Below are 119,797 nucleotides of genomic sequence, written 5' to 3' on the forward strand. Positions count from 1 at the left end.
GACCAGGCCAGGCCCAGCCATGTCCTCTCTCCACTGGGATTCTGAGTCTCTGAGCTTTTGGGCCGGAACTAACTGAGGTGCTGGGACTCAGGCAGGACACATTATGCGTCAAATCCCAGCTCTGCAGCTTTGTGACTTTGGGCAAGTCACTTCCCCACCTCAGGATCTCAGTCTCATTCTTTTTTCAAAACTATGTTTTATTTTACTTTTTCAGTTTCCTTATTCCTTAAACAAGAGGAGATGGCCTACCATGTAAGGACTAAGAGCTGTCATGCCCGGGAAGTACACAGCAGGCTCGCAATAAACACCCTCCCTTTGTGTGCAGGCGCAGAAGGAAGTGATGGGAAGCCAGGCTCTGCCCTCAAGAGGTTGCCCGGGAGGCAGCACAAATCAATTCCCCGAGACACTTATACCACTAATGGAGCTAAATAACCCACAGGACTTTGCCCTGCCCTTGGAGATAGCAGTTTGCACCCCAGACGCCGTGACTCCTCAAGGTCATTGCTAACAATGCCCTGGTAGCACGGGACCCTGGACAGTTCCTTGAACACGCCAGGTGCCATGCGGGGCCTTGGCACAGATGGTTCTCTTTACCTGCCACACTCTCCCTCTTGCCGCCTACCCCACCCCCTAACCTACTGAGATGGAATCAGCAGCCAGGAGGGTGGTCACATCGCCACCCTCGGAGTTTGAAAAAGAGAGGCCCAACCCAGTTTTTGCAACACCTGGGGAGACTCTAATTATTCCAAGAGGTATCAAGAAAGTCTCTAGGCAAGATTCAGTTTAATTCATTTAATTAAAAAAGAGACGACAGCCACCTGGCACTTTGGTGGGTGGGAAGAGAAGGGAGACGGTGCCTCAAAGTCAGGAGCCTACTGTCTCAGCTCCAAGGGACACCTCATTTCCTGGGAGGGCTCCCCTGTCCCTCCTGGTGTGCCCACAGAACTGGAACTCTAGTGGAACCTGTCACAGTACTTTGTGATGACTGGGTTGCATGCCTTTCTGCCCCGTTGGAGCCAGTGCTGTCTCCATGGCAGCACATCATCCCAGCCAGTCTTGCCCAGAAGGTTGGTGGTTTGTAGCACACAGATGCCAAGCCAGACATAAAGGTTGGTCAGAGCATCTTCTTTGTTCCACAGTTCTTTACTCCACAACTACTTTTTTGTCCCCCATTGTTTTTTTTACAGCTTTGCTGAAGTTTAATTCACATTCCATAAAAATAAATAAATGAATAAATAAATATACCACATAATTACCAATTTCAGTGCTCTTTATTTCTAACATGTGGATCTGGATTACTAGCAGGCATCATTTCTCTTTAGTTTACAGATTTTATTCAGTTTTCCTTTAGTTCTTATTGTAATGCCAACCGGCCAACAACACATTTGCATTGTTTTTTATTTACCTGTGAACATCTTTATTTCATTCTTATTTTGAAGGATGGTTTTGTGGGACAGAGAATTCTTCATCGACAATCTTTTTCTTTCAGCACTTTGACTGTCGTTCTAATGTCTTCTGGCTTCCATTATTTCTGGTGAGAACTCGGCTGCTTATCGTATCACGGTTCCTCTGTGGTGATGCGTCACCTCTCTTTCTGCTTTCAATATTTTTTTCTGTCTTAGTCTTTCAGCAGTTTGACTGTGATGTATCTAGGTGTGATTCTCTTTGCATTTCAGCCTTCTTGTTGAGTTTCTTGTACCTCTTAGTCAATCTTTCCCCCCAATTTGGGGATATTTTGGCCATTCTACTTCAGACATTTTTCTGCTCACTTCTCTCTTTTTTTCTCCTTCTAGGGCTACAGTTAAACACATATTGGAATGCTTCATCTTGTCCTGCAGATTTCTGAGTCTATTGATTTTTTCCCCTCTATGTGGTCGTCCCCCCCCCCCCCATGGTATTTAATCTGGATAATTTCTACTGATTTATCTGCAACTTCACTGTATTTTTTTCTCTTTCTGTTAGCTCACATTTACTATTGAGGTCACCTGGTGAATATTTAATATTTTTTTTTCAGTTATTATGAATAGCTCTAGAATTTTTCTTTGATTTAACAATAGTTTTAATTTCTCTGCTGAGAGTTTCTATTTATTTACTACCTCCTAGTATATTTTCTTAATTCTTTGAACATATTTATAATAACTATTTTTTTTTTTACTTAAAAAATCTATATTCAACATCTACTCAGAGTCAATTTCTAATGCCTGCTTTCTCCCCACACCCCCACCCAACTATGGGTCACACTTCCCTGTTTCCCTGCATGTGTTGTAATTTTTGGTTAAAAACTGGTCATTGTAGATAATACATTGTGGTAACTCTAAACTGTTTTGTTTTTCTGAAGTTGTTAGTGCTTTGGTTTTGGTAGGCAAGTAACTTGCCTAGACTCAAATTGCAAACTCTCTCCCTCCCACAGTGTGAAGCTGCTGATGTTTCTGTTCATTTTTATTTTTTTCTGCTGCAGCTTGGCTCCCTGGGGCTCTCCCCTATGTCTATATAGTTCAGGGCCCACCAGTGATTGGGCATACATGATACTCAGACACCTCAAGCCAATAAGGATTCAACCCTTTGCCACCTGAGCTCTGGGTGGGCTGAGAGGCTCATTCAAAGGTTCTAGTTTCAGGCATGCCAAGTCTGAAGACCTGAGAACCAGGGGAGCTGATGATATAAGTCTGAGTCCAAAGGCCAAAGAACCAGGAGTGCCAATGTCTAAAGGCAGGAGAAAATGGATGTCCCAGCTTAAACAAAGAGGAAATTCACCCTTCCTCTGCCTTCTTGTGCTAGTCGGGCCCTGAAAGGACTGGATGATGGCCACCAGCATTGGAGAGGGTGACTGTCTTTACTTGGTCCACTGATTCAAATGCTAATCTCTTCCTGAAACACCTGCACAGACACACCCAGAAATGATTTCTTAGTAGCTATCTGGGCTTGCCTTAGCCTCGTTGACACATAAATTGGCCATCACATATGACTCTCTCACTTTCAATAGCTCTCTGCTAAATGGTCCACCGTTGCACCATGTTTACTACCTTTGGCCACTTAGGTTGTGGGCCTTGCGTTCCTTGCTGGGTGAGATACAGCACCTCCAGGCATAAAGGCCATGCATTCGCTGTTCCTCCCTCAGCAGCAGTTTTTCCCCTGAGTGAAGACTTATCACACTGCTACCTGCCTTTGGTCATGTTCCAGCTCTCTGTTAGCAAAATAACTTAGTCCAGTTTTATATTTCTTTTCTGTAGAAGAGAATTACCTCATGTCCTCATGTTGACATTACCGGAAATCTTGCCCATTGTACTCTTTCAGGATTTTGTTTTACAACGAAAACAAGTTCATCCCTAACACTTAGAAAATGAGGTCATTTTCTCAAATTGCTCATGATCTACTGCTTGGAGATGATTACTGTTAACATTGTAGATCCACTCTTTTCTCTCTTTTTAAACAGATACGTTAAAAAATTTAAAAATGGGATAAGTTGATATATAATTTACTATTGTGGTAAAATATATATAACATAAAAGTTGCCATTTAAGCCATATTTTAGTGTCCAGTTCTGTGACATTAAGGACATTCGCACTGTTGTACAACCATCACCAACACCTTTCCAGAACTTTTCCACCTTCCTCAAGTGAAACTATGTACCCATTCAACAGTATGCCTACCTCCCGCGGCCTCTGGTGGCCACCATTCTCCTTTCTCAGTATGAACTGGGCTCTCCAGGTACCTCGCGTAAGTGGAATCAGACAATATTCGCCCTTTTGTGTTGGCTTATTTCACGTAGCATAATTTCCTCAGGGTTCACCCATGTTGTAGCGTCAGAATTTCCGTCTTGTTTAGGCTTCATAACATCCCATGGTGTGTATGTACCACATTTTGTTTTTCCATTCGTTTGGATCATTTTATTTGGGGTGGCCTCCACCTCTTGGCTAGTATGAACAATGCTGCCATGATCATGGGTGCACATGTATCTGTTCCAAGTCTTTTGGGCACATACCCCAAAGTGAAAGTGCTGGATCACATGGTAATGCTGTTTAATCTTTTGAGGAATGGCCGTACCGGTCGCCACATACAGTTTTCCATACTGGTGTTTACACCCGCAGTACACAGAGCTTCCAATTTCTCATCCTCACCAACACTTGTTTTTTGTTTTTTGTTTTTTACTTTCACCCCAGAATATTTTTTCCATTGCTTTCCAGAGAGAGTGGAAGGGGGAGAGAGAGAGAGAGAGAGATGTGAGAGACACATTGATTGGTTGCCTCCCTCTTGCGCCCTGACCTGACCAGGGCCGGGGATCGAGCCTGCAACCGAGGCACGTGCCCTTGGCCGGAATTGAATCCAGGACCCTTCAGTCCGAGGGCCGATGCTCCAGCCACTGAACCAAACCGGCTAGGGGTAGATCTTTTTTTTTAAACATTTTTATTGTGATAAAACATAAAATTTGCCGTTATAACAATTCCTGAGTGTGCAATTCAGCAGCATGAATATAGTCGCGATGTTGTGCAACCGTCACCACCATCCATTTCCAAGTGTTTTCTTCACCCCTGTAACCATTAAGCAATGAATTCCCATCCCCACCCCCGCCCCTGGTAGCTTCTAACCCACATCCTGTCTCGATGGGGTTGCCTAGTCTAGATATTTCATATAAACAGACTCGCACAATGTTCGCCCCTGTGTTTGGCTCATTTCACTTAGCATGCTGTTTCCAAGCTTCATCCACGCTGTGGAATGTCGTAGAACTTTATTCCTTTTTATGGCCGACATACCACTTCATATCTACGAGGATAGCTGCATAGTCTTATTTATTTTTCTAACTTTAAAATAATTAAATGTGTTGGGATAACATTGGTTAATAACATTGTACACATTTCAGGTGCACGCTAGCTTGTCCTTCGCTTGGTCCTTCTGGCGTGGGTTCTTCCTCATCGCAGCGGGTGGATAAACCTGACCTCGTCAGACCACAGGCTTGTCCTCGGTCTTAGCTTGACTTAAGTCTCAATGTCAAGGCTGCCTGGGCTGCGTGTCACCCCTAGGCCAGAGCTTCTCGGACCGGAGCGAGCGTCAGCATCACATGGAGGGCTCGGCCAAGCACGCCCCACCCACCTCTAGGGTTTCTGATAAGGTAGGTCTGGGTGGGAACCCTAGCAGAACATTTCTTAAAAATTCCCGGGTGATGCTGGTGCTGTTAATTCCAAGGGACCGCACTTTGGGAACGCTGTCCTGTGTGTCATCTTCACTTCATAGAGTTGTAAGGATCAAGTGATATATAGTAAGTGTTTAATAAGTGTAAGCTATTACTGTTATTTATAAATGAACTATTCAGATTCTCAAATAATCCATGCACCCATTCATTCTTTTTTCCAATACAGTGACAAGTTCACCCTTGGGTCCTCTGAGAGCTTCCAGTCTAAGGGGCAGATAGAAAAACAATTAATTACAGCACCAGGCCGAATGACATGAGCTCCTTACACAGATGAAAACACAACTTCAGAGTCATATTTTAAATATGCAATTTTGTATATTCCCCCCGCCCATAGTATTTTTATGATGAACATTTTACCATGTCACTATTAGAAAACCTCCCCAACCAGAAACATGAGAGGATGCCTGTGCCAAATTCTGTTTAACGGTCCTATTGTTGGGCATTTCATTTCTTCCCGTTGTTACTAATAGAAATAACTCCCCTGTGAAGAGCTGGTAGCCAAGCTACTTGTCAGAAGCACAGATGACCTCTCTAGGAAAGAGGGGAAACGATTGGGGCAAAGGGCACCAGCTTTGAAAGGTCTCCCAAAAACCGTTGTCAAATTTCCTCCTGTTTTGGAGGAGAAAGGTTGCTGGCAGAAGCTTCCCGATGGTAACATCTGTGCGCCTTTCCGCCGCTTTCCGTGGTTCTGAGCAGCAGGCCGGGGTGGCGGGGGCCCAGCAGCAGGTGCAGCGTAAGGTCAATGTCCGGCTCTTTCACGTGACCGACCGTGTGGCCTGGATTTCCCAGGCGTCTGCCTGCCCTTTGCTTCTTGGTTAGAGGGCAGTCGTGGGCCCTCCACCCATCCCTAATGGCGCGTAAATTGTTTTATGGGTTTTCAGTGAAGTGTGCAGCGGGGGAGGGAAATCGTTTCCTGGTGACCTTAATTTAACCCAACGCGTGGCTGAAGTTTGCATAAACTGAGGCAGACGGTCACAGAGCATGAAGTGGCTAAGTCTGCGGTCAGCCCCCACTTAAAACAAATTGCTCTTCAAAGGGAGTAGCCACCTGGCACCAGTTGGCCTTACCTGTGTATAGGGCATCCTCTGTGGCACTCGGTATCACCTGTTCAGCCCACCTTTGCTTCGAAGGACTCGTGTCAACCCCACAGGAGAAGCCTCCCTGACGCCCCCAGCCCATGTTTGTCTCCCCACCCCTGAGGGCTGCACCGGGGGCTGAGTTCCTTGCACGCCTCATCTCACCTGTTGGTGGCCCATAGCACAGCCAAGAAAACGGAGGCTCAGAGAGGAATGGGAACTTGGCCCAGTGAGAAATCAGGACAACCAGGGTTGGAAGTCAGGTCACATACGTCCAGAGGCTGGACTGGCTGCCCTGTGTCAGTCCCAGAGGGTCATCTGTGGACCACATGCCCTGGTCAGTCTTTTCCCACCGCTGGTTGCTGGCCTTACGTTTGGAGCCCTTGTCCACACGTCTGTCTTGTTTTATTAGTCTCATCTCATACCTCGATGCCCGGCCTGCTGTTCTCCGGGTGGCCCAGGCTTTGCTGAGGGCTGGGCACAGAGCGGGTGCTCAGAGGTGCTTGAGGGCATCCTTTCTGCCCTTCCTCCTGTTGCCAGATGGAATGATTTTGCATGACTATGCTTATTTCGAGGAAATATATTGAGGAGGGGGAAATGTCCTCATGTCCCTCCTTGTAGTACAATTTTTTATTTTATTTTTAAAATTTTTATTTATTGATTTTAGAGATATTTATGCATTCACTGGTTGTTTCTTATATGTGCCCTGACCGGGGATCAAACCTGCAACCTTGGCGTATCAGGGCGACGCTCTAACCATCTGAGCTACCCTGCCAGGGCCTGTAGTTCAACTTTTTCAAGAGAGAGACCAGAGTTATCTAAAATCACCTTTCCCCCAAACCCATGATGATTTTAAAGAAAGCAGTGAAAATCCTGATGGTTCAATATTTAATATTCATAAAAGGTGATCGAGTAATTTCAGCTCCGGCGGGACACACCGGGAGTTCCCTGTAACATGCCCGGTCCCCTCCTCGCCTGCCTTTGTCCTTCCTGACACTCCTACTGCTAAACACAGGCTGAGGGCAAAGGGGCAGGAGATGGCTCGGCGCTCCTGGCAATGCCCGATCCCAACCCCCGTGGTCAGGGAGACGCGCTCACGCTCACGAACTGCCCAATAGGAGGCCACTGTCAGCATCTTCCCTTTTTTCTCAGCTTTACAAAGTTATACCTGCACAGAACACTGTAAGGTGTTAAAGCGCACTGTGAAGGGATGCCTCCCATCCGGTTAATGCGCATGTCCATTACCCCCGCCACACGCGCACATTTTGCTGAGAACATTCAAGTTCTGCTCTCTAGCAAATTTCAGCTACATAATACAGTGTTATCAACGATAGTCACCATGTCCTATAGTAGATCTTCAGCCTTTATTCGTTCAGAAGCTGAAAATTTATACCCTTTCACCAATCTCTCTATTTCCGTTAACCACCCTGCCCCCAGCTCCTGGCAACGACTTTCCTACTCTCTGTTTCTATGAATTTGACATTTTTAAAATAAGATTTCTCTCGTCTGCCTTATTTCTCTTACCATATGCCCTAAGGTCCGTCCGCTGTCGCGAACGGCAGGATTTCCTTCTTGCGGCCGAGAACGTCCCGTTGTCTGTGGATCGCGTGGTCTTCGTGCACTTGTCCCTTGACGGCCACTCGGCGGTCTCCGTGTTCGGCTGCTGCGAACGACGCCGCAGTGCCCCGGGTGCGCCGGTCTCCCTTCCGCGAGCACATACCCAGAAGGGGGGTCGCTGGAACTCGTGGCAGCTCTACTGTAAGTTTTCGAGGAGCCTCCGCACTGTTTTCCACAGTGGCTGCACCAATCTGTCGTCCCGCCGACAGTGCACAAGGTCCCCCCTCCTCCACCTTCTCGCCGGTACTTACCTCTGGCCCTTTCGATGGCGGCCGTTCTCGCAGGTGTGAGCGGCACCCCGCTGTGGCTTTGGGGTGCGGCTCCCTGATGACCGGTGACGCTGAGCATCTTTCCACGAATGTCTAAAATGTCCGTTCGGCTCCTCTGCCCACTTTTTAATCAAATTGTTCGTTTGCGTGTTTGCTGTTCCGTTGTGTGAGTAATTAACGCAGCTTAGATATTACCCTCTTATGGGAAAGCATGTGATTTGCAAGTATTTCCCCCCCTTCCGTCGTTTCCCCTCCACTGCGTTGCCGGTTTCCTTTGCTTTGGAGTTTGACGGAGCCCCACTTGTTTATTTTTGCTCTTGCTGCGTTTGCTTTTGCCGTGAAATCCAAACCAGCCGTCTCAGTGACCTATGTCAAGGAGCTGACCGCTTACGGTTTCTTCGAGGCAGCGTCTTCTTCGGGAGGTGCCCCTGGTCCTGCCCTGCCCGCCCCTCCTCTCTGGAGCTGGGCCAACCCCGGCGACAGGCTCTTACAGCACCAGGGAGCTCAGCACTAACCGCGGCTGCGCTTTAATATTCACTCGTGGGATCATCCGGCCCATGTCTGTCTTCATGGGAGCCTTCTAAGGGCAGGGAGTGGGAGCCGTGTGTGTGTGTGTGTGTGTGCATGAGTGTGCATGTGTACACATACGTGTTCCTCTACCATCTTTTCTGTCGTTTACAGCATAATCTCACACCTATCACGCACTCGATAAATATTTGTTGATCGAATGAGTGCCTAGTGCTGTGTCCCTCTCTAGAATCCTTTCCGTAGTAGTGACTTCATTCTACAAACAGAGAAACAAAGGGCCAGAGATGTGACTTGCAGCTGGACAGGGGCAGAGCTGGGATTCAAACCCTGGCCTCGGACTCAGCCCAGTGCCCTTTGTACTTCTCGAGGCTGCCGGCTTCCCTGGACGTCTGGCGGGTTAAACAGAAGCAAAAAGTTCCCAGGAAATTTACCGCAAGTCAGATTTACCAGCCATGACCTCACCCCCGAGGCCGTGACAGGCTCTGCAGGAAAGAGCTGAAAAGAAAGCACCTTCGCAGTGAATGAGCTGCACCGCCAGGGCTTGGCTGACTCACAGATAAGTTTCACTTTACAAGGACTTTATTGGGGCCCCTGGGCATGCCTTTTGCCCTGTGTGCGGGCCTGGGAGAGGGTAAGTGGGGCGAGCGCAGGTGGCAGGGCTCCTGGCCCCAGCTGTGTCCAGGGACCCTCCCCTCCCCTCCCCTCAGTGAGCATGCTCCCTCCCGCTCCTCCAGCCTCGTGTGTAATGGGCTCGCGTTACCAGCTCCACCCAGTCTCAGGGGCTCTGGTGCCCGCTGCTGCTCTGGGCAGCTGGCCCCGCAAAGCCTCCCCCAGGGGAGCCTGGGAGTCTGAGTGTAACCCCTGGGTCCCAAGGCTCGCAAAACCCCGCTACCTTCACCACCAGCTCTTGCAAGTTCATTTCTTTTTTTTCCACCCCTCCCTCCATCTGTGTCTTTTGTCTTTGAAGTCCCTGCAGTGGCCCGGCCACCCTGAGACTCATGCCCAGAGCTGTTCGCCAGAGCCCCCTGCCCGCCTGGCGGCCCACGGTGCTGTGTTCCCGGCAGCGGAGGAGGGAGGTCACTCTCACCACTTGGCTCAGGCCTTGGCCCCTGCAGACCACAGCGCCAGCCGCGTGCTCGGGCACCTCCTCAGAGGCCGCTCACATCGGTGCCACTGCCCTGACCCCATTGTCCCTCCTTCTCTTGCAAATGGTGAGCCATCCATATCATTGTTGCCCGGCCACTGCCCACTCTCGCCGGGCAGCCCATCCGACAGCCCTGAGCTGTGTTTTGATTCCGAGCAGTGAGAACTGTGGAGACACCCCAGCCATTTCCATCGCCCCTAACGCTTCTCACAGTCACACCCACCCATTCCAGAGATGGAGAAGCTGAGGCTCAGAGAGGTTAGTCACCTGCTAGATCTCACAGGCAGGAGGAAAGGAAGGCCCAGGAATGGGCCTCCCTGGTGAGACTCTTCTTTTCATCAACAGGGCGCAATGCGTGCCCTCGGATCCCGCCTGCTACGGGGCTCACACCTGGGGTCAGGCGGGGAGGGACCTGCCAGGACCTGAGGAATGCAGGAAGATGGCCATCTCAAGAATTCCTGGCACCTGCTAACCGACGGAAATAGTTGGGGGGTGACATCACACATCGCTAGCTGACTGTGATCGATCGGCATGTACGTGGGTGCTTGGGTCAGAGTTGGATAATGATTATCCCAAAAGCCCGGGGTTGGGAAGGGATGGAAGTGTAGATTATGACCCAAGGTCATGAGCTCTCTCAAGGGGGGGAGAGGACATGCGGGAGCTGGAGCAGTGGCCCAGCGCACCCAACGGCCAGTGTCCGCCGCCACGGCCAGGATTGGGGTTGGCCTTGGTGTCAGGCACACAGCTGGTCCCATCCCATTTCTGCTGCTCCCTCGCTGTGCACCTTGGGCACGTCCCTCCCCCGCTGGAGCCTTGTCTTCTCATCTGTAAAATGAGAATGTCAACCCTGCTCCGTAAGGGGGCCAGGAAGGCTACAGGCACTAAGGCAGGGACAGGGCTCAACAGATGCTCAGCCCTTGTAGGTCCCCCGCCTCCTCCCGCCACGGGGAATGCCAGCCAGTTTCACCAGCTTTGGAGGGAGCTGGACTCGAGCTCTGTCCCACCTCTGCCATTTCCTGGGTGTTCAAGCTGGAGAGAGTTGTTTCCCCTCCCAGAACCCCAGCTTCGCCACAGCAATGGGGATGGTCACAGCTGCGTGGTGACGTTTGTGGCAAGGTTCAATACGGTAAGTTTTCAATCTAACGTTTAGCAAGTCCTCGCTCAGGGCTTCGGAGCCGGGCCTGAGCTTCTGAATTCCCAGCAAGCCCTCGGCGATGCTGCTGCTGATGACCCAGGGACCCCACTTTGGGTAGTAAGGTGACAGGTGAAGGTCAATGGGCCTTAGATGGTGAAGGTGAGTAGGTGGGGCAGAGGCACGTGCTGGGAGATTTTAAACCTTTATCCGATGAAAGGGAACTTTAGTTCCCGGCAAGGAGTGGGTCCGGCTGGCCGAATTTAAATGCTGACGGAATTGAAATGCCGTCTTTTAAAGGTTAAATACTCAGAAACCTAAGCATATACGTTCTTTTTTACAGGCAAAAGGAAAGAAACCATTATTTGTACAGTAGATCCTGGAAAATATATGGAGTTTGTATGATGCTGTCTTTTAAATGCCGTCTTTTAAAGGTTAAGTGGGTTCCTGCCTTCAGGAGTCCCCCTGATTCAGACAGACCTACAGATGCCCTGGCAGCGAACTGAACATATCAGTGCTGGGGGCGGGGGCTCAGCTCCTGCTCCCAGAGCCCTGGTGCAGGGGGGAGACCGCCAAGGTCTCCCGGACCGTGAGAACTGTGGTTGCTGACGCACAGGCCCCGAGGGTCCAGGCTCGCCCAGCCCGGCGGCCAGGCGGGAGGCTGCGGGCGTCGGGGTGAGGGCCCCGCGCAGGCAGGCGGGCTGTGGGAACGCAGCCGCCCGGACGCTCGCGGGGACGGCGTCCGCCCATGTTACGGTTTTACAGCCTGCGGAGGCCGGGAGAGCCGGGTCACAGCTCTGCGGCCAGACACCGTGTCACCCACATGCTGTGTGACCTCATCACGGGAAGCACTCTCTTCTGCGAGGTGGAGGTGATGCCTCCCATCGCGAGTGTTTTGGGGAGGGGGGGGCAGAAAGAGGTGCATCGGCGGGGTCTGGCTCCCAGCGCTGTGCAGTCCCTCCCTGGAAACGGAAACCCAGTGTCCGAGGGGGGGCTGGTCTCCCAGGGCGTCCACGGGCAGGGCAGGGCAGGGACGGCCCTCTCTCCTCTCCCCTTCTCCCCCCGCCAGGCCTTCAGCCGAGGATGGGAGGGAGTGAGCCGGGGTCCCGGGGAGACTGGTTTGGTCAGAGGCTCCGAGCTTAAGCCCCTGCACTGTCCGGCAAGAAAGCAGAGATGGGCTGAGATACCAGGGCCGTTATCCCGGTAAACAGACTCCTCCTGGGATGAGGGAGGGGAACAGACCAGCCTCTGTTTGTCCTTTGCTGGCGTGACACCCAGCAGCGCCCCACCTCCCAGACTTCACTGGGCTGCAGGGATGCGGGGCTGCCCGGCCTCCAGAGCTGCCCCTCCTTGCCCGCCCCCCACAGTCCACCCCCCACCGAGAGAGGCGGCCCAGTGCGGCGGAAAAGGGCAGGGGAGTGGGCCAGGACCTTGGGGCCCAATCCTCTGGGTAGGCAGCTTGCCTCCAGGGCGACCACCTGCCCTGGGTGGCCTGGGACTGCAGGGTCGCTGAGACTCAGGACTTTTGGGTTTAAAACAGGGACCGTTCTAGGGCAATTCGATGAGTTGATCACCCACTTTACCTCTCGGGCCTCAATCTGCTCATCTGTAAAATGGGGATAATCATCTGTTGAGAGGATTAAGTGGCGTAATGCAAGGGAGCCTCTGGCACATGGTGAGTCATCAGCGATGCTATCAGTTACCTCTCGGCCTGAAGGAGTTGCGGGGTTTCCACTTTGAATTTCTCACCTCCCTTATTTCCAAGAGCTTTTGAAATCAACACTGAAGCAGCTTTGGGGTGGTGTCTGCATTTGAGAAATCATTCAGCCTGTCTGCGTGCTTTTGCCCAAAATGCCTTTTGATCGACAAGGCTAGTGGGTTAGTAACGAGAGACAGACTGGAAGGCAGGAGGTTAGGCTCCCTCTCAACTCTGCCGCCCGCCCGCTGTGTGACCTTGGGCAAGTCCCTTTGCCTCTCTGGGCTTCGGTTTTCCCATCTGCAACACGGAAGGTTGGTCTGCACGATCTCCGAGTGTGTCTCGGTTTACCTTCCGGCTCACGCTGAGCCAGCCTGTGGTGCCGATGCTCACCGCCTTGCCCGCCGTTAGAGACAGCACCGAGGACGGGCGGTTTGGTGGATGCCAGGAAGGCGAGGAGGAAGGAGCCAAGCTTTTGGCGCCGTCTTAAGCACCAACTAAGAACATTTTAAATGGCCTTAGGTGGGAAACGACAAAGGCATCTTGCAGAGAGAGCAGTTGGTAGACATGTGCAGCGGGCTGTGCAGGCTCCCCCGATGCCGGGCCACTCACACTTACTGATTCATCCTTCTGTTTAACCATTTATTCGTCTGTCCCTTCCTGTTCCCTTCCTGTGTTCATTCATTCACCCTTTCACGAGGGATTCCCACAGGGATTGACCGCGTGGGTTCTGGAGCTGATTTGCTTGGGGTCAAGTCCTGGCTCAGGCAATTGTTTAGTTATGTGACCTCAGCAGAACTTGACTTCTCTGTGCCTCTGTTTCCTCATCTGTAAAATGGGGACCAGAGAAGTACCTGCCTTTGTGGCCGGTTTTTGTGTTAAATGCGCTAATTTATGTAAAGGCCTTCAACCAGTGCCTGGCACCTACAAGGCGTGGTATATACATTAGCTACTGTTTGTTTATTCTTTCACCATTTGCTAAGAGACAGCTATGCGGCAGGCACTGGTCTGGGCTTCAACCCCGAAGGTCAATGCCAACCGTGAGGAGGTCACAGCGGGATAACCAGGCACTGACAGAGCCACGTGGTCGGTGTTGTGCAGGTAAGCACAGGGCAGCGCTATGGGAACCGGAGGAGGGGCGCCCAGCCTGGGCGGGCTGGGCTCGGGAGGGGGCGTGTGCCCTGGAAGGCTTCCTGGCAGAGATGCCACTTGATCTGGGTCTCCGGGCACAGGTACATATTAGCCAGGAGGTGAAGGGGGTGGAGTGCCTGGAACCTCTCGAGTGGAAACAGCTTGTGAAAAGGCTTGGAAGGGAGAATATGGGTGTTCGGGGATCAGACGTGGTTCGGTGTGGCTTGCTGGGGGGTGGGAGAGGCGGCAGATGAGGCTGGAGGGGAAGCAAAGCCTTAACCAAGCTGGACTTCCCGGGACTGCTAAAGGGTTAACATTTCATCAGTCAGGCCAAGCAAATATCTTCAACTTTTAGGATCAAATACAAACCTCTCCATTGAGAGATTTATTTATAAATGAATTATATACGTGCGCTACCTTACAAATATATCATGCACATTATAAGACACACAAAAATAGAAAATTTTAATCAGATCATTTGCTTTTTTTTTTACTATTGTATGAATTCTTTAGACATTTTGAATAGTAACCCATCAGGTATATACTTTATAAATATTTTCTCCCACTTGGTGGGCTGCTTTTACATTTTGCTGATTGTTTTCTTTGCTGTGCAGAAGCATTGTAGTTTGATGGAGTCCCCTTGTTTACTTTTGCTGTTGTTGACTTTGCTTTTCATGTCAAATCCAAACAAGCATCGCCAAGACCGATGTCAAGGCGCTTACTCCCTGTGTGTTTCCTCTGGGAGTGTTATGGTTTCAAGTCTTATGTTCAAGTCTTTAATCCACCCTGAGTTAACTTTTGTGTGTGGTGTAAGTGGTCCAGTTTTATTCCTTTTCGTGTGGCTGTCCAGTTTTCTCAACAGAAAAATTTTAAAACGTGACACATGGAGCACATGTAAATTGTGGTAATTTTCCCCCTTTGCGTCAATATTCCTTCTCACACAGCTCCTGGGATGCGACTCCCTCCCTCTTTGGAGCTCACTGCTCTACACTATGGTGTACATCAAAGGATGGGAGTGGGTTTTTACTTTTAAAAGATCGTTTTGACATGTATACATGCTGGTATCCCTGTAGCCTTTAAAGTAAAGATATAGTTTTATATTATTAACATCAAAATGTGCTAATATATTAAGAAAAAAAAATTGCAAGGTTCCAAGCATCCCAATTTGCCCAGGATCGAGTGCTTTCCTGGGATGTGGGACTTCAGTGCTACAACCGAGACTGACCTGGGTCACCCTAGCGGTATGTCTAGAACAATTCCATCTTGCAAAAAATATTTAAAAAAGAGCTGGAAGGCTGTTCAACTAAAATATTGACAGTGATTATCACTGGGTGGTTGGGGGCCGGTGAGAAGTTACAATTGCTTTTACTTTTATTTATTAAGAAATATATTCTGGTCCCTGGCCTGGCAGCTCAGTTGGTTAGCATGTCATCCTGATACTCCAAGGTTGTGGGCTCAATCCCAATCAGGGCACATACAAGAAGCAACCAACGAATGCATGAATGAGTGGAACAGCACATCGATGTTTCTCTCTCTCTCTCTTTCTTTTTCTATTTAATAAATAAAAATTTTTAAAAAAGAAATATATTTTGTTTTTGCTTACCTGTATTAGATATTTTCTGATGAGCAATATGTTATCATTGTGTGATTTAAAAAAATATATATATCTTTATTGATTTCAGAGAGAGGAAAGGAGAGGGAGAGAGAGCGATAGAAACATCAATGGAGAGAGTCATTGATCGGCTGCAGTCCACAACTTGGGCTTGTGCCCTGACCGGGAATCGAACCCCGATCGCCTGGATCCTAGGTCAACTCTCAACCGCTGAGCCACACCCGGCCGGGCACATTGTGTGATTTTTAAAACATGAAAACAAGAAAGTTGGGACTCCATTAGCAAGCAGGGCATAGCACAGAAGGAGGCACAGTAAGGCAGAAGGCCTGGGGCACGTTAGGGGCAGTCAGAGAACAAGGTGAGAAACGAGAAGAGGGCTCCCACTTGGCAGTGACAGTGGGAGGGGGAAATAAGATGGGTTCCAAAGATCAATGAGAGAAGGACTCAACAGGGCTCGGTGGCTGATTGACGTGAGAACTGAAGGAGAGGCGGGAATTGAGTTTCTGAGTGGTGCTGTCGACCAAGATGGGTAATTCAGAAGAAATAGCAGTTTTGAGAAGGAGGGATAAAGATGCACACTCGGGGGGGGGGGGGGGGGGGGGCTGGGAGTATGCTGTTGGCTTGTTGGCTTGGATTTAGACACATGGATGTGCCTGTGGGACACCCAGGAGGAGGTGTAGGAACTCAGGAACTAGCTATATATAGGCCTGTTTCCTGACTTAAGCCACTATTACCAGCACCCTCCCTTTGCAAATTCACCCAGACCTTCAACAATGTGCTGCACTGGCCTGGAAGTCTCTTCTGATTCATGCCCTGGTTTGAAAGGAGTTAGGTTTTAAGACATATCTGTCTAGGGTTTAAGACACACTGCTATCACTTGTAAGCAGCAAAAGATGACTCACTTGCATTATATAGAAAGTTTCTCTTCTCTATCTTATAGCTAAAAAAAACAACAACCCTCGTGCATCCCTTTTTTATCTCTTCTCTCCAAAATCAGTGTCGTGATTTCAGTCCTTTTAAATGTATTGAGGCATGTTTTATGGGCCAGCATTTGTTGTACTTTGGTGTGCTCTTGAAAATAGTGTGTACTCTGTTGCTAGGTGGAGTGTTCTATAAATGTCAATTAGGTCGAGTTAGTTGACAGTGTTGTTCAAGTTTTTTACATCCTTGATGGCTTTCTGTCCACTCGTTTTATCAATTATGGGAGTGTTGTGGATTTGTCTATGTTTCCTTTCAGGTGTGTCAGTTTTTGCTTCACGTATTTTGAAGCTCTGTTACTAGGTGCATACATGTTTAGGAGTGTTACATCCTCTTAACGAATTGATCCCTTACTCACCAATAGATATCCCTCTTAATCTCTGATACTATTCCTGTTCTGAAGTCTACTTTGTCTGATGTTAATATAGCCACTTGAACTTTCTCATGATTTGTGTTTTTCTACTATATATTTTCCCATCTTTTTACTTTTATCTGTTTCTATATATATTTAAAATGAGTTTCTTCTAGGCAGCATGTAATTGCTTCTTGCTTTTTAAATCCAATCTGACAATCTCTGCCTTTAAATTGGAGTTTTTAGAAAAATTAGCATTCAGTGCAATTATTGATATGGTTGGATATAAATCTACTGCCTTGCCACTTGCTATTTGTCTCATCTCTTTTTCGTTCCTTAAATTCCCTTTGTCTGGCTTCTTTAGGATTATTTTTTATGATTTCATTTTATTTTTATTCTTTGTTTTGTTTTTAGTGGTTAGTTTAGGGTTAATTACATGCATCTTTAACTTATCACTTAGCACTTACATAATATTATGCCACTGTACATATTTATTAGTCACGGTTCGATCAAAGAAGCAGAACCCCTGGGAGTGATATAGAAAATGGACTTATTATGAGAATTTAACTTGATACAGTTCTATGGAGCTGGCTAAACAATTGATCAAACGCTCTTCTATGACAGTGAAAGGAAAGAACTCGGGAAGAAGAGATGGATTTAAAGTGTGGGGAGAGCAGGAACAAACCAGTGTCATCCCTCACCTCTTCCAAGGTGGTAGCTTCAATGATGTGGATGACCTATAGCAAAAATGAAGCCTGGGCCAAGGGTTGGAGAAACTGAAGAATCAAACAGCAGGAGCTGTGGGCCCAGCTGCCGCCTTCGTGATGACAAAATGACACAGCAGTTAAGCGACAGTGTGTGTGAGCTGCACCTGGGGTCCCTGGGGTCCCTTTCCAAGTAATCAAAAAACAAGAAACAACAAACAAAAAAGCAAGTAGTTACTGTATTACTCCACCTTCCAGATGTTGCACAAAATGTCTCTATGACCCATGCTAACTTAGACTATACTGGGAAAGGAATTCTGGCAAACGTAGTTCCAGCTTAGCTGAGTTGACACAATACAAATACCTTAAAACAGATAATATAAGAAACTTATAATAATAAGAACAACAGTACATTTCCATCCCCATTCTGTCCCTTTTTTTTTAACCTTCACCTGAGGATATTTTTTCCATTGCTTTTCAGAGAGAGTAGAGGGGGAAGAGAGAGAGACATCGATTGGTTGCTTCCCACTCAGTGACGACTGGGGCCAGGGATCCAGCCTGCAACCGAGGTACATGCCCTTGGCCGGAATTGAACCTGGGACCCTTCAGTCTACGGGCCAACTCGGTAACCACTGAGCCAAACTGCTAGGGCCCGGCTAGGGCCCCCTTTCTGTCCTTGACGTGCTATTGTCTTCATTTTGCTTTTACATACGTTGTAAACCCCAGCAGACACCGTTATTTTTACTTGTCTTCTTTTTGTTTATAAGAAATCTCTTTTTTTAAAAAAATATATCTTTATTGATTTCAGAGAGAGGAAAGGAGACAAAGAGAGAGAGATAGAAACATCAATGATGAGAGAGTCATTGATCAGCTGCCTCCTGCATGCCCCCGACTGGGGATCGGGCCCGCAACCTGGGCATGTGCCCTCACCGAGAATCAAACCCTGATCGCCTGGATCCTAGGTCCATGCTCAACCCCTGAGCCACACCCGGCCGGGCTTGCTTGTCTTTTAAAGAAGTTGACAAACAAGGGAAAATGCCTTTTTCTTCATTCATGTTGAATCCCTTGTGTAGATTCAAGTTTCCACGCAGTATAATCTTTTTCTCACCTGAAAAACTTCCTTTATTACTTCTTGTAGTGCAGTTTTTGTTCTAATGAAAACGTTTTTATTTCTCCTTCATTGTTGAAAGGGTATTGTTGCTGGAAACCTAGAATTTTAGATTTCTCCTGGCTTGCATAATTTCTGATGAGAAGTCTTTTTATTCTCATCATTGCTCCTATGTATGTAGCATGTCTTTTTTATCCATTTGCTTTTAAGATTTTCTTGTTATCATTATGATTTACCTTGGTGTGGGTTTTTTATGTTTATCCTGCTTGGGGTTTATTGAGATTCTGGATCTGTGGGTTTATACTTTTTTGAATCAAATTTAGAAAACTTGCAGCCATTTATTTCTTCAAAGATATTTCCTATTATTTTTTTCTCTCTCTCTCCTCTTCTTCAATTATACATATGTTGGACCGTTTGGTGTCTTATCACACTAAGCTCCATTCATTTGTTTTTCCAGTCTTTTTTTCTTCCCGTGCTTCATTTTAGATAGATTATATTGCTCCACCTTCAGGGTCAGTTACTTTTCTTCTGCAGTGTCTAACCTGCTGTTAATCTCATCCAATAAATTTTTTCGTTTTAGATATTATATTTTTCACCTCTAAAAATTCCACTTGATATTTTTTTATATCTTCCATTTTCCTCCTCACTATGCTTATATAGCTATTTAAATACCTCAACACAGAACACTTTTGAATGCTAGTTCCATCATCTCTGTCATTTCAGGGTTCATTTCTTGATTGCTTTTCTTTTGACTGTGAGTCACATTTTCCTGCCTGTTGGCACAGATAGTATTTTATGACTCGATGCTGGACATTATGGATATTACGTAGTTGAGTGTCTCAATTTTGTTGTCTTCTTATAAAGAAGTTGGGCTTTGTTGAAACAGGCAACTAGGTTACTTGCAAATCAGCTTCATCCCTTTGAAGCTTGATTGAAAGCTTTGCTGTGGCTGGTCTGGACTAGCCCTCACTCTAGGGACAGCTCAGCTCACAGCTAAGGCCTGCCGTCTACAAAGTGTCCCCTGAAGGTTCTAGGTTTCCAATGACTTCCCTCCACTCTGGCTAGTCATAATTCAAATATTTCCAGCCCAATGTGAGCTTTGGGAATTGATCAGCTTGCCCCTTTTCAGTTGGCCTTTGCCCAGTCTCATGGGATTTCACAATAGCAACAACTTCAGAAGGCCACATGCAAATTTCTTTTACCACACAGCTTTCTTCTTTCTGGAACTTTGACACACAACTTCTAGCTACAATTTCCAAAATTTTAATTCAGCAAGATTAATATATACTTGGGATTCCTCTCCCTAAACCATGATCCATAACTGACTCCAGGCAGAAAACCAGGACAGTCAGGAGCTCCCCTCACTTGTTTCTCTTCTCTTAGGGATCATATACCACCATGCCTGGTTTTCATTGTTTGAAAACCATTGTTTGCTATATTTTGTTCAGTTTTCTGGGTGTTTAAGGTGAGAATGTAGGTCTAATTCTTGTTACTGTAACACAGCCAGAAGTCAGGAGTTGATGTCAAGACGAGCTCTCTAATGGCTCAGTCTAAATGCTACCCCTCTTTCATGAAGCCTTTCTGAATTCCTATCTCTTCTGTATTTGTTGCCATCACACTCTGCATTGACTTATAATCACATACACTTGTGACTCTCTCAGTGGACTATAGGGGCCTTGCAGGTGGGCCCAGCACCCTTCTTTGTAGCTTCTCTGAGCCTAGCATGTGATAGGCTCTTGGGAAGTGAGGATGGGTTTCTTCATGTGGCAGTGAACTGAAGTGACTCTGATGAGACAATGGGCATCGCAGGCTGACACCCAGGAGGACTGGCTGTCTCCCTTGTGTGTTTACCAGTGGGCATTCTCCCAGGTGAAAATCATGAGGGTGCACTAGTCTTCCTTATTAGGCAGGGGACTGAGAGATTGGCTAAAAGAATCCAAGCCTGTCTAGACCTGCCAACTACATCATCCTGACATTAGTGCTCACAAAGCCTCAGATGTTGACACAATGAAAGGGCTTGACCACAGGTGCCCTGGCAGTGTCAGGTGAACCCTCAGAGTGGGGCCAGACCAATCCCCAAGGGACAGGTTTCTGGGCCAAGCATCCAGGAGCTCAGGCAGCCGCAGCTCCTGCCTACTTTCCCTGGAAGTGGAGCAAGGATGCAGAGGGGCGAGGTCTGGGTCCTAGTCCTAGCTCTGTGACCTTGATGAGCTGACTCAGTTTCCCTACCTGCAAAATGAAGCCTTAGACAGGATGGTCTCTAAGGCCTTCCCCCCGTCAGAGTTGAGTTCTGACAACTGATGGGTGGATGGTCCTACGAGTCTGTGATTCCCTGAGCTGTGACTCTAGGCTTAGAATTCATTGTTCCAGGAGACTTACTTTCCGTGGCTCTGTGATTGGAACAACTCATAACCTTCAGACACCCGTGATGCTATGAACCTAACCTTCCATGGTTCTGATGGTCACAGTTAGTGACAATTCTGTGATGCTTTGTTGTGTGGCTCTGTCGCCTTGGAGCACCCACTCCCAGATCTTCAGCAGGGGCACTGGTGTGCCTGGGATCCAGCTTTCTGTTTGCTCAAGAACTCAAACTTGCTCGCGCTCATTGTTCCCAGGGTCATTAATTCCGAGTGATTCACTTACAGGAGCCAGGGAGAAACAGAGGGGCAGGGGATGCCAGCCCGGCTGCCCTCGGCCTGAAAGGGCTGAATTGTCTGCCTGCCTGAGAGAGCCATTGTGTTTGGCTGTCTGATGAGGGCCTGGCTGGGCTGGGTAATGCTGCTTTGTGCCCACAGAGAGAGAGGTTCTGCCCTCCTAGCCCATTATCTGGCATCTGGTGTCCCCAAGGATGATCCTGCGCCCCACCGGGAGGGTGAGCAGGAGGGCAGGCGGGGGCCCATTGCTGGTTCCACCCCTAGGTTCCTGGGGCTGCCTTGGCTGGACTTGTGCCTGTTTTGCCAATCCTGAGGGACACCCCTGATTCTGCCTGGTTTCTGGCCTGAGCCCACCTGGGGGCCCACCATGCAGTGCTCCGAATCTCCTGGCCTGGTCATGCTGTCTGACTGGGACTGGAATGTCTCTGTCTCATTTCATTTCCTTCTAAACAAGGCCCCGGATGCTGCTCCCTGACCTGTTGGCCTGTGGATTTGAGACAAACCCCTGGCAATCCTGTAATTCTGTCTCTGACCTTATACACAGGGACAGGCCAGAGGAGAAGGGGTGAGCGATCTCAAGTGACCCCACTCTGTCACTTGCTCCTGTATGACAACTCACGTGCTCTCTCTGCACTGCAGGCTCTTCACGTAAAATGGGAGAGGAGTACATCTCTCGCGGTGGCTGGGGAGAAATCATGAGCACATGTGTACAAATGTGCTCTGTGGACAAGGCTAATCCTCCAGGAACACATGTAAGCCCATCTCTGTTCCTCACCACAGAGGGTCTTCCAGCCGTGGGGAGAATGTTTGGTGGGTGCCTGGGTCAGACTCTCTTCTGAGACACTAGTCGGGAGAAATTCATTCATCCATTCATTCATGTATTCATACATTTATTCATCGAGCTCAGACTTTTTACCATTGTTTCAGATGCTGGTTTGTGTCTTGGAAATTCAGCCTAGAGAATCACTTCATTACACTCTGGACTTGGCGTGGGGACGGGTGGGGAGGTGGGAGCGGCCGCACCGGCCCAGCCCAGTTAGGGAAAACAGTTCCAGGCAGGGGTTAAGCGCCAACAGGTCGGAGTCAGGTAGGTGTGGGTCTCTGCCATTACTTGCCTTGCTCTGTGACCTTGGGCAGATTACGTAGCCTCTCTGAGTCTTTGTTTGCTCATCTTTAAAATGGAGAAAGTAATGGTGGTTCCCCTGCCAAGGTGGTGGTGAGACCTGAATGTAATCAGGGGTAGCCCCGTGTGACCAAATTTGGGCTCCATTCGTGGCAGCTCTAGAGTGGAGTTAAGGTCACAGGAATCAGGTGACCTGTTTGCATCCCAGCTCTGCCACTTGTTGGCCAAAGGGGCTTGTGAAACTACTTGGCCTTTCCTGCCTCAGTTTCCTCTTCTGGAAAATGAGGCTCATAGCTATATTGTGAAGATTAAATTTGTAAAACTGTAGATTATGTGCACGGTAGACCTCAGTCAATGGCAGCCAACAGTATTATTACATATTCCTCATGACCCCTGAGGGCTCAGCCTGCTTGGACTTCATTCATGAACTTCTCCAGGAAGTACATGCCCCTGGGGGTGTGCCAGGTGGCCTTGGAGAAAGACTCTGGCCACATGGCAAATGAGGATGGATCCTGGAGCTTGGGGTTTCTTTTTTCTATGGAACGAGGCCGAGTGTCCCACACCCCTTGCTCAGTTGGCCCCACCGGAATTTCTGGATTCCTAAGTCACCAGTGAAGGAGGCACCCCTCCTGGTCCCTTGACTTTCCCAGAAAGGGTTTGGTCTCTGTTTTGGTGCCTTGTTGTGGGGTTTCCATGGGGCTGCCTGAGCCCGGCGATTGCATTGATCTGAGCCGATGCACCTCTGGTACCAAGGCTGGCTCCCCTCCCGGGGTGAGGCGGAAGGCGAGCAGGGCGCAGCCAGTGCCAAGGATGAAAAACCTGTAACGGATCAGCATCTCTGGGCTCAGGGTGAGCAAGAGGAGGGCCCTGTCTGGGCTCTTAGCCTTCCTGCCTCTGAGGCCAGCTTTCTGTTCCCTGTCTGTTCCAGCCTGTTCTAGTTCTGATGTCTCAGGCTCCCAAGGGGTCTGAGAGCGAAAAGCATGCACTTGTCACTTAGTCATTCATTCGAGGTGTCACTCAGATGCCCTGATTATACCAGGCACTGAGCTGGCATTTTGGAAAACAGTGGCAGACTTGCCCTTGAGCAGCCTACAGTGTGGAGGCCCTGGTCCCATTATAACCCAACTGAAACAGCAGTGCTATGAACATTTTGTGTGTGTGCTTGTGGCAAAGACCCCTTTAGGTATATGATGCAAACTCCCCAGAAAATGTAGTAAGTGCATGAAATTTTGCCTACATTTTTAGGATGTTTATGGATTCCTTTGACATCCATTCGAGAACGCCAGACCAAGAGTTCTTGAATCATAGTGGGGAAATTGCTGAGAGAGCCAGTGCAGAGTTAAGGAATGTCTCTGAGTCTGGAAATTCAGGAAAGGCTTCCTGGAGGAAGTCACATCCACTCATTCTACAGGCATCTGAGCTCTTAGGAAATGCCATCTATTGGTGGTACAGGAAAGGTGACGTTTCTTCTCTCCTCGAGCGTGGAGTCTAGTGGGGAGAGACAAAGAAATAAGCAGGCAAGTAAATCAACAAAGAATATCTGGAGGTGATGGGGAGCCTGCTTTAGGGGGAGTGCCAGGCAGAGGGAACGCTTCCCAGAGAGGCCCTAAGGTGGGCGTGAAAATCAGTGTTTGAGGAAGACTGGGGTGGCTGGAGCCTCCTGTGTGGTGAGATGGAGCCAGAGGGCTGGCAAGAGCCAAGCACGCAGGTCCCGTGGTGCAGGGTGGGAGTTGGCATTTTACTCTGAGGGCCATGGGAAGCACTTTCGCCCTCTCAGTGGAGAATTAAACCTGCATACCTGGAAGCAATGTGCACCTGGCTGGCTGTGGCGCCTTTTTTCACTTGACCCTGCTTGGTAGATGTTGAATTCCCTCGGTTAGTTTCTTTTCGCCTGCTGTGCAGAGTTACACGCATATAGACGTCATGTTTATTCACCCACTCTCCTTGTGATAGACCTTTAGGTCGTATCCTGTTTTTTCACTGTTACAAGTGACTCTGAAGTCGGGGCTGAGTGGGTTGGAGGGTGTGCTCATTTTCAACACATTAAGAAGTTGCCAGATGGCTCTCCAAAGTTGGCACACTAGTTTATGTTACCACTAGCCGCGTCTGAAAGTTCCCATTTCTTTGTATCCTTGCCAACGGTTGGTATTGTCAGCCTTTGAAAATTTTGACAATGTTTTGGGTGTAAAACACTAACTCGTTTTAATTTGCATTTCCATGATTACTAGTGAGGTTAAACGTGTAATTTTGCATTTACTGGCTCTTGGAGTTTCTTGTCCTGTGAACTGTCTGTTCGTGCTCCTGGTCCATTTTTCTAGAAGGCTGTCTTTTTCGAATCGATTGGTGGGAGTTGTTTATATTTTCGAGTTACTAATCCATTGTCTTTTATGCATGTTGCAAATATCTTCTCCCACGCCGCTTACCGGAGGGTTTTAGGGAGAGGGATGACGTGATCTCATTCACATTTTGAAAAGTTCACTCCAGCTACGGTGTGAAGCCAGCGGGGGTGATGGGCAGGCATGGGAGCCGGGAAACCAGTGAAGGGTCATTCTAGTGGCCCAGGGATGGGTGATGGTGGCCTGGACTAGGTGACAGGAGGACACACAGAACAGTGGACAGTTCCAGAGTACATTTTGGAGGCAGAGCTGACAGGACTAGCTCATAGATTGGTTGTGGGGCGAGAAGAAAAGATAGGAATCAGAATGACATGACACCTAAGGCTTTGGCCTGGGCAACTGGGTAGATGGCAGTGCCATTCACTGAGAGGGAGAACGGCAGGTGGAGGAACAGGTTTAGGCTGAGAGTGGGGGAATAAATATTTCTGTTTTCGACATGTTAAGCTGGAGACAGCCTGTAGATATCCAAGTGGTTAAACCAAGGTGGCAGTTGGCCATATGAGTCTGGAGTCCAGGAGAAACAGCCGGGTCTGGGGATGGGCATTTGGGGGTCGTCAATGCATGGGTGGAATTTAAAGCCATGAGATGTATCAGATGGAAAAGACAAGGGGTCGCCGAGATGCGCCTCAGCACATGCCAGCCGTCAGAGGTGGAGCGTCAGTGAAGACTTGGCCTGGATTGTAAACTCCAGGGGCAGGGCTCGGTTCTGTTGGCTGCCTGTCGCCGGGCATAGCGCTCAGCAAGCAGTGGGCTCTTAGGAAATAGTTGTTGAAGGAACTCATGAAAAAATGAATGAATGAATGAATGAAGAATGAATGAGTGAAGCGACTGAGAAGGAGTGGTCAATGAGGTGGGAGGCAGAGAAGTTATGGAAACCAGGAGAAGCCTTTCAAGAAGCTGAGATTAGTCGATTGGGTGGAAGGCTGTCAGGATGTTACGTAGGAGCTGGGCAGAGATGTGAGCATCGGATTCGGGGACACGGAGGTTATTGGTGACCTTGGAAAGAGTAGTTGAGGCTTGAAAGATGGGGAGCTCGCCAGGCCTTACGCTGTGGGAGGGGGGAGCGGGGGTGGAGAGGGAGGGATGGCATGTGGAAGTGCAGGGAGGCCCAGGGGGCTGGCCCTGCCCCTGAGAGCTGTCCGGCTGAAGGGAGGGCGAGCCAGTGCCACTGGGGGCGGGCTGGGGGCAAGGTAGGCAGGCTGGCTTTCAAGGTGGGGGGGGTGGGGGCAGGGGAGGGAAGGGCCAGTTCCACAGAGCTGATGAGGGGGTCGAGGGCAGCCCAGCGGTGTTAGAACATGATCCTGGAGCTGGGATCAAGGGGGTAAGCACGTGTCCACGTATCAGTCAAGATCCAGGGGTCAGAATTCCCATTTGAGCTGTCTTAAACTAAAAGGATTTTTTTTTTCCTCGTGTGAAAGCCCAGGGATAATTCCTGGCTTCAGACACAAGGCCTGGGCTCTCTTCACTGTGGGTTCTCTTCTTGCCTGTGCTGGCTTCCCCGTCGGGCAGGCTGTTCTCTCTCGGGGCCAGGCTGGCGCCTGCGGGTCGGGGCTTCCACCCCACTCCCTTCGCGCCCCCCGGGGAAGTCCGCTCGCTCCCAGTCTTTCGGTCCAGTGGAGCCTCATGGGCTCTGCCTGGGGACCATGTGTTGGCCTGAACCAATCACTGTGGTCACGGGAGGGTGCTCTTCTGTGACGGGCCAGGCCTTGGTCATATGTCCAGCTGTTAGCTGGGGGTGAAGATGAATGTCTCTGAAGCAATTTTCCTTTGGAAAATCCAGGTGCCGACACAAGAATGGGACGCGGAGGGTACAGTGCCAGACAGGGAGACCCAGAGCATTAAACAGCGACCCAGCATCAGAAGGACATCGATTTGTAGAATGTCAGAATATTAAAAGAAGGACATACCTTAAGAGTTCCATAATCCAGTGCATACAACAGAAGCACAATGTGAGCCACAAATGTAACTAAATTTTTGAGGACCCACGTTAAAAATGAAGGAGAGAGACAGCTGAAATTAGTTTTAATGATATATTTTATTATTAAATCTAAAATATTTCCACTTTAATATATAATCAACATAAGAAGTATTCATGAGATATTTTACATTCTTTTTTCATATTAAGTCTTTAAAATCTATATTTTATACTTAGAATATCTTAGTCCAAAATCTAAACTTTCCTTAGAAATACTTGAGCAGTGTTTAGATTTTATCAGATTTACAAGGGAAGAAAACAGGTTCCCATACCCAAGTTGTTTCATATGTGCTTAAAAATTCTCCAGTGACTAACTTGTGCATCAGTTTTTTAAATTAATGAAAAAGAAATAAAATGTCAAATTCAGTGCCTCAAGTCCTGGCCCTGTTTCACTGAGTGGAATATTGGCCGCACCACATTGGATGCACAGCCCTAACCCAGGTGTCCGCCTGACCAAGAGGGAAGTGAGGCCCAAGGAGGGGGCGGCCCACCCAAGGTCTTCCCATTGTCAGGGCCCCTCCACTGCACTTCATGCCCTATTTTGAGTGGGTCTTTGAGCACCTCCTGGAAGCAGCAATTTCAGAAGTTCTGCCTGCTCCTCAGCGGTGAGAGTCCCAGCCTGCAGAAGGCATGGCCTAGGTAGGAAGGGTCCCAGTCTTACTGAGGCTCAAATTCTTCTTCAGGCTGTAAACTTCTTGAGTTCCTTTATTTTATGTTAATCTTGTCTGAGACCATCTCCACCTCTAGATAATAAATGTGTGTGGAACGAGCGTGTGACTTTAGCAAGCATTTATTGAGCTCCTACTGCGTTCTAAGCCCTGTGCCCAACCTTAGGGACACGGCAAGGGGCTCACCGTCTGGCCCAGGGAGAACAGGGCGGCAAGGACATCATTCAGGGTGCACCCAGGGTGGTGTGGGGCAGCGCTTTGGGGAGTGATCAGATCGGGTGCCTAATGTATGGAAATGAGCGGTAAACAGCCTCTGGGGCTGGTTGAGTCCTTGGGAAAATCTGCGAGGAGCCCATACCTGGCACTGCTGGGGGTTGGGCCTTGGCCTGTGGGCGCGGGGGTGTTTGGGTAATAGCCCAAAGGCTAGGAGGGGTTGTTTTGATTGTTGTTTTTGGAGCTGAGAGGGGCTATTGTGAAGTGAAGTCTCAGCTTGTTAGGGTGTGGGATTGGCTCAGGGCAGTGGGCTGGGGTGTCTTTGCCATCAGCTAATGTTGCCTCATTGATGAGAACATATATTCATTGAGTACCAGCATCTTCCTCTCTCTTCCTCTCTCTCTTCCTCTCTCTCTCTCTCTCTCTCTCTTTCTCTCTCTCTCACACACACACACACACACACACACACACACACACACACACACACACACACCGGCTGCATAATTTAACTTGCGGAGCCCAGTGAATAATGAAAATGCAGGGCCCCTTGTTCAAAAATTAAGAATTTCAAAACGGTGACATTAAATCAGAGCTTTTTACCAAGCTCAGGGCCCTTCTGAGCGTGGGACCCTGTGTGACTGACCCTGTGGGACAGGAAGCTGACTCCCACACATGCAGACACACAAGTCCCTGCTGTTGGCACTGGACTCTCGCCTCCCCTGCCCTCCACGTGCTCTGAACAAGGCAAACTGTGTGGCAACTAGTGCTGAGAGCTTTAGAGATTTGCTATCTCCTGTAATCTGCAGACACCAGACGTAAACAATGACTGTCACTCCCACTTTGCATAGGAGGAAATGGAGAAGCAGGGGAGGACCAGGAACCAATTCCAGACTGAGCCGAGTCCCAAGGTCAGGCACCCGCCTTCCCACCGGAAAGGAGGAAGCCGTCTCTTGTGTCCTTTCTGATTTTTTTTTCTAACATTCTTTTCCTCTGAAATTTTAGATGGTGAATCAGATAGAAAAATGGAATCACCAAATTCCTCTAGCCCTGTGGGATGACTCTTCCCTCCAGTGAGTCCCCACCTGGCCCAAATCACCAAGGATTCTCAGGCGCAGCCCCATGTCCCTTTACTCCTTCTCAAGGTGTCACTCACCTGTGCAGCACAGGCTGTGACTGAGATTTGAGGTCACGGAGAGAATCGCATCACAGAACTGCAAACAGTCCTAAGGTGACAATAGATGCTCATCTTCTTAGCATCTCCTGGTACCCCCTGGCCCCCAGGGCTCTTGCCTGATCAAAGCTTCCCCGGAGCAGGCTGCCTCTCTTCCCTCTTTCCTGGTATGTCTCATTCATTCATTCATTCATTCATTCATTCATTCATTCATTCATTCCTCACTGAGCATCTGCTGTGTGCCAGGCACTGTGTTCGGTGCTGGAGATACAGAGCAGAAAAGGTGGGCAAGTCTCTGCCCTCGCAGGTTCCATCTGGTGGGAAGATGGACCTGAAAGACCTGAAACAACCACACAGATTAGCTTCTCAGTTTCGGCTGTGACAGGTGCTCTGAAGGCAAAGGGTGGAAAATTAGAATGAGATGGGGAAGGGACAACCCAATTCAGGTTGTGTGGCATTTAGGCCAAGAACCGAAAGATGACCAGGGGCCAGCCTGGGAAGAAGGAAGTCTCAGCACGGGGCACAACCTGAGCAAGGACCCTGGGCCATGGAGGGGGGATCCACGTGGGGTAGACGGGAGCCAGGGCACCGGGACTGTAGCGAGTGAGGGGAGTGGGCGAGATGAGGTCAGAGAGCAGGTGGGGTCAGGTGGCGCAGGGCTCTGTGGACAGGGACAGGGGCTGGGGTGTAATTCCCAGTCCAGCAGGAAGCTACAGGGGGCTTTTGAGCATGGGAGCCATGCCATCTGAATTATGTTTCAAGAACACATTTCTTTGGCTGTTGGGTAGAGAACCACCTGGAAGGCTGAAAGGACAAGAGTGGAAGTGGGGGACAATGGCAGACATCCTCGGGGTTCCTTGTGATGGGTGAGAACAGCTGGATCTGGAAGGGGGGTGATGAAGACAAACGAGGCGGACTGATTTGACATTTCTTTTGGAGACAGAGCCAACAGTGGATGAGTAGTGCTTGGTGAGGGAAGATGATTCCTACATCCCTGGGACCGCCCCTCTCCTCCAGCTGCTCCGTGGCAATGACAAAGACACCCGTTATTAAGATCGCACTACATAGGTTTCCAAATCTTTTCCTCACCCCGCCCAGTGGCCAGGGCACTGGGCACAAAACTGCTCCTGGGTATTTGAGGTGGGCAGGAAGGGCCGCCGGACCCCTTGGAGGACGTTCAGGTGGTGGAAGGGTTAAATGGGATGACCTAGGATAATTCTATTTTCTTCCTTATTATTGAAGTAATACACAAACAGATAAAAAGCTGGATGATGCCCTGTGCTGGCCGCGACTTGGAGAAACAGGAGTCTTAAATACCGTTAGTGGGAAAATCAACAGGCAGATCCCACTTTGGGAGGGTATTTTGGGGTTATCTCTTTAAACTGGAAACATCCTGCCTTTAGACTTGACCTGGACTCTCCCCTGGAGAAGTGAGCTGCACCCGCACGCACACGAGAACAGTGTTTCACTGCGTCGGTGTTTGCACCGGGCAGAAACTGGGAACAACATTGCCCATCAGCTGTGGGTCGGTGGACAGTGTGGCCCGTCCATGCTACAGACACCGTGCAGCAGGTAAAATGACTCAGGTAGATCTCTTTATACCAGCATGAGACGATCTCCTAGGTCTATGGGGACGTGAGAAAGCAAGTGACATCTGTTCAGTACCTGCATTATGATTCCAATCACATAAAAAAACAAGCTAAACTAAACTTAAGAGTGCTACCTATTTATAAATACGCACATATCCATGCAAAATGCATGGGGAAAGGACTCAAAGGAATGACATTCAGCTCTAATAATGGTCACAAATGGGAGGGGACAGGCACTGGGGGAGGTCTGGTTAAAAGTGCTGCTGGCCTTAGGTGTTTTGCTTGAATATTTCACCATGAGTCTGTTGTCATGCATTCCTGGTGTAATTAAAAAGTTAAAACTAAAACAATTATATGTTCATTGTAAACCCCCTGAAAGTGCAGCTATCACGATGAAGGGGTAAATACCCATAACATTATACCCCAAAGATACCCGTTATTAAGATCTTACTACATAGGTTTTCATATTTTTTCTATATTTTCCCATGCTTAAAAATATGACTAAATTAAACATACTATTTTATGACCTGCTTTTTTACGCTTTATACTACATTGTATTTTTCCATGTCATTCGATAGTCTCCCAAGCCAATTTTTTTTAATGGATGCATAATATTATGCTGCATGGATTTACCAATAACATTAAACTCCCATGGTTGACACAGAGCTCATTTATAATTTTTCTTTATTATATGCAATCTTGTAAGTGCCTCTTCATAGAACTGTCCAATTGTTTATTTAGGATAATTTATTAGGAAACTATGTGAGCTGAGGCTATTTTAAACCCTTTGGTGCACACTGGGCGGGTGCCTTCCATAAAGGGGACACTCACAGCGGACTGAACAGGCCAGTGTGTTCCCAACAGGCCCTCTTGGCCTCAAGGCTTTTAAAGATGAATTTCTTGTCCAAAGGGAGGAAGGTCCCCAAGAGAATCAGTGGCATCTCCCTCGTAGAAGACCTTCAGAGAGGTTGGTTCAGAGGCAGAGCTGCCAGGTGACCTTCTGAAGTCCTTCCCAGAAATGACTTGAGTTTCCAATGACAAGAAGACAAACCATAGAACCAGCGTCAAGGTTGAAGTTGACACCTGGTCGTGAGGGCCAAGGCCGCAGTGGCTCTTCAAAGACCCTGCCCTCAGACAGGCCAGATCAGGAGTCAACTTCTCTCGAGACCCGCAAAGAGAGAGCCCCAGGATGAGTTTGCGGTGCCCTCCAAGGGTAACCACCTCCAAAGGTTTTGTACACCTGCCCAAACAAGATGCTGGGCATTTTTAAGAGGCAAGGAGAAAGTCATGGGACAGACTGTTCTGTGGTGAGTCAAAGGGTGACCAGTAAACTGTCTGGAGTTGCCTGGGGGCTGGAAAAGCCTTGCTAGTGAGCCACAGAGTCTGCACATGGCAGCCAGGGCAGGCTAGGGACAGTTCCTTCGGCAAATACTTGACTCTCCGTTCCTTATACACACTGTCCGTCTACCTTTCTTCAGTCTGGTGCACCCAACATATTGATAAAAATCGCCATCCACGTGACCCAAACATGCATGAAAAACAACCGTCGCCCAGCAACTGCCAACTGCTTCCCCTCTACTGGTGGCTGCTGGGTTCTTTGCAAATACTGTGTATTAATGAATAGAATGGAGTCATTACTATCATGATCGACTCTCACTGCCACGTTCAATCACTCTGAGCTACAAGCATCTCTCACATCTGTTCCTTCCCCTCTACCCACCACCATCGCCTCCTGCCAGACCCTAATCATCCCAATAAGAACACACACTTATATGGACCTATCACGGGCTACGCATTGTTCTTAGCCCTTGAACATTTGTAATTTCATTTCATTTAATACTCATGAGACCCCAGAGAGGGAGCAGCCCCATGGCAGGTCTCCTCTCTCCAGTCTCTCCCTTTTGAGTGCAGTGTCCACACCATTGTCACGGTTGCCAAAGTATGGGAGGGTCACTGCATTTTCTTTTTGAAATTAAGAACATTTCATCCATGCAAAACATGTCTTATATGTGAGATAGTACTAATAACAACAATAAATTCATGTATCCACATTAAACTTAGAAGAGCTGACATGACAAATTCCTGAAGCTTCCCCTGTGTTCCCGCCTCCAGCTCTTCCTCTCCCTCCCATCTGGAGGTAATAACTACCCTGAATTTTGTATTTATCATTCCTTTGCCCTTTTCTGTATAGTTTTCTCACGGATGGGCGCAGTCCTGAACAATACAGTTTTGCATGCCTTTGAACTTCGGAGGAACAGAATTGGACTGTGCATTTCCCTGCAGCACATGTGCTTTTGTTTGTGCGATCCACCCGTGTTGCTGAGTATCGCTGTAACGCATTCATGGTCACCGCCATAATGCGCTCTGTTGTGTGAATAAGCCACAGGTCATCAGTCCATTCTCCTATTGATGGACACAGAATTGCCGCCATCAGTATTTATTACATCTCCTGATGCACATATGTAAGGGTTGCTAGGTGAGGCACACGGGGATAGGAATGCTGGGTCGGAAGGTATGTGCATTTGAATTTGACTAGACAATGCCAAGTTTACTTCCAAGTTGGTTGTATGAATTAACACTCCCACAAGCAGTGTATAGAGATTGCATTGTTGCCAACCCGGTGGGTGTAAATTGGCATATGATGGAGGTTTGAGGCTTGCATTTCCCTGATTCCTAATGAGGTTGGGCATCTTTTCATGCTTGTTGACAATACTTGATTCCTTGTCTGTGCAACGCGTGGCTGTGTTTTTAAGTCTTTTTTCTATTGTGTTCTTTTTCTTATTGATTCTTTAGGAGCTCTTTATATATTTTCCTCCTAGTCTTTTGTAAATTATATGCATTTCAAGTGTCATCTCCTAATCTGTGGCTTGTCCTTTCACGTTCTAAGTGGTGTGTTTTTGTGAACAAAAGTTCTTATCCCTTACACAGTATAATTTTTGATGTTTTCCTTTATGGTGTGTGCTTTTGTGTCTTTTTAAAGAAATCCCTCCCTCCTCTGAGGTCATACAGATAGTCTCCTATATTTTCTCCTTAAAGTCTTGCCTTGCACATTTAGGTCTTTGGTCCACCTAGAATTGATTTTGTATAAATAAGGATTAAATTTCACTTTTTTTCCCCCCAAATGGATAAGCAACTGACCTAGCTCTATTTATTAAATAGTTCATCTTCTGTATTGTTTTGCAAAACCACTTCTTGGAAATGGATCACATTTCCATTTATGCTTGGGTTTGTCTCTAGACTCTCTAGTCTAATCCACTAGTCTGTGTCTCTATCCCTGAGCCAAACCACAGCATTCTAATTACCAACACTTTGAAACAAGTTTTAATGATCACTTCATGTTGCGTGCATTGGTACCTGGTAGGCCAAGCCCTATTCTTTGTAATTCTTCAGGAATGTCCTGGCCCTTTTCTCTTTCATATAAATAATAGAAAGAGGTTGTCATGTGCCATGAACACCTTGTTGAGATTTTATTTGGAACTGCAATGAATGATAAATTAATTTCTGCAGATATTATATTTTATGTGGTTAATATTTATATTTACTTGCACCATCGTCTCTGTTTCTCTCATTGTTCTATCTTGTATTTTAGACCTACATCTGGGATCATTTTCCTTTTTCCTGTGCTACATTTTTTTAGAGTACCTTGGGTGAAGGTTTATTTGTGGCCAACACATTCAATATTGGTTTGTTTGAAAATTTTGTCTTTGTTCTTGAAAGATGTTTTTGCTGAGTACACAATTCTAGTGACAATTATTTTCACTAAGGGGCAATTATTTGCCCCTTTGAAAATATAGTTCCACTGTCTCCTGGCCACGGTTGTTACTGTTGAAAAGTCAGCTGTCCACAAATCCTTGTTTTTTTTTGTTGGTAAATCTGTTGTTTCTCTCTCCAACTGTATTTTTTCTTCGACCATGGTCTTCTGCAGATTCGTTGTATTATATATAGATGTAGATTTAAACCTTGCTTGAGATTTACTGTGCTTCTTGAATATGATTCATGTCATTCATCAATTCTAAAAAACAGCCATTATCTTTTGGATGAATGCATTTCTCTCATTGTATTAGTTTCCTGTGGCTGCTGTAACAAATTACCACAGACTTGGTGGCTTAAAACAACAGAAATTTATTCTGTCACTGTTCTGGGGGCCAAAACTCCTAAATCAGTATGATTGGGCTGAAATCGAGGTGTCAGCAGAGCCATGCTTCCTCTGGAGATGCTAGGGGAAAATCCGTTCCTTGTTTTTTCCAGCTTCTGGTGGCTGCCAGCACTTCTTAGCTTGCATCAGCATGACTCCAATCTTCAAGGGCAGCATCTTCAAATTTCTCTCTGCTCTGACTTCATATCGACATCTCTGTGTGTGGTCTCTCTCTGCCTCCCTTTTATAAGGATACATGATTGCATTTAAGGACCTTGGATAATCAAGGCTAATCTCCCCATCTGATGCCTTCTAACTTAATCACATCTGCAAAGAACCTTTCCCCTTCCCCATATATGCTAACATCAACAGAGTCCAGGCATTGGGACATGGGTGTCTTTTGAGGGCCATTTTCAGCCTAGGACATTGGACTCCACCATCCCACTCTGTCCCTCCTGTTTTTAGTCTCTTTTTCATAGTTTATATTTTTGTCTCTCTGTGCCACATTCTAGATAGTTTCTTCAAATATATCTTCCATTTTCCCAATTATTTTTTTTTTCAGTCTTATGTAATCTGCTGTTTAATCCAGGCATTGATTTTTAAATGTTTCTTAATATATTTCTTATTCCTCGATGGCTTATTTCTTTTTCAGATCTCCATGGTCATTTTTATAGTCTCTTGTTTCAGGCTCAGTTCAATTCTCTTTTTTAACTGATTCAATTTTTTAAATTGAACGTAGCTGGAGAAAAAAAGCACAGCTCTTTTGTGAAATTTTCTTGTGAAAATGATCAGAGACATGGGCCAGTAGCTGGAGGGGGCTGTAAAGTCACACACACACAAAATGAAAGTTGAGAAGTTACCTTAAGGGAAGGTGAAGATTTTTATGGGGGCGAGATGACCCAGCAACCAGGGGCCAGGCGATGGGGCAATGTCCATGTGTAGGGGAGAGCAGTGGAGTCCAGTGCATGGGGGAGGAACGGGGCTCAGGGCAGAGCTGGAGAGCTCACTCACAGAGGCAGTGAGAACGCAGAGCAGGAGGTTGGAATGAAGCGATAGAGGAGTGTGGGCCATCCCTCCTGGTTGTTTCTGCTTTCTTATTAGATAGTAAGGAAGGTCATTAGCTGAGAAAGAGGGTGGAGAGGGGCTGTCTGAGCTGTGAAAGAGAGAAGGTGTGAAATGCACATCTAGGAGAGTGGGAGAGTGAGCACACTGAGATGTGGATTGGAATGGATGTCTGGCAGCACAAATACCCAGGGGAGGCTAATGGGCTGAAGCTAACGAGAGACTGATGGGCATCGTTGCATTTCTCTGAAGCACAGATTTGATGGTGTCCCTCCCCTGCTTCAAACTCTCATTCACTGCCCCTGCTCCAAATTCCTTTGTATGCCATTCAATGTCCTCCATGCCTGCAGCGCTACTAGATCCCAATTACCCCCCAAACCCAGAGCTACTTGCGGTTCCCCAAACAGGTTTCATACCTTTCTGCTATGGCCCTTGCTCTTCCCACTGCCTGGAACACCGTTCCCTGCTCTACCCTCCAATGGTGGGCCTGCCCATGAAGTTTGCTTCACTTCCACCACCTGCCCATCACCCCACAGACCCCTGTTCCAACTTTTCCTGTCTATTACAGCTCCCATAAAACATCACTGGCTCTCAGTCGTTCATGGCTCTGCCTGGTCCACCTCATCGAGGGCACAGACTGTGTCCTGTCCTTTCTGTGTCCCTGGAGTCCTGCACTGAGCAGGTGCTAGACAGTGTCCACTGAGAGGATTGAACAATGGCTTCTAGAGGAGAGCTGGGTCAGGCCAGCAGGGGTGTGACCCAAAGGGCCATTAGTGGAATCACTGGACTGTGGAGAAGAGACTAGAGCAGTAGCCAGGAATCTCAGCCAAGGCCTGAGGTCAAGAGAAAGCAGGTCATGCTCCCAAGTGGAGGGCTGCGAGAGAGGCGCAGACAGGGAGGCTGAGGGAGCGAGGGGGAGCAGGCAGGGTGGAGCCATGTGGTCCACAACATGCATTTTCAAGCTCTTGAGCACCTGGCAGGGTGGTGCTGTGCTGTCACTTGGTCCTGGTGCTGGGAAGGGGCACAGGCTTATCAGGGTGAAGGAAGAAAGCTGCTCTGAAGTGCTTTTCTCTTTGGGAATCATAGACTGTTAAAAGTAGGAGAGATGTGAGGAGTCCCCCAGCCCCTCCTTTCCGAAGAACCAAATGTTCCACTCCCAACAACCTCCAAACATGCCCTTGGAGAATAAGGTCAAGTGGGGATCTGGGCACAGCCTAGAGTAGTGCCAAGGGTGGTGCATAGGGGTCAGGCTGCCTGGCACCAGCGAGCCGTGGTGCCGTGGACACACTGCTCTGCCTCCCTGAGCCTCAGTCCTCTCATCTGGAAGGGGGATGACAAAGAACACTCAACACAATTAAGAAATGGGCAAAGGATTTGCATAGATACATGTTAATACTCATGGCCCATAAGCATACGAAAAGCTGCTCAACATCCTTAGTCATTAAGGAAATGCAAAGCAACCAGCTCACACCCACTAGACAGTAACAAGTGTTGACAAGAGTGCCCAGGCTCGAAACCTTCGTGCATTGTGGATAAGAATGTCAAATGGAACAGTTGCTTTGTAAAAGCATTTTCTCAAAATGGAAAACAGAGAGTTACCACATGACCCAGCAATTCCACCCCTAGGCATGCCCTCAAAAATGAAAACCTATGTCCGCACAGAAACTTGTACGCAAATGTTCACAGCAGCATTATTTCTAACAACCAAAAAATGGATTCAGTGTCCATCAGCCGGAGAATGGATAAGCTAAACACTGTATATCCATTCAACAGAGGACTATTTGACAAGAAAAGATTGAAATACTGGAAACCTACACATGGATGAACCTCAAAAACATGCTGCTAAATGAAAGAACCCAGACCCGTATGACCACATACCGCATGATTTCATTTCTATGAAATGTCCAGAATACACAAATCTATAGACAGAAAATAGATTTGTGAGTGTCAAACGCTGGTGGGTGGTGTTTGTTGGTGGTGGTGGTGGTGATGTGTGTGGGGGTAATGGGGAATGACTGTAAATGGACAATGTTCTAACATTAAGTTGTGGTGATGGTGGGCCAACTTTATAATAAAATACGTTAAGTTGTATACTTAAAATGGGCAAATTTTGTGGTATGTAAACTAGACCTTGATAAAGCTGTTTATAAGGGGAAGGGAGATAATGTGTCCATCTTGCAAGGTTGTCGGGGGACTAAGTGAGAAATTGTGTGTATGGTACCCAAGTGCCTAGAACATAGTAGGTGCTCATAGCAGATGCGGTGGGGGTCCCTATAGACCTCACTGCTATCACACCTCCGCGCTCTACCAGCCCCACCCGGGCTCGTGGCTCCTGTGGCTCTTCCCCGGGAGCTTTTGCGTGCAGGCACCCACGGTAGGTGTGGTGCTGGGAGTTCACAGCCCGGCCCCGCCCCAGGACACGGAGCACAGTGGTAGCTGGACTCCTTTCTTTCTCCATCTCATTTCCCCACTCCCCCACTGTCGTTTCCTATATAAACGACAAGTTCAGGTACGTGACTCCTTATATCAGGTCAGATTTAGGGGCACCCCGTCTAAGGGCAGCGATTATGGTCCTAATGGGGCTAATCAAGTCTCGTGACCATGGAGATCTTGGGCCCAGTGCGCTGTACAACCTTGGACTCTCTACTCTGCTCTGAGGAGGTGAGTATGAGGAGAGAGGACTTGCTCTGGAAGGAGCTGAGGCCCAGAGAGGTGAAGCGACTTGCCCGAGGTCACACAGCTATTCAGTTGGGCCTGGCTTTCGCAGAGCCCTGTTAAGCCCTGACCCTCCTCCTTTCCATTTAGACCTATGGGGACTCTGGTTGTCCTGGGGAGGTTTTGGTTTGCTCTGCACGCTGCCGCCTTGGCCCCAAGCCCAGCTGCAAGGACACCATTCAGGCGTGTCTTTGGTTGGGTTGCTTTTCCCCCCAGATTTATGGTGGAGGGGAGCCCACTCTAAGGAGAGCCTGAGGGCTGGACAAAGAACAAGGACCCTGGGGTGACCTCCTTTGAGGTCTCGCTGACTTTGAACAAAGCAAGCCCCTTGATCTGTTTCCTGGCCCACAAACCATGTTTACAGGGTCCTGTCCTTGAATTTGCAAGGGGCCGGAAGGGCCACTGTGGGGCAGCTCCAGGCGTGGCCCTGGCGCCTGGGCCCTGGTTTTAGGTCAGGGACCCTGTGAGAAAGCAGGCCTGTGCTTGGGCCGGCTGACCCACCCCCGGCCAGTTTGCTTTGTTCAGCTGGGAGCAGGGGTGAGGCTGGAGGTGAGGGGGAGAAAGAGGGGAGGGAACTCACTTTTACTGAGCACCTAGCCCAGGCCCGCTGCTGCATTAGGCGCTGGGGAGTCACAGGAAAGGAGATCCAGTTCCCACTCCCGCAGGACACCAACCCCGCCCCCCATCACTTGGAGAATGGGCCACATAGATGCCGACAGTTACGGTCACAGTGCAGTTACACTCACAGTGAACATTTACTGAGCCCTTACTGTCTGAAGGGGCTTCACAGGCATAATCTCATCTAATCTGACCCCAGGCTTAACGAGCTGTCACTGCCCCCATTTTACAGGCAAAACAACAGAGGCAGAGCAAGGCTCAGTCACTTGTCCAATGACAGAGCTAGAACTGAGAGAGTCAGATTTGAACCCAAGCTGTCTGGCTCCAGAGCCTGCTGGCCAAGGCTCCTTCTTTACAGTTTCACCAGTAGTGGGGGGCATGGAGGCGGGCCCTGGGAGGGAGGGATCTGCTCTGTTGGGGGTGAGAGTAGGGTACGTGGAGGTCTTCATACCAATGTTCGATTGAGGCTTTGAAGGGTGAATAGGAGTTAGGTGCAGAGGGGCAGGGAGGTGTTTCCGTCAGAAGGAACAGCCTGTGCACAGGTAAAGAGGCATGAGCTAGCGTGATGGGTTCAGGGAATTGCATATGACATAGACCAGGCTCAAGGCACGAAGGACCTGTCCTGTCCTGTCCTGCTAAAGAGTTTGAAGCTTGTATAAGACACAGTTCCCGCCCTCCAGGGCCATTCCTGAGCTTAGGGAGGTGAGCCTTGTCACCAGGAAATAATGGCGAATAATCCACAGCCACACACCTGTGAGTGGGGGGAGGGCAGCGGGCGGGCTGCCCAGGGTCTGAGAGGGATGGGTGGTTGGGGTGACCGTCTAGAGGAGGGGCCCTCTCACTGAGGTGACAAATGGGAAGAGGAGGGGGGAGGGACGTGAATGAAGGTGCAGAGGTTAGAAAGAGTGGGTATGCTTGGGGACATGAAGCGGATGAAGGGGTGGGAGTGATGGGGAGACGACCACAAAAGCATATGTTATGTTCAGCCCTGCGCACCTGGTGGCCCTTTGCATTCGGACCTGGGTTCAAATCCCAACTTGCTGCTGACTAGCTGGGCGATGTCGGGCAAGTCACTAAACTTCTCTGAGCTTCAGTTTCCTTCTCCTCTGTACACCGGGTGGAAACAAATGATGATAACCTCCCAGAGTTCAGGTGAGGGATTCACTCACTCGTACCATCTCCAAGATCGTCGCCATGTCAGCCAACCACCTCCTCCAGACTTTTTCTCTAAAGGGCCAAATAATAAATATTTTAGACATCGGGGGCTAATTGGTCTCTGTTGCATCTACTCAACTCTGTCATTGTAGTGAGAGTGGCCACAGACAACATAAATCAATGAGCATTGACATACGCCACTTAGATTATTTATGGACACAGACTTGAATTTCGTATATTTGTCACATATCACAAAATATTCTTCTGATTCCCTGCCCCCAGCTAGTTAAAAATGAAAAACCAATTTTTAGTTTGTGAACTGTACAAAAACAGGCAGCGGGCCAGCTTTGGCTTGGGACCACAATTTGTCGATCCCTGATCCAGACTGTTAGTCTTGAATACGTTCTTTAGATTTGCCTTTTACTTACTTAAATAAATTCATTTTAAAGGAAACTTTACATCACCTCAACACCATTTGACGTAAATAGGTGACCATAAAAATAGCATTAAAAAGCACACTGCTATCATTACGTTCTCACCAGGTCCAGCCTGGGGCCTGTTCTCTCTTTGTTAAGGAGCCATAGAAAGCCGTCTGGGACAAATGAGAACAAGACTGAGACATTCTCCTGGTCACATTCAGGGGGAAAAACAGAAAAGGAATGAAGGAGCTAGTGGCTATCTCATGGCAGACGGCAACGTTATCCAGCGCTGCGTCTTTTCGGCCCTAAGGCCAGCTGTGGGAGGCAGCGCTGATGTGATTTGGGAAAGTCCCTAGCACTGTGCCTGGCAGCGCTACTGGGGGCTTCTGGCCACCAGCGTGGTGTCCTAAGTTCTAATCGAGGTCACTTGCTATCGGAGGAGGAAAAGACACTGTCTCTGACAGTGTGGGAAGGGAGTCAACCTCTGCTAAGTGTTTTGAAATCACCTAATGACATGTTGATGGCCAGTGCAGGAAATTAGTGTCGTTAATTAACTACTAATCATAGTGTGGTAAATTCGGGTTGGGGAGACGTTAGCGCCCAAAGGCCTTGAAGCATCTTTTAAAAGCATCACTGAAAATAATCATTGAAATTGCAACAAGGGTGAGTCAAGGACCTAAGAGCCTGGTGGCTAAAGGACAAAAAAGCCTGGTGGAATAGCCACTGAAACAGCTTCAGGACCCCACCCGCCCCGTCCAGGCAGAGGCTTGAATGGGGCTTCGGGAGGATGAAGATGACACAATAGGGTCAGGCTGTTGGGAATTTTAAGGCCCCAAGTGAGACGGTGCTTCTGATGTGGGGCTCCTTGTTGGAGGTGCCCGGGCCTCAATGGCCTCATCTGAGAAATGGGGATAATAATTCTTTATGTCCAGGAACAAGGGAGCTGGACCGGATGAGCCCGTCAGCTTCTGTTCCAGCCCTGCCTCCCTTACCTGCTGTGAGTCTCAATCCCTGGCGGCCAGGCTGTCTCAGGGGCCAGGTGTTCTCCCTCTGGGGGCCAACACCTAACCCGGGGACTGCAAACTTGCTGCCTGGGGGCCAAATCTGGCCCGTAGATGTGTTTTACCTAACTGATGTAGTTAAAATAAAAAATAAAAACACACAACTTTCGGGATTTATTACCTATCATGAGGCAGTAACGCACAGACGGGAACACGCACAGCACATAACTACATAGCTCGGTGACGGTCTCATAGTGAACAGCTGGGGGACCACCAAACAGGCTGAGACAGAGTGCAGCGTGGCAGGTTCCCAGGGGCTCCTTGTGTCTCCTCCAATCACTCGATCTCGGATTTTTCTCTCTTAAATTCTTAGTTTGGCCATGCGATGTGTTTTTCCTGACACCATTTCTGAGACCACATTATGGGGGATTTCCACACCCATTCTGCAATTATCCAACACCAGCGAAGTCTCCAACAATTCATTCACTCCTGACACAGACTGCTTGCAGTTAGCACAGATCCCACAGGTTAAGTGGTCAGTCCCACAAGACTACCCCCCCACTTCGGACATCAATCATGAGTCCTGGGGGCCACCTGGACTCAGTTTCCTCACCTGTGAAATGGGGATGTGAGCACGTGCTCACATGCTCACAAGGATTAAATGATCGCCTGTACAAATGACGCTGAGCACAGTGCCTGTCCCATAGCCACTGCTGGGCCAGGTTAGCTGGAATTGCTGTTTCCTGCCTGATTTTGTGCTGCCAGGATTGGGCTGGGTAAGGTGGTAACTGTTAAAGTTATATATGAGGTGATCTTTCTTCCCAATTCATGCTGTCGTGGGAGAGGCCCTTCCTCTTCCTTCCAAGGCCCTCTGACCCCTGAGTCTCCTCCAGCCCCTCTGTGGCACCATCATCCTCTCACCAGCCTAGAGGCTGGCAGATGGAAGTTGGTGTTGTTTCCACCCCTCCTAGGGATGTTTGCATTTAAATGGGCCCTTAAAAAACCCCAACAGCAAGGATTAGGCTCTGAGAACTAAAATAATATTAGTGACAATAATGACCATTTATTCATGCCTACTATGTGCTAGCATTGCTCTGACTCCCTTAATGCATTCCCTTATTTAATTGTCTTCTACAAAAGTAGAAGGTTGGGACTTTTTCATCACCCCTATTGTACAGATGAAGAAAGTGAGGCACAGAGAAGTTAAGTAATTTGTCCAGTGTCACACAGTAAGTGGCGGAGAAGAGTCACAAACCTAGGCAGCCTGACTCCAGAGCCCTCTACCACTTCTATTTAACGAGGTGCTCAGTGTGTGCCAGGCGTGTCTTCAAGGTGCTTTACACATGATTATCTCTGTTGCTGCTGCCCTGAAATATGTTGGATTTCTCTGTTGATCCTCACAAGCCCTGTGAGGTTGGTATTGTTACTCCCAATTCAAAGGTGAGAAAACTGAGGCCTGGACAGAGAATTGCCTTCGTTTGCCTCTCTTCCTATTGAAATATTACCTACGAGGCAAGTTTGAACTGCAAAGTCACTTTGTCCTGAACTCCCGTCTGGGGATGGGCGAGTGTCAGGAGTGGGAGTCATGGCATTGGCTTTGGAGACAGGAGTTTGAATTCTGTCTTCACTCGTTCTCGCTTCATGGCTCTGGGACAGTTTCAGAGCCTTGGTGAGCCTGGATTTCCATAGAGTACAATGATGGAGTATGTCCACCCCAAGAGCTGCTGTGATCCTGGAATGAGATAAGGTGCTCAGAGCTGAGGCACATAGTAGGAGCTCAATAAATACTAGTTTTGTAGCCCCCAAAGCCACATCTGCTATTCTGCATTCTCATAACACTGCTGAGTGCCTCCCTCAGTCCTCTTACCAGGTGCAAATGAGCGTTCTAGTTCTTTAGGTACCTGGGGCTGGAACCTTCTTGAAGTCAAGGACCACATCCTGTGCATCTTTAGACCTCCCACTTGGTCTAGCGTCTTTTATGTAGCCATATGTGATAAATGGTTTTTGTTTTTTTTTCAAAATAAAAATAGCTTTTCCATTTTTCTTTGTAACAATCATTATTACTCAGGAAACACATAAAGGTATTTAGCAAAAGTAAAAACCACCTGCTGACCTTTTGGATGTCCTTACAGGATTTTTCCTATGTGTGCATACAGACAACCCTACAGACATAAGGTGAACACTTTTTAAGTGGATTTTAATGGAAGCGTCTTTCACTTCCATGATAACTGCTGGGTCTCTCTCTGTGCCAGTAAATATAGGTGTGTGTTATCCTTTGGACTGCTGAGTGTCCCTCCTCACGGACATGCCACCACTTATTTGGTCAATGCCCTATTGCTGGGCACCTCAGTAACTCCTATTGTGTCTTTCGAGTTGGGCTGGAAGGCACAGGGCAGCTGTAACCAAGGAAGCTTCTCGCTGGCTGAGGCCTCTGTGCTTATGAAACAGCTGTCGGAAAGTCACCAGGGCTGGCATGATGACTTCAGTGACGTGTAATATTAAGATGCCTTAAGGACAATTGGGGAGCCGTTCCTGCCATGGGACCTGAGTGAGCTCAGGTACATTCCTGCTCCTCATGGTGCTGGAAGGAGCGGTCGTCTGGGAAGGGCTTTGACTCACCCTCTCACCCTTTTCTTTGCAGTCCCCTCCCTGGAGGTGTCCCCATTGCTGAGATGTCTGTTTCAGCAGAAATAAGACCAGGAGGTGACAGAGGACCTGCCCTGCCCTGCCTTCCTCTGAGGGCTTTCTCTGACACCTGAGAAAGCCATTTGCAAATCTGAAATCAGAAGTGAGGTGAGTGGGGATCCACCAAGCTCACAAAGCCAGCCAGCGGCGAAGACAGGAGGGACCCCAGAAGGTCAGGACCCCAGAGGGCCAGGACTCACCTGCCCCGCCTGCCCTTCTGGCCTGTGGTTTCTGGAACTCCTAGGGCCTCCCTGATACCAGTCCACGCATCCTGGTCCCCCTGCAGTGGCAGGGCCCTCCTGAGGCCGGTGCGGACGTGGCAGTCTCCACGCAGGACCTGGCTCAAAGTTTCAGACCTGTTATCTCCAGGCCCTGGAACTGGGGAAAGAACCTCCCCTCGGCCACTCAGCTTCTCCTTCAAACCTCAGTTTCTCCATCTGGAAAAGGGGAATGACGGCCCTTTTCTCAAACTGGTGAGGTTGGGATGGAAGGAGATGATGCAGGGGAGCGCTTGGCACGGTGCCTGGCATGTAAGCGTCGCCGAGAGCTGATCGAGCAGGGTGACACAAGGAACGAGTGAGACGCCAAGTGTGGAGCAGAGAGAAGGCGCCCAGTACTTGCTGGGGGGACCCATCTCTTCGGACGGAGATGGATGTGTCGCTTCATGCAGTTGGGCACTTCACAGAGCCTTCTAATGATGAGGACGATGAGGCCATCTCCTCTGAGAGGGCTGCGGGTTTTGGAGTGACCTCAGGGAGCCACGCCCTCTGCCAGGCACCCTTCCAAGGACATGTAATATATAGCATTTCACTTAGCTCTCGCCACAACCCTACGGGGCAGAGCTATCATTTTATAATGGGGAAACTGAGGCTCGAAGAGGCATGGTATCACACATCCAGGAAGGAGCATTGGGCTGGACAGTAATTAGGGCCCATCAAAGAGGGGGTCCAGCCTCCTGGGGCTGGACTTCTGGCTGCACTGGATGATAGTGAGTGGCCTGGGAGGGAGGTGACAGGGTCCGGCTTTTCTTTCCCAAGGGCGCTGTGGGTCAGACAGATGGTGTCCTTCCCTCCCTTAAGCAGCCCTGCGCCCATGAGACGAGGGAGACAGCGAATGGGTAGAAATGCTGCAGAGAAATGAATCTACAGTGGGGAAGAGCAGGAGGCCCCAGCCTGGTCTGGGGGTCGCAGAGTGGCTTCTAGGGGGCAGTGCCACCCTTCACATCCACCCAGAAGCTTAATATAAAAGGTATTGACTAGACCCAACGTCAGCTGGGACGTGGCAGCCAGAGCTCTCAGCCTCTGCAGAAGGGGCTGTACATTTGTACGGCCAGCTCGGAAAACTGGCTGTGTCTCCCCGCCCTAAACAAACCCCCTCTCCCCCCTCCCCCGGACATGGCAGTTATATCCCTGGATTTGTACCCAAGAGGAGCAAGCACCTACAGGCACCAGGAGTCATACGTGAGAAGGCTCAGAGACTTGACTCCAAATAGGCCCCAAACCAGAAGCAGCCCAAACGTCCAGGTAAACTGTCATAACTTCACACCGCATAATACCGCACAGCAGCGCGAGAGCAGGGTCCTGCTGCACGCAGCTCTGCGGGGATCTCATACAGGCAAACCAGAGCAAAGGCACCCAAAGACGCCCTGTATGAGCCCACCGACGTGAGGCTGGCGGGGATCCAGGGAGAGAAGGGCCAGAAGTTCTCCTTTTTTTTTTTTTAATAAATATATCTTTATTGATTTCAGAGAGAGGAAGGAAGAGGGAGAGAGAGATGGAAACATCAATGATGAGAGTCACCTATTGGCTGCATGCCCCCTAGCGGGGATGGAGCCCGCAACCCGGGCATGTGTCCTGACCGGGAATCGAACCCAGAGCTCCTAGGTCAATGCTCATCCACTGAGCCACCTCGCCCGGTGAGCCAGAACTCCTTTCCTCTGGCAGATGCCAGTGAAAGGGAGCGAGAGGGAGCCTTCTGGCGTGTGGGGAGGGATCTGGGTGGTGAGTACATCGAGGTGAGCCTATGTGGAAATCTGTCCGTGTAATATTGATGCCCTTTACTGAACGTAACTTACAGCTCATTACAAAGTCAAAACGAGACAACAAATGAAAAAGGAGGATTGGACCAAAGCTAAGATCTGAAGGAAAAGTACAAACCAGCCAGCGAGAAGGGAGAACAGTATTCCTGGGGGGGGGGGGGGGGGAGCCAGCATGTGCAAAGGCCCAGAGCCAGGAGTGCGTGGTGTCGCTTCTCATCTGGCTCTGAGCTCCCTTGATGACGCCCGGGCCTTCCCTTCTCTGTGCCTCTTTCCCCTCACTGAAGGTTTCCGCTGTGCGATGGGTGAGCAGAAATGTCAACAGCTCACTCCTCAGGTCTCTGAATGTTCCACCATTGAGTTGTTGGGGAAGGGACTGCAATCAGAGTGGGAGGGACAGGACTGGGAGTTCAAAGTTGGGTTCAGAGCTCAACTGTGCTATGGATAGGCCCCCTCACCCCGCTGAGCCTCAGTTTCCTCATCTGTAAGAAGGGTCTTTATCATGTGGAGTTGTAGTGACAGAATCAGGGTAAAAGAGATGTTCAACAGATGCCTGTCATGTGGGGATCAGGGAATAAGGCCTGAAAGCAAGCCCCCCCCAAAACGTGACCCTCCCAGTATAATCCAACATGTCCCTGGTTAGGCCTCTGAAACCCCTGGCCTTGATTTCCTGTCACATGGAGCTCAAACCACCACCTAAAACGGTGCCTGGCACATACTAGAGGTTCGAGGAATGTTGGCCCATGATGCCTCGCACTGAATACATGCCAGGACTTTTTACACATATGGACTAATTTAATCCTTGCAGTAAATACTACCATTCTATTTTTACAGAGGGGGAAACTGAGGCACGGAGCAGTTAAATCACCTGCCCACAGTCACACAGTTAATGAATGGAGTCTGGCCCTGGATCCCCTGCTCACAGCCACACCGCCATGTAGCCAGATTATATGGGGCTGCCCAACAGGCCTTCCCCAGACAGGCCCACAGAAGCCTGGAGAAGTTTCTAGAAGCAGCCAGGGCTCCCCAAAGGCTGTTGTTGACCAAGTTCGGCCCTGTCAGGTAGCCAGTGGGACACGTTGGCGCCCTGATGTCGGTGCAACCTACGCCCTTTTTGAGGAAGGCAAATCCACCCAGAATAATTGTCGAGCCAGCAGGCAGCGTAAGTTGCTTGTAAGCCCGGAGGTGCCCAGGAGGGATGAGGCCCTGCAACGTGCCACTGCTGCCAAGGCGAGCCCGAGTCGCCCTTTTTGCCAGCTTTGGGTTTTAGGTTTTGTTTTTTTTTTGTTTTTTTTTGGCCATTGCTGTCGTCATTATTGTTTTTGAGGAGGAGAGATGGGACACCTTGAGTGTTTTGCTTAAAGGATTAATTTTCGCCTGTAGCATCATGTGGGAATTGCAGCCGCTCCCTTTCCTCTGTGCTGTCATGTTTTACTGCTCTGTTTCATTTCTCCATGAAGAGACCTGATGAGAATGTTCTAGAAACTGCAGCCTGTGAGTGAGGATGGGGGACACAGCGGAGAGAGAACTTTATTCTCCCTGACGGCAGGACTGAACTTAGATGCCAGAGAGGGCTACTGGGTGTGGGACCATTGCAGGTGCTTATTTTTTTCCCCTGCCTCTTTATATATTTATGGGCTTTCCACATTTGCATAAGCAAAAAGATCCCAGATAAGTATGGTGATAAGAGCTAATATTTACTGAGCACTTACTACATGCTGACTTTACATGTACTAACTCATTTAACTCTTACACCCACCCTATGAAGCGGATATTCTTATTAGCCTTATTTCCAGATCAGGAACTGAAGCGTAGAAAAGTAAATAAGGTAATAATGAAAAATTCACACTATCAAAATTTAAAAAGAGATTGTCCATAAAAAGGAATGACCTGCTGATGCTATGACATAGGTGAACCTCAAAAACATTATGCTCAGTGAAAGAATCAAGATGCAAGAGAGCACGTATTGTGTGATTCCATTCATATGAAATGCCCAGAATAGGCAGATCTATAGAGACAGAAGTAAATTAGTGGTTGCCTGGGGCAGGGAGTGGAAACAGGGAGTAAGAGTAAATGGGCTCGAGAGATCTTATTGGGAGAGATAAAATCTTCTAAAACTGATTTATAGCGATAGTTGCATAACTTGGTAAATTTACTAAAAACCATTGAAATGGGTGAACTGTATGATATGTAAAATACGCCTTAAGATGTCGTAAAACAAAGAAATGTACTAAAATATGAAATTCTAACATTTTTTGAGCACCTCTTGTGCACTTTACGGGCATTTTTCCCAGCGCTGGCAGCTCACTCGTTTGTTTACTTCAGCTCATCCTTGCTGAGAAGCTATTATGTGCCAGGCGCCGCTCCAGGATACAGGAGTACAGCGGTGAAGTAGGCTTGGTCCTGGTTCAAGGTCTCTGCCCTGATGGACACCGTGGTGTAGTGAGCGCTGGAGATGCAGATGAAAAAGCCAGAGATGACAAGGGAGTGTGCCTGGTGCTGTCACGGGTAGGCATGGTGTTGACATAGCCCAGAGAATGCACCCCAGTCCAGACCTGGTGGGTGCTGGGAGAACAGAGAAAGTTTTGTGCATGAGGCTGAGGCCTGAAGGACAAGGGAAGGACCAGGCGAAATGGTGAGAGCGTGAGATGTAGAGAATGAAAGGGACTGACCATTCATTCATTCATTCATTCATTCATTCATTCTTCCTCCTTCCTGCATTCACTGTTTATTTAGAGCCTGCCACATGCCCAGCACTTTGACGGGGCTGGCAAGGTGGCGGTGACAGAGGCAGAGGGTATACGAAGGGCCTTGTGGGTGAAGTTAGTCCATTTCACTGATGAGGAAATGGAGGCTCAGAGATGGGAAGTGACTTGCCAGGTCACACAGCTGGAGCAGAGATACAAACCCAAGCCAACTTTGTCTCAAAAGCCCATCGCTGGAAATAGTCTCTCTCCTGCTTCTAAGAAGAGTGTCAGAGACACACCACTCTGATTTTGAGGACCACAGGGAGGTGACCCTTCTAAGGGAATGGAGGCTAGCATCCCTTCTGGGGATATTCCTATCTGTTGGACATCCCCAGCCCTCGTAAGGACCCACCTGTAGTCTCTTTGGGTGATGGATGAGAGGGATGAAGGTGTTCAGGGCTGAGGGAAAGGGACCACTGGCTTCACTGTCCTGCTTGGGGTTGGACTGAGCATTTAGGGACCAGAATTCTAGACCAGGTTTTGCCACCAATTATTTGGGCAATCTGAGGCTAGTTTTTACCCTTCTCTGGGCCTCAATTTTCCTGCCTCTGAAATGGGAGCACTGGGTTTGCTGCATTCTGAGCTCTGTCTGGCTGACATTGATGACCAGGACTTCTGGCCTCAGAAGTCTCCAGAGCTATGTGCTGGAAGAAGGGTGACTAACTGGGCCTGGTTTGCCTGGGACTTTCTGGGTTTGAGCACTGAAGGCCTCACATCAAGGGAAACCCCTCAGTCTTGGGCAAATGGTCAAGAAAGTTGGTCACGTAGCTGGAAGACATTAGGTTAACCTCCCTGCTCATCTTACTCACAAAAATCAAGATACACAGCATTTCAGTTTTGCACCTATGAGGCCGCAGAACTATTTTCTATCCATTTTGTTTGTACATATTGTGTTTCTATGATTCAGTTGGAAGTCCCTTCTAGTCCAGGTACGACTTCCTCCATTTCCTTCAGATCTCCTGGTCGCTGCTCAGCCATCTCCTCCAGGTCAGGTTTCCCTCCCTGAACCCCCTGCCACATCTCAGGGTGGTCTTTTGGGCTGTCTGTCTCCATTAGCTCCCCCAGAGCTCCTTAAGTTCTTGCCTTGCTTACAATTGTTTCCTCAGCATTCAGGCAGGATCTGGGCCAGAGCTGATGCTCAATAAATGATCATGGAATTTCTGACTCTTCAGTGCCCAGCACAGGGCTAGGTAGCCCCCTCCACCCAAGGGTTTCACACTCCAACTCCAAGGCAATTCTGTTGGCAGAGCAGATTCTTCCTAGAAAAGGCAGCAAGGAACCACTCCCCAGCTGTGGATTCCTAACCCCTTCTATCCTATAGGCCCCTTGGGCATCTAGTGAAGACTATGGACCCCTTCTCAGATGAATTTTTTAAAATTGCATTCAGATTACAATGAAAACAATTTTTACTAAAGTACAATTATCTCAGTATTTCAAAACTTTTGTGATATAGCAACATGTGCTCCTTTATTAATACATTAAGTAAGATTTAGTGGTGTGCCTGATATGATCTTAATTTCAGAGTTGAGGTAGCTTAAACAATAATTTGAGATATCTATAGTAACTGAAGTGTGATATGAAAATATCTGTGATTTCTATCAGTGACAAAATCACAGGGACTTCTACCTGTTGCTTGCATTTGTGATCCAAGGAAATACTAAGTACCATTTAGAGATTGGTGAAAAGTGAAGATACAACTTTAGTCCATCCATTGTCACGGACCCTTCAGAATTCTATCCACAGGCCCCTTGGGCATGTCCATGAACTCCTGCTTTAAGGCAAAGGGGTTTTGACTTTTTAGGTTAGACAAACAAGAAAATCACCAAGAGATGAGAGAACAAAGAGTCAAAAGCAGTGACCACACTGGGTTGGGATAAACAGAGAAAGGTTTCAGGAGAGGCCAGTTTCATGCTGAGTGTTGTAAAGGTGAGCCTATTATAGCAGGAAGCAAGGAGCTGGGGTGAGGGAAGGAAACATGTGGAGGGTTTGTTCTTGTGACTGAATCAAAAACCGCAGACCAACATCAGAGCCTCGACCTCACCCTAGAGCAAGCCCATGTCACCTTTGTGTCTCTTTTGTCCCTGAGAACACCAAGCCATTGTCCCTGTAAAACAGGGTACCTGCCCTCAAGCTTATACACAATGAGACAAAACAAACACAATTTAATAACAAGACACATATTAAATTGCAATTCAAAAAAATGTGTCCGGAAGAATCTGGAACGTGCCACATATCTGGCTAAGTGCACACAGCAGAACTCACAGGCGTTCAGAGGTGGGGGTCACCTCCTTTCTGAGGTTTGTGGTCAGGATCAGATGGGGAAACGGACAAGAGGCCAGTAGAGTAGGAAGGACAGTTAGGGCATGAGCTTTGGCACTGCTTGCTGCTCCCCTGGTCTCAGTGACCTCTGTAAAATGGGGATAGCACCTAAGTAATGCACCTGACATATACTAAGCACTCAGTAATGGGAGCTATTATTACCATTTTTAAAATGATAGGTGTTTGCAAATTGATTCTGGCAACACCAGATTGGAGAACTTTGTCCTTAGGGTGGTAGATCTGAAAACAGATTGAATGAATGAATGAATGAATGAATGAATGAATGAATGAATGCGTCCTCGGGTTGGCTCCGCCCTCCACACCGGTTCCTCCCCCAGGTTGCCCCCTAAGTGGCTCAGTGAAATGGACCCCCAGCTTTGGGGTCGGCTACACCTCAGCTCGGGAGTGTGCAGTGAGGGGGAGGTGGTCATTCCGGGCGGGGGAGTGACTGCAGCCCGCAGTGCAGGCTGAGCGGCGGGTGTCATATTCCCCGACCGTCTTCGCTCCGGCGCCTCCCCACCACCCCGCCCCAGATCGGCGTGGCACCTCCGCGGGCCGGAGGACTCGGGGCTCTGCGGTGCCCAGGTGGAACCTGGGGGCGAGCGGTCGAGGTGCCCGCCTGGGTCCGCCGCGTGGGGAACGTGCAGGCGCAGGAGCCGCCTTATCCTGGGAGGGTCTATCCAGGCTGCCCAGGCTGAAGTGGGGGCGGGGGGCGGATGCACCTCCGGATGCTATGGTTCCCCAGCCCTTCCAGGCCGAGGTCTCCCTTGCACCGTGGGAATGTGGGGCCTGGGAAGTTGGGGGTGGGACAGAAGCAGTCTCCTTGGCAGAGGACGTGGGGCAGAGGGCTGCCTAAAGGGGGAAACGAGTGCTGCCGAGGCTGCCGGTTCCTTTAAGAGGCCGGGCTGGCTGGCTCTGCGGCGGCTCCAGCTCACCGCGCGCCTGAAGCGAGTCTGCGGCCGGCGTCTCCAGGCAGAGAATCCCGGCGGCTGGCGGCCGCAGAACCCGGCGCAGGAGAGGCCTGGTCCAGGGGAACTGGGCGGAGCCAGAGCTGCAGGCAGCGGGTCATTGGAGCCGAGAAAGGGGAGGAGCCAGGGAGTGGGCGGAGCCAAGCCCTGCGTGTCTCCAGGGTCGAGCCTCCGGCTGGAGCCGCGCCGCAGGAGCGGGGTGGGCGGGGCGACGGCAGGGGCGGGGCCTGTGTCTGCAGTGGGCGGGGCCGCCGCAGAGGGGCTTTGCCGGCCAGGAGTCCTCTGCGCGCCGCTGCCGCGGCGTCTCCACATCGCCTCTGACAGCCCCGGCGCCGGTACCCGCGAACCTCGCCACCTCGCGCCCACGCCGCGGCCTCCGTCGCAGCCCGAGCCCGGCTCCTCGCCTTCGCGCCCACATCCGGGGGCGGTCCGGCTCGCAGTCGCTGCGGAGGCCGCATCTGGCGCTCATCTGGAACCGCCCGGCCGGCCGCGCTGGAGCCCGCGCCCAATCTGGCCCGGCCGCGCCGGGAGCCCGGTCCGGAGCTGGAGCCCCCCCTGGAGCCGCGGGCCCGGGGCCCTGAGCTGCGCAGCCGGCGCATGGTGAACTCGTTGCTGTTCGGGGAGATGGCTTTGGCCTTCGGCTGTCCGCCGGGCGGCGGCGGCGGCGGGAGCTGCCCCGGCGGGGGTGGCGGCGGGGCCGGGCCAGGGCCATCGCCGGTGACGGCGGCGCTGCGGGACGACCTGGGCTCCAACATCCACCTCTTGAAGGGGCTCAACGTGCGCTTCCGCTGCTTCCTGGCCAAGGTGCACGAGCTGGAGCGGCGCAACCGGCTGCTGGAAAAGCAGCTGGAGCAGCAGCAGAGCGAGCGCGAGCGGCGGCTGCGCTACAAGACATTCACCCGCGAGCAGGCCGTGCAGACCGGGCCCGACCTGCTGCGGCCACCCGCGCCCGGCAGCGGGCACGGCGTCGGCACCGGCCCCGGCGTCGGCGCGGCTGCCGGCACCAACGCCAACGCTGTGGCCCTGGGCGGCCTGCCCCCGGGCGGCGGGTCTCACCCGCAGCTCTATGGCCGCCTGCCTGGGACCATCTGGAGCTACACGCAGGTGCGGCGCACGGGCGGCGGCGGCGTGGAGACGGTGCAGGGCCCCGGCGTGTCGTGGGTGCACCCGGACGGCGTGGGCGTGCAGATCGACACCATCACGCCCGAGATCCGCGCGCTCTACAACGTGCTGGCCAAGGTGAAGCGCGAGCGCGACGAGTACAAGCGGAGGTGAGTGCGGCCCCGCGTCTGCCCCCGGCGGCCGCGGAATGTGTGCGTTTGGGAGGGGCCGGTGGCAGCCAGCTGGTCCTAGCAGGTGGGCTGGAAACTGTTTGCAGAGCACCCTACACGCGCTTGGAAAACTCAGTTATCTCGTTGCAAGAATGGGGGCGGGCGCTGACTACAGCAGGGGACACCCCCTCCCCCCAACCATCGTCGGAGCAGGCACATTGTATTGTTGTGTAGGTGATAAAATAACCATCGGTGTTTTAAGTGATCTCGTTTAATTCTCATGGTAACACAGAGCGTAGGACATTTTTATCGCCGTTTTATAGATGAGGAAACCCTTATCTTGCCTAAGGCGGCTTGGCTAATAAGTGATGAAGCCAAGATTTGAACTAGTGATTTTAAGTACGCCTGGCTAGTCTGTCTCCCAGCCTAGGTACTTTCCCAAGAATGTATGTGGAGGGGAGCTCCCCTCCCTCCATGGGTGAAAAGAAAAAACTCTTAAGTTACTCACTGACCTTTTTGTTCCTTGAATTAAATGAGATCATGTATTTGAAAATGGATGGGTCTCTCCCTACCGAATGGGGCTAGGGTCTGCCTTCTTGCTCCAGCTCTATAAGGTCCAACTGGCTGGGCTGGATAACCAGACCTGCATCAGATTGGCCACATGCTTTTAAAAACACCTTCTACACCCCCATTGTCATGGTTTGTTGGGCCCCAACAAACTCAGCCCTGAAGGCCCACTCAAAGAGGTAACCTTGGACTGGAAGACTGGCCATTGAATGGACTGAGACCACCACCTCTGAGTAGAGTGCGGGGCAGACTACCTACAGGAATGGCCAGATTCCCCAGGTGGGAAACTAACATTGTTTCCTGCCTGCAGCCTGGCTGATAGTGCTGTCAGCTTCACTTTCAGATGAGAGGAGAGGGGTCCGTCTGTAGCGTCTCAGGCTGGGGTGGGAGGGGGGCTCTCTGCTGTCCCAGCATGGGCACTCTGCATTGGGAACCTTGGCTCTGAGTGCCTGGATTCGGAGGATGTGCTGGGAAGGATCTACTCCTTGAGTCCTGGAGCTCACATGAGCGAAGAGGTCTGCCCAGGGAGCTGGGCATGGGCCTCCCTCTTCCTCTCCTGGGCAGGATTCAAATGTCAGCTCTATCACCTGCCAGTGAGATTGTTGAGCCTCTTGGAAGCCTGTTTGCTCATCAGAGAAATGGAATAATGAAATTCACTCACAGTTCTGTGAGGGTAGAGTAGGATGGTGATGCTTTTTGGAAGGTATAAAATGATCGAGTTGATGTCATTAAAGATGGTAGTCCCTTCGTCAGGCTAGCAGGAAACAGATACCTGGAGTCTCAGGGCTCTCCCATGCAGGGCCTGGCTTTCTGAGGGCAAGTCTTACATCCCGCTGTACACTAGCTACTCATCTGGGCGGCTTGTCCCTCTTCAGAGCTTGAGGATGGGGAGTGGGGAGGCCGCCTCTCCGCTCCTTGTGGGCAGCTTCGTTAGGGTGGGTGGGGTAAGGAAATAGGCACTTGCTTTTGATGGTGAAATGTGGAGGGATAGGCCCTTCTGTCTGCCACTGTTGATTGTGTTGTCATGCCCCAGGCTTGTGTTGTGTTTGTTTTAGTGTGTGTGTGCTTCTTGGACCTGGCTACTAAGGAGATGGAAAAACCATGCCCAGTCCTAAAGGGAGGTAGGTTGGCGTTGAGCAATGCTCTGCTTAAGTTGCACTCAGGGTGTGGGGTGTGATGTCACCTCTGGTGCTGGCCTGGAATGAGATGGGTGCTGCTGAGACAGGTGGAGTGCCGTGTCTCCCTTCCCGCCCTCTGGATGTGTGTGCACATTCGCTTCCTTTTTTTTTTGTACACTAGGGAGACACATCTTTTCTGAAGTTGATTCGGGGCTCAAGTTGGATTTTTCCAAAGCAAATATACTTCCTTACTTGGGCCTCAGTTTCCCTAAATGTAAAGGGAGAGGTGGGTGGTCTATCACCTCCACGCCCCAGCCTTCCTCAGAGATGCCATAGGGGTTCCTTGAATAGTAAATAAAAATTAATATTTAAAATATATTAAAATGTTAATGTGGTCATAAAAATGTGCTTACTCCCTTTTAAGTTCTTAATGTTAACTCATCAAAGTTCACTTACGCACTGACGTGCCAGTAGCCGGACTCCAGTGAAAGCCTCCCTTTTGTCATCTCTCTTTGTCTAAAGAGTATTTTGAGATCACAAAGCAAACTGCTATAAACTATTCCCATTTGTAGCTGCTAATCTGTGTGAGTCAGGATTTTCTTGATACTCTGCAGCCAAAACTGGAGATAAAATTAAACGGAATGTGGAACTGTCTTCCATGATTCCAATTCTAAATATTAATGGATCAAAATAGCCCCATCACCCTCAGTGATCAAATTCAGAATAGGTAACTGTTATATATTTGAACTGTGCAATATAAATTTACACAAGTAACATTCTGGTTTTACTTGTTTCTATATTTGGGTTTCTTATAAGAATTTTCTTTTGCAAGGAGGTTGGGCATGTGATTAGCTTTTTAAAAACTTTAAAAACCACTGGATTAGATGATCTCAAAGAGTCTTCGCAGCCTTGACAATATATAAATCTGAGTTTGAGCTCCCAGCCCCCTTCTGATTTCCTGTCCATAAGAGGAGTCATAGTCTAAGGCATGAGAGCTCGGTGTTTGCCTGGGCTGTTGGCCACCAAATGGTTCAGGTCCTTCCAGGATGTCTAGCATGGAACCCCAAACAGTGAGCAGTGGAAGGAGCCTGTGCCAGGAAAGGAAACGTTCCAGGGTTTCCTCTGGTCCAGCTGGAGGAACTCATCGCTTGGAGACCCGACTTGCTTCCCCAAAGGGCAGTGTTGGCTGTGTAGCTCAGTGTTCTCCAATTTGGAGACTTTTTGGGTTCTGCCTTCAGACTTGTGGCCACATTCATATATCCCCACCTGTTTTATTTTTTATGTAAGATATTTTTAACAGCTTTATTGAGGTATATAATTTACATGTTATAAAATCCTCCCATATTAAGCATAAAATTCAATGATTCTTAGTAAATCTATGGAGTTGTGCAACCATTACCACAATCCACTTTTAGAACACTTGCATCACCCCAAAAAATCCTTCGTGCCCACTTGCAGTTAATCCCCAAGCCCAGGCTACCACCTATCTGCTTTCTGTTTTCCCAGATTTGTCTTTTCTGGACATTTCATATGAGTGGAATAATAATAATATGTAGTCTTTTGTGCCTGGTTTCTTTCACTTACGTAATGTTTTTGAGGTTCATCCATGTGGTAGCATGTATCAGTAGTACGCTCCTTTACGTTGCTAAATAATATTCCACTGTATGGATAGACCACATTGGGTTTATCTATTCACTTGTGTAGTCAATAAAATTTAAATGGAAAAAGTCACCTGTTTACCACCTCACATCATCTTATGTGCCATCCATCAGTGGGATGGGAATCATGCTTTGGAAACACCCACCTAACCAGAGCCCCTGGCCTGGGATCCCCTAGCCTGGCCCTGCTCACTACTACTTTGGCTTTGCCTTGGTCCAATCAGCTCTGAGCTCTTTTCTAGGTGGGTGGGTGGGGAATGTGGTTGCTGAAACTGTAGCACCGACAAGGTTGTCAAGCATTGATTTGGAAACCAAAACAAACATCTCTGCTCTGTCACCACCCAGTGCCACCGAAATATCCTGTACTGAGTTTGCAAGCTGGGGGCTTTTCCCTGGGAGATTCCTGCTGATTCCCTCTGAACTTTAAATAGGAGGCAAGTTCTCTGAATTGGCATCCAAGAGACCTGACTCCAGGTCTGGCTCTGCCACCAGGTGCTGTGTGACCTCAGGCGAGTTGCTGCTCTCTCTGAGCCTTCGATCCTCCACCTTTACACAGGGGTTCATTTAGGTGATCCCTCCCAGCTCGCTCTACACTTCAGGTCTGTAACTTGAAGGGGCCTGGGTCAGGGTTGTTCTTCTTTCTGCCGTCTGGGATGATGGTCCGGGACTCCCCTTCTCCCTACCCAGGCCCAGTGTCGTTTGGAACCAGTAATTTTGTTCCCTCCCCCTGCAGGTTGCCAAGTGTCTGTGCCCCTGACTCAAGTCAGCATGAAGGGCTTGGTTCGTTTTTCCCTGGTACCTAGGTGATTGGAACTTCATTTGAGAGCCAGGAGGGACTATGGTCATTTATTCTGGTGGGTTTCAAGTAGGCCCTTTGGAGCAGAGTGCTTTGGGGTGATTCTGGGGACAGTGGGAGGCTGAGCATCTGGGATACAGCCCATGGCAGCCACAGCAGCTCCACTTCCATGACTCTCAGATTGATATTCTGAGCAAGATTCAATTGGAAAACAGGGTTCTGCCGTTAAGGGAAAAAAAAGAATGAAAGAAATCACTGATTCAACTGAGATGGGGAAACTGAGGCCCAGAGGAGGCTGACTCACAAAGCCAAGCCATTGAGAGCTGTTCTCACTACTGCAAGGTGATGCCATCACCTGCCTGAGGTCTGGGCTTGGCAGAGTTTTCAGCATCTTTTCGTGTGTCTGCCTTTAAGCATTTTTTAAAAAGCCACTTTCAGGGATGGGAGGGACTTTTGTCACAGCTATTTCTGATTGTGAGCCGGAAGGGGCTGGGCTTTCGGCCTGAATGGAGGGCTCGGAAAAGAGATGGTGGGTGAGCCAGCTGGAGTGTCGCCTGCCTTTTCCCATCACACCCTGGGAGACCCTGGAGCAGGTGGGTGTTGGCCCCTGAGTGTCCCAAAGCCAGAAGACTGCCTCCGAATGCCCGTCAGAGGGTTTTGTTTGCTGTCATTTCATGGACACTTTGATCCTTTCTGAAGCTGCCACTGATGTGGATTCTTTATTTCTGATTTTCCTGGGAGGCAGCCTGGGATGATAGGAAGTGCGTTCGAGTCCTGCTCTGACACTTGCTGTGCGACTCTGGGCAATTGCTTAGCTTCTCTGAGCTGCCTGAGCCTCTTTCTGGAAAAGAGGGATTATAATGTTGCTCTCTCAGACACTGGGAAGGAATCAATGAGTTCACCTGTTAAGACCCCTGGTCCTTGGTAGGCTCCATAGGCCCCGCCAGCCTTCCCCCCCATGTCTGTCTCTTCATTTATAGGGTTTCTCAGTTCAGTGCTGGGCTGCCCAACACATCCATTTCGGGATGTTGTCACTCTCTGTCCCGTGGAAGGCGCCGAGCTGGTGTTGGGGGAGGAGGGGGAAAGGGCCACTTCTTTGTCCAGCGTCTAAGGAGGGTGTTCTCCCTCCTCTTGGCGGGTGATTTGTGCCTCCGGAAATCTCCAGCCACTCCCCCGTGTCTCCAGCCTCCTTTAAAAGAAACGCACAGCCCCCCTCCATCCAGCTCCTCAGTATTCCAGAGTGTCCCGCAGGCCGGCAGGACAAATTTGGGAGGGATTTTCAGAGCCTCGAGCTAGAGGGAGGGGAGTGAGGTCCCAGAAAAGAAAAGGAAGCAGGAGCTGGGAGACAGCTGACGCTGGAGATTCCTCCTCCCAGGAATGCGAGGCGGGGCTTTTGCCTTGGCCACCGGATGCTGCGAGGTCCCCCCAGCACACACACACACACACACACACACACACACACACACACACACACACACACACACACACGCAGACACACACGCACGCAGGCACACACACCCACATGCACACGCACACACATGCACACGCTCAGGCTCTCTCTCCAGGCCTGTGGCCCGCATCCCCACACGTGTCGCTCTTTGAAGGACATAGAAGGGTAGACCAGAGTTTGCACACGCCCTCTGCTGCAGGGCGCTGCGTTGACTTCCAGGGGAATTGATTTAAACTGTGCCACGTATCAGTGATACTGGAGGCTGTGGGCTTTGCATTTGGAGTCCTGGCTTTTGATCACATTACAGAGATGTAGCCAGGCTGGTGATCAGTTTATCCCATGTCATGGATGGCTGAAGGCCTGGGGCAGGAAGAAGGCAGCCCTTTTGTCCCCTGTGTTGGGATTAGGATGCGTTGCTCTTCCCTGACTTTGTTCTATGGGGCATTTCTGAGCACCCGCCACCTCCCCCGTCACAGCACTCGGCACCCTGAATCGTAACTGCCAGGGATATGTCTGTAAGCTCTGCAGGGCTGGCCCTGGGTCTGTCTTTTTTATCTCCTAGTCGCAGAGCCCAGCCAGGGCCTGGCCGGAGTCCCCGCTGAGCGAGCACTTGTGTGGCGAGCGAGGCTTTGTGCCTGGCTGCTGTGTGCTGGTTGGGCCCAGTGGGGCTGGGGATATAAGGCACAGGTGACACGGATTACCAGCATGGACTCTACATTCAGGGACTTGCAGCTTGTGGAAGGAAGGGTTTGGACGTGGAGTTAGGAGACCCGCATTCCAGTCCTGACACATTCGTTCAAGAAGTTTGAATTAACATCCATTGCCTAGTGCCAGATGCTGGGTACTGAGCGAGCTTGGGCTAGTCACTTTGCCTCTCTGAGACTTATCTGGAAAGGGGGGGTGCTGAGCTCTGTGTCTCAAGGTTGTGGGAGAAGTAAATGGGCTCATGCAGCTATAGCTCTTTGTAAACGGTGAAGGTGAAGAGAGCTATATGGCAAGATTTCACAGTCAGCAGGGTGGGTACCCTAAGGGGTGAGTGGTGCTGGCTTTGTGAGGTGGGCAGAAGCCAAGAACCAAGCTGGAAGCTGGGAGGAGGGTGGTCCATGCCCTTGCTGGCAGCATCCAAGGGTTGTGCAGCCTTTGGGGGTTTTGTAGCCTCTGGCCATTGCTGGCTGCGAGATATTTAGACAATTCCAGGTCAGATGGGAGGCTGATGAGAATTTCTAATGGTGCTGCTTGCCTGCCAGGGCTGTGCCCTCCTACCCTTAGTGAGCACAGGGTGCTTGGTTTCCTGGGCAGGATGTGGTTTCTTACTCTAGTTCCTGGTACCAGAGAGGGTAACCTGGTAAATGGCTTTGCTTTACTTGAGTGGCTGTGGCCTGGCCGAGCCCCCTGGGTGGTGGCATGGGGCAGCTAGAACCCTGTGGAGTCCAGGCCGTGGTCCTGGCTTGCCTGTGGGGTGACCTGAACTTCCAGTTGTCCACCTGGGGATGGGGAAGGTGGGAAGACGGGCTTACCTAGAGCCCTGTGAAGACTGTCCTCTCTGTAACTTTTTTCTGTACATGCCATTTAATCTCTTGCATCTCAGTTTGTCACTCTGTAAAATGGAAATAAGGTTTCTTATGAATTCTGCTTCCCGGGGTTGATGAATAAAATGAATTGAAATAATGGAGTGTGAAAGCATTTTGAAAAAAAGATTTAAAAACAAATCATCATGACTTAATTGCCACCATTGACTGAGCACCTACTACATGCTAAGCTCTGCGATGGCTTCTTTAAATAAGTGAGATTTAATTATCAGAGCAACGCCCAGAGGTGGGACTTGATTGTGCCCATTTGATAGATGACAGGTTCAGAGAGGTGAAGAAATCTGGCCCAGGTCCTGCAGTGATTCCAGTCTGGGTCTCCAGATCCCATATTCAGTGCTCTTTTCGGAGGAGACACAGGCTGGCCTTGTCCCATGCCAAATAAGGCAGGCTGGAGGCAGGTTGAGGCACAGGACCTCCCTGTCACCTGTCACAATATTGTTACGGCTGGTGGCTGGCAGAACAGGAGGTGGCTGCTACCCTGGAAGACTTCCTTCTGTCATTCTACAGTAACCCTTTCTTTTTTGTTTTTTCTTTTTTGTTTTTGGAGAGAGACTAGGTGAGGCTGCTTTGGCTCTCCAAAAATGTTATAGGAAAGAAGTGAGCCTAGGCAGGGCTGCTTTGGTTCACTGAGAAGTCAGAGAAAGGGGGCCTTTGGAGACAGGTTCAGGGGGTTAGCCTGGGACAAGCTGCTGCTGCCCATTGCTACCCTGGTTGCAAGCCTCCTGGGGTCCCTTAGAGTTTATGAGATGCACGCCTGTGGGGGGAGGGGGAGGGAAAGTGGAAGGTGTGCTCTGGGAGGAATAGCTTTACAGTAACTCTTTCTTGAGAAGCCAGTGAGTCACAGGCAGTGGCATGCAGATAAGCCTCCTGGGCCACCATCCAGGGCCGGCCAGGCCCCAGACTCTTTGGAGATGATCTTAATGGGGACCCAACTCTGGATAGGGGAATTCCTGGTCTTAGCCAAAGAGGGTAATGCACCTGGGCTGGCAGGCCTGGCAGGGGAAGGGATGGGAAACAGGGAACATGTGCGTATTATTACCTGTCCGGTACTTTCCACGTGATCTGATTTAAACCTTGTGGCAACTCTGCAGGATAGAAACCAAGGCTCAGAGGAAAAGTAACTTGCCCCAAGTCATATAGCAAAGCCAGGGCTGGCTGTGGGTCGCACGTTCTGAGTTCGTGTTCCTTTTATCCTGCCTGCCACCGAAGTGCTCCCGGGGAGTGGCCAGGCCCTCACGCTAACTTATAACAGGCAAGAGAGAGCCTCAGTCATTCTGGTGGCGGGAGAGAAGCTGGCTTCCGACCCAGGCTCAGGTCTCCCTAACTTTTGCTTTCGGTTGGTGCTGTGAACTTTGCCAGGGTACGGGGAACTTGTTACAGTCATTCCTTGTCGCTTACAGAAGATGAGATGCTGGGTGTGGATGTCTGAGAAGCCACGGTTCCCTTTTCTTGACAGTGGCTGGGCACCCACCACACCAGACTCAGCCCCTCCTCTCAAGGGCTCAGAGTCTGGGGACTCAGGCAAATGTGATAATGCCATGTGACAAGTACCTGCTCAAATAGTCCCTGTGCAATAAATGTTAATTAATTAATTTATAAACAATTACTTATACAGTCTTGACTCTGCCAGGCTCCATTTAAAGCAGTTTATGTTTAACTTGTGTAACCTCATACATAATAACCTTAGGAGTTGGGCTCTATTGTTAGACTATTTTAAAGATGCTGAAACTGAGCCACAGAGACAAGAAGGGTATTGGGGCCAACATACAGCTTGTAAGCCGCAAGTCAAGATTTGAACCCAGGAAATCAGGTTCCAGATCCCACCTTAGTTTTCATATCTGTGGAATGGGAGCAATAAATCTGATCTCACGGGGCTGTTTGGAAGATTAAATGAAGTGATACCTGTGGAAACACTTTATAAACTGTTGAGTGCTGTGCTGGGGGTACTAAATGATTGGAAGCCCTGGGCCCTACCCGTACTGCTGTTTCTTTTCCAACTTCTCATGCAGCCAAGAGCTACTCAAAGCTCCATGAGATGCCCCATCCTCCCCTTGCATTTATATTTATGTCTCCCCTGGGTCCAGAGACAAGCTGTGATGGGGTGTTGGACAGAAACCTGCAAAACTAGACAGTATGGAGCAGAGCACTTGTGTGGAACTGGGAAGCTGGGAAGAGAGGAAGCCGGAACATGTTTTCGCTGCTTATCAGCTCCGTGACCTTGACAGAGTCATTTGCTTCTCTGAGCCATGCTTCCTTATCTGCCAAATGGGGACAGTCATATTGCATGGCCAGCATGACAAAGGGAATGGGATGATGGAGCTCAGACACTGGCAGCTGCCGTGGCGATTATTAAATGAGGCTGGGTGTTCTGGGGAGAGTAGTGGGGCTGGGGTTGCATGGCACCGGGACCCTGGCCTGGGCAGGAGCCCCTCCAGTGGCTGCACTGGGCAGGGGCTCTCTCCATGCTGTCTCCGAGATGCTTGCTCAGCGCTCTCCGGCCTGCGTGCTCTGACTTCGGATGGGCAGGTTCACACATCCCCCTTCTCGGTCTGCTGTTCGATGGAGAGACACCCCCGCAGTGGAGACACTGCCTTCCGCTCTCTTAATTGGCCATTTTTATTACTTGGGTTATTTAAGACGGTTCTTGGCTTGCTGCCTCCTGTTTGCCATCTGGGGGGAGGGGAAGACCTGCTGGTCTAAGTGGGCCTTGTGAAATTCCCCAGCAGACAGGCTCCTCTCTGAGAAGGGTCAGTGTATCTTCCCAGGGCCTCCTTTTTGGCCCCTGGCCTGCTGTGGTAATGTCCAGAAGGCCATCTGGGGTGCAGTGAGGAGACTGGGACTGGAGCAGCTTTGGGGAAAGCTTGTTGCCAAGTCAGACCACAGGACCAGAGAGCCTTGAGCTCTGGGTGGGAGCTGGGTAGGACCTTGCCTGAAACCCAGGGATTCTGGAAGGCACCTGAACCGGGTTAGGGTCAGTTAAGGAAGGCTTCCTGGAGGAGATATCACCTGAGTTGTGTTTTGAAAGTCCAGGAAGAGTTCAAGAGAAGGGGGCAAGGTGCTCCAAGTAGAGAGAACAGCTTGTGCCAAGGCCTGGAGGTGAGATTGCCATGCCAGCTCCTAGCTTAGAGCCCGTTCCTCGTGCCCAGGCCCGAGTCAGGACACGGCCAGACCTGGCCTGCCTGCTGCTTCTCTCCCCTTTCGTTTTCTCGCACCCTCCTCGTGGCCTTTGCTACCTCCCATCCTCTCTCTCTCTTGTTTTGGGCTCTGCTCCCTATGGCTGGCTCTCACCCCTGCCCTGTCCTTCATCTGAGGCAGGGAGGGCTGTGAGGGGGCCCTGTCCTGGCCCCCCCCCCCCCCCCGCCTGATGCCAGGCCGTGGTTGGGGCTCTTTGTCTGCTGCTGGGGCTTTGTGAGCCCATGTGTGTGCGCGTGCGTGCGAGCATGTGTCTGGGGGCCTCCGGCTACACCCTGTGGTCCCGAGGTCAGGACCCTGCCTCTGGCCACCCCAGACTTGTACTACCCCTGGTACATCATGGTGGAGGGCAGGGGCTGCCTGGTGAGAGCACAGCTGCGGGGTCTGGGAGGTCAGTGCTGGTCAGGGGGACCTCAGCCCCCAGCCCCCACCAAGGTCTGGGCCAGGATTAGACACGGGCCGGGGAGAGGGGGAGGGAGGCGAGACTGCTCACCTTACCTCTCCTGGCCTGGCCAGAGCGCCCTGCCTGTCCCTCCTCCCTCACACCTTGACTTCTTCTTAACCCCTGGCCCCTGGCCAGCCCAGAGGGCTTGAGGTGCTCTCCGGGGTCCTTTAACCCATCTCCTGCTTCCAGGCAATGCCATTACCCTGTCATCTCAGATGATTAGATGTGCTTTTGTCTTTCTAACAGGATCTGAGTGTCTATCCTCTAGTATTTTATATTTTCCTCCCCACCCCCACTCATATACCCATGACCATTTTACAGGTGAGGCCCAGAGAAGGAGAGCAGCTATCCTGAGGTCACACAGCCGAGCAGGGGCTGGAGCCCAGGCCCCCTGAACAGGGTTTCTTTGCAATCCTTGAGATAAGGAATCTTCCTTTAAGGAGTGAGAATGTCTGGGTTTGTATTACCGTCTTAAGCCTCAGTTCTCTCATCTGTAAAATGGGGATGACAACCTTAGCTCACAAGGCTGTCATGGGGATTCAGTGAAATAGTGCACGTGCGCTGTCCCTCCTGCCCAGGCCGGGCTTCCCAGCCCCCAGGCCCATGTGGTGGGAACTGCCCACTCCCTCCCCTTTCTGGCAGGGCTGGCCTTTTGTGTTCGGGGCACTTCCTTTCTCCAGCAGATCCGGCTGCCTGGCCAGCGAGGAGGAGGTCATACCCCCCTCTCCTCCCCAGCAGACTGTCAGCGCAGGGTCACTGGGAGGGCAAGACCTGGCCTTCAAGGCCGTGCCTGTGACAGCGCGTTCCCTGGAGCCTGTGGCTTCCAGTGGCCACTGGAGAGTGGACTTGAATGGAGGACGTCTGTCCCTGCCCCGGCTTCCCTGGGGTGTCAGTCCCTGCCCTTGCCTCCTAGCCTCCTTGTGCCTATGTGGAAGCAGCCTAGGAGGTACTTCCCTGGCCTGAGGTCTCACCATGAGGCAGGGGCAGAGCTAGGATTCGAACCTGGGTCTGGGGGGCTCTTCTAGAGTACCCCCTGTCACACTGATGGACTCAGCCTCCCAGGCAGAGAAATGGGCTGCATGTTCCTGGCCCTGGCCCTGGGCTGAGATACGGAAGTTGGAAGTTCAGTCCTGCTTTGTCCCTCGGCGGGCATGGGGCAGCTGTCTTCCTTCTGGGCCTCCGGCAAGATGGCTTCTGTTCTTGTCCAGCCCACAGACAGCCTCTGTGAGGCCTTGTGGGCGAAGTGCTCGCTCCCAGATCTTGGCGGAAAGGTGACGTTGAAGGCTGTCTTGGCATTGTTTTTCCAGGGTTGACGTCAGGGCAGCTGGTTTAGGGTTTCATCTATGAGACAAAGGCTGCTTTGTAGCTTCTGCTCACCCCCCAAGGTGGGAACAAGGTGGAAGGGATTTTTGGGGCCCAAGCACAGAAGCCCCGGGAGGCTTGGTTCTCCCTCAGCTCCTCCAAGAAGAAAGCCAGGATCTCATAATCCCATATTACTTATCTCACCGTTTCCCAAGAGTTTCTCATGTGTCCAGTGCAGGTCAGACTTCATGGATGTGTTCTCTGGGCATCATGACACTCCTGAAAGTTGGCTGTGGCCATGCCATTCCTACTGTACCAATGAGGACACAGTCTCGGCAGCTGAAGTGACTTAGTAGCTTAAAAGATCCCCACTGGATTCCACCACTGTTGAGTCTCCTCTCAAACCCAGCTTTGGGAATATACTCCAGAAAGCCCAGGTGCCCTGGGGAAAGGCCAGTGCAGAAAAATCTCATGGCTTCGGGGATCCATAGCTTTAATTTCTGTTGTCAGGATTCACAGCTAGGTTACTATGCTTGGAACATGTGTTGCATATGTAACCATGCATCTGTAGGTATATGCACATGTATGTACAAGTTACAAGAAGGGGATTGGACACTGAAGGGTCTGTAGCCGTGAGAAAGTGATCCAGGGAGGCCTTCTGGGCAGGTGTAAGGAGTCATTCCAGGGGATGCCTAGGACCTCCTGCTCTTCTTTTTCAGGAATTACCCCACTTTATCATCCATCCATCCATCCATCCATCCATCCATCCATCCATCCATCCTTCCATCATCCTTTTCAGGACCCCTTTGCTCAGGCCCCATGCTTGGGCCCTGGGGGTGATGCTGCATGGACCAGAAAGGCAGGCTCCTGTTTCTGTAGGGAGCTTCCCAAGTGACTGTTAAATCAGAGCTGGAAGAGTCCTTAGAGATTGTTTAGTTTCTCCTCCAACACATAGTTTTTTCAGAAGGGGCAGTGACTTGCGCAAGGTTGCACAGTGAGTTGGTGGCAGAGCTAGGACTCATAGCCAGGTCTGTGGACCCCAGCCCCATGTTCTCACCCCTCTGCTGTGCTGACAGATGGCTCCTTTCCTAGCTGGCGGCCCTTTCTCCCAGCGCCTCCCTCCTTGGCTATTTTGATGTGTTCTTGGCTTTTCTGGAGTCCTCTGCAGCCTCTGTCCTGAGAGACATCCAGAGATGCTGGCTGGACCAGAATGCCAGTCCCAGACTGGAGCCAAGCTGGGCCGTGCCCTGCCCTGAGATGACATACTTGTCTGCTTGGGATGTCAGGTGGGCTGGACACCTGAGTACAGAGACCCTGAGGCTCTGTTTTATTGTTCCTTGTGAACTCCAGCTTACTGTCCCCAGGGAGTCTCCAGAGGTCATCTGTTCCTTCCTCAGCTTGAGGTTGGGACCACTGCAGATCCTACTTAAAGACCTTCCTGCCTTCGAAGGGCATTCCAGAGCCTTCCCCTAGATGTGCCTTCCAGTGTCCTTGTTGCCTTTTTCTTTAGGGAATGCTTCCTGGTCTCTAGGCCTAATCCCATGTGCAGCCTTTCCCCATGTTTAGCTTCCCACAGAGTAGGAACAGGGGCAGATTTCAACTGCCTGGTGATGACCTTTTCCAAATTTTCAAGGCAGCACCCACCCCCCATCTTGAGGTTTACTCTTCCTGCCTGAATCCCTCCTGACTCATGCTCACTGGTTGGGGCATGCTCTGTGTAGAAAGGATCTGGTCTGTCCCTTTAGGATCCCGCATGTTCCTAGGAGGGAGGCACATTCTGTCTCCTGGAGTCGTGGAGCCCTCGGAGCCAGAAGTGGCCCTGGAGCCCAGGGATCACCCCCACCCCACCTTTACTAATGGAGAAACTGAGGCCCAGAGAGGTTGAGCATTGTATCTATGGCCATTCAGCCAGCCTGGTGGAGTTGAATCTCCTCCCTCACAGGGCAGTTCTGTTTCCAGGGTTTGGCCTGGGAGTGGGTTTTCCAGCTCCATAAAGGTGGCTGGTGGCCTTCTGACCTGACGGTCCCTGCCCCAGAATGGTGTCCTGGAAGCAAAGCAGCTGGCTCCACCTGGCCCCACAGTGCTCTCCACCCAGAGTCAGTGCCCTCCCCTGCTCGCCCTCTAGGCTGGCAGATTCCTGGCGGTCCAGGCCTGACCTCAGAGCCCAGCAGGTCCAGGCCTGCCCTCAAAGCTGGGCAGCAGCTTCTTCCACTCCCACCTGTCCCCTAGTTCCCTCACTGCCTCCCTTCTGAGCTTGGGGAGTCCCCTCACTTTCAAGGCTGGAGGGCAGGAGGCCTTAGCGTATGACAGTGGTTAAGTTGCCAAGTGGACACTACCTCCTGTGGCTGGGGCAGGAAGGGGTTAAGCAGCTCTGCCTGCTGAGGCTGAACCCCCAGCTGGTGTCCTGGCCCCTCAGGCCAACCAAGCCATCTGGCTTGACAGATGCCCACGGTGTTCCATCTGTCCCAAGGCAAAGTCACCAGGAGGAGGCCTTTGTGGGCCTACTGGGGTGGGTGTGGACCAGCTGTCTGTCCGTAGCAGGCCAGGCCGGTTGGGAAAGGGCTCACCCTGAGCAGGCTGCCTTGGGGGTGGCTGGCCTATGTCTCCCAGAAGCAGGAGTAGGGAGAGCCTGAGTCCCCAGGGTGGTGAGCTTACCTGTGTAGAGGGGTCGAGGAGGTGCAGGGATGGGCCCAGGGTCAGTGCAGGTGGAGTGGGACTCATACATGACTCTGCTCACTGCTCTGCCCCATGACTCCAGCTCACAAGCTCATTTATCCAGTAAATTGGTACCAGTTAAGGGCCTACTATGTGCTGGGCACTTGTAGACTCCATACCAGACAGCATTCCGGTCCCAGCATGGGGAAGAGGGAATCCAGAGGATGAAGCCTCTGAGGGGAGAAATGTCACATCTCAGTCAAGCCAAGGACCCTGGACCCTGGAATAGCACAACCCCAGCCCCCTGCCCAAGCAGCTGGAAGTGGGCTACTTGCTAAGATGATCAAAATAATGTTGATGCTTCGTGTTGGTGGTTTTGTACAATCCTCACAACCCAGTCAGGTAGGTATTGTCGTTACCCCCATTTCATAGATGAGGAAACTGAGGCTTGCAGAGGTAAAGTCACTTTTACCAGATCACCAGCTGGGGAGTAGCCAAGTCTGTCTGTCTGACATCAGAGTTTAAGTGATGGCAAAGTGGATAAGGGGAAGGACATGGGTGCAAACGCCTCACCTGTTCCCCAAGCTGCCTCTTCTCTCCCTGTTTTGTACCATCTCCTATTTGGCTTTCTGCTCAGTCCAGTCCAGGGACCCTGTGGCTGAGGACCATGTCTCAGGGGAAGAGAGGCCCCACTCAGGTTTGAGAAGAGAAGCTGTGCTGGTCCCTTGACAGGGTTGGGGTTAGTGACCCTCTGCCTCCCCCTGGACTGGGTGCCTGCCAGGATCCGGGCAGCTTTGGGGACTTGCTCTGGAAGGGAGACTCTCTGGTGTCTGAAGGCCTCGCTGGCCATCTGAGATCCTGGGGCCTGGACCAGGACTGGGGGGCACTTCACTCAGGGGCCATAGTCAGAACCAACAGGGGCCCAGGGTGGGGGCCTCTGCACTTCGCTCTTGCAGTTTGGAGGTCATGTAACTTGGGGCCCATTCTGACCCCCAGGAAGCTGAGGTACACATTCCCTGACCTTCCATTATGAGGCCACCTGGCACAGAGAAAGGAGCCCAGGCTTTGGGATAAGAGAGACCCGTGTTCTAATCCAGCATCCACCATCCTGCAAGGACAGCAGAGGCAAGCACTTCAGATGGTTTCGAACTTGGGCTCTGGAGCCAGACTGTCTGGATTCAAGTCCTGGCTCCACCACTTTTAAGCTCTGTGGCCTTGCACAAGTAGTTTCACTTCCCTGGGCCTGTTTCCCCATCTGTAAAATGGGATTAATAATAGTACACACCTCATAAGGTTGTTGTGAGGATTAAATGAGCTAATAGTGCCTATCAATACTAGTACTTCATGATGTTTATTATGATTGTGTCACCCTGGACGAGTCACCTGACCTCTGCGAGCCTCAGTTTCCCCACCAGCAGAATGGGGGTGAGGAAAGAGGGGCTTCAATACAATACTCAGCCAGGGGCTCTACTGTCACAGAAAGTTCTCTGGGCGTCTGCTCCATTTCATGCCCCCTCCTCTCTGGAGGGAACCGACTTGTCTCTACTCTGAGAGGGGTGCCCCAGCCCCCTGGTCAGGTGGGAAGAGGGCTGTGTGTGTGTTTTGAGGGGCGCCCCAGTGCCCTCCCCACTGGTTCACATCAAGTTGAATGTCAGGGCCTGCATGATGACAGGAGGCTGGTGTTAAGTAATGAGTCTGTCCCCTTGAGCTGTGTTTAGTCACTAATCCTTCTCTTGGTGCAGGCGATGGCGGTTTGTCCTGCTGTGCCTGCAACCCTCTGGGCCATTTATGACAATCAGGGTGCTGCACATGCAGGCAGTGCCTGCCATGACCCATCCTCAGTTGCACAAGCCCCACGTGTAATTAATTGTTTCCCTGGGTTCTCATCATTCATCCCTCCTTCCTCCCTGGTGATTCCTAAGAAATGTACTTCTGGCCATTGGCATGGCAGGAAGCGCGTGGGCTCAGGTTCCTGTCCTCACTCTGCCGTTGCCTGCCTGTGTGACCTGGGGCATGCCACTTCCTCTGTGAGCTTCAGGCTTCTCATTTACTAATGGCCTGAACTTCTGAGCGTTCCTTTCTGACATCCCGGATTCTGCTTCCATGGTCTGTGATTTCTTTTTCACCACACATGGAGCGTGTCTATGCTTGCCTATCCTCATTGAATTCAGGTGGGGGTCATTCTGTCCCATTGCACAGATGAGCAGACTGAGGCCCCGAGAGGTGACTTGCTCAAGGCTGCAGAGTCCTGGTTTAAACCCAGAATGGGGTGTGCCATCTCTTGCTGGGCTGCAAATGATAAGGGAAACTTGGAATCCAAGGCAGCTTGCCCCAGGGCTGCTGGGTGAACAAGTGAGTGATCTAACTTTGATAGGAAGATTATATACCCATAGTGCCTTGCATTTACCTGTGGGGCACAATCACTTGGAATAAACAAGGGAGAGACCCAAACTGCAAATTAGGTTTCCAAAATAGCCTTTGGAGTTGCTCTTTTTCCTCAAAGCAGTAAACATATCCCAGGGTGGGGCTCCCCAGCCTCCTGGGCCTCCTGGTTCCTGGCCTGGGTTCTCAGACCCCCTGCTGGCTTCTGGACTTGGGCAAGAGCTGGAGGCCTGGAGGCTGAGAACCTGCTGACAGTGGGAATACTGTTGGGTGGAGTGTATTGACCAGGGGGCTTGGCCAGGCCTGGGCAGAAGGGGAAAGAGCTGTGATCACCAACCTTCCTGTCATCTGCCCCGGGTGAGGTAGGCCTAGGCATGGAGGTAAGAGAAGAGGGTCATGGAAAGAGAGTAGCAGAGCAGGCAGGGACTGTAGAGGTTGTCTGGGGAAACTGAGGCTCGGGGGGGGGGGCAGGCAGAGAGGTCATATCCAAGGTCACACAGTTGAATCAGTGCTGTACTGACTCCAGATTGGGCTCTGGCCATCGGGACCTCTCCTGCCTTGGTCTCACCCACTGTTTAGTGGCCCTTGTCAGGACAGACCTCAAAGGTCTGAGCACGCGCCCATTCATTCTTGGGGCACATCTAGGGGCCAGAGGGCAGAAGCAGGACATTTGCTGGGTTTTGCTGGTAGGGGTATTGGTGGTATCAGCATCTGGTTTCTTTCCCTCTGCCATCCCCATCCTTATGGACCCCTGGGCATCCATCCAGGTGACAGTGGCATGTAGCTCATCATTTTTATTATCATCAATATGATTATTATGGCAGCACAGTGGCTCTGGGGTTAGCCGGTTCCTTGGTTCAAGTTTGGCCTTGTCACTTGCAGTGTGGTCCATGACTGCTGTCAGTCTCTCTGGCCCTGTCACTTGCAGTGTGTGGCCCAGGACCACTCTCTCAGTCTCTCCGGACCTCTCTGCCCATCTGTCATTGGGAGGTCATGTGAATGAGGATGATGACACTGACTACATGCTCAGGATGTGTCAGGCACTGTTCCAGGCATCTGTCACACATAAGTCCATTGAATATCTACAAAAACCCTATGAGGTGGGAGGTCTTACTGAGCCTCAGAGAGGGCCAGCAGCTTACTCCGGGTCACAGAGCTACAAGATGTATAGCTGGGATTTGATCCCAAGACCCTCTGGCTTCACACATTCGTTTGAATTCAGACACTGATGCCAGCTGTCTTTGAGACATTGTGGCTGGTTAGATAGCTTTGTGGTCAGCATGGGGTGTTTGTCCAGGGACCATGAACATTGTTTTCTGGCCTGGCTGGGTAGGCCCTTAGGTTGTATCCAGCTTGACACCATTGCAATAAGAAGGAGAAAGTGATACTAGAGGCAGAGAAGGGACTTGCCCAAGGTCACATAGCAAGTCAGGGCAGAGGCAGGACCAGGTACCGGGCCACCTGCACAGTGTAGGCTTCTAGCTGCCTGAGAGTGTGTGGGCCTGAGGAATGGGCTCCATCCAGTTAGGGACTTGACAGTCTTTCCATCCCATCTCTCTCCAGGCCTGGTGGCTCCTTGGCTTCTCACAGAGAGCCCCCGAGGCCAGCCAGCTGCCCTGCAAAGGTCCCCTTGGTCACCAAGAAACAGGGAGAGTGCTCTCCCCACAGGCCATTGGCAGGACTGGCTTTCACCTCCTTGCTGGGAAAACTCATTAAAACCGAACTTTAGTGCCACCTCTCAGTTGCATCCAGATCCCCAGAGGGTGAGGGCAGGATGGAGAGGTGCCTAGGTGGTCGGAGCCTCACCCACTCACCTGTGCCTCCCTCTCCCAGGCAAGTGCAGTCAGGGTAAACAATGACTGTCGTCCATCAGGGGTGCCCGTGTACCGTCACATGAGCTCATTTAATCTGCCCATGAACCCTGCCAGTAGGATTGCTTCCCTATTTTACAGAGGAGGAAACTGAGGTTCCTAGCTCATGGGAATGATTATGGAATGAATGACTGGACAGATGAATAAACCAACCCCTGCCCTTGGTTATTGGTGCTGAGGGCAGGAGCCAGAGGCTTGAGGCCATTACCCAGGACAGCTTTGGATGGAGTTGACGTCCCTGAGGCTGCAAGGAAGGATCACACCCAGGGTCTGCAAACAGCGCTGCAAATGCCATATTCAGAGGGACCCTTAGGGATCATATTATATATAGATTGGGAGACTAAGGCCCAGACAGAGAAAGGACTTGCTGGGGTCGTGCAGTGAATTAGTGACAGACCCAGGACTCAAACTAGGATCTCCTGTCTCCCAGTCCAGGACCCTCCCCTCCACAGGCACCTCCCTATAGACATTAGACCCTGCTCACCCCCAAGTAGCCTGGCACAGGCTTCGTCTGCTGGGATCCCCGGAGGCGGCTGCTGTTTCAGGGTGAGAGCAGGTCTGTGTACATGTCTGCATGGTGGCAGCATGCTGGGCAGAGGGGCAGACTCGATAGGGTGGCAGCTCAACCCCGGCCCATCACCAGCTCACAGCCTGCGCTCCGGCCGCCCGGGCCATTACAGCCGCCTGTAATGGAATCGGCTGCCCTGGTTAAGTGTTCACATTAAATTAATACCTCCTCCACAGAGACAATCAGTTGGCATTTAATTTGTGTTTCGTTCCGAGCAGCAGAGTATAGCTGGGCAGCCGGGCCTCTGATGGGCACGTCTGCCAGGAATCCCTTCCCTGGGGTCGGGGGCTCAGGGCAGATGGAGCAGTAGGGAGGAGGAGGGTGCGTGTGGGTGAGGCGGTGCTGGCAGGTCCCCGGGAGAGCATGGGGGTCCTCCCTGCTCTCAGGCTGGGGACCCAGCCTTCCTTTTACTGGAGAGAAAAGATACAGTAAAGCCAGATGAGAGGGGGAAGTCAGGAGATGGAGACGCCACGTGCTGCAGAGTTCAGCCCTCAGAGGGGCAGGTTCTCATGTATTCCCAGCCCCACCCACTCCCACTGCCCTCTTTGCTTTATTTTTCTGCCACAAACGTGAATTGTTTGTGATATTAGACAAGGAGGGTGGTGTGGGATGAAGAAGTTGGCTCAGTTGTGATGTTTAAGCTCTCAGGGGGGCTCAGCAGAAGCTAAGGGGATGGGGGCCGACCTTCACGTGCAGCTCTGGCCCCACACAAGTGCCCACTCTGATCTGTTAATCCATTGGCTTCTGCGAAATTGCATTGAGGAAAGGGCCCCCTGGTCTGCCTCTGTGCATCTGTGGGTGAGTTCACAGAAAACCAGGGTGGCCAGTGCAGAGCCCAGGGGTACAGGCAGCAGAATGGCTCCAGTACCCCCCCCCCCCCAATCCTCTGGCAGCCTACACTTGGCCTTGCTGCAATGGGGTGAGCTCCCCGGGGGCCCAGGTAGAAATTGCTCTCCTCCCATCTGCCCTCTGCCAGAGGGCCAGACCCACACTTGGCCCAGAACAAAGTTTTACCTGAGCTTGCTTCCCATCACCTGAATGACTTGGCCTGGGTGTGCCGCCCTCGCCTTCCCTGGAAAGGTGTGGATCATTCCTGCGGTGCCCTCCCAGCTCTCTGAGGTCCGGCTGCTGGAGCCAGCCATGGCTCTGAAAAATGAGCCGCTGAGCATTTTGTGTGCTATGTACTAGGGGTTGAGGCTGGATGTTTTCACCCCTACTCCCCACCTCTTGGGGTTCTCACAACCACCCTCCTTTGTGGTAGTGTGCGTCCCATCTCACAGATGAGGAAACTGAGGCTCAGAGAGGGTAATTGACTTGCCCAGTCTCACACAGCTGGGAAGTGGTTAGGAGGGGCAGGGTATGAACCCAGTGTCTTGCTGCCCAGAAGCCCCAAGGCTGCCCTTGGAGCCTTGATAATTTTGCTGGGGCTGCCCCCACTTTCCTCTGGAGCCAGAGCTGGGGAGCCTCTCTCTCTGATCACAGAGGAAGTGAAAAATCTGTGAGTCAGTCCCTCTGCCAGTGACTTCAGCTTGGCTTTCCTCCCCTCAGTAAGCCAGGCTTTGTCAGCCCCTTTCCTGTGGGGCTGTGTGTCATCATGAGCTGATGGGGGAGGTGAACACTGGTCCTGAGTGTTGGCTGGGGGCTGACTTTGAAGCGGCCCATCCCTTCCAGACTTCTCGTCCATCACGTGGTCACAGCGGAGGCTCCTCAGGAATGCCTGGAGACCACATCTGGCTGGGCGGGTGCTGCCCCTCCTCCTCCTGGCCACTGGCCTCACACATGTGCTCCTTCTGCTGAGATGGTGGCCCAGGCCCCAGATCTCAGTGTCTGTGTCGTTTATGTAGTCATTTCCTCTCCCTGCCCTCGTTGTCCAATATCCCCTCCACGGCTGGAGGGCTGTGGGAAGTGGGAGAGGGAAGCTTGCTCCCCCTGCCTGCTTCCTGCCCTGGCTGTCTCTCCCCCTGGCCTGGCCTGGCCTCTCCCTGGGGAGGCTCCGGAGCCAGCCGAGTGGATGGAGCTGAGCAGAGAGCTGGTGCTGGGAACTGGGCTCCTGGGAGCCCCCAGGCTGGCGGGGTGCAGACAGAATATACTTCCAGGCAGAAGGGGCCCTGGATGGGGAAGAGGTGAGTGGGAGGGCTGAGGACTGGTTGCAGTTTGGATTAATTAATCAATTCATTCATCCACTCATTCAACAAATCCACAGGACAACTCTCTGACTCCTTACCCAGCGCTGTGGGTTGTAGGTGCAGGTAGGACAGCTATGAGCACAGGAGTGATTACAAGCAGTTCTCTGGGCTGGGGGAAGGGCTGGATCCCAGCTCTAGACCCACCTCCTCTAGTGACTCGTTTGATGGCACCCCTCCGCTGTGCCTCTTTTCCTCCCTTGAACAGGCATCTCACCCCTGCTACCTCTATGGCCAACAGGCCAGGGCACAGGGTGCCTGAGACCTGCTGAGATGGGTGCTGGAGGACTTCCCTGTGCCGCCAATTCATGGACTCCGTGGTCTGAGCCCGCTGTCCTTGCACTGGCACAAAGGCCCTTCAGGCTGCCCTTGCTCCCGTCCAGCACCCACCCCTGCTCCCACGTGTGGATCACGCCCAGCACTGCCCCAGGGGTTTCCGGGGAGGCTGTGTGTTGGTCCCTTCCTCCTTGGATCCCCATTTCACTTGAGTTCACGGCTCCAGGCAGTGGGAGGGTGTGAGCACTGGTCACCAGAGGGATAGGCGTGACTGAGTCGAGGGGGCCAGTCAGTGTGCCCTGGATGGGGAAGGGGCGAGCCCAGCCAGAACTGGTCCCTGGCTGGGGGCCATTCACATGCCTGTCAGAGTGTGGGAACAGAATGATTTTTCTTGAGTGTCCCTGGGGTGTGTTGGGCCACAATCTGCCCATTGAGAAATGGAGGCAGATGCTGGGGGAGGCAGATCTGGGGCCCAGTCTCACTGCTCCCCACCTCCCTCCCCAGGAGCTCTGGCTCAGGCCGGCGGAGTGGAGGGCACTCTGCCTCCTACTACCTGCATAACCCTGGGCCTCAGTATCCTTATCTGTACACTCAGAGGTTGGACGAGGTGAACCTGGTGCCTTTCAGCGTTCACTTTGGGAGAGTCTTTGAGTGTCAGGTTTCTCCTGTCAAGTAGAAACAGCCCCACCTTCCTGGCTGTGATCTTGGCTAATGGTTTTGGACTTGAGCATCTTCATGTGTAACATGGAGATAGTAATTGTACCTAAAGGTTACTGTGCAACCCATTGAAATGAGGTTATGCACGTGAAACCCCTAAGAACAGTGCCCCTCTCATCGTGGGTACTCGGACCGTGTTAGATGCTCTGTTAGAATTATTGTCATCCCATCCTTGATGTCATAGTCTATCCTGCCTGCTTCAGAGGCTGCTCTGAACATCACGGACAGAGCGCTTTGAGGAGCTGGCACACGTATGAGACTTGTTGTAGGGTGTCTGCATGCAGGAGGGGTGGAGAGTGGAAGGATCTGGGGCACAAATGGATCTGGGCTGGGGTCTGAGCACTTTTTGGAGGTGGAAAAGACAGAGGGCGGTCCATCGCTGTCCCTGGTGTGGTGGCTGGCTCTTCAGGGCTAAGTGATCTGTTATATTTTATGTGTATATGCCTAACATGGCGAACACAACCCAGAAGGTGACTGATAAATGTCCCTCCTCTCCTTTTTCTAATCCAACACTTTAGGGAGAAGAATTTGGAAGTTTATGAGCTGTTGGGTCAGAGTGGGCAGGGGTGGCTCTGAGTGACTCACACTGTCTTGGCCCTGGCTCGAGTTGTCTCTGTGCTCTGGGCCTTCATTTTCCCACCTGTAAAATGGGAGAGGGTTTTTCTGTGTGATCTCCTTTGCTGAGTGGTGGGTCGGGCAAGAGAATTGGGACAGTGAAAGGTTAAAGGACATAACACCCAGCAGCCCCTGACCCATAGTAGGTATGTCCCCTTCTCAGGGGCCACTGACTACTCCCTGGCCTTCCTGTTGCCCTCTCTGCTTGTGCTGGTCCCTCTGCCTGAAACACCCGTCCTGCTGAAACCTACTCCTGTGGGCTGATCCAGGTCGGGGAGGGGCCTGTACTGGGAAGCGGGTGTTGAAATTCCATAGCCCACAACTTGGTGGACTGGTTCTCAGTTAAGCTGCGTGTTAACCTCCTCCCAGGCTGAGTTGCAGTGAATGCGGGGTGTCTGGGGCATCTTAAGAAGCACATCACCTGTCGTCATCCTTCCACCCCAGTCAGCCAGAGCAGCTGAAGGGCAAAGCTTTTCTGCACTGTCAACACTGGAGGCGGCGGAGCCAGGTTTTCCCGCCGCAGCTGGGAGGCACGTCAGCACGGGCAGTGGATCTGATCTGCCAGGCCAGCTGCTAGCCACACGCTGGGGTCTGTGCTCTGTCTTCTGGGACCAGGAGTGCCGGCTGCCCACCCTGCCTGGCTCTGGAAACAAAAGGCCCATGAAATTCGTGCAAGCTCATCTGCTGGGGTACAGCTTAGCATCACTGGTGAGGAGCAGGGCCACTCAAAGTGCCATCTGCAGGGGAGCTCATTAGAAATGCAGCGTGTCCGCCCTACCCCAGATCTGCGGAGTCGGGGCCTGCATCTGAGCAAGGTCCACCAGTGATTCCCGTGCTTGTCACTGTGTGAGCAGGGGCTAGGCTTCAGTCCCAGCCCTGCTAATAGCTGTGTGACCTTAGACAAGCTAACTCACCTTTCTGAACCTCAGCTCCTTCATCTGCAAAATGGGTTTGGGGAAAAATTCTTTACCCGAGAGGCTTAATAGTTCACAAGGAAGCTGATGAGATGTATATACGAGGCGCTGAGCCCAGTGCGTGCGTGGCACCCAGACGTGCTCACCAATCAATGACTGCTTCTGCTGCCTCTAATATGTCGAGATCCAAAGATACGGCTCAGGTTCTCACTCTGGGTTGACTGGGGCCAGTCATTCTCCTTCTCTGGGCCTCATTTCCCCTATCTGTATAATGGGTCTTTTGACCCCTGCCCCACCTTCCTCATGAGAAGGTTGCTGAAAGGAAAAGTGAGAAGGAGCCGCCTCCCCCCGCTGGAGCCTGGGGAATGGGTGTGTGGGTGGGTGGGTGAGATGCCCCTGGGCACCTGCATCTTCACCCCTCACTGCCCCCTTCTCTGCTGCTCCTGCCATTCCTGTAAGACCCAGTATCGAGGCCAGGCCCTCCCTTGTACCTGCTCTGTTCAGTGGCTTTGGAATCAAGTTCTCTGCCCCCACTTAGAACAACATGGCCAGGAGAGATGATTCAGCTTGGGACCTGTGTTCTGGGCCTTGGCCTCTCTTGAGGGAAACCCTGGATGCCCCATGCTGGGGGGTGGGGGTGGGCAAGGGGAGCCTGTGGACTTCTCCCCACCTGGGACTTCTATCCTCTCCTTTGGACCTGGGGTTGAACTCCTGGCCTGACCCTTGACATACTGGGTGACCTTGCAAATTCCTGGCACACTGTGGGCCTCAGTTTCCCTATTTGTACAATGAGCGTGTTCAGTGAGATGGTCCTGCCTGGTTTAGACCCTTAGATTCCCTCTCTGCCTCTCCTTAGCCTCCTGTGTCCTTCATCTCTGGCAGAAGCCCCCACCCATCCCCACTGCCCTCTAGGTCCTGGACCCTGTGGCCTGCGGCAGATCTTGGCCTGGCTGCCAATGTTGGGGGCTGGTAAAGACCAAAGGGAACGGGGGAGGGGGAGCGTGTTTGTGCATGTTTGTGTGTGTGCGCGTGTGTGTGTCCTCTGGGAGCCCTAGCCAGGCCTGTCTCATCTCGTGTGGGAGAGAGGGAGGAATTTTCCTCTGTGTGTGCAAACAGTATCTGTTTTCTCTTGTTTCCAAAAGCTGGTGACGTAACCCACTCTTCATCCATTCCTTCCCTCTGGCCTATTTTTAGCTGCCCCAGCAGCATCCGACAAGGCTTCCAGACCTGCCTGCTCTGAGGCCATGTAGGGAGGCGGCAGTGGGTGAGAAAGAGAGAAGCTCTTCTGTCTGTCCCAGGATGGAGAGGGAAAGGAACCTGCCTGGCTTCCTCTGGGAGGGAGAGGGATCTGGGGGCGGGGGGGCTGGGGCTCTGGTTGGTCCTAGGTCCACGTGGAACCCAGCAGGGTTAGAGCCTCCAGCCAGGCTTGAGTCCTGCTGCTCCACCTGTCCTCACCCTGACCTTGGGCACCTGACAGTGTGCCTTACTCTCTCCACCTGTAACGTGTGGATGATGGATTGTTATGAGGATTGAATTGTGCCTTGTAGACGGAGGCCTGGTACAAAGTAAGCACTCAGTTAAGGTGCTGGTATTGTTACAGTGATTATATTATCATCTCATCCAACCTCCTGTGGTTGCTGGGGGTACACTATTAGCCTATTGTGCCTTCTCCTCTCTGTCATTTCCTGTCCAGCCTCAGCCAGTATGTGCACAAACCAGATGATACATATAAAGCCACTGGAACAGGGCCTGGCATGAAATAAGCACTAAATAAGTGAGCGCTGTATTTATTATTTTGTTTTAATGTAATAAAACAGACTTGGGTTTGAAGTCCAGCCCTACTCATTCACTAGCTGTGTGTCTTTGGGCTGGACATTTAACCTCTCTGAGCCTCCAGCCCTCATCTGTCTTTGTTGGTTAGGGTAGACTGCAGGACCACAGACCTAAGATTGCAATAGTTAGCACAATAGAAGTGTATTTCTTGCGTGTGCAAAGAACAGCCCAAGTGTGGTGCTGGCCGCAGCCTGGCTCCCCAGTGCCAGCCTTGATATTGCATTTGCAGCAACAGCAGGAGCAGCTGCATTTAAACAGCACTTTACAGTTTGCAAGAAGGGGGAACAGTGGTCTCTCCTGTCTTCCTCTCCTCATGGTGCCGTGCTCATGTCCTCAGATGACAATTGTCAGTAACACCTGGTATTATGGCCATGCGTCAACCTGGCTGTCCCTGCCCCACCGCCACCCCGTAGACTGGGAGCTCCTGGAGGGCAGGCAGGGATGGATTCACTGCTGTGCTGTTCTTTCCTAGCCCAGGACAGGCCTAGGGTGGCTGCCTGCACCGTGTCTGAGGGTTGGACTGGCATGGGAGGCTCCCTCTGACCACCTGTCATTGTCTCTTACAGATGGGAGGAGGAGCTTGCCAAGAGCATGAACCTGCAGACCATGGTGGACACACTGAAGGAGGTAAGAGCCCTCAGAGGTCCCGATCAGGAGAGGCTCGTGGGAGAGCCATGTGGCCAAGAAGCACAGCCTTTAGGGGGCAAAGCTGGGGGCAGTTCCCAGCACAGCCCCTACTCTGTGTTACCTCCTGCTGCCTCAGTCTCTCCTTGATGGAGCCAAGAGGCCTCTCTTGTATCCCCTGCTTTGGACCTAGGAAGGGACCAGCACAGTGCTGCAGAAAAGCTTTGGTACAGGAGTTGGGAAACCTGGGTCCAAGTCCTGGTGCTGCCCCGGCTTGTGGGGTAACCTTGGCCAATGACTCCCCTCTCCTGCCTCTTCTCCCTACCTGAAGCTTGGACTGGATGGTGTCTAAGTACCCTTTCCCCCAGCCTGCAGGATCTGACTTGGGCCGAATGCCCTGGAGAGGGCAGTAGGCATGTCACCAGGTGGGCCCCCAGCCCTAGCGGGCTCTCTATGGCAGGCATGGGGACCTTCCTTGCTATTCTGGCTTGGTAGCTCTGTATTCTGGGCCCTGCACTCATCCACCTTCTGGGTACCCAGGCAACAAAGTTCACCTTCCTGGCCTCTCTTTTCCTCTGTCAAATGGGTGCAAGAATAGTGACCCCATGAGAAGGTATGGAAAGCTCTTTCAAACATTTTTAAAAATCGCTTTGTGATATTGAAAACATTTATCTTTTAAGAAAGTTAGAGACAGATCAAAATAATATCAATATATAGAAGGGAGGGGGTGAATGCCCCCCGTTTTTATAACAAAAGTGCTTTTTACTTTACACACATAACATGTTCATGCTGAAATATTTGCAAAGTTGAGAAAAACTTAGAGAAGAAAATAAAACTGCCCTCCAGTTCTACCCCTCCACTGTTGACATATTGGTGTGTGACCTTCGGTCTTTTCTTTGCAAACACACATGTATCTAGGTGTGTATGCTCAGTTAGGTTGACATATGTGACCTTGCCATTTTGGAGATCAGAGATGGTCAAATATTGGCAATGTCACATGAATCGACCTAATATTTTAACCTACTGGGATCACTTATTGCATTAAGTTGCTCTTTTTCTCTTATCTGCCATGGGTCTTTCCATGCCTTAAATACACCTTTGAGAAGTGTTTTAAGCTGAGCAGCAGGAAGCCTGGCTGGGCTGAGGTCCTTAGCACCCCTTCCCTAGCCAGTAGGCCTGGCCTGGTTGGGCCTAGCTGTCCAGTCCCTCCTGTCCCTAGGGCCCCAGGCCCCCTAACCCCTCCCCATCTCCATCCCCATAGGCGGCGCAGGAGGCAGAAGCCATCCAGGATGAGATGAACGAGACGATCGAGAGGCTGAAGGCCGAGCTGGTGGTGTTTAAGGGGCTCATGAGTGATGTAAGTGCCACTGGCCGCTGCCCCCAAGTGTCATGACCTCCCCCCACACCCATCATGCAAATTGCTTCATTCACTCCGAGGCTCCAGAGCTCGGCTTCTAGTTAGAGTCCTGGCTGGCTGCGTTTGACCGTTTGACCATGAGGATGACAGATGCATCGAGACCAGGCGCCCTCCTCCTGTCCCTTCCCACTTCCGCTTCTCTTGGTCTGAGTAGAGATGCATTAATCTGCTGCTTAACCCATCCCGCCCTCCCGGGGCTCCTCTAACGGACTGTGTGTGTCGGCTCAGACTCCTCCCAGCTCGCCCTGATGCGGCTGGTGGTGGCCGTGGCCTCAGTGTCTGGGCACAGGTCGAGGGAGGCCCCGTGCCATGCCAGCCTGAGAGCCCCCGCAGGCCAGCGGCCTTCTGCAGGGCTGCTTTGTATAGTCAGGGAAAGGCTGGTGTGTGCGTCCTTTTGACAGAGCCCTTCTAAGTGCCGTGGGTGAGGGAGCTGTTGGCAGCCAAGGTCTCCTTCCTGCTGGGGACCTGGGTTTCCTGCCACCTTCAAGCAGCGGGCAGTATGTAGGGAGAGCTGCCAGAAAGGAGAAGGAGCCCGATCGTGGGTGACTCAGGCAGGTGTGGCTTCTGGTCCTGAGGGGCATAAAGCCAGGTGCTGGTGGGAGAAGGCTCCTGGGGCTCCAGGTGGAGGCCATTTGGCTTCCCCTCCTGGGGACTCCCTGTTCTGGGCAGACCCCCACTGTCAGCCATGGGAGGAATCCTGAAGAGAGAGCTGCCTTGGCCAGCACCTCTGCTTGGGGACAGGTGGGGCACGCTGGGTGGGAACGAAGTGAAGTCTTTCAGAGGTGGGAGCTGCCTTTGTTTTTTCTTTGCTCTAACAGAATAAACAGTGACACTGTGTCTGCTGAGAGGGTGCCTTCCAGCCCTTAGGGAGACGGGCAAACACGGTCTCACATTGTCCACTCAGCGCCAGAGCCTTTAGCTCCCACGGCCCCTCTACCCCCTGCCCCTCCCTACCTGAGCAAAGCTAGCCCAACCCTTCACGCCCAGGAAACGCTCAAGGTCCCCCTCGGACTCGGGGCCTCCCACCGGACACCTAGGGTCCTCCGCCCCCCTCTGTCCAGCAGGGGCCTGGGAGCAGCGCCTCCACCCACGCCTGCTCCGTCCCTCGCTCACGTAACCCCTGCTGTCCTCCCTGCAGCCCATGACAGACCTGGACACAAAGATCCAAGAAAAGGCCATGAAGGTGGACATGGACATCTGCCGCCGAATCGATATCACGGCCAAGCTGTGCGATGTTGCACAGCAGCGGAACTCGGAAGACGTGTCCAAGATCTTCCAGGTGACTAGGGCCACCCTGCTCACCAGCCGCCACTCCCACCTGCCACTGCCACCCTCCCAGAGAGCCCCGGCCTCAACCCTGCCTGGCCGGCCCCTGTTTCCCTCACATCCCACCCACTCCCTCCCCCTTCCCCCAGAGTCAGCGTGGCCTCCCCGGGAGAACATAGAGTCAGGGACTCGTAGGCTCATAGGCTGCTCTGACTCCATCACCAAGGCTGACGGCTTCATCCTATGGCTGAGGAGACCACTCACCCTGGGGGGTGACATGACGGGCTCAAGGAAGGGAATGGCAGAGCTGGGACTAGAACTCGGGTCTCCAGACCCTTCAGGGCTTCATCCACCTGCCCACTCTGGGTTCACTGTCTGGTTTCCTGCCTCTTCCACGGGTTGCCAGGCTGTGGGTGCACTGGGTGAGCTGGCTGAGCCCTGGCAGACAAGCCTCAGAGTTCCAAGGATGAGCTGTTGGCCTCTGACTGTTTTTCATTCCCACTGAAGAGGCGCTCAGTCTCCCCCTCTCCCCCCTCTATGAGCAAGTGTGTCTGTTCTGAGAAGAGGCAATGGGTTCACCGGCAGCTGCCCCCAGGGAGGGTCTGGGGCTGGATCGCTTCATTCTCTGAAGGCTGCTTCTTGAGTCTGGATTGTGGTTTGCCTTTCGCGTGAGCCCAGGGTGATACGGTGTGTTGTTGCTTTAAGTGTGTGACTTTGGATGTAGCCAGGTGGGGTCTGGGCTTCCCTGGGCCCTCTGCCCACCGCCAGGCCTTCTTGCTGCCCCTCTGCTGGAAAGCAGGGGGTGCCACTCAGCCTTCGTTTGGTTTGCTCATGTCTTGTCTACTTGGAGTGGAGGAAGCTTGGTAAACCTGGGACTGCCCACCTTTGCCTTTGCATGTGAGCAGGAGGGCTCTGGGGGGCACGGAGCCACCTGGGCCTCTCTGAGGGCTTCTCCGTCTCTCTGGCTGGCACTGAGACATCCCAGGTGACTCTATACCCCAGTCTAGCTTGCTCCTTTCCCCAAATTTTGTGGCTGCTTCTCTGGTGAAGGGGTGAGCTGAGCCGGCCCAACCACCAGGGCAGGGAAGGGTCCAGGCTGTCTGTGTCTTCTGTCCTGCATGTCTCCCCACCTCACGCTTCCTGCTAATGTCGCCTGCTTCTTAGACCTGCGCATCTTTCCCGGCAGTGGCTAGTCCTAGCCACGTTCCATCTATCCCTTGGGATGCTGGCTCCCTTCCCAGCCCACCCCTACCTTCTATCGGCAGAGCCTCCGAGTTACCTTGATCTCTTCTTTCCGGATCAGGTGGTCCCCAAAAAGAAAGAACGTAAGGTGGTTTCGGATGATGACACCTCTGAGCAGGACGGGGAGGTGAACCGGTTCCCAGATGAAGAGGTCGGCTCTATGAACATCACAGACGAGATGAAGCGCATGTTTAACCAGCTGTGAGTATTCCAGCTGCCTCAGCTCGGGGCTCCTCTCTGCTCCCCCACATCACTAGGGCAGGGGTGGCAAACTGAAAGTAGCCCATGGGTGTGTTTTGTTTGGCCAGCATAATGAATAGATTTGCAGTCTTTCTTAACATTTATAATTTGGGGAGCTTTACATTTCCAAAAAGGACCAAATGGTAGTGGTGGTCATATTTGTGTGGGAGTCTTGACTAGGCCTTAGACACACTCCCACTAGTTTTTTTTTGTGGTGAGCCATACACCAGGCCCACCACGCTGGCCAAGCATCCTCGCCTGTAGGATACTGTACAAATGCGACTTCACCGACTCCAGACAATCAGTCTAGGAGGTAGGGTTACCACTCCCCTTTTGTAGATGAGGAAACTGAGGCACAGGGGAAGCGACCTGGCCAAGACCACTCTGCTAATACGTGGCAGAGCTGGGATTCAGAGCCAGGCCCGACTGCCTGTGTTTTCTTACTTTGAGATGCTGCCCGGGTTAGTGGCAGAATGTGTGCTGGACATGGTCAGTAGTGGGTTGGAGCCAGCTTGTACCAGCTCATGAAAGCCGATTGTGCCCGTCTGCCCACTCCAGGCTCAGTGATGAAGTGATGAGGTGGAAGATTGGCAAATGCTACCAATCAGGGCTGCCCCCCCTCCCCCAGGAGTGGGAGCCAGTGGGGATGGGTTTGCCCCACCCTTTCCTGTACTTGCGGCTCCCCTGAAACAGAACTGAGATGAGCTGTGCTTTGGGGATTGCTGTTTGAAGGTGACAGGGAGGCTCCCAGACTCTTAATTCCTCTGACATCCCCCCAGATCTCATATTCTCATCTTTTGCTGATGAGAAGGGCTTTGGGGGCAAGGCCTTGGTTGGGCCTAGGTTTTCTGAACGTTGTTCTGGACATTCCCCAGCCTAAGGCAGGATTGTATGTCCCCACAGAGCCAGACTGGGTTCATTTGGTTGAATTAAAGGGCTTCTCTGAAGACACCATTGTCCTCATTCTCATAAAGTCGCCAGGGAATCAGGCTGCCCAGGAATGGGTGAGCTGAAAGGGACGGTCTGAAGAGCCGAGTCCAGTCGCGGGACACCATTGGCCCAGCTCCTGTGTGCACGAAATTAGATTAATCTAGTGGTGAAGTTGACCAGATTAAAAAAAAATCCTCCGATCACCCCTCCATCCTTGCATTTCTAGCCAAGGCCATGCTAACCCCACCCTAGGTGGAACCCTGGTCCCCTCCCACCAACGTCTCCATGTGTGGAGATCCAAGCCAGAGACTGCCCCGGGCTGGTTCCACTGAATCTTTGAATAATGCACCCATGTCAGGGCTGCTTTGTTTTGATCAAAATCTGTTGCTTGGGCTTCAGACCAAGAAGGGGAGAATTTGCTACTTTCTCTGTCCCTTGGCCAGCCCTCCTCCTCAGCCCTGCCCTCCAGGTCTGTGGGGAGGGAGTGGCTCTTCCCAGCCCTTTCTCTGGTCCATCTTCCTGTCTTTGAAGGCTTCCTATTCCTCAGCTGGGGTTTCCTTCAGGTCCCAGACCCTGGGAAGGAAATGAAGTCAGCGGTTGAGTATGTGATGCAGCGATAGTGGACTCCAGGGGCTTGACTGAAGCCTGTCCAGTCCCGTGGCTCCTCCCACTGCAGCCCTGGCCCCAGCTCCACTCCCTGGACTCACAGAGCCACTTACAGGTTCTGGCAGGAACTGCTTTTCGGAGCCAGACCTGGCTCCCGGAGGTGCTTTAGGCAGCTTTTTACCAGAAATTCTTTCTTCTCCCCAGTGACCCCCCCCCAGCCTGACCATTTTGGGAAGGTTGGGATAATCCTGGAAGGAGTTGAGGGAGGGAGTATAAGCAGTGGGGAAAGCCCTGGGATGGGAATTTGGAGACTTGGGACCCACATGTTCCTCTTTGGCTAATTCACCTGGTCAAGTGATTTAACCCCTGTTGATATCAGCTTTCTCACCTGATTAGTGGGTGTGTTGGGCTGAATGATTTGAAGGTCCCCTCCAGCTGGGGTAACCATGCATCTCTAGAAACCCCTCAGTTCCAGGCAAACCTGCATGGTCCGTCCCCTGACTTCCAGTCCAACTGAATAGCGGAGCCCTGAAATCACCCAGGCTCTGAATTCAAATGTGATTTTCAGCACGTATTGCTCTAGAAGTCCACCTAATCCCTCTGAGCCTCAGTTTCCTCATCTGTAAAGTGGGAAGAATAATCCTGCTTGTCTCATAGGATGCTTGTCTCAAGGGTAGAATGAATTGCATTTTAGCATGTGCTCAGAAGCCACTCTGTGCCCGGCACATTATGAGCGCTTGGTGATGTTTTGATGGGGAGGAAAAAGCTGTAGGAAACAGAAAGATCTGGCTTTCAGCCCAGTTTTTGTTACAGGCCAGCAGTGCAACTTTGGACAAGTGGGTTATTCTTTTTGAGCTGCAATTTCCTCATCTGTAAAATGGGTATAATAGCATCAACCATTCTGGTTGCAGAGATTATATAAATCTCTTCACACAAAGTAGGGGCACAAGAAATGAGCTATTGAATGGAAAAGTTACAAGATTGGACTTGGGAGCAAAATGCCTTTAGTCTCCATTATAAAGCCCAGCATCTTAAAAACATACATTTTAAATTGTATAAAGAGTACGTAAAAACATTCTGCATTTTAAAAGAGTTCAATTCCATGGATAAGGCGCGTGTATCCTCTGCCACAGAGGGCCACCCAGTAGGAACAGACCCATTGGGCAGTGACCCTGTCTCTCTCCCATCCTGGCCCCCGGAGCCGGCCTTTGTTTGCTCATGCCCTCCCATGTCACCCCCATAGGCGGGAGACTTTTGACTTTGATGACGACTGTGACAGCCTGACATGGGAGGAGAATGAAGACACTCTGCTGCTCTGGGAGGACTTCACCAACTGCAACCCAACCATCGACATGCAGGGGGAGGTGAGTCTGGGGCCCAGGAGCTGGGCGCAGGGGGCACCTCCTTTCAAAGATCCCTCCTCCCCATTCCTTCCCCGCAGGCCCCCCTGCCCCCCGCCCCCCAACTAAATGGTTCCCTTTGTTCTGTCTCCCCAGCAAGAGGAAAACTTGGGCAACTTGATCCATGAGACGGAATCCTTCTTCAAGACGAGAGACAAGGAGTACCAGGAAACCATAGGCCAGATCGAGGTGAGGGCTGGGGCTGTGCAGCCCCTTAGTGAGGCTCATGAGGTCACATGGCCCAGACGCCTGGCGACTATCTGGCCTTGTGGGCAGCGGCTGGTAGCCTGGGGCAGCCACAGGCTTGAGAGTGAGGAGGCCTATCAATTTCCTGCCTGGTGCTGGGAAAACCATACCCCTCTTAGGGCCTCAGTTCCCTAATCTGTAAAATGGGGGTGGTGATCCCTGTCTGCCCCAGAGAGGTTTATTTTTAGTTATTCAAATGAGATGGTGGTCCCAAAATAATGAGAGCTGACATTTGAGTGACGTCAAGTGACACAAGGCACCAAGTAAGCCCGTTACAAGTACACCCTCCCTAGTCTCCACATACCCCAGTATGGACCTGCAGGTACCTGGGTGCCCTATGCAGTAGAAGTTAAAAGAGACCCAATGACTTGCCCAAGGCCTCCAGCCAGCAGACAGCCTTAGAGCCCAGCGCGCTCTGCCCGAGAGCCTGCACTTGGCCATGTCTGTCAGTGAGGTCATTGCTGTTGTCACACTGGAGAAAGAGGAGCCTTTTCCCTGGGGGATGTATCATGTGGTGGAGGAGAAGGGTCAGAAATGTGAGAGATGTGAGGATTTTTCTAATCAAGGCCATGGAAAGGAGTGCAGAGATGCCGGGCAGAGTGGAGTTGGCACAACCAGGTGGGGCTGGTCAGGGAAGGCTGCCCTTGTGGTTGCTCAGCAACCATCCCTCCTTCACCAGAAGCAGTTCTAGAGGCCTTGGACCAGTACGCGGAGGGCAGAGGCCTAGGCAGGGCCCTGAGGGCATGGGGTGGCCTTGAGGCCGCCAGCACTCGGGTGGTGGGGAGGGCATTGCTGAAGGTTTTGCTGTGAGGATGACTTGGCCTCACCCTTATCCCGCGTTGGTCCCTCTCAGCTGGAGCTGGCCACAGCCAAGAGTGACATGAACCGACACTTGCATGAATACATGGAGATGTGCAGCATGAAGCGTGGCCTGGACGTGCAGATGGAGACCTGCCGCCGGCTCATCAAAGGCTCCGCGGACAGGTACCTGGCCCCGTCCTCCCTGGGGATTCAGCAGTTGGGTTCTTGGGGGGAATTTGTGGGGTTGCAACCCACGTGTCCACCCATCCATTCATCCAATGAATATTAGTCACCCGCCTCCTGCATGCTAGATGATTTACCTGTTTAATTTCCTCTAACTCCCTGCACACACTGCTCAACAGCTACCTGTTGGCCTGCTCTGTGCAGGGCCACGGGGATACAGTGATGGACACAACAGGCACAGCCCTGCCCTCGGGGAGCTTACACCCTACCGTCTGCTTAATTGGGAAGTGGAGGAGGTGGGCAGGACACCCCTCTCCACTATGGCTGATGGGGCTCCCATTTGTCCATAGGAATCAATTTCACGTCCTTTCCCATATTCCAACCCAGGCCCAGGTGGGTCAGGCCCCTTTGATTTTCGGGGGCAGAGGGGAGGGGTGACACTAAAAGACTGAGCCCCTGCCTTTAAGGAGCACGCAGCCTCATGGGGCAGACAGCCATGCAACTAATAGAATAGGATGATATGTGTAAAATGCTTGGCACAAAGCACAAATAAGTGTTACTTGTTTCTCTTATTATGACTATATTCCTACAGGCTGTGGTTCAGGCTGTAAAAGGGAGGGGTGGGTCTGTGGGAAGCTGTGTGTGGGGCCCTAGGCTCAGCATGTCCTACCTTTAGCTCCCTGAACCCCCCAGATCCCACTGTCATTATCATGTTCAGATGGAGGAGCGGAAGCTGAGGCAGCTTAAAGAGTTTGCCCGAGGGCCCCCAGCCAAAATTTAAACCCAGTGCTATTAACCACTACCCAGTATGGCGTCCCTTTGAGAGCTGAGTTAACTGGGGTTTACTGAGCACATACTGTGTACCCACATCTGTATTTGGTGGTTTGAGGGTAAGAACCAAGCTTGATCCATGGTCTCTGCTCCCAAGGGGTGTCTGGTACTGAGAGCAATTAGAGGCTGGTACAGGAGGTCCCAAGAGGTCTCGAGAGCCATGTTCACTTGTGAGCTTAGGAGAGTCTAAGGAAAGCAGAGCAAGGGCAGCGTCTCAGGGCAGGACCCCCCTCTGAGGTCAGATCTTAGAGCAGTGGCTGCTCAACCCTTCCTGCTCCTCAGATTCCTTCAGGGGTCTTCGGGCTGCTCCCTGACCGTCCCCCATTCTCTCCTGCCTTCCAGGAATTCACCGTCCCCCAGCTCCGTGGCCAGCAGCGACTCAGGCAGTACAGACGAGATCCAGGACGAGTTTGAGCGGGAGGCAGACGTGGAGCCCATGGTCAGCTGATGACTGAGGCCCCTGTGCCTGGTGGTCTTGGTGATGGGGCCTCTGCCCCCTCTCCCCACAAGATCCTCGGAGTGGGGCGCCAGTCCTCACCACACGGACTTCCTCTGCCCTCCCTTCTCTGGAGGCCCCAAGGGACGGCTGCTTCCTTCCTCCCTTCCACCCACCATCAACCAGTGCCCTCTCCATCCACCCACCCAAGGAATGGTGCTCACAATTTCTATTCTCCACGTTACAAATGCAGACTTCTGTCCAGATGATGCAGTGTTAACCGTGCCTTTTCCCTTAAGCTGAGCCACTTTGAGCTCCAAAGAATTATTCCTAGCAGGTGTTTTTATACAAAACTCTAAGGTGAGGGCGGGGCCCCAGTGTGGGATATTGTGGTTTTCTACCCTTCCACCTGCTCCTCAGATTGGCTATGACCTATGCCCTTCCCTCCTCTGCTGGCCAGCGCTGATGGAGTTGGGCTTGGGGTGGTCCACCTTCACCCAGGACGGAGCTGTTTGCCTGTGCAAACTTTCCACGCCTGGGTGGGTACCTCCCAAGGGTTTTTCACTTACCAAAAGGGAAAAAGATGGAAGGTGGGAAGGAAGACAAATTTTTATTTTCTTTTTGGATCGAGTGGCACAGCAGAGGGACAAGGCACTGTGGGGGAAGGTGGAGCCTCACTGTGTTTAAACTACTATGCAAAAAACAAAACAAAACAAAAAGCAGCTTGCCTTATATATTGTGGAAGGTAGGCCCTCTCCCAGACTCGTGGTTTCCCCTCGGAGTTGGGAGGGAGGCCAAAGCTGGGGCGATGTCTCTCGCAGCCTCTGAGGGGGTTCGGTCAAGGTCAGTAAAGAGGCCTGGGTCCTGCAAGGCCCTTGGCCACCTGACTGTTTGCTTTCTTGGGACCTCTGTGGGTTTGGGGGGGTCTTTTATTGCCCTGACGACTTGATGTTTTTCCCTATTTCCAGCCAACTGTAAGGGGTTTTGGATCTGTAATTTCTCTGTGAGAAAGTCTGAAGGGAGCCAGGCCTGGTATCGCCCCTTCCACAGTGGAGCCGGTGAGGCCCACCTGCTGCCATCTTGGCTCTCCTCTGTGCCCCAGTTGCCCATTGCTTGGCCACTGGCAGGCACTGGAAAGGAAAGAGGAAGGAGGCAATGAGGGCTGCTGGCAGGTTGGAGGTGGCAGGAGTCGGCGCTCAAGTGAGAACCATCCTTGTTCCACGTGTGCCAGCTTCTTCCCGTACTTCTCTTAACTGACCAGTTGGGGAGTTGATTGAGCCAGTGCCTCCCCAAGGCTTGCGTGGACCTGTGTTGAAGCCACCCACCAAATCTCAGCTTGGAGCCAGCTGACCAGGCTTTGCTTTTTTTTAAAAAATGTCTTTTGTCCCAACTCCTGTGGGTATGGTTGCTGATTTTTGTTCTTGTTGGCCCAGCAGCTCCCCCTGGAGGTCAAAGGAGCACACTGTGCCCGAGGACCTGAACTTACCTTCAGGGCTTATGTCTACAGGCAGAGGGGCGGCTCTGGCTTTGAGCAGGTTCTGGCCCCCAGTCTTTCCTCCCCAGGGTACCAGCCACCGTTAAGGGCCTTCTTTCTCTTCTGTTTGCCCCACCTGTTTTGCAGTCTTAACACCATTGTACATAATATTCACATAATATATATATATATATATATATATGGAGAGAGAGAGAGTTAAGTGACAGTGTATTATTTTTATTTATCAGAACTGGTGGCCTTTATTGTTTTTTTCTATTTTGTTGTTGTTGGGAGAACCTCGTACTGTTCCCTGTGGCAGTCTGGCCGGGAGGCTTCCATGCCCAGTGTCCCTTATTGGCTACAAGTCCCTTGGTAGGTACGAGGAGGGACGGTGGTTTTGGAGGAGGGACAGCCCCTTCCCCTCCTCCTTCCTGACCCTTGTTCTAAAGGTTACAGGGTTCAAACATACCTGATTATTATTGTCGTTATTATTGTTATTGTTGTTTTAGTTTAGCTTTATTTTAACCAAAGGTTATCAGAGCCAGTTGGGCTTGGACCTCAGCTGCTAAAAAGATTTTCCGTTTCCAGGAGGGTGGGGAAATGGCTGTCCCGCAGGCCTGCGCTGTCCAGGTGTGGTCAGGTAGGCAGAGTGGAAGCCAGCCCTGGGTTGTTCCTTGAGGTGGTGGGAGGGGGACAGGTCTATCTTTAGAATTAAGACAATAAGGCAACAATGTATTTTGAGGGTAACTAAGGTGATTAGTGTCCAGTGGTATTTTTGCTTTCCCCTTTGTAGACATAAGATATTTGCCACTGGGGACTAGGGGACTCTGAATTTGTGCAAGGACTACAGAAATGGCAGGAGCCAGAGACAGACGCTGGCTGAGGAGGTCCTTCCTGCTGGTTTTCAAAAGCCACTTTCTCCTGGGGAGCAAGGATTTGGGGCAGGTGGATGGGGTGGGGACAGCAAGGGTGTGGCCTGCCTGCTTCCTGGGCAGGGTCCTGGGTCTTGGCCTGGCTGCCTTCCTCCCCACCAAGTTCTTTTTGGAGTTAGTTGCCAGTGGGCCCTGCTTGTCCCCTCGCCACGAGCCCACAGCTTGCCAAGAAAGACTTCAGCGCTCACTGAGGTAGCACCAGGCCCGTCCTTTGTAAAGCTGTAAATACTTCATTTTAGTTTTCTACTTCTAAGCCCAGTGTCATATTGACATTGGTATTTTAGATTGTTCTCAGATGGGCTCTCCTGTGCTGCCCTCTCTCAACCTCCTATTTTTGGGGGGTTTTATAAAATGAGGATTGGGGAGGGGCAGGGAGAGTAATTCCTTTTGGTTCCCTGGTTGTGGAACACACACACGCACACACACACAGACACACTGAGACTCTGAACAGGGGAAAAAGTTCTTGGCAAGTGAACCATGTGTTTTCTTGTGGCAATATGTCTCTGAAGGGCCAGTCCATCTCGGACTTAGCTTTCTGGGTGCAGCTCAGATGATTTAGGGAGAATCAAACCTCTCTGGCTTGGGATGGTGGAGAGGGTGTGGGGTAGGGGATAATATAAGGTGTAACTTAAGCTAAATGTAATCTATTTATAAAGCAAGAGACTCTCATCTATTTTTATGAAAGGGAAGGTTTTTTAATCTAGGGTAGGCAGTTGTGGTGGCCCAGCATTTTTCTGTGGACACTATGCATGTTGCTGCTGGATTTAATATACTCGGTACCCCTCACCCAGTCTCCCTGTCCTCACCGCCTACTCATCCGCACCCTTGAGTGGCTTCTGCAGAGCGTAAGGCCCCACCTCACCCCATTTCCGTTCCCCAATCCCCCAGCTCCGTTCCCCAATCCCCCAGCTCCTGGGTCCTTGGAAGTCTTAGGGGGGGAGGGCACTTGTGGGAAAGGGTGGGCAGTGGAGAATTCAGAATTGAGGTGGGTGGGTGGGGGAAGGGGGCATGAGATAGGGGACAAGCTCCATTTCCAGGGTGGGCTCTGATTAGTTGTTTGAACTATGCCAAGATCCAATTCCAAGTCAGCTGTGTTTGGGCAAGAGTGGGTGGCAATGGGGCTGTCGGTTCAGGGACCACGTGGCCTCCTTGGGGCCTGGGACCCTCTAGAGCCCTAGTGGGTCCCAGCTTGTTAGCCAGCTAGAGTGGGAGTAGAAATGTCATGAGATGCCCATAGTCCTGGCTATACCCACTGCCTGGGCTGCCAACCTTGATGTGCTCCTCCAGAGCCCTGGGTGAGGGATTAGGGCAGATTCTCTCTGGAAGGGAATTTTTCATGGGTGGAAGATTTCCAGGCTCAGGGTGGGCTGTGTGCTAGTTGTGGGCAAATCCCTCACTATTCCTGCTGCCAAGCCCTCAAAGAAATGAGGCAAAGGCAACTCCCGTCCCAAAGACCCCTTTGTGGACATTTTAGCACCTACGTGAATTTTAATCCCACCCAGGGAGACTTTCTATCCTGTAGTCCCATCCCACCCCACTGTTGCTGTCTGTCTGCCAGCTGGGTCTAGCATCAAGGGGAAGGGCGGGGGGAGGCGTTATACTCATTGAAAGACTACTGATTCTACTGGGAAACCAACCTGTTTACTGTACTGTTGTAAATACCATGCCCTTTATATCCTGTATATTGGCTTCTTTTAAATAAAGTGAAATGTCTTAGAATTGTTGGTGCATTTTTTTAAAAACTGAGGCTAAAGTGGTGATGGGGGAGGGGCAAGAGGCCTGAGGGCCACATAGGCTCTAACACAAACTAATTATCCAATTAGCGGTAAACCAGGGAAACCTCACATCATCTGTTACATTTGGTAAAATGTAACAATAAAATCTTTACAAGCAGGGAACGCAGGATTTATGACACACATTCCACAAAAGGGGACGTGAGAGCCAGAGAGATTGCAGGCAGAGTCATGGGCGTCGCCTGCGAATCACAAAACCCCCGTTTTCTTAAACTTCCTCCCAGTGCCCCTGAGAGGCCACCCGGATCTGACAGTGCCCAATGTTCCCGATTCTTCTTGTTCGGAGCTGAATTCAGGGAGACATTTTCCTATATGAACCTGTCCCCCCTGCCCGGGAGGAAGGCTTTCTCCAGGGGTGAAGAGAAACAGTTTCTATTCCCCCTGGCCTTCGGAAGGAAGTGCACATGAGTGAGGTCGTTTAAGGTGGGCACCATTACCCCCACTTCATAGGCAGGGAAACTGAGGCCCAGGGAAGTTACCTGCTTTATCGATGTCATGGGAGGAGCCACAGTAAGCCCTGGAAGCGGCTCCTAAGCAGGTTCTCGACCACGCCGCTGGAGGAGAGAGAAAAACAGGTGGATTAGGGGAGAGTGTAAGGAAAGCTGTAACAACAGTACTTTAGGGGTAGAATGGGCCCCTCAGACTCTCGCCAGAAAGGCTTCAGAATCCGAGTTTTAAAAAACCTTCAAGCCCGGCCGGGCGTGGCTCAGCGGTTGAGTGTCGACCTGGGATCCAGGCGATCGGGGTTCGATTCCCGGTCAGGGCACATGCCCTGGAATTGAGGGCTCGATCAATGACTCTCTCATGGTTGATGTTTCTATCTCCCTCTCCCTCTCCTTTCCTCTCTCTGAAATCAATAAAGATATATTTAAAAAAAATCTTCAAGCCTTCATGAAACTTCTCCAAGACAAAACTGAAATTTTGATGGGGGGGGCGGAGCAACTGGTTCCACGGCCTTTGGTTTTGAAGGAAAAGCTAGGCGTAGGCCAACTCGGATTTTATCTTTTGACCTTAATCTTCAAAGAATGAAGCGCCAGGCCCCGGGGAGCTGGGTGGTCGGGCGCCAGGCCGGGAGGTAGAGGGTTACCGGGTCCGGGTCCGGGAGCTGCAGGCAGGGACCGCAGGCTCATCCCAGGGCCGCACCCCGGGGGAGGCAGGGGTTGGCCGCCGTGGGCCCTGCGGGGAAGCAGAGCGGAGGCCACAGGCCAAGCGTTGCCCAAGCGGTCTGGCCGGGACACCCGCCGCTCCCGGCCGCGCAGACCCGCGGTCCTCGCCCGCACCACACACGTGTCCCATTTCCGCTCTCTGATTGGCTCTTTCAGCCCCCCCTCTCCGGGCCATGGAACGCTGAGACACAATCTCTCCTCTGATTGGCCCAGGAGCTTCCATGTATCATTCTGATTGGCCGATGGGGCTCACGCCCTCTCTCCCTCGGCCCCTTTGAAGGCAACTGGGTCATACCATAAAGAGAGGAGGGTAACGTGTATATATCAAGACTTCCCTTTTGCATTAACTTGCCTTATGTCACTTAACGGCCTCTATCATGCGCTGAAAAGGAAAATCCCTTTATTAACAGAGGTAAATATGCAGGTATTTCTGTTGATCCTGGCTCAGAGGACGTCTTAGGTGACCCCGTGACCCCTCTCTTTCCGAGGTAGTGCGCTCCGGGCGGGGCAGCGCGGTCGGGCTGCGCCGGGGGCGGACTGTCCTAGGACCTGCGGCACTGCGAGCTGGAGATGCTGCTGCGGCCCGCGCTCCGCCGCGCCCTGCGGGCCCGCCCCTGGTGTGCGGCCAGGTGAGTGAGCGCCGCGCCTGCGGGGGCCCCGAGCCACGCTGCCGGCCCGGGGTTCCGGGAGTCGCTGGGTGCCCCCCACGCGGGGTTCCCTCCCTGCCGGACCCCCGCCGGGTTCCCGGTGCCTCCCCTCCGCGGGGGGTGGTGGGGGTGCTTCCTCTGGTACCTCCCGTCCCCGACCCAGGCCTTCCTCTCATTGCGACACCCCTGCCTGTCTCCTTCCTGCAGCGAGGGGCACCCCCTTCCCTAATCCTGCGGCCGGGTGGGGTGTCTTGCTGCTCTCCCGGCTCCCAAGATCCGAAAGCAGCCTCCTACGCGCTCGCCCTGCTCCGAACGCGGGTCTTGTAAGCGCGCCGGCCGCGGGGGCGCGCGGGCTGCCCCTGGGCACCTGCTTTCCGCGCACCGCCCTCCTCCGCCTCGGGCTCCCTTTCAGGACCCACCCCTGGGAGTCCCTGAGTCTCCCCTCTCCTCTGTCCTCCAGGACTTCTGCCTCTCTCTTCCTCTTCCCTTTTTTTTCAAGTTAAGTGTTGGGCAGAAAAGGGACTGCTTGCTTGCGGTAGGTGGAATAATATTTATGGAGTGCTTACCAGGTGTCAAAAGCTGAGCTAGGCATCTGGCATATGCTTTATTGTAAGGACTGAACAGTGGCAGGCACATAGGCAGTGCCCGGGTATTATCCCGATCCTCATTATCACTTGTATTTAAACTTCTGTGCGGTAGATATTATTTCACATTCCAGGTGAAGATGCCAAGGTGTAGTTTCGGAGTGGCGTGCCAACCCCCAGAAGGTGGAGTTGGGCTCCTAGACCCTTGCTCACTCAATGACAGATGTCCTCAGAGCCCCTTCCTGCTGTGGACTGGGTGGGGGATCTAGGACACAGACCCTCCTGCTTCAGAGGGGCTTACAGTCTGGTGAGGCTGCCCCCCTCCGGACCCATGTTTCTCTGGGTCTCCCTTTTAGAGCTGGGCAGCCCCCCGCCCCCAGTTTGAATTTTGTTTGCCTGACCCCTGGGACTGTGACCAGCTAGCTATGTCTCCTCTGCTGAGCTAGGCCCTTTCTGAGTTAATCAGTGTCCTAAGGGATGGCACAGGGATGCCCTGGGCAGGAGTGAGTTTCAACACTGCTGTGTGTCCTCTGTGCGTGGGAATGGGATAGGGAAGGGCATGGGAGAGAAGGGCTCCTCTCCCAAGCCAAGGTTGGGGTCACACTTGCCACACCCTGTCCCTGCACTCTGAGACCACCCCTCTCAGACTCCAGATGGAAATCCCATAGATTTACTTGTTTACTCAGTACCTACCATGTGCAGGTGCTGCGCTAAACACTGGAGGGAGGGTTACCCAGGCGATTTACACGTGGATGGAGCCTTCGAAGAGTTTTCATTTTAATGGGGGAGAAAGACTTAGATGTAAAAAAAACCCCTCTGATATCTAGTAGAAAGCAATCCATATCCTTTTTTTTTAAAAAGCCCATTATAACAATAATATTTATCAAGTAGTCAAATACAATAAGCCTGGCACTGTGTTGATAAGCACTGTTTTATCCCCATTTTACAGATGGCGAACTTATCTGCCTGTTAAGGCAGATGCAGGACTAAAATTGCATTCAGTCTGACTCCAGATTCATGCTCTTAATTACAAAGTCTCCTGGGTGGAGAAAAAGCATTCTGCAACCAGAGAGAAAGCATTTTGCAACCAGGCCTGCTGACTCAGGTTACCTCTTCCCATACAGCAGTTGGCCTGATGCCTTAGACAGGGTTTTTCAACCTTGGCACTATGAACATTTCTAGCTGGACGATAATCCTTATTGTAGGGACTTTCCTGTGCATTGTAGGATGTTTAACAGCATTCTTGGCCTTTACCCACCAGATGCCATTAGCATCCCACAGTTGTGATGTTGCCAGATGTCACCTGGGGGGCAAAATCACTCCTAGTTGAGTGTCATAGCTCTAAGACAGCAGCTTTAATGTTTAGTCACTTGTTCATTTATTTGATAAATCTTTAGGACACACCTGTGGCATGTCATCTCTACATTTATGGTGAGACAGTTTTAGGACAGTTTTAATGATCTCACTTTGCTATATGAAGAACTTTAGTGCCAAGAAAAACCACCTCTTTTGAGGAACTGCTATGGGTAATGTTTTGTAGTGTTTCCCTTTTTGCCTGGAGTGCCAGGAATCTCAACCAATTTTTAAAAATACTTTTGATTGTGTTTTCTTTTTAATTAGTATATGTCCATAGTAAGAAGTACAGCTAAAACTTAGCTAAGGCACACCCCAGTCGTGTGCATTTGTTTACTCATTGTGACGGGTGAATGCATGCATTTACTAGACCTATTCAGTATAAATTTAAAATTACCATAATACATATAGAAAACTTTTCTGTGAAATTAAACTTTTCATACATACTTAATTCTAATTACACAAATTATGCATCTATATTAATAAAAACAGTTAAACTAATTTGTCAATTTTTTAACATATGCATTGAGAAAACCTACTTTATTATATAACAGACTTTCTGCTTTAACGGACACCCCCTCGACTGAATTAGTCTGTTATAACGAGATCTTACTGTAATAACACATTTATAGGGTGGATTCAATGAGATAATCACTTAGCATAGTGCCAGGCATGTTGTAAGCGCTTAATAAATGTTCCTTGATGTCTTCTGGGGCAATAAAATGGAAACATTTTCCCCTGGGCTGGATGCCCCTCCCTTCTGGACCTGCCTGGGCCCCACACTACTCTGTTAACCTCCACTGCTGGCCGCTTATCTCTGTGATAAGAAGAATTAACCTAATCAAGTCTCAGATAACCTGGGTGCTGAGTGAAGGAAGGGTAATTTCCTCTCCACTCTTCTTGGCCTTGGCCGTCCCTGACCTCAGTCAGCCACTGGGGAGCCCAAGGGACCTGTGTCCAGTCTCAGGTGTTAACCTGAGTGTGCTGGCCTGGGAGTCAAGTTCTGGGGGCCTGGGGTCAGCTCTGACATCGCATGCATGTTGTTTTCAAAGGGTATTTCTCAAATGCTTACCCTGGACCAGTCAGTACGTCCAGGGGTGAATGGAATGGACACAGGCCGGCCAAGTGGAGCTTATGGCCCGGTGGCAGCTTCACAATGAGGGTTGTCACCGGTGCTGTGAGAAAAGTGCGGGGCTAAAGGGGATCTGAGAGGGGCCTGCCCAGGTGGTGGGAGGCCAGCCACATAAAGAGTACCCCACACAAAAGGGGCCGCAAAAATGACCAAAGTGACTAGATTGCAGCAAACAGGGTGGGAGGCACTGGGGCCGGGGCGATGGGAAATGGGTGTCTGGCCTCAGTAGTGTTGTAGGTGACCAGAGCCGCACCGGGAGTCAGGCTGGACCTGGGTTCAGCAACCTCAATACTGAGTTCTGGCTTAGAAAGAATTCAGAGCCAAGACTCCAGCTCGCTAGGGAAGATTAATCAATAAAGCAAAGAAAAAGTACCCTCGAAGAGAAATTTCCAGCGGTGGCTCAAAGAGCTGCCCTGGGGAGTGGGCTAGGGCTCCTTTTAACTCCTGGGAGGGGAGTTAACTGCTCTCTTCTTTAAGCTGACCTATCAGGGCCTGTCTAGTCATCTTCTGTCTTTGTATGGTAGTAGATGGGGCTTTCCTCCAGCCCCCTTGCTCTCCTCTAAGGGCAGGGGTCTGCCCCATGACTGACCACGTGCCAGGGGAGAGAAGATCAGGAGAACCTGACCTGCATGACCAGAGGCATTCTAGGGTGGAGAGAGGGTCTCCAGGGCGAGGTCTCAAATCTTTCCAGTATCTGCTCTTCCAGTTCTTCTTCATTGCTGGGTGTCCAGGACATTCCTCCCTGGTGACCTGTAACTGGCTCATAGTCCTTCCTCTGCTCATGTCTGTCTAACTGCCTACCATGTAAGGAGTCTGCCTTTTTATTGCAGAAGAAGTGAGAGGCCACTGAGTAGTTTTGAGCCAAGTGCTTTATGTCTGCTGTGTCTGATGATTAAATTTTCATATTAAAACTATAACTTTGGCTGCAATTTGGAGAGTAGCTTGGTGACAGTGGACCAGGAGTGGCCATTGCAGTTGTCCAGGCAAAAGCTGGTGGTGCCGTGGACTAGGGAGTAGGCCTCAGGTAACCTGCACCCTGGGAGGGGAGCGGAGCCCCCCACCCCTACCCTGCTTCCCCTCAGCGTTCCCCTCTGTACATTTCTGAGGTTTCATTGGCTGGCCCACAGCTCTATGCAGCCCTGCTGTCACCCATTGCAGATGTTTTGATGGGGCTTTTTTAGCTCAGATCCTGGTACCTGTACAGGGTGGGGAGGGGCAGCTAAAATCTCACACCCAGGCCGTGAGGTCCTCAGTGATCTCTTCAGATCTCCACAGTAACCTCATGAGATGGGTATCACTCCTAGTCAGTGACTTGCCCAAGGTCACACAGCTACTGGACTGCTGAGCTTCCTGTGGTCAGGGGGAGGGTGGGGCCTGGGGAATGTGACTGGCTTCCTTGGGCCTGATGGCTGTGGCCTGGGGGTGAGGTAGGGGGAGAGAGGGAGAAGGTCCAAGGGCGACCTTGCCCTTGGGCATCTCGGGAGACTTGGCCCTGCCCCTCCACTGCACAGGCCCCTTTCTGCTGTCCCCTGGGCCTGACCACTTCCCCCAGCTCTTCTTAAACCTCCTCTAGGTCTCTGCTGAGCTTGCCCCTCCCTGACCACTCTGGCTAAAGTGGCTCCACCCTTCCCTTACTTATTCATTTTTGGGTCCCTCTGTCCTTATTGTGTTTATTTCTTGCCGGTGTCCCCCAGTAGAGGTCAGCTGCGTGCAGCCAGAGGCCTTGCTCTCTTGGTCACCACTGTGTCTTCAATGCCCAGGCAGCGTCAGAGATGTGGCAGATGTTCAGTAACCTTGTAGGGTAAACGTGGGACCTGCCCTCACGGCCCCTTTTTCGTGTCCTTCCTCCAGGCCTCCCAGACCAGCCCTTTGAGCCCCCACACCTCTTCCCAGTGAGAAAGCAAGAAGTCCCCCGACCCTCCCAGCCAGGCCGTTTTGCCCTCCTTTGGGCATTAGCTGCCTTCCAGGACATGGGCCTCAGACAAGGTCACTCTGAGGCAGTGATGAAGTGAGGCGCCGCAAGGCTGTCATAGTTTGTTTGAGCACAGATGAACACAAGGTCACTGTGCCACCCCCAAAATACCAGACACTCCCCCTCTTGCTAAAGGAGGGGCTGCGGCCCCCAGCTGTGCACTTTCCCTCCTGCGTGGAACAGTAACCCCACTTGTCCACCTGCAGGTGCGTTCCGACTGGTCTCTGGCCGGGGGCGATGACACCAGAGGGAGATGGTATCTGGGTTTTTCTGATCCAAATCCAGGTCTCTCCTGATCTTGGTCTTGAACTAGATATTTTCCTTTTAGGACCTAAGTTATTTTATTTCTATAATGGGGCCACTGGTGAGACCCATCCGATGGGCCTATACATGATGGACGGGAGGCGTTATCGAGTCTAACGAGCCTCCCCTGGCCGGTGTGGTTCAGTTGGTTGGGTGTCATCCCGTGCACCCGAAAGGCTGCCAGTTCGATTCCCAGCCAGGGGTGTGCAGGAAGCAGCTGATTGATGCTTCGATCTCACATTGATGTTTCTCTCTCTCTCTCTCTCCTTTCCCCTGTCTCTAAAAATCAATAAAGTATTCTTTGAGGGGAAAAAAGTCTAACAAGCCTTGTGCATTAGGTTCCTTGTCATTAATGCTCCCTTTTACAAGTGACTGACCCTAAAGTCTTACCCATGTGCCCCCCACCTTCTGACCCCCAGGAGTGTTAGGGGTGGTGGTCATAGTGGTTATTAATCAATGAGGTCACAGGTTCCAGACTGAACAGAGGCTCCAGAACAAGGAGTTCTTGAAACTTGGTGCCCAGGAGTCAGACTCTGAACCCCCAAGCCCCCCCTTCCTGTCTCTGTGAACTGAGCTCAGGGCACTCCTCCAAGTTCACGGGCCACCTCTTGGACTTTCTTGCTCTCCCTCAGTTCAGCTCCGAGTGCTGGGCCTCTCAGCTGGTTCACATTCTGATGAGACCCAGCTCTGGGGCATCCTGCCTTTTCAGCTAAGAGAAAGAAGTGACTGGGTCTGCTCTGGGATAAAGTTTGCATTGTGGGGAAACCCTGTCCTTGTACAAACACTTAGAAATGCGTTTGCCTCTGTGGATTTAAGCTGCAAACAACCGTGGGAGTTTGTATGATTACTTTCGCTTCCTGGGTGTAGAAACAGGTTCAGAGGAGGCAGCTCACACACTCAAGGACACACAATCTCAGGTGTGGGACCTGAACTCGAATTTTGCACCCCAAGGCCTGTCTTGTTCCCCCCTCACCAGTTCTATAGTTGCTCTGGATTTCAGGATTCTGGGCCAACCCAGGATCCCCTGTTGGAGACAGAGGGGCTGGGTCTGTGGTGGTCACTGCTGACCTGTCTGCCTCCCTCCCCCCACCCTTGCATCCAGGCTTCGGTGGAAACACATCTCCTCCCTGAAGGTGGCCAACGAGCCCATCTTGGCATTCACGAAGGGCAGCCCCGAGCGAGATGCACTGCAGAAGGTAAGGGGGGCGCCAGTGCAGGGCATGGAGCAGACACAGCCTTCAGCAGCCCCAGGGTGCTTCTCGGTGCCACAGCGATTACCCCTCCTGCCCCTGCTCTCAGCCCTGGAAGGAAACCTGGGGTCAGGGGCGGGCTGTGTGTCGGGAGCATAGGAGAGGCTGGGGCCATTTGGGGGCCTCAGTGCTGGTCAGGGGTCATATGCTCACAGATGTTTTTCAGAATGGTCTTCCATTAATTGCCATTATTTTAAAAATTGTGAGGTTCCACGTAAATTTCAGGTGCAGTTTTTTATTTTATTTTATTTTTTTATATCTTTATTGATTTCAGAGAGAAGAAGGGAGAGGGAGAGAGAGAGATAGAAACATCAGTGATGAGAGTCATTGATCAGCTGCCTCCTGCACGCCCCCCACTGGGGATCGAGCCCACAACCCGGGCATGTGCCCTGACTGGGAATCGAACCCCGATCTCCTGCATCCAGGTCGATGCTCAACCGCTGAGCCATGCCTGGCCCGGGAGCGACAGTTTTTTAAATCATTTTTTGTAATGGGAAAACCTGATGATGCTGGCCTCTCCTTCCTGTGTGACAGGGAGCGACAGTGGAGGGGCCGAGTCCTGCTGTCCCCCGAGGAGAGCACACGTTCTCCAGCCGCAGACCTGGCCCGGCCGCCGTCTCAGTTCCTTTCCTCCCGGGCCTCTGCATTTGCAGACTCTCCGTCGGGTCTTAGGTGGGAGAAGAGGGGAAGGAAGTGCCCATCTAGCATTTTGTCCTCTCCTCAGGCCTTGAAGGACCTGAAGGGCAAGACAGAAGCCATCCCGTGTGTGGTGGGTGACGAGGAGGTGTGGACCTCAGATGTGCGGTACCAGGTGTCGGTAAGCCTCTCCCTGAAACTGGGGTCTCTCGAGCAGCACGACAGCATGTGACCTGGGGCTCTGCCTCCAAGGGGGTTTTAGTCCATGCCCAGATTTGGGTAGACTTGGAGAGGGGGAGTCAGTTTACATGGGCCCCATGGCTAGCGGGTGGCAGACAGAGATTCGAACCTGTGTCTGACCATAAAGTCCACGCTTTCCCTGAAACAGTGCGGTCCATGCCTTTTTCCTGGACCGGGAACCGTGTCTTACTCATGGAAAAGCAGGTGCCCCACAACCCTCAAGGGGCAGAGATCGGCGTGGGCTGGGCTACTGGAGGCTTCATGGGGATTGGAGGGGAGAGAGCTGAAGGCTCTTCCCTGGAAAGCCAGCTCTGAGCCCTGCCTCTTCCCCCCCCCACCTCCCCCACCCCCACCCTGGCACTTCCCTCGCTCTTCTCTTCTTTCAGCCCTTTAACCATGGACACAAGGTGGCCAAGTTCTGCTATGCAGACAAGGTGAGTCCCTGGTGACTTTGGGGTTTGGGGTGCTGCCCCTGTTTTGTCCTGCTGGCTGCGGACATAGAGGTGGACATCAGACACTGCTTCCCTCTGGCCATGGGGGTGAGAGTGTAGTTGGGGCAGTCAGGACTGAGGGAGTCCCTGAGCGGGTGTCTCTTACAGGTCCAGGCATGCAGGGGTTAACTTGAGCCAGGTGGGAGCTGCCTTGGTCAGGGCTGGGACATCCTCCCACCTGCTATCGCTGTCTCCACGAGGCAAACCCTGACATGGTAGAGTTGAGGGGAGCCGTAGATTCTGGGGAGGCTGAGTCAGGGAAATTGGAGACATCGTGGATGGAAAGCCAGAAGGAATTAGTATCACAGAGGGCCACCGAGAGGGGATGGGGTGACCTGTGGTAGGGGGTCTAGGGTCTGGCGTCCTGTGGCAGTGAGAGCAGCTGAGGTACCAGCAGCAGGTGTGTGTCTCAGGTGGTTCTGGCCTGGCAAAGGTAAGACCAGGGCCCTGACCTCGAGGGCTGATGGCCCTGGATGGTAGATTCAGGGGCCCCAGGCCCCAGGATTAAGGTGACACCCTATGAGACCACAGGAGAAAGAGGATCAGGTTTAACAGCTGCGGGACTCAGTGCCAAGTGCCTGGCATGCTGACCCAGCTGGCAGGTCAGCCTTCTCCAGACTGGCAGCAGAACAGGTTCCAAGCCTGGGGTGGCCCTTCCAGCAATGGGACTTAGGGTCTGCAGCTGTGGGGAGGGGAGCCGGTGTCCTCCCCGGGTGGAGCGTGACCTCCAGATCTCTCCTCCCTCGCTCATTCCCTTGGGACCTGTCCTGCTACAGGAAGAAACCCCCAACCTTGCCCTCTTCGCTAGGCCCTGCTCAACAAAGCCATTGAGGCCGCCTTGGCTGCCAGGAAAGAGTGGGACCTGAAGCCTGTCGCAGACCGGGCCCAGATCTTCCTGAAGGCAGCAGATATGCTGAGCGGGCCACGCAGGGCGGAGATCCTTGCCAAGACCATGGTGGGACAGGTGAGGTGCCTGTGGGCACAGTTGGGGTGGGAGGCAGTTGTACCCCATCCAGTTCGGCAGGCATCAGCTGAGCAGCTTCTGGGTACTGAGACCTGCTCTGCTGGCTGGAGACTCAGAGGTGTCCTCGAGGGACAGGCCTAGGAGAGTGGGCAGACACCCAAAACATTAGACAAGGGGGACTGCTAAGCCTATGTGTCTGACTACGGAAATGTCGCTTCCCTTCCTTCTCTGTCCCCACTCCAGGCAAGGCCTTTGTCATGTTTTGCCTGGACTGACAGTTGCCCTGTGCAGTCCTCAGGTGTTCTCGATACCTCTAGCAGGTGCTCCAGGCTTACAAACCACTAAGATCTATCACTGAGAGTCACATCCCAGATCCTGAGCCCAGGGCCCTACAATTCCCCCCTCTTTCCAGCTCGCCACCTTCTCTGCCCTTCCCACCAGGCCTTCTTACCTGTGGTGAGGCCAGTGTGGACCTAGTGACATTCCTGGACTCCACGGGCGTCCCACATCCCTGCCTCTGCCTGGTGTCTCCTGCCTGGGATGCTCACTCTCTTCTCTGCCCCGTGAACTCTTACCTGTCAACAGCCAGCCGAGATAGCACCTCCTCTGTGAGCCTTCCAGAAACCTTCTCTGTCCAGAAGGATCAGTCCCACCCCATAGCATGCTGTTCATTTGTCACAGCTCAGATCGCACGGGGGTGTAATGTCTTCCTATGTTTCTGTTACCCCTTTATAAGCAAGCTTTTAGGGAACAGTAATCATGCGTTAATGTTCTCCATCTTTCTGGGTCTTCCTGGAGTCATAGAAACTCCTGGAGAAACTTTTTTTGAGTGAGTGCATTTGAGCCAGAGAGTGGCAATAGCAGCCCAGAGCTCTGGGAAAGGAGCGGAGCGGGGAGAGTTCATGTCCTCAGGGAGCATTGGGAGGTTTGGGTGAGAGCTCCCCCTGCTGCACAGAGGTGGTACGACAGTCACGCCCTGCCAAGTGTGTCCTGATTTTCTCTGCAGCGCCTGGGGTGGGTGTCAGGCTCTAGAATGTCCCAGGTGAGCCGCACTTGGGCAGGAAGAGACACACACACTTCCAAGCCCAGATTAAAGTGCCTCTTTATTTGAGTGAAGGCTCAGGAGCTTGTGGGAAACGCAGTGGCCGTGCAGAGCAGGGAGCAGTGCATCTTAGCTCCGCTTCCTTCACCCCGTGTCCTGGGCAGGGCGAGCAGCTGCCAGTGTGCCAAGGAGGGTTGCCCGGACCCAGGAAAGGCCCATTCTTGCTGCCCAGAGTCCTTTCCCCATGGCTCACATTCACCATCGGAAAGAACAGACAGTCTAAGGAAACGTTTACAGTCTCAAGGCCTCCTGGTTCCTGGCCCAACACACCTGGCGAGGGCACGTATCCACTCCGGGGCAGTTGCCGCCAGCACCCTGCTCATGCGTCACTGTGGGTTCAGGGTCCCGTGTCTGCCACTGCTGACCCCCTGGCCTTCCTGCCTCGCAGGGTAAGACAGTGATCCAAGCCGAGATCGATGCCGCGGCCGAGCTGATCGACTTCTTCCGATTCAACGCGAAGTTTGCCGTGGAGCTGGAGGGAGAGCAGCCCATCAGCGTGCCGCCCAGCACCAACACTGTGGTGTATCGCGGGCTGGAGGTAGCCACCTGGAGGTGCAGGGTGGGACGGGCTGCTGGAAGCCTTGAGCTTGGCCTCACCACCTCCTCTGTCTCCAGGGCTTCGTGGCAGCCATCTCCCCCTTTAACTTCACTGCGATCGGCGGCAACCTGGCGGGGGCACCAGCCTTGATGGTGAGATGTGGCCAGCGGGAAGGGATGGTGGGAGCTCAGCATCATTCCCGTCTCAACAGACAAAAGGCCACATTTGAGCCCCTGAGGTCCCAGCCCTAGTCCTGGGGAGAAGCACAGTGGCCGAGACAGCGTGGGGCGTGGAAAGGCTTCAGGGTCAGAGGCTGGTTTGGGTTCCAGCTTTGCCTTGCTCTAGGTGACCCCAGTTAAGCCCCCACACTGCTCTGAGGCAGTTTCCTTATCTGCAAAGTGGAAATAATAGGAAAGCCTGCAGTGCAGGGTTGTGAGGAGCAGATGAGACCGGGCATGTGACGTGGCAAACGCCAGGCAGGTCTGGCCATGTGCAGGCTAGTGTGTGGTGGTTGTTAGTGATGGTGATAATTGTAGCTCACCTTAGAATGCTTGCTATGGGCCTGGTGACTTATTTGTCAGAGTTGTACAGCTAGTTCATAATGGGCAGATTGGGGTTCAGGCTTAGTTTTAAAGAAGTCACTCCATGATCAGGGTGAAGCTGACCATCAGCCTCATGAGCTTCCAGTCTGATGGGGCAGACTTGGCCCTGCCTTTGGAGGGCCTGGGTGACTCAAGGAGTTGCAAGAAGAGAGCTGAGTTGTTGGGGGCCTGAGCCCCAAGCAGGGTGGCTGGGTGACCTGGAGAATGTTCGTGCACACACCCAGGCGCCCACGTGCCCTCACCAGGACATGTGCAGAGAGCCCCGTGAGCCCTTGCCCAACCATACCCAGTGAGCACCCAGCAACTCAGAAACACCTAGAACAGTGCTGCCTGAGGGGTGCTGGCAGGACCAGTCCGTGCAGGCTTTGGAGGAAGGGAGCCTTGGCCAGAGAGAGAGAGCAGCCAGGGCTGGCGTGGTCTTGTTAGCAAGGGCCATCAGAGCATACTGCTCGACACCTGGAGGTGTGGGCTCGGGTGGGGGACATCCTGGCCTGCATAGGGGCCTGATGGTTCCCGGTGAGGGATGACCATGCTTTGGGGTGGGCTGGAGTCAGGGCTGGTGGCTTCTGGCCTTCTGAGTCATCCTTGTGCCTCCCGGGCAGGGCAATGTTGTCCTTTGGAAGCCCAGCGACACTGCCATGCTGGCCAGCTATGCCGTCTACCGCATCCTCCGGGAGGCTGGCCTGCCCCCCAACATCATCCAGTTTGTGCCAGCTGATGGGCCCACATTTGGGGACACTATTACCAGCTCAGAGCACCTGTGTGGCATCAACTTCACAGGCAGCGTGCCGTAAGTCCCTGGGGTGAGGTAGGGCAGGGTGCTTTAGGGATGTCACCTCTGTCCAGTAGCTGGGCTGTGAGCCAGAGGTCTGGCACTGACCATACTTACTTGCTGTGTGGCTGTGGGTGAGCCATTTCCCCTCTCTGAGTCTCTGTCTCTTCACCTGTGTAGCAGGACTGCTGATCTCTACCTTACAGAGTAATCATCAGGGTTGAACTAGTTACAAACAGGAAAGAGCTTATCGGCTAAAAGCAGCCCACGGGTGTTTGGCAATATTGATTTTGATGCTGTCTCTGTCAGTCGAAAGGGGACAAGGGAGCCTGGAATAAATAATTGGAGGAGGAGAGTAGGGGAGGCGGTGGGAAAGTCTTGTAGGAGAGGGGACAGCACATGCAGAGGATTAACGCAGAAGCTCTTGTGCTCTGGGAGGTGGTGGTGCCATGTGGCTGGAGCTTGGAGTTGGGGGACTGCAGGTAAGAGGGTGGGAGCAGGACATGGTTGGATCATCACCACTTATTCATTCACTTGCTCAGCTGGGATTTAGCCCCCCTGCATGCTGGACCCTGCTCATGCTAAGACTCAGCAGCGAATTTGTGGAGAGGACAAGGTCCTGCCTCCGAGGGGATTTTAGTCCAGTGACTCCAAGGCCCTGTGGGCTTGAACGATGTCTGGACTGTATCCTGAAGGTGATGGGAGACAGCGAAGGTTTTATGCAGGGGGAGTGGCTTAATCAGGGTTCAAGCAGAGATTACAAACTACGGTAGCTCTTCAGTGGGACCTGGCGAGTGGCTGTTTTCTTTGACTGCTAATAGGGATGAAGCCACCTGGTACAGCTCTGACAGTTTCATGTCAAAATCCAAATGATGGCTTCTTTTGACAACCTGGATGCTCTGGTCCCCCTTGGCCCTTATTTCCACGGGCTGGAGGTGGGCAGGCTCCCCACCTCCCCCACCGCACAGGTCTCCGCACCCCGGGTCTGCCTCCCTCCCTCCCTGCCTGTCCCTCTGTGCCCCGCATTTGCAGCCTCTGTCCCAGAGGATGGCTCTGGCTGCTCTGCACACAAGCCGCTAGTGGCTGGAAGCAGGAGACCATAGGAGTCTGTCCACATCGAGCAGGACGACAGGGCCTGAACCAGGGTGGAGACAGTGGGAATGGAGAAAAGTGGGACAATTCAAGGGAGAGAGTAGCAGGGAGATTCGATCACCTGTCTGTGGGGTTGGGATCGGGGATCAGCGGGAATGTCCAGACTTGGGGCAGGAGGCATCGTTCGCAAGGTGGGCACCCCAAGGCCCAGCAGTGGGAAGGTTAGGGCAAAGATGATGCACATGTTGGTCACTTTGAATTTGGGGTGCCCATGGGTCACCTGGGTGGAGATGTCAAGGTCAGCACTGGGGACCTACCAGATGTCACTGGGACACCTGCAGTGGCTCGCTCTGCTGGTGTCAGGCTCCCCCACCCCTCTTCCCTCCAGGGTTTGCAGGGTGGCAATGGCAGCGTTAGAATTGCTGAGGAGGGCTGTTTTCCGAAAGGCCTGCTCTGCCAGCCGAAGGCCCCACGGGTCCCTGCCTGTTAGCGGGCGGAGCGGGCCTGGCCCCCATTTGCCATGCTCTGATGAGCAGCGGCTCAAAGGTGGGAAAGTCATAAATTAGTATTAGCTACTGTGTCGCTGGCTCCCTGGTGATTAGCATTTTTATTGTTTTGTGGTGCCGAGGTTGGTCACACTCCGAGCCCAGGGAGGAGGCGCCCAGGGAGGAGGCAGGCCTGAGCTTCCTCTCCCAGGACCCTTCTCCTCAGTTTGGCCTCTGGAGCCTTGGGTGCTGGGCAAGGGCACCCCTCGCAGTGACAGCGTCTGTCCCCCATCAAGCACAGTCAGTGGGCTCTTAACTCTCATTAGAGTGAATCACAGAACAGCCCTGCCCAGTGGGATTCTTCCCTCCAGTTCCCAGATGAGACACCGAGTTTAAGGCTCAGAGAGGTTAAATAGTGAGCAGAAGATCACATCGCCGTGGGTGTCTGAGTCAGAGCTTGAACCCAGTACCCCCCCCAGCCTTCTCTGCACCATCCTGCCACCAAGGCTCCCCTTGCTCCCTCCCCGTAGGCCTGGAGTGCTGCCCATTTCCAGCTGCCACCGCCTACTGGTTCCCCACCACCCCTGCTGTGAACCCCTGCTCGCCTCTGGGCTGCCGACCCTGGCCTTCCTCTGCTGGGGCCTGTGCCACAACCCCCAGAACCCTCACCCTTTCAGATACCCAAGCCCAGCTCCCTAATTCCCATCCTGTCCTCTGGTTTCAGCACCTTTAAAAACCTGTGGAAGCAGGTAGCCCAGAACCTGGATCGCTTTCGCACCTTCCCACGCCTGGCTGGAGGTAAGGCCCCTCTGCCTGCCCCGTGCCTGTGGCTCCAGGGAGCCCCCCCCTTCCCCGGCCATCACGCAAGAGGAGGTGAAGCAGCCATGGTTGGGGTGCTGCAGGAGCTAAGACCTGGGGGTCCTTAGGCGTGGAGCCTGTGCTCTGGCAGGTCCTGGGGGTTGTGCAGAGCACCTGTGCCTCATAGTGTTCATTCATTCATTCATTCATTCATCAGTCATTCAGCAAATTAAGTACCGTGGTAGGGAAGGAGCCCTGGCTGTTGACATGGGTGGACCCCCTCACCTCTTGCTGGTTTGGGGGGTTAGTGGAAAGCTTAAAGAAAGCTGTGCCCACTTCTGGGAGTGGAATGGGAGCCTAGGATTCTAGTTTTTCCTCTGCCATGGTATTGGGCAGCACCGCAGTCCCAGCCTCAGTTTCTCATCTGTATAATGGGGGAGTTGGTTCTGATGACCCCTGACGCCCTTCACCCTTGGGCATCAGTTTTTTCATCTGTAGAGTGGGAGAGCAGGCCTGGCTCATGGGTGTCTGGGATGCTGCTCAGCTCTAACTCTGCCTCTCCCGCTCTCATCCGCCCAGTATTGGGGGCTGGTCACAGGGCCCCGTGGACAGCCGTGGGCAGTGTGGTGGGCCCCTGGGCTGGCCGGAGGAGCCCGCTCCTTCATTTGTCCCCCCACCCTGGCCCCTGTAGAGTGCGGGGGGAAGAACTTCCACTTCGTGCACCGCTCAGCCGACGTGGACAGCGTGGTGAGTGGGACCCTGCGCTCAGCCTTCGAGTACGGTGGCCAGAAGTGCTCGGCCTGCTCCCGCCTCTACGTGCCTCACTCGCTGTGGCCGCAGATCAAAAGGCAGCTGCTGGAGGAGCACGGCAGGATCAAAGTGGGCGACGTGAGTGGGGCCTTCATCCGCGGCCCAGCGGGCGGCTGGCGGGATTGCAGCTCCTGTGCGGGTGGGCCGGGGCGTGCAGGAGGGGCCCGTGGCCACTTGGTCTCTTCTCGTGTCCCCCTGCCTCCAGCCTGCAGAAGATTTTGGGACCTTCTTCTCCGCGGTGATTGATGCCAAGGTACGGGCTAGAATCCAGTTGTTCTGGGGAGCTGAGCCCTGGACCGGGTGGAAGAGGGAGGAGGAGATAAGGGGGCCCCCACTGCTTCTGGGGAGGGAGCCAGGTCGCCACTCCCGCCTCCAGCTTTTAAAGGGCAGAATCCTCCAGCCAGAGAACAACTCTCCTCCTGCACACGCTACAGCCGAGCTCAACAAGCCCCCTTTAAGTGCATATTCATACAGACACAGCTAGGCCCTCACATCTGTGTGCATAAACCTAAACATGCACACATGTATGCACATGCATGAACATGTTCACGTGTGGGCATGCGTGTCGGCCTTTCCACATACATGCATATACATCCATACACACATATCTCTGTACATGAGCAAATCCATCCATGTGTGTGCATGCAAAGATTCATGTACATGTTTGTACGTATATAGATGCACATGTGTAGGTCAACATGCATGTAACATACAGGGGTGGGCAAAAGTAGGTTTATAGTTGTAATTCAAATAAGTAATACAATGATCAATAATACAAGAAGAAACTGTTTCACATACGACTGTAAACCTACTTTTGCTCGCCATGTATCTACATGCTTAAGTAAAGCAACATGGCCATGCCTATGCCCATGTGTACATTTATGCCATATGTGTATTTATATGTGAGTAGTTCTAACACACGCACACACACGCGCGCATGCACATCTGCCCTGGTCTCTGCCATGGCTTATCCAGACCCTCAGGGCCCTCCCCTCTGCCATGTCAGAATTTGGGTCCCTCAGGAACAGGTGTTTTGGGGTGAGTGTATTAGAGGCTGCTGCTGGGACCGGTCCCCTAGCCAGTTCCTGACACCCTTCCCCGCCTCTGCAGTCCTTTGGCCGCATCAAGAAGTGGCTGGAGCACGCCCGCTCCTCGCCCAGCCTCACTGTCCTGGCGGGGGGCAAGTGTGATGACTCTGTGGGTTACTTCGTGGAGCCCTGCATCATCGAGAGCAAGGACCCTCAGGAGCCCATCATGAAGGAGGTGACTGGGCGGGTGGCCGGAGGCACAGGGGAGGACAGCCGCTCAGCACAGCATGTGCACAGGGCCCTTGAGATTGGTTTTCTTCTCCAGGCATTATCCCATTTCACAGATGAGGAAAGTGAGCAAGTGAATGTCTCACACCCAGTGAGAGCAGAGCCAGGCCTTGAGCTCAGGCCTCCTGACCCCAGATCCAGTGGTGGGTCCTGACACTGCTGACACTGCCCAGGCCCACCACAGTGATCGTAACAGCTGACATTTATAGACTCAACTGTGGGCCGGCCACAGCTGCCACTTGATGGCGGTAAAGGGGGTATTATCAGTCCCGTTTTGCAGATGAGAAACTGAGGCTCCAGGAGGTCAAGGAACCTTGGTGGCAGCGGGAACAGTGATACTGTTGGGGCAGTTCCTGGATCAGCTGTTGCCAGAAGTCTCCTGTTTCCTTGGGCCTGGGCCCGTGGCTCTACGGGTGTGGGTTTGGCTGGCAGAAGGGCCGGAAAGTTTCCTGGGATCTTTTGCCGGGGTGGGGTGGGGTGGGCAGGGCAGGAGCTGGGCGCGGTGCCACCCCGCAGGGAATCCAGCAGGACATGCACCTGGCCCTTCTTGCAGGGGCTGAGCTGTGCACCGAGGCCTGGGGACGGGGCACTGAGAGTAGAGGCAGAGGGCAGAGCAGGCTGGGAGGCCTCAGGGCCCTGGTCCAGGCTGAGGCTGGTCTTGGGCTTCTCTCCCAGGAGATCTTCGGGCCTGTGCTGACCGTGTACGTCTACCCAGACGACAAGTACAAGGAGACACTGCGGCTGGTGGACAGCACTACCAGCTACGGCCTCACGGGGGCAGTGTTTGCCCAGGATAAGTGAGTGGCTGCAGTCCCTCTGCTCCAGGCCTGCTGTCCTGTCCACACCCTGGACATGGGTCCTAGCAATAATGCCACCCCTTGCTTTCCATCCACGCCCCTCCCCTCAGCCCCGACCGGCAGGCAGGCCTTCCATGCACAGGTATAGAGAGGCAGCTGGCTCTTCGTTAAAGTGCAGGTTCTGGGGCCCGGCTATTGGGTCTGGATCTCTAGGGGTGCGCATGGGAATAGGAGTTTTTCACCAGCTCCCCCAGTCTGAGGGGGCCCCACTGTGCAAGGTCATCGCCTCATGCTGCAGAGTGGGACACAGGCTCGGGCCGGGCACACTGCTCATCTTGCAGAGGCAGGATTTGATATTCACCCTGAGGCTTTGCTTTTTCCTGCCTCCTGGCTTAGTTGCCACCCTTTTTCTGTCTAGAGAAAATGAGGTGGGAGTGGAACCTGAGGGTCAGGGTGAGGCTTGAGGGGTCCCCCAGCTCCTGAGGGACAGGAAAATTGGACCTGGATGGGCCACTCCCTTGAGTGTGTGCTGTTTGACCCCCACCCTCAGTCCTTGCAGGAGCCCTGCAAGGGAGGCCTGAAATCCCCTTTCCAGAGGAGAAAGCTGAGGCCCAGAGACCCTAAGTAATCTGCCCAACGGCCCACAGCTGGTGGCTGGCCCAGGCTGGCCCATGTCACTGTCCCAGTGATCGCCTGGATAGCCAGCCTGGGCTGGGTGGGTATGGAGGTTGGACCTGGGGCTGGAGGGGTGGGTGAGCTGGCTGCCCTGCCTTGTAGGAATGTTGTCCGGGAGGCCACGGAGATGCTAAGGAATGCTGCCGGCAACTTCTACATCAATGACAAGTCCACCGGCTCAGTGGTGGGCCAGCAGCCCTTCGGGGGGGCCCGAGCCTCTGGTGAGTGGGTTCCTGTTTCCAGGAGGAGTCTTGAGATCCTTCATTTCAAGGGTGCTAAGAGTAATAGGAACCGCACCATCCCCTGAGCACTGTGGTCGGGCACTGTGCTCACCCCCAGTTCTTTTAACAGCCTTGTGAGCCAACATGCTAAACTGAGGCACAGGGTGGTGAAGCTCCTTGCTGAAGGGCACATGGCTAGGAAGTGGTGGAGCTGGCTTTTGAATCTAGTACCCACAGCTTGTGCCACCATGCTCCAGGTCACTTCAGTCCAACTCCCTCCTATTTACAAATGGGGAAACTGAGGCTCAAGTTGGGGTGGTGACTGTCCAAGGTCCCAGCTGCCCAGTGGCCGAGCCAGTGCTCCCCTGTCCCCGAGACACCCCTGGCAGGTGGGGCACATGGATCCCGGGATTGTCGGTGTCCTGTCCGCTCACAGTTCCTCCCTCACCCGACCTCCGGCCAAGGGTGCTCCTCACAGATGCACTTAGGAAACTGGCCACTGTGAACACTTTTCGTTGTAGTTTGTTTGCTGCCCACACTGGGGCCCCATTTATTCCATCAACTCCTCCCCACCCCTTTTCCCTTCTGCCCAGAGCTGATATATCTTTTCAGAGGCAACCAGAGCTGTCTTTTCCACAGGAACCAATGACAAGCCAGGGGGACCCCACTACGTCCTGCGGTGGACATCGCCCCAGGTCATCAAGGAGACGCACAAACCTCTGGGCGACTGGCGCTACTCGTACATGCAGTGAGCCGGCTCTGCTCCTCCGCCGTCCACCTGTCTGTCTGTCCAGGCACCTGACCTCAGAGCACTGGGCCCACCCCAGCCCTCCACCCTGCTCCCTGTAGATGGCCCCTTTCCTAGAGTCAAGGGCTGGCTCCCTGCCCCACACTGGCCTTATCCTGGCCTGTCCCACATCTTGGTGTCAGGTGCCCCAGCTCAGGTTTAAGATCCTGCAGGGAGGGAACAGGCCTGCTGCCCTCATCCCATCGGCCACCTTAGAAATTGCATCTCGGAGGTGTGACCTTGGTGCCGGCTGGTTCTCTATCTCCCCTTTCCTCCTCTTAAATACTGGCCCAGTGGTTAAGGGACTTGGGGAATGATGGGGCAGCTCCTGATCCCTTGGGTAACAGGAGGCAGCTCTGGGCCCCTTGGCAAACCTCATGACCCACAGAGGTTCCTGGCCTGACCCTGGCTTCTCCAGGCCTGCAGGACTAGGCGTGACCAGGGTGGTCTGCAGGGCTGGTGAGTCGTGGCTGCAGGTACTGGGACATTAGCTGACCTTGCCCCCTTTGGTCTGGGCCACTCGCCTTTTACAGTAGCTCTTTGCCCAGACCCACATGAGCTAGTGGATACCTGTGCCTGACCTTGAGCCTTAGATACCCATGTGCCTTCCTCCAGGTGCCCGTATGTCCACGTGATTGACAGCTTCATGTGGCGAGGCTGGAGGCCACCTTCCAAGATGTGGGATGTGCTGGTCCTTCTTGGGGCTGTGATTTTGGAAATTGTGGGTGGAACTTAGCTCTCCTCCCTAAGCTACCCTCAGAGCCTTGTTGGCCTGGGGTTTCCTGCAGGAGCTCATTTCTCACTGGCCATGGTACGACAGGCCCAGGTAGATGCTCTTCCTATTCCCCAGTCCCCCAGACCTACCCTTGGGTCCCTGTCCTGCCAGCGCCAAGGGTTGCCCATAGAATCTTCTTCCTTTGAATGTGAGTGGCTTGGTGTGGACTGGCCCTTGGGTGGCCTGTTCTTTGTTTGATGTAGCCATTCGGTGGACTCTCACAAATAGGTTGGATTCTGGGTGGCCAAGGATCTATCTGTAAAGGGTGACTTGAGGGCAGTTTTTAGGGCGCCCTAAATGTCCTGGGCCTTCCTCAAGGACAGCTGTCAGGAGGTCCCCATGGGGTTGGCGTGGTCATTCCCCAAGTGCCATGACCTCCCACTGCGCCCAGCGGTCAGGGGCCTGGCAGGCCCCTGGGTTCTGCTTCCTTCCTGGTTCTGCACTGTTTCCCATAAGGGGCCAGGTCAGGTGGCTGGGGTGGGTGGGTGGAAATGTTCCTGGTTCTACTGGCTCTCTACTGTGAGGTGGCAGTGGGATTTGCCTTGATGTCACCCAATAAAATACCTGTTACTTAATCAAATTGGTCTTTCTGGTGGGGGTGGTAGGGGCTGGTCAGCATCTAAGTCTGATGGCATTGCCACTGTGTCATTAGGTGTCAGGGGCACAGTGCCCTCAATGTGATAGAAGGAAGGGCAGGCACTGATGAGTGGGAATACCTGCTGCAGGCGAGGGGAACTCTGGAGCCAGATGGGCTGGGTGCAGATCCCAGCTCCAAAATGTTGTGCAACGTCTGTGACCTTCTATCTCTTCATCTGTAAGATGGAATAGTAATACACACACACACACACACAAGGTTGTCATGAGAATTAAATGAGTTAATCATTGTGTTTAGAACAATGCCAGACACAGAATTAATTATTGACAGTGTTACCCATTTACCCATTGTTGTAACAACCACTATTATGTGCTGTGATAAGTTTACATGCCTGGATATTTTAGTTAAATATTATTCTAGATGTGTCTGTGCAGGTGTTTTTGGACGTGATTAACATTTAAGCCAGTGGACTTTGAGTAAAGCAGATTACTCTCCGTAGTGTGGGTGGGCCTCATCCAATCAGTTGAAGGCCTTAAAGGAACAAAGACTTCCCCCCAAAAGAAGGAATTCTGCCAGCAGACTGCTTTGGGCTCAACCACAGCTCTTCCTGGGTCTGCAGCCTGCCAGCCTACCAGCCTACTGGCAGAATTGGCATTTACCAACCCCCATGACCTTGTGAGCCAATTCCTTACAATTAATCTGTCTGTGTGCCTCCTTTTGGTTCTGTTTATCTGGAGAACCCTGAGAATACACGTGCCAAGGACTTTGCATGTTTTTTCACGGCAGCCTTAGAAAGTAGGTGCTGCCTCGCCCCCATTTTGCAGATGAGGACAGTGCAGAAAGGAAAGGGACTTGCCAGGGGTATGGTATCACTGGAATGGAAACAGAGGCCTGTCCGGTTCCAAAACCTACTCTCTTTCCTCCACCCAGGTTCACACGTGGCACTGACCGCCTTGCAATGACCCGCTTAGCCAATTAGCTGGAGCCCAGAATCTGTGGGTCCAAGCCCACCTGGGCCAGCTGGTGTGGGGGAGGAACAGGTGTGTGGGGGGGACATGTGTCCTGGCCTGTCCCCACCCACAGATAACATAGGAGCTGCTCCTGAGCCACACTGACACCCCTGTCCCAGGTCCATGAAACTGGGCTGTGGGCGTGGAGACTCTACCCTTGGCAGAGCCCCCACTCTGCTAACCCAGGGGCTTCCACTGATTGTGCGAGGGGGGCTTGACTCAGGGACAAAGGGCAGGCAGCACCCCAAGCCCAGGCTGGAGCTTAGGGAAGGGAAGGATGACAACTGCGTTTTCTAGGTGGTGGATATGCAGGTCCTTCCAGTGTTTTTGCGTGAATGGAGTGACTCAGGGCCACACCGAGACAGCAGCAGAGCTGACTGATCACTGGCTAAGTGCTCTAACTACCTAGTCTCACATAGCCTTGGCATTGACCTTACCGGGTAAGGCACACCTAGGTGGGCTAGTTACTTCAGTCATCTATCTTCAGTCTTCTCATCTGTGAAACGGGAATGACAGAATTTACCTTTGGGGCTGCCGTGAGTATCTGAGGGTGTGACATCTAAAGCCTTGAGCACAGTGCCTGGCACACAGCTTATGTTCAGGTGCTCGTGGCTTTGCTGACTTTGCTGGCCTCCAGACGGACCAGGCAGGAACTGAGAGGATGAGCACGTGGTGGGGGAATCAATGAAAATGATGTGACTGTGAAGAGGGTGGGGCTGCACCCTGATGCTTCCTCTGGACCCCCAGGAGCTCCGAGCCATCCTGTGGCACAGGTGGCCCCTCATTTCCTTAGAGCGCACGCCCGACTGGCAGCCCCTGGACAGCGGTGGCAAGGACGTCCGGCCTCAGTCAAATGGTTCACGCTCCAAGCCCGGACCTGTGGCTGGGCCTCCGGCCACAGAGGGAAATGAGGAGACTCCTTGGGCCAGCACGGACACGGGGACTTAACTGTGGTGACCATGCAAAGAGGCCTTGGGCACCTGGGCAGGATAGGTCACGCGCAAGGGAGGGGATGCTCCCTCTGGAGCTGCTAAAGACACCCAGCATCTTTCAAGGTATGTTCCAGAAGCTTTGGCTCTTGTGGCCGGTGCAGAACCTGTGGTGGGCCCCCATGGCCGCTCATTTCATTACAGGAGGGACAGTCTCGAACTCTGGCAAATTCCCCTTCCTCCGGGGTCTGCTCTGCACCCCGCAGTCCTCACATGCCATTTTGTCCAGTCCCCACGCAGGTCCCAGGACGCTGGGATTATTAGCCCTACTTCAGCAGGGGAGGAAACAGAGGCTCAGAGAGGTTATGTAACCTGCCCGTGCTCACACAGCAGACAGATCTGATGTCCCATCCAGGCCGGCCAGCGTCACGCTGCCCAAGGTTCCTCGGTGTAGACAACGCACATCAGCAGTTACCCGGCAATGATGAGGCCATTACCCGATGCTCAGCGACAGTACAGACGGGAGGGTCACAGCAGCTCAGAACCGGGGCAGTTCCTGCAAACGGGACAGGGATGGTTTCTGGAGGAGGCGAGGCTCCAACTTGCCCTTGAAAGAGAGCGTTGGGTTTCCAATGACCTTTCTGTATTTTAGGGCCTCCTCCCACAGCCGGGAGCAGCTGACAGGCCCTGGTGACCCAGCTGAGCTGTGCGTTATTCAGCAGGTCCCCTTAGGCTGCTGCTAGGCCACACGTCCTTACGGCTGGAAAAGACCGAAGCAGCATCACGTGGCCAAGGGTCTCTGATTCCAAGGGGTCCCTAAGAGCTGACTCCCTCCAGACAACTTTTTCGGATAGTCACCTTTGACTAGGAATTTTCAACTTTCCTTTCTGCCGGGGCCCATGCCCCTCGGCTCTGGTCCAAGGTGGGCAGCTTAGAGGGGGCTCCCTCTGCAAAGCTGACCGGCAGATTGTTGGGCTGGGCCCCGCAGCTGCCAGAGGGAGCAAGAACCCCTTCCCCACTCCCGCCTCCCATTCTTTCCGCTGCCACCCCGCTTTTTTTTTTTTTTAAAATATATCTTTATTGATTTCAGAAAGAGGAAAGGAGAGGGAGAGAGAGATAGAAACGTCAATGATGAGAGAGTCATTGATCGAGCCCGCAACCCGGGCATGTGCCCTGACTGGGAATCGAACCACGATCGCCTGGATCCCAGGTCGACGCTCAACCGCTGAGCCCCGACTGGCCAGGCCACCCTGCTGCTTTTTAACAAAAGCGGTAACCTCGAGAGTATGGTGGAGATGCGGAGCTGCTCCCTAGAGTCTACTGGGCTATTTGAATCTCGGCTCTGTGGGTTGTGCCTCAGTTTCCTCATCTGTGAACCAGAGTTAGTAAGAGTCCCAGTTATCAGGAGCATTAAGAGAGATGGAGAATGACAGGCACTCAGCACAGTGCCTGGTTCTTTTATATATATAAAATGTCTTTATTGATTTCAGAGAGGAAAGGAGAGGGAGAGAGAGAGAGAGAAACAGCAATGATGAGAGTCCCTGACCCGCTGCCTCCTGCAGCCCCCTGCTGGGGATCGAGCCTGCAACTCGGGCATGTGCCCTGACCGGGAATGGAACCGCCATCTCCTGGATCCTAGGTCGATGCTCAACCACTGGAGCAACACTGGCTGGGCCATGACACCTGGTTCTTAACGACAATGGCTACGACTTGGGAACACCTGCTATAGGCAGATGCCATTGTAATCAC

The 119,797-nt window shown here is 52.2% G+C and overlaps 2 protein-coding genes across 2 annotated transcripts; both read left to right on the forward strand.

Moving 5' to 3' along the window:
- The first annotated feature begins 52,780 nt into the window (after nucleotides 1-52,780).
- On the forward strand, nucleotides 52,781-91,469 carry IFFO2 (intermediate filament family orphan 2). Its single transcript, XM_016214527.2, has 9 exons — nucleotides 52,781-53,454; nucleotides 80,152-80,212; nucleotides 81,471-81,566; nucleotides 82,765-82,905; nucleotides 84,196-84,335; nucleotides 87,154-87,274; nucleotides 87,407-87,499; nucleotides 88,410-88,540; nucleotides 89,714-91,469. The coding sequence occupies exons 1-9, from the start codon at nucleotides 52,781-52,783 to the stop codon at nucleotides 89,817-89,819; spliced, it is 1,563 nt and encodes a 520-aa protein (XP_016070013.2). The 3' UTR covers nucleotides 89,820-91,469.
- A 4,252-nt stretch (nucleotides 91,470-95,721) lies between these two features.
- On the forward strand, nucleotides 95,722-116,055 carry ALDH4A1 (aldehyde dehydrogenase 4 family member A1). The gene is made up of 15 exons (XM_087820810.1): nucleotides 95,722-95,801; nucleotides 102,266-102,359; nucleotides 103,138-103,230; nucleotides 103,676-103,723; nucleotides 104,589-104,744; nucleotides 106,235-106,384; nucleotides 106,462-106,536; nucleotides 107,589-107,776; nucleotides 110,060-110,133; nucleotides 110,825-111,021; nucleotides 111,149-111,196; nucleotides 112,054-112,206; nucleotides 112,935-113,056; nucleotides 113,834-113,952; nucleotides 114,592-116,055. The coding sequence occupies exons 1-15, from the start codon at nucleotides 95,743-95,745 to the stop codon at nucleotides 114,702-114,704; spliced, it is 1,689 nt and encodes a 562-aa protein (XP_087676936.1). The 5' UTR covers nucleotides 95,722-95,742; the 3' UTR covers nucleotides 114,705-116,055.
- The last annotated feature ends 3,742 nt before the right edge of the window (nucleotides 116,056-119,797 follow it).

Source organism: Miniopterus natalensis, chromosome 9 (genome assembly GCF_054644295.1).
Source record: "Miniopterus natalensis isolate mMinNat1 chromosome 9, mMinNat1.hap1, whole genome shotgun sequence".
Taxonomy (NCBI): Eukaryota; Metazoa; Chordata; class Mammalia; order Chiroptera; family Miniopteridae; genus Miniopterus; species Miniopterus natalensis.

What these genes read in the sequence shown, in the direction of transcription:
- IFFO2 (XM_016214527.2), top strand. Translation starts at nt 52,781, where the DNA reads ATGGTGAACTCGTTGCTGTTCGGGGAGATGGCTTTGGCCTTCGGCTGT. An exon ending in TGGTGGACACACTGAAGGAG is followed by an intron (nt 80,213 to 81,470) that starts GTAAGAGCCCTC and finishes CCATCCCCATAG; the next exon opens with GCGGCGCAGGAGGCAGAAGC. An exon ending in AAGCGCATGTTTAACCAGCT is followed by an intron (nt 84,336 to 87,153) that starts GTGAGTATTCCA and finishes TCACCCCCATAG; the next exon opens with GCGGGAGACTTTTGACTTTG.
- ALDH4A1 (XM_087820810.1), top strand. Translation starts at nt 95,743, where the DNA reads ATGCTGCTGCGGCCCGCGCTCCGCCGCGCCCTGCGGGCCCGCCCCTGG. An exon ending in GCAGGATCAAAGTGGGCGAC is followed by an intron (nt 111,022 to 111,148) that starts GTGAGTGGGGCC and finishes CCCTGCCTCCAG; the next exon opens with CCTGCAGAAGATTTTGGGAC. An exon ending in GCAGTGTTTGCCCAGGATAA is followed by an intron (nt 113,057 to 113,833) that starts GTGAGTGGCTGC and finishes CCTGCCTTGTAG; the next exon opens with GAATGTTGTCCGGGAGGCCA.